Raw genomic sequence first — 144179 nt, forward strand, 5'->3', positions numbered from 1 at the left:
TCACCAATCTTCAAAATTCTTTCCTCTGTTTGATAAAATAGCGACTTGGAAGCCAGCAAGATGGGTCAGTGATAAAGGCAATTGCTGTCAAGCCTGAATTTGATCTCCAGATCCTACATGGTGGAAGGAGCGAAACTACTCTAGTAAGTTACTTCTGATCTGCACATGTGCTCTGAGGCGTGTTCTGGAACACACTCACACACATGTAAGTAAACAGACAACAGACACAAGAATATAGTCACTGATCTGTACATGTGCTCTGAGGCGTGTTCTGGAACACTCTCACACACATGTAAGTAAACAGACAACAGACACAAGAATATAGTCACTGATCTGTACATGTGCTCTGAGGCGTGTTCTGGAACACACTCACACACATGTAAGTAAACAGAAAACAGACATAAGGAAATAGTTACTTGTTCAGAGTTAAATGTCCTACACTGGCAAAGGGAAGAGGCCTTTACTCTTGTCAATGTATTTTCCTGCACTTTGGAGAGACAGACTTTGATAGTCTTCATCTCTGTAAGATCACAGAGCACACAGACGCCAAGGTTGGTAACACATAGGCAGCCTGTGACTGGATCCAGCACTTTAAGCTTTGATTTCTCATCAAGCATTCAGTCAAGTTTGAAGCTTCTTCCTTAGGCAAATATATCATGTATTATCCTACAAAGGAAATTGCATCAGGGTGCAAACAGACCTCATTTTCCAGCCTAGGGGAAAAGGAAACAAATGAAAGATTAGGAAAAGTGAGGTTGAAGCGACTTGGAGGGGAGCTGAACAACTTGAGGGCATCTGGCATTTGTTCATTTAATTCAACCCTTTGTCTTCTGTGGCAAAAGCAAAGGGTTTGCAATAGCAACTGTGTATGTTATTATGTTTTTTTAAAAAAATGAACTGTGTACACTGGTCAAGATAAACACATCCCATTTGTCTCTGTGTGGGGATGCATGTGATACGAGATAGCTAGGCATCATAGTAACCGAGGAAAGCCAATCACTGGACTAGTCATCCGTATCAAACACAAAGCGGACATTCCCCTTTTCAAAAAGTTTTTGCTTAGGTTCTTAAAGCCTGTTTACTAAAGGTTTTGGTTTCATTTCCCTGAATAAATCCAACGTTACAATCCAGGTAAGGGCTGTCCTATTAAAACTTGTATGAAAAACTGTTGAAGGAAAAAAATTATGAAAATTCTGGCTAGGTAATTCGCCCCTTTCCCTACAATTGCTCTGCAGACACCTGGTCTGGCAGTCATTTTTTTAGTCCCCTGTAGCCTCTTTTGTCTCTCCCCTCCTTCCTTGCTCCCTAGGGGTTACTGAGTTTACTATGGCTAGCACAGCTCTGAGCACTGAGAAGAAAGCAGCAAGTATACAGACAATGTTCATCTTCCCACAGACCTCATGTTCAAGTCAGGAAGAGAAACACTAAAAGTTAAATACAGGTACTATTTACAGGTGATGGTAAGTTCGATGGAAGTTTGATGAACAAAGAGAAAAGCAGAATTAAAGTCAGTGAACAGTGTGTGTGTGTGTGTGTGTGTGTGTGTGTGTGTGTGTTTGGGACTAAGATGATATTGTTATATAGAGTGGAGAGACGTCAGAAAAGGCTTCACAGATACAACAATTGAGATGCCTAAAAGAAATAAAGAAAGTGATATTTGGGATAGAAACTGTCTGGATATAGTAAAGAGTGAGAACAGAGGACCTGAGATGTGAGTGTATCCGTCCTGTTCAAGGTAAAGCAAGAGACCATTGTGGCCAGAACAGAGGGCATAGAGGACAGAGGTAGAGAATGGAATCAGATGGATTCTAGGTATGCTGGGATCTGAACATTATTGTTAGTACTTTGACACCCATGTGAGTGCACTAGGAAGCTGTGACAAGTGTTTGCCGTGACAGGAGGAAGCAAGAGCAGAAACACAGATGGTAGGGAGCAAGCTATTACAAATCTCAGGTCAGGATAGTTAGAGGCAGGAGCAAAGCAGCGCTGGAAACACCTGGAGTGCTTTTTAGGGTTCCTGCAGACAGGGTGTATGTAATGAGAGATGGGATTGCCTGAGATGTATGCAAAGTCTTGGCCTGAGGAAGCAATAGAATCAATTTAATTTTTAGTAAAATGAGATACTAGTGTCAAATAAAGAGGACAAAGAAAAAGAAGTTGAATTTTGTGCGTAGTATGTTCAAGGTATACCATTTACAAATTTTCATAAGAAAAAACAAAAGTCTGAAGGTTAGTTAACTAAGTCTCCTTTGGGGAGCATTTCCGCAAACTTATATTGTCCTGACATAGAGTCCTTGGCTCATCTTCCCTTAAATGTTGTACCAAATAAAAATATTCAAGTGATCAAAAATAGGAACCTTCACAAAATACAGCCTACAAATGAGAAAATAAGATGTCCATACCTCATTTTTGAGGCAGCTTTATTCAAATCCTAAGAAAACAGTATGCTTCTCTTATTGCTTAAAGGTCTGTTGCTGGGCACTGGGCACCTCCTCTCCATACAGATACCATTAAATCTCAGGAAACCTTATAGATAGGTAATGGCATTAAGGAAACTTTGAACATTAATTAATTCACTTGGAGTTGGGAGAGCCAGGACCTTAGAGCCTAGGAACCTTCGTAATCTGAGCCTCCTCTGCCTTGACCTAGCCTCTTCTCCATTGTCACAGAAAACTCACCATCAACGGTGACTTGTATCTTCTGACTTGAGGAAAGAGTTCCATTTCCCTGGATGTTGACCTTCACAATGTAATTGCCCTCATCAGTGAACTGCAGCGGATTGATGAGGAGAGAAGCATTGGGTGGCATCATGGTGAACTTGTGTTGGTATTCCAAGTCGGGAACGACAGACTCGTTCACAGAGCCCAGCAAGTATTTGGGCATTGTGTGTGGTCGCTCAAACAGCCAAATGATCTGGATGCCAGACGCTGGAGTGTGGAAGCCATAGTGCACAGGGAGGTAGAGGGCCTGTCCCCTGATGCCATGGACAGTGTGTGAAGGCACGGTCACCTTCAGCCCCAAACAAACACCTGCTACAAAGAGAAAGAAAACTGTGAGTACCCTGAGCCACATCTTATAATAAAAAGGTACAGTTACAATGGGTACTCAGTCAGATGATAATCCCTTTCAAAGAAGAAGGCTTCTAAGTATTGACGATTCCAGTACCAGTTACAGGTAGAAGTAAATATTTGTCTCTCAAACCTTCTGCATTTGAAAGACTACACCCAGTGAGAATACTAGCTGCATGACTTCTCTAAGACAAGGCAAAAAGGAGAAGCAGAAGCTATTATCTCCTGTAATTACAGAGTAATAAAGAAAGAAGAACTGAGAAAGATTATGAGCTCTAAAGTTCAACAAAGCTATTAAAACATATTTGAAATTAGACAATGTCAATTTCATATTTTGATGAAACTGCAGTTCCTGAAATATGAAGGGATACTTCCCTGCATCAAATTTCTGCAAAGTCTTCTGAAGTAGCTCAATATTCGATTTTTGGAAGTCCCTCCTCGCTTTAGTCAAAGCCACACCAAATCTGAGTAACCTAGTAACTGTCACAATAAACTACATTCAGTTAAAAACAGTCATTCCTTGTCCACAGAGGACTCTGACTGCTGGGTAAGGAACAAGGGGCAGACTTGGATGTAACAAAGTGGAGGAGGAGGAGGAGCTCATAGAGATATGAGGGCAATGATAGCAGGGACGAATGGGGAAGGATGCTAAGACCATGGGACTTGTGGGCAATTTTACTCTTTGCAAAATGAAAATGTTACTGGAGTTTTGATATCAGAGGAGGGACGTGACTTTTCTAATGATTTATTTGTCTCCAGCTAGCTGGGATGAGAATGGGCTGAGCAAAGAGAAAAGCAGGAAAACCAAAGTATCTCGGGAAATGACTGCATCAAAGCAGGCAAGAGATGGGGCTTTACCAAGCCATGGTGTACTGGGCAACATGAGAAACGACTGGTTCTACCAAAGAACAACAACAATAACAAAACAAAACAAAACAAAACAAAACACACCACACAGCTACTGCACTGCAGAGAACTTCTGGCTTTGGCACTGCCATGGGGAAATCAGAAGTCCGTATAGGGCACATGAACTTTTAGATGCTCACTAGACATCCAAAAGGCAATGCTGAATGGACGTGGTGATCACGTTTTCATTATTAGCTCATTAATGGTAGTTTAGGACAGAATTAGAGGCCTGAACTGATGTGAGGCATGAAGCTCTTCCCATGTACAGTCTTATGCAGTGCTTGTGTTGTTTGGGTCCATGAACTCACTGCTATGGCTAATCTTATGTTTGTATATGCCTCTTAGCTTCTGGAACTTGGATCTCTCTCTCTCTCTCTCTCTCTCTCTCTCTCTCTCTCTCTCTCTCTCTCAATATATTTATATACATATAAACATATTTACCATTTGTAATAAAAAAGTCCTTTCAGGATACCATACTTTTAGAACTCTAATTAAAATCTCTTTGCTTCATTTTATAAGTTTGTGGCATGGGTATGAAATCACTATCAGAGGAACAGAGTGATAGGGTGGTTACGTGTGTAACTTAAATATAGACTATCTTGAACATGGAGAGATAGGAAACAATGGCAGAGGGTCAGTGAGACAGACTAGAGAGTAAAGGTACCTGCCACCGAGCCCAATAGCCCGAGTTCAATCCCCAGGACTCAGATGGTGGAAAAGAGAACTAACTCCCTGTGTCATGTTGTCCTCTGCGGACGCTCACGCTGTATCTCTCTCTCTCTCTCTCTCTCTCTCTCTCTCTCTCTCTCTCTCTCTCTTTTCTCTCTCTCTCTCTCTCTCTCTCTCACACACACACACACACACACACACACACACACACACACACAGAGAGAGAGAGAGAGAGAGAGAGAGAGAGAGAGAGAGAGAGAGAGAGAGAGAGAAGTAATGATGTAGAAACAGTAATTACAGATTCTCTGAGTAACCTTGTAAAGGGGACAAGAGAAGTGGGTGGAGGCTGGGCAGGACTGTAGAATGTAAAATCACATCTGCAGGCACTGGGTATGTATCTGTGAGATATGGACGTGGGGAAATAGAAGAGCGATAGATGCTGGTGAATTGAAACTGAGTAGGTGAGAGAAGACGGGAACTGGAGCCAAACAAAAGGGCTTTTTTTTTTCACTTCTGATTTCTAAGACATATAAAATGATTATCTTCTTCAATTGCTTCCCATTTTCACTGTTTCCAGGAAGTCTCATCTAAATCAACTTATGGAAGGCAAGTGGGACAAAGAAGGAAAAGGTCTATTTGCCTTTCATGGTGATTTCCATGGAGAAGCTCAAGCATGCTGCTCCAACCCTATGAGAAATCAAGTTCTACCAGCACTAAGTGGTCTTGCCATTCCCCAGAGCAGAGAGCTATATATTCAGTGTGGTCAGGCTCCTGGGCCTCTACACATGCCTGAGATAAACACACACCACACTTTTGCTTCAGGTTACCCATGTCAAAGGTATTACAAGGTGTATGATTTATTTCTGTATGGAGAAGTACAAGAATGTTAAATTTGGAGGTTAAAAAGAGAGAATTAGATGCTGGAATATCTAAATCATAGAGTTGCTTGAAGCAAAGGAGTAGTGGAAATTTTGCAAGGAAATTGTAGTAGGGAAAAAGGAATATGGATGAATAAACCAATGTCTTAAAACTAGTGACGTCAGCATTATGTAAAGCAGAGGCTGAGCAGAGAGCTCTAACAGCCAAGCGTTTCTAAAGACACTGGACTTTGGAATGGGAGCTGGAAAGGAGCAGGTCTCTCCTTGGATGTGCGTTTTCTGGGCAAATGAGAACGCACTTCTGTGCCTTCAGTTGAAGTCAGGGAGGCAGAGTTTCTTGATAAGTAATAAATAAAAACTAGTTTTTTTAGCTCATTATTTCTATTTTTAGATATGCAAAACATCATTTTCACTGTGTCTGCTGTGCTGCTATGTTCATTAAAAAAAAACCTGACTATATGAAAATGTCTGCTAGCCATGTGTCAGGCTTCATGTCTAATCTTATGATGGAGATGGGTCTTGTATCTTATCTGTTGCTTTCATTGCTTAACTAATAAAGAAAACTGTTTGGCCTGATAGGACAGAAAATTAGGTAAGCGGAGTAGACAGAACAGAATGCTGGGAGAAAGAAGCCGAGTCAGGCAGTCGCCATGATTCTCCCACTCCAAACAGACACTGGTTAAGATCTTCCCTGGTAAGCTAGCTCGTGGTGCTACACAGAATATTAGAAATGGGTTAGATCAATATGTAAGAGCTAGCCAATAAGAGGCTGGAACTAATGGTCCAGGCAGTGTTTAAAAGAATACAGTTTGTGTGTTGTTATTTTGAGGCATAGGCAAGCCAGGCAGCAGGAAGGCAGCCCGCAGCTCCCTCAACATTCTTAGACTCCCTTGTAACTATATTTACCAGCAATTCTTAGATTCACATCACCCCCAAGTGAAGATGGCCAGGATCGTGCACATTTTCTAAACTTGCAGAGGGGATACTTTATTTGACATTTTGATAAAGTTGGAAACGTGACGTTGTAGCAAAGGTCACATATTTATCTTAAAACAGTGTTTAGCCAGCATCCAGAGGTATTTCCTCAGAGTAGCCACTATGTAAATTTCAAGACGAAAGGTTCAAAGGATTTGAAATAGCAAGTTGCAGAATTTAGTCGACAAATTAAGTTGTCAATTCCTGGATGTTCTCTAACAAGTTCTAAGCGATCAAGGGGCTATGGTGGGAATCACATCACTGCCTTGAGAATACACTGGGAAGACCTGCATGGCTGCTGACATAAAGCGCAGCCATTGCCTCTGGCACAGACTTACTGTGCATCTAAGACGTTTCCCAGCGTAGCTCAGGCCTCCCTGCTAGACTGAGGTGGGAATGTGAGGCTTGAGTGCAACTTTAGCTGATTCATTTTCTCATTTGGGAGAGGCTCTTGCTCTTATGTTTTTCTGTAATTTAGTCTATGCAATTGTTGGAAAAATTAGTTGAGATTATTAATATGCTGGGGGTGGTTGCTAGGGTGGGGACACGGTCCCTAGAATGGAAATGTTACTGACTTTTGATCTGGATTTGAATGTTGACTCTCAGTTATGAGACTCTGAATAAGTTAGGAGGAGAGAATTTTATTTCATAAGACATTAACTATATTTAATCCCAGCACTCGGGAGGCAGAGGCAGGCAGATTTCTGTGAGTTCGAGACCAGCCTGGTCTACAGAGCTAGTTCCAGGACAGGCTCCAAAGCCACAGAGAAACCCTGTCTCCAAAAACCAATAAAAAAGACATTAACTATAATGCAGAGCTGTAGTCAGGAGACAAATAAAGCTACCTCAGTAGATCTGCAATTGGGACACATGACTTTAATCCCAGCACTTGGAGGAAGAGATAGGTGGATCTCTGGGAGGTGGAGTGCAGTCTGAGCCTCATAATAAGTTTAAAGACAGCCAGGGCTACATAGTGAGACCCTGTCTAAAAACAACCCCCAGCCTCCTCCAAACCAACCAACCAACCAACCAACCAACCAACCAACCAACCAACCAACAACTAACCAGCTTGCTATCTAAGCAAGTAAGTAAGTAATTAACTAACTAACTACGTTAGTAGAAAAAATTTCTTGTAAGACACAGGTTGCTAAATAGACCTCACTAAAATGCCTTGGCTGACCTGTAACTCAGGATCTCCTTCCTCAACCTCCTGAATACAGAAGTTAGAGTTGTGCATCGCAACAGCAGGTGAAAGTAATAAATTTATATGGCATTTACACTCACCATACAAATGGGGAAAACTAATTCACTGGACTATTTCAAAGAAAGAACAATATATTAAATAATTTAATTAAATTAAATATCTTAAATAATACATTGCCAACCATATTCCTGAATATATTCAATAATTTAATCTAAAATGAAAATTCTTTAACAAATATGTCTGGTTATTTTTTTTAAATATATACATCATAGAGAGAGATAGCGCAACTATTAGATAGTAGTTTTCTTGGAGGTTGCCTATATCATCATCATCATCATCATTATTATTATCATTATTATTGACAGGATTTCACTATGAGAGCTTGGCTAGTATGTAGAACAGGTTGGCCTAGAAATCGCAAAGATATGCTTCTTGCCTATGCCTTCCAAGTTGCTGGGATTAAGGGCAGACGTCACCACACCCAATGCCTGTATTATTCTTATGGGATAGTTTATAGGTAACAAGTGTCAGCAAGGAATGAGTTTCCTTGTGTCAGCACCTAAAATCTCCCTGTTGGGAAGGGCACGAATCCACTGACCAGTCTGACAGAACCACTGTGCGATTCTGGAACTAAACAGCTAACATTATGTTTTTTTTTTGTGATTTTACAAGCACACATTCTTTTTATTGATGTGTTTCTTTCTAAAAATGTACCAAACCTATGTCTTCAAACACAGTGGTTTACTAGTTTAGAAAGATGAGGTTCGCCTTGAGAAAATTTGAATTGCTCTTTCCTAATTGCATGAGAAACATAAAGGATAACAGTTTCCCCACTCTCTCTTAAGGAACAGATCAACTTCAACAAAGTTCGACTTTCAGTTTTCTTTTGTTATTACAAATGTTTGCACATAATTGAAAACTTTGTATTTACTGGATTGACAAATACTTGCTGAATTTAAGAGAGCTATCCAGACTTGTCTGTTTTTTGAGGCACTAGCAGCAGCTGGGGAGAGCATTAAAAATACTACTCATAAGCCAGCATCCACAACTACGGCAATAGCTTCACTTTCGAGAGCCTTAAGAGACGCAATAGCAGTGCCTTCAAAAAGCTTGTAAAGTAAGGAATCCTTGAAGGGACTCCGGAAAAACTACCCATGTTCCAGGGGACTCCTGCGAGCAGTTTTACTGTATTGAATACAAACATTAGGTTTTACAAAGTGACCTCTACAGCAGCTCAAAACAGTTGCTATTTATTTCCTCACTACCACACACGGTATTAGCAAACATAACACAACTATTGTTGACTGAAAACAAACGTTTGCATCTTTAGAAAAAAATAGAAACTGGGAACCTGTATTTTGAAGAGACAACTTAATCATTCACTTGGAGCTTATTTTTTTAAAATATTTTAAAAAGAAAATTCCGTGCTTCAAAATTTACAGAGAAAACCCAGTCCTTTAAAGTAAAAGGATCTGCGTAGGCCTGTGTCCCTCACCACCACCATCTTCAGAGAAAGTGGATTCCGTAAGGAGAGGAACCACAGTCCATTATGTCGGTTTTATTTTTGAACTTGTGATTTATCCCAGGTATGTCTTAGTTTTATTTTAGCCAAGTTTCTCAAGTGAATTGGTTCCTGAGTTCTTCTTAAGGCCAACTATAGAACATTATTTGTGAAAAGCTAATAGTCCCACTGTTTGAAAATGAAAAACAAGCACTAAACCGATGTAGGATCGCTTACTATGTAAGGATGATATTTAAATTACGGCAGCAGGTGTTTTTAATAACGATTTTAAGATGTAGACTACATTACAGGCTTATATTTTATAATATGAACATATAGTAACTGAGATGACTACAGTTTGGGGGGTACAGATATCTGAAAAATTTACGGATGGTAGTTTTATCTCAGTGAGATTTATATGCACTACATACATAGGTGAGTAATAGTCATGTTTATAAAGAAGGAAAGCTAACAAAATATATTCCTGAAGATAAGGCTTTACATACTCCCAAAGTCCAAAGCTCAAATTGCTTTATGGATCTAAGTCAGTCTTTAAAGAATAAAGCCTCCTTTAAGGTCCTACCAGACCAATGTAAACAAAACAAGAAACTAACTTGACCTTTTAGACCATAATAGCAAGGATGGAAAATGGGATAATCGGTGAAAAGAATAGTGAGGGAGAAAAGCACTGGGTGATATAGAGAGGCAAGGTGTGACAAAAGAGAATGAGAGAAAAATATTAAGATAAACATAGGACTAGTCACTGACAAAGAGAAAACCTAAAGTCATTTTTGGAGCACTGATCCCTTAGACACATTTCTATGTTTTGTCAGTGTAGCTAGAACTTCCCGTTGTCCCAATTTATATTAAAGTAGAACAAACAGTTTGTATATGAGCTTTAATTTAAGCAATACCTTTAATTAAAAGAAAACCACTACTATGATTTGCTCTGAATTCATTGTGTGTTTTTAATTTAATGCAGTATTATAACATTTTCTAATTACAACATTCCCTACCAAAGATTATTGAGCCTATCTGTAAGCCCCGGGAAAAGAAGAAATTCACGAGCGTTTTATACTGCCTTAACTTTCTTAGCTAGTTCCATTGCTCCAAGGAGACAAAAGCAATCATTTCTTGAACCTCATTGCTTCTACACAATCCTGTTTCTTTGCTGGAACAGTGTGTTCTTGTTAAAAGGTTCTCAACTGTTCTTCAATTATCTGAGAAAATCTACAGTCCAAACCAAATATTTACCTTATGCCTACAAAAAATAAGCCACAAAGAAAACCAACAAAACCCCATAACCCAAACCCCACACACCTCAAAGTCGGTTCATGTAGGGCCTTACCTAGAAGAAGAAAGTATATTTTGCAAAGAAAGATCCCAACCGTGCTGCTGAGGGGCTCCATGAAAGCATCCTGTCCCATGCATACGGCGCCCTGTGCTTAGTGGCAAGTTGGTTCATGGACCAGCAGCTGCTGGTTTATTTGCTAGGGAAATTAGCAGTGAGGTAACAGACCCTATCCTGCCTCTCGCTTCTGTGATTTGAATACAGAATGAATGTGTATACAAAGAACACAGGGAGTAGGAACACCTGTTATATGCTTTGCAAGAACACAGGGCTGTGGCTTTCGGAATAGTTTCTTATTAGGGATTCTCAGTAATTTTTCAGTATAACTTTATAAATTATACTGAGCTATTCATAATCAGAAGGAGGAGGACAATCTCTTTTGGGTGATCTCATGATAAATAAACCCAAATCTGATTTTCTATCATGAAAAATTATGTCATTGTTTTGAAATTTGAAAAATTACTTTTTACTGAAAATTGAAGTACTCCCTGAATTTTCTATGTAGCTATTCATCTTTATGAAGTTACTGATTATCATGTAAAGTATGTAACAAAGAACTAAAGCAGATCACTAAAGCATATTTTAAATTTATTTTTTTCTTTGTTACATTTTCTATTAAATATGACTGTGATAATTTTACTGAATCTATGAATTTACATATTTAAAAATAAATCACAGGCATATTTCTAAGTGGGGATGAGGCATGCACTGTGTATAATTATAATGTACAGAATACGCCTGAGGCCACATTTTCTCAGTTGAATCTTAGAAGCAACAAATCAGTAATCCACAAAAATCTTACCTGTGTTCTGCCTTCATCTTCCCATCTTAGTTCCTTTCGTTGCCATAGAATTAGATGGCCTGAGAATTTCTGCTTAATTTGGTAAGTTACAAGTGAGCTACCATTTGTATAAAGGCTCTGGTCCAAGCTTTCTGCATGTACTTACTTAAAGCAAGTACAATTTCCAGTACAAACCATTTTTACCAGTGAAGTTCCGCTGAATTCAATGACAAGAGGAAGTAGGAAGACATAGGCTTTCATTTTAACTGCTTAAACGAAGGCTGTTGTCCAAGTGTCCTTAAAGATAAAAAGGGGCAGTGTCCATTCTGGAACCAGCTTTGGAAATACTCTTTGCTTAGAGTCTACCAACTTGCTTAGAAAGTGTCTAAAGTCAAAGGAACTCCTGTTGAGAAATCCAGTTCCTTGATACAAGTCAGTTACTTTACAACGCTCCGTACCTTAGAAATATGTCAAGCACGCCCTCAAACCCCAAGCAATGACTATAAGTTTCTCTGCACTCCAAATCTTGCACACATCAATCGCAGTGTTAACCATATTCACTTCAGTTCATTTGCTTAGATGTATACTTCTTAGGCCCTTGGCTACGGCGAACTGTCTAGGTCATTGACAGTTGGTACCTAAGCAAAGTGCTCATTTTTCTTAACGTATTTCCACAGAAATAAACTCCTTGTGCTCTTTAGCCTAGGTTCCTTATACTTAGTTGCTCCTTAAGAGATGCACACACATTTTCATATTAGCTGATGCAACAACCAATTGGGAAGAAACAGGACTTGAAACATTATCACACGAACTCTCTTACTCTAGTTAGATCAATCTCAACAAAGATCCTCCTATTAAATAAGATCTTGATAGTGTCCTCAAACCAAAGGATGACTTATTATGAGGGCTCAAAGATCCTTGCCAAAATGTGAGAAACAAAGACTGTACAGTGGGTTTTCCTAGGGTCAATTGTATAGCATTTAAAGAATTTATAAAATTCCAGGATTTTCCTCAGTTTATATTAAAATATATATTTTTGTGGTCAGAATAAAATAGTAGGTGTTATAATAAGAATCAAAATACCAGAATGAACCATTCTGGTGCTCTTTTTCCCGTCATAGACATTTAAAAAACTGCAGTACTTGTTTGGTTTAGACAAGTGCCCTCTAGTGGAAGATTCATAAATATAACTGCTTGCAAGAGTAAATTGTGAATTCAGGAAAATTACATTGAAACCACACAAGCAAATTTAACTTCAAGAGGTGCCAAACTGACAGAATTCTTAAAAAAAAAAAAAGCTCCAAAGAGTTGTGTTAGTGTAAGAAAATTCTCCCAGACGCACAGCATCACTTGGAGGCAGAGGCAGGTAGATCTCTGTGAGTTTGAGGCCAGCCTAGGCTATATAGTGAGACCTTGTCTGGGGATGGGGGCAGGGGTGGGATGGGATTGTTTCACCAAAGTATTTTATAGCAAGTTAATAATGTACTAAGTGTTTTGGTCTAAAAAAGGGGAGTATATCCTTACTGTTTACTGGTCTTAGTTATGGTTGCGTTAAAAGTGATTAACCTAAAACAATGTCTATCCATGATTGCATTTCTAGGAATACAAGAAGTCACTGGGAGTGTGTGTGTGTGTGTGTGTGTGTGTGTGTGTGTGTGTGTGTGTGCATGCACGCCCGTGAGAGGGGGCGGGGAGATTAGGGTACAGCTGCTTTCTAACCTTTCCAGTCACACATAGTTTACTGTGTGTTCCATTTAAATTATTAGGCTGGCTTTGTTTTACACAACGAACATCATCTAATTTTTCTTTCCTTCTTTCTTTTTTCCAAGACAGAGGTTCTCTGTAGGTCCCCCCTCCCCAAGACAGGGTTTCACTGTAGCTTTGGAGCCTGTCCTAGAACTTGCTCTTCTAGACCAGGCTAGCCTCAACTCATAGAGATCCACCTGCCTCTGCCTCCCGAGTGCTGGGATTAAAGGCGTGCGCTGCCACTGCCCAGTCAACTAATTCTTTAATATAGATGCCTTCAAGGAATTGTTTACAATAGCGAATACAGCAGAGGGGAATTGGCAACATAATCAAGATGACACAAATGGTTGTATATAGGATGAACCGGGGGAGGAAAACATTGACTATTATAATTAACATGAATTATTTGATTCTGAGGAGCTGTACAGTCTGCAGGAAGAGGAGGTTAAACGGCATATGCAGATTTGTGTGTTAGTGGCCAAGCCTCTGCACAGTCAGGTGGATGTCTGCTGCCTCCCAGAGGACCTAGGCTGTATTTCCCTAATAAACGTTAAACTGATGTAGTTAAAAGGCACGGGTGTCATGTTGAGGACGGCCTTGACAAAAATACTTCTTACCAGGGTAGGCGTGTGGGAACTGAAGAAATAAAAATAAGGAATATGAAGACGCATAGAAATAATAAGAAAATACAGAAAGTATCAGGAGAGCATTTCAGGGATTGCTCAGACGCTGAAATCACCAGTGTTTATTTTTCCACAGCTTTTATACCCAAAGTAAACTGGGAGAGAAGGTAACAAAAGACTTTATTAACATGATACAAAAGGATAACTCACACAGTCAACCCAGAGACATCCAATCATTAGCATTCTGTTGTCTCGGTAGCCAGGTGCCCCAAGTCAAGTACTCTAGGTCACAGACACTGAAGACAGCCCTTCCCTACGTGACCTCACAGTTAGAAAAGAAAGAAGTACATTTGCATATACTGACCACCTGTCAGGATGGCATTGGGCTATCTTAAGTTCGAGGCCAGCCTGGTCTACAAGAGCTAGTTCCAGGACAGGTTCCTAAGCTACAGAGAAACTCTGTCTCAAAAAACAAAACAAAACAAAAATAAAAACAAATGAAAAAAGAACCAAGCAATCACCTCCTGAGTTAGGACATGCAACTATGCTTGTCAATCTCCAAACTCTCTGACCCTCAAGGGAAGGTGGAAATGGGCCTGCATTTTTCCGGCCTCCACAGTGTCATGGTTTAGGAATCACTCAACACAATACACAAAACCTTTAAGCATAATTAGTTTACACATCATCAGCGATAGTGTTAGTTAGGCAAGTTCCTTAATTTCTTCACACCCGATTCATCATTTTTAATATGGAGATAATAGTAACTCCATATGGTGCTCACCTATATAGTCTTGGATGTGTCTTTCTTTCTTTCTTTTATTTATTTTGCATGTTTATTTTCTAGAGAGAGAAAGAAAGAAAGAAAAAAAAAACGTGGAATTGGTGGGTCCGATCTAGGATGAGTTGGGGGTGGGGAAATCTGACCAGAAAACATTGTATGAAAAAGAATTTGTAATTTAAAAAGGAGAAAAAGATTCTCATGCAGCTGCACGAGGTCATACGGGTAAAGTCATTAACAGAGTCCCTTCCAATGAATAAACTTTCGGTGTTACCTACTATTATTAATATTATTAGCCCTGAGTTTGCTGCCCCCATAGTCGTTGAGTCTCCAAAGCTCCATTGTCACCACTAAATGACGAGAGATGATTTTAAGGAGACACATGCTCCCACAACTTCTGACATCTGTCACCACCTGCCTTTGGTTAAGCAGGCAGAAAAATGATAGCTGGGGATTAGAAGAAATCCTTTGATTTTTATTAGAGCTCGTCTCAGGCAATGGCAAGACAGAAGACCCCACGGCCTGGCCATCAGCCTCTTGGGGTACCTGCCTCCCACTTTCCTCAGGCCGTACCCAGAGGCCCAAGCGCCCTTTCCGGAGGCAGTCGCACGGTCTGAGCCCCCCTCCCTCCCTCCCCAGCCCAGCGCTTCCTCTCCCGCTCCTCAGTCGGGACCTTCTCAGAGTTTCTTTAGCCAGAACACCTAGGTCTCAGGTACTAGCCTCGCCTAAGCCGTTTCCGGTACAGGTGGCCATCGGACCAACAAGATTTGCCTCCGTCGAAGCATTGCTTCTTGGGCAATGTAGTACTCAGGCTGCCCTCCTTCTTCGACTGCAGCCGGAAGACTACACTTCCCAGCATGCCCAGCAAAAGGAAGGCGGACCCAGGCGGTCAGCTCCACGTGACTACTCACTATGGCTTCACTGTGTTGTGGCCGGCTTTCTGGTGGCCTTGTGTGATCTGGTACTTGTCTGTGGCAGGGTAATCGTCTCTCGACCTCGACATGCAGAAAATCAAATCTCTAATGACCCGGCAGGTGAGTCCTGTAGTCTGACGCGAAGAGTTCCGCCTTCCCGGCTGAGGAGCGAACCGCCCAGTCCCCGGGCAGCGGTGGGCAGAGGTTTAAGTTATAGGGGTTGGCGGGTCTCAGGGGCGCCGGGCACCTAAATAGAACCCTGGAAGACTCACTTGATCCGACCTCGACTCTTTGTGGGTAGGGTTCACTTAGACACAGTCATTTAAACAAGGTTAGCCAGAGACTTGGGCTGTCTTTGTCTCCTCTCCTCTGCTTTTGCTTCCTTTCCAGGACAGCCCCAAGCTGCTTTGCAGCATCCCCCTCATCCAGACTAGCGGCGATTTGCCTGTAGGTGTCTTGGGAAGGAAGGTGAGGTCTGTGCAATAGAGGAGACTGGAAAAGAGTGAGAATGAAGGAACAGGGCTGTTTGTAGAGAACATTGGTAACATTGTGGTTCGGGGCAACTCCCCAAACCTTGTAGATGTTTTCTGGGTGTGAAAATGAGAGAGACAGTTGCTTTTCTGTTCCTCCTATCTAAATGTACCTCTGGGAAGGTCATCAGTAAACAAAATAGGCGAGGATCATTGTGTATTGCTACTTAAAAATTTTCTTGTTTTGGCAAAACGGTGTTCTTTTTGTTTTAGTCAGAATGATAATTTATGAATAAGACTGCTCTGTATCCTGTCTTCACATATGTTAGGGCTTCCTAATACTGTCTCAACTTTTTCCAAGAAGCTTCAGAAATTTATTTTTTTAGGTATTTATTGATCATTTTATTTCAGAAACCTTTGACTGTAGCATATAAATAGAATTTGCTATTTTTTTCTTTGTTTTAATAAGAAACAAGCATAGTTAGGTGAGAGTTTTAAATCGTAGTGACTTAAAATGTTGGTGGAATCTGTTCACTAAAATTTCACTTGTAATTTTTTCTTAACAAAAGAGAACAGGAATACAGATGACTTCCTTACGTTCTTGAGAATTCAGAATTTTAGCAATAGTGGGACAGTTTCACATCAGTTCTGATAGGCAGTACATACATGGTCCTGGTATAATTGTTTTCCTTTTTCGAGGAAAATATGATTGGTGTCAAGAAAATAAGAACACTGTTCTGTTAATATTACAAAAACAAGTAGGTAAGTAGAGGCACTTAGCAGTTCTTCACATTTGAACACCGGGGCTGTGCTTCCTTCTGCTTCTTACTTGAGGAGTTTGGAGGCTGCTCCATCTGCAGTGGGAGGGGAGAGGACAGACAAACTAGGAGCTAAATTTCAGCCCCTCAAGTGCTAGACAGCTTTAAGATTACATGCTGGTTTCCTTACTGTCTGCTTGGTCTTGCTTTAGCAGTGTGCTCATTTGTCTATTATGCCACTTGTAAACTGCCTTGGGGCTGTGGACTTCTTGTCCCTAAGGTTGGTGCCTCTGTTACCATGGGTGTACAGGAACTTCGGTGATTTGATTTTCTGCTTTTGAACCTTGCCTTATGAAAATGAGTGGGAGGGAAGAGCCAACAAATTCTGAATAAGTGATGCTGATATATTTACAGTGTTTGTAAATGCAATGCAGACTGCACTGAAAGTGCTGATTCTTAAGCCTCAGTCAGCTTTTTGAATTACGGTGGGTTCTATCTGTGTTTAATTGGAGAGGAAAAAATCTTCAGAACGTATACAGGAAGCTGGAGCTATACTTAAAAAAAAGTGCGATAAAGTTAGGAGGTTTATACGAATGTGTAGCCCTCCTAATGATATATGTTTAAAGGTATACATACCTAAGGTTTCTACATACTTTCTTATTATGTTGTTAATGGATATGAAAGTGAAATGAAATTCTGGTTTATGAAATTTAAATTTTAGTTGTGTTCTCTCTCTGGCTACTTTGATCTTTCTTTTGGAAAAGATTCACAGGGAAGGATGCACTTTGTGAGCTGGCCTTAATTAGATGAGATCTGTTGCTTATTTCCCGTTATGCTGGCCTCTGTTTTTGTCAGTTTCATCAACAAATTGACTCGAGCATATGTGCCAGACACTATTCCAGGTTTGGGAGAGGCATCAGTGAATAGAATAGACAAGTGCTAAGGCAGACGCGCTGAGCAGTGCTTGAGGGAAAGAAGGTAAGGCGGCCTGGGAGTTTTGACAATTTAGGATCAATTGTATCTTTACATACAGGGTGGACATAGAAAGCCTCAGTGGGAAGTTGGGCCATGGTGGCACAGGCCTTTAATCGCAGCACTCGGGAGGCCGAGGCAGAGGCAGGCGGATCTCTGTGAGTTTGAGGCCAGCCTGGTCTACAGAACAATTTCCAGGACAGGCTCCAAAGCTACACAGAGAAACCCTGTTTTGAAAACCAAAAGCCAAAAAGCTTGAGTGGGTCAGTGGGAAGATGACGCAGAAGACCTGACAGAGGCGAGGGTGACTAGGTGACAGACAAGTTAGGAACTCTTGAGATCCATTGTAGGCAGGAGATGAGGTCAGGATGAGAGCCCAGAGCTGAAGTAGGAAGCAGGATCACCCTGAACATTACAGGTTCTAGAAATGCCATGACTTGTGTTCCGAGTGAATTGACAGAGGAGCCATGTAGACTGATGGAGCACTCCAGAAAGACCATTTGATTCCTGCTTTACTCGTAGACTGAAGAAGGGAAAGAGCAAGAATTGAGGGGCTACTGCGGTGACCCACACGGTGAAGCGTGTGGGCCTTACCAGAGTGCTTGTGTTGGAGGGGACAGAAGAGGCGAACAGTTTCCTCATGTGTAAATGTGTGGTGTAAATGTCAAAGATGGACCAAGTTGGTTTAGCCCCTGTAAATAGGAGATTGAAAATGACACTCTTAAGATGGAGAAAACTAGAGGGGAGCGATTTGGGTGAAGAGGTTTTTCGACCTGATTTATGAAGGCTGCCTAGGTATTTAATTAGAGAAAAAGTAGAGACTTCACCAGATGCGTCTGAGTTTACGGGCAGGAATCCGAAGCGTAGATAAACCTTCAGGACTTGGCTGAAGTCAAGTGGGGTGGCTGTAGAAGTGTGAAAAGCCTGGACTGACCTTTTCACTCAGTGTTCAGAGGTAGACCTTTGCAGAGTAGAATATGAAGGAGCTGTCAGTCTTACGGAGTCTTAGAAGTATGAGTGACCACCAACATGTAGCAGATGCTTAATAAATGGATAGGGAGAACACATAAAAGCCAGGGCTTTGAAAGCTGCAGTAGACCCACCAGGTGAGACTTGGCTGAGAATCAGCTTTGGGACCTGACAGCAGCCCTTCTTGCTTACTTACCTTCATAAAAATTATTTAACTTTTATTTTATGTCCATTGATGTTTTGCCTGTGTTCATTCTGTGTGAGAGTGTCAGATTTCCCTGGAATTGGAGCTACAGACAGTTCTGGCTGCAATGTGGGTGCTGAGAATTGAACCTGGGTTCTCTCGAAGAGGAGCCTTTGCTCTTACCACGGAAGCGTCTCTCCAGCCTTGACAACAGCACTTAAGAAGTGGTGGGGGAGAAATTCTGGCTAGGGTAGGCACGAGACGAACATGTGAGGGAGAGAGTTGGAGAGAAATCATAAACACTCTACTCTTGTTCGGAAGAGAAGGAAACACGTAGCTGCGATGTTTTTTTGTTCTGACAGAGCATAATTTGCTAGTCCCATAAGAGGAACATGTTCATAGAGCTGTAATGGGAGCACCTTTGTTGTTGATCTGATTTGGACAAAGTGCAAAAGCGGGTGTATCGATGCTGAATTTTATATATGTTTAAATTCTAAAAAAAAATAGATAAAATCAAATAGTGGATAGTAGTGATGACAAATGTTTTTGTTTAATAAAAGCAGAGCACCAAAGTTACAGCAATGAATTTGAGCCTTAGACGAAAACTGACTTAATTTTGAACTTACAACAACCTTGTAACGAAAGGGTTAGCAACCTATAGTCACGACAGTTGAGTGCCAAATATATTTATAGACATCTAGGTTCTTACTTTTTCTTCATTTCTGTTTTCAAAGAAAAGTCATTTCTCTGTGATCCTAATAATTCTAAGAATAATGATTAAGACTCAAGGAATGTTCACCAGTTTCAAGCTTACTGGCCCCTATTTGGTTTCTCATGGGAGCTGTCTCATTCTTTATAACAACCCCTGAGTTATCACATGGTTCGAGTATATCACAAAGGAAGGCTAGGTAGGGTGTGCCAGGCTGCAAGAGAGTCAGGGTACAAACCAGGTGGTTTCTTCTGGCATCCACTCCGTTCTGCTGGCTCCTGACAGAGTGCTTCCCACTTTTATTATTCTTATTTTGTACATTTGGGAGAAAGCTGCCATGCTTACTGTTGATGATTGTATGGTAATTTAGAGGCAAAACCCTTTTTCTAGATATAGGTATATATCATAATTACATTACAGTCTAGCATCTAGAGAAAGAGAAAGACATGCTGTATTCACTCAAGGATTCCTGTCTGATTAGTTAACCTTCACAACATGTTTAAAGAAGTGGTAATTAGAGTGGTTAGGAGCGCTGGCTGCTTTTCCAGAGGACCACATGACAGCTAACAGCTGTCTGTTCGAGGGCCCCTGACACCTTAACACCAATGCACAATGAATTAAAATTAAAAAAAAGAAATGCTAATTACACTATGAAAATGGTATTTGAGTAACAGGATCATTAACGCTGCGTTTCTTCCCTGTATGTATACTGTATATCTAATGTAGTCTGTGGCAGTTTAGTTGTCTAAGTCAGCCTTGCCAGTTTTGAAGCTGTGCCATCCTGTGAGCTGCTGGGGAGAAGCCCAAGATAGGACAAACAGCCCAGGCCTTGCAGCAGACTCCCACATACTCCATTGGAAGTCATACTAGACTACTAGACTTGAGCCTACCTAGTAAGTGTCCGGAAGCTTCAGGCTGCAGTCAGGTGCTTGCTGCCCTGGGATCAAAGTGTGGAGTAGTTGGAGACTGGAGCCTACCCAATAACTCTCATTCTCCCCTCCCTCCCTCCCTCCCTTCCTTCCTCCCTCCCTCCCTCCCTCCCTCCCTCCCTCCCTCCCTCCCTCCTCCCCCCTCCCTCCCTCCCTCCCTCCCTCTCCCTTCTCTCTCTCTCTCTCTCTCTCTCTCTCTCTCTCTCTCTCTCTCGTTCCTCCCTCTCTCCCCCTCTCTCCTCTCTCTCTCCCACTTTCCTCTCCCGTTTGTTTTTTCCTCCCTCCTTCCCCCCCTCTCTCCCCCTCTCTCCTTCTCTCTCTCCCTTTCTTCTCCCCTGTCTGTTCCCCCCCCCTCTCTCGTTCCTCCCCTCTCCCCCTCTCTCTTGTTCCCCCCTCTCCTTCTCTCTCTTTCCCTCTTTCCTCTCCCCTGTCTGTTTTTTCCTCCCTCCTTCCCCCTACCTCCTCCTTTCCCCCCTCCCTCTCCCTCCCCCATCTGTTTGTTCTCCCCCCCCCCCCCAGTCTGCACTCTCTTTGGGAACTTTGCTAGCCATTGGGCAACAGAGGCAAATACCATTTGCTTTCTCCTTTTTCCCAAGACTTAACATATGAAAAAGTATGTGCACTTAGTATTTAAAACTTCACTGATTTGGCTCAGAGATTGTCTTGAAAAAATGTCTAGCTGTGTTTCTGAAGCATTTACAATCCTTGGCCCTGAGGTTGCTAGTTAAAATACAAATTCCTGATCTCAATCCAGAAGTACCTATTCATTAGATTCAGGGTAGGGCCTTGGGATCTTTAAAAGTTCCCTGGATAATATTACTGGTTACAGTCTTTAGTTATGCTGTGAAGTACTGTGTGTCATTAAGGGAGAGTCCTAAGGAGAGATACTTCTGAAGCTGGTAGTGATTTCTTGGAGACAGGAGGGAGAATGGTAACAGGAAAAAGGACAAGTGGGGTGGATAGTCTGGGTACAACGGTAGAAAATACTGTTATAAACCTGTAGATGTGGCAGGTGCTGTTTCATAGCAAGCAAGGTAAGCATCCTACATCTTCCAGAGAACAACGTTTAAGTCTGAAGTAGCTGACAGAAGTACACTGTATAGTTTAGTGTCTAAGGACTCCAAAAGGTCTACGAGGCACCAAAGGACAACGTGGCTATGTTGTAAATCTCTCTTCAAAATAATGACTAGCTACTTTTCCTAAAGACTATTGTCCACTTCTTTAAATAGCATATTTTTAAGATGAGTCTTTGAAATGGAATTTAAATGCTGAGTTCTTTCTGTCTTCCTAGTTTTTCTAGGTATACGTAAGGCTTTCAGAATCCTTCAACCAATGTGTGTATAGAAGGTACCACAGTGCTGAAAAGCAGTGAGACATGGGGTTTACATATTATCTTAGGCAACGCGAAATGTTAGTTAATTGTGAGAAATAGTCAAGGTTAACAAGAGTCTTATGTTTTAATTAACATTTTTAAAAGGGTTGAACTAGATCAGTTAGTTAGTGTATTTTTAGCTGTAAACCATACAGCTTGGGTCCTTTTTAAAAGTGAATTTGTTAATAATTTAAATAAATGTGTGTTTATAGAAGTCTCTGTTATGTTTCCTTTCTTTTGCTTGTTTTAAAGTTGTGGCTAAGTTAGGCTTCTGGTTCTGTGCTGACAGTGCCGCCGATACTCTTTAAAATACTCAGAGCAGGGGCTGGAGAGATGGCTCAGTGGTTAAGAGCATTGTCTGCTCTTCCAAAGGTCCTGAGTTCAATTCCCAGCAGCCACATGGTGACTCACAGCCATCTGTAATGAGGTCTGTAATGAGGTCTGGTGCCCTCTTCTGGACATAATAAATATTAAACAAAATACTCAAAGCACAAATTTACTTGATTTCATGCGTCAAGTGATGGTTGTTCTTAGAGTGTATGTTCTCTGTACCACTAGGTGTGTTCTAGCCTTTTACAGTTCTTTAGCACATTTGAATTGTGTTTGTCTCATTTTGTTTGTTTGTTTGTTTTTTTTTAAAGGGTCTGAAAAGCCCTCCAGAGAGCCTCAGTGATCTCGGTGCCTTTGAGAGTCTTCGGGTCCCTGGAAAGGTATTGATCTTCATGTGTGGTGTGACTTTTCACTTCCCCAAGAGCAGACCGACTGCCTCTGGGTACTAATTGCTTTCCTGAAGCTCTGCTTCCCACAGCAGGTGGATGCTAGGATAAGCTAGGTGATGTTTTTGCTTTCATTATAAGGGGGATGCAGTATGAGTCACTAGTAAACACTGTAAAATTAATAAAGTTAGGGTTTATTATATCAAATTCTTGGCTTGAAGGCAAATATATATATATATATATATATATATATATATATATATATATGTATATTTTACTTTTTGCTATAATTTGAAGATGTAAGGCAAAATAATTTCCTAACTGACTTTTTAATGCTAAGCATCCTGAGGCCCACAGTATATTTAATTATGCTTTTCCTTTGGGCAGAGGACTTTGAATAAATAAGTGAAACCCAACTTATACCAAGTCTAATATATTTCAGATTCTAATTCCCTAATATTCATGTGAACATCTCAGTTTACAAGTTTAATGCATGCCACTTGAAAGCTAGCTGCTTTCTTTCCCTGGAGACTGTCAGGCATTGTTAACCCTGCCATCAGTGTCTGGATTGCTGCTGCCGCGAGCTGCTGCGAGTCGCAGCTCTGCCACAGATAAAGGCTTGCAAATCTTTTTAATTTGAGGATCATTGTATGGGTGTGATTTTTTTTTTAAAACAGCTGCTTTTTTTTTTTATTGAACCCAGGGTCCCCTGCTTGCTTGGAAAGTAATCTACCACTGAATGAAACCTCCAGCCCCCGAGTGTCGTAATTAAAAACACTCCTCTGCTGTGTCTGGCATCTCAATACAAGAAGCTTTTGTTCTCTTACTAGAATTTCTTTTATATTTTTAATTTATCATATGGGATTATGTAAGGGTATTTTCATACACCTTTCTAATGTACTCTGAGCACATTCCTGTCCACACCCCATTATCTGCTCCCTCTGTGCTCCACCCTCCTTGCTTGTCCCTTTTTTTTGTTATTCACATAGTTTAGCTTCTGCTTTCATGTCATTTGTATGCACCCCATTTTATCTATTTATGGTCTTGGGCTGTAAATGAGAGAGGCTATGCACTGAGTCATTTTGCCTAATATGATCATTATGTCCGTTTTTCTGTAAATTACATAATGACGGAAGAGCATTCTGTTACGTACATAAGCCACATTTTCTTCCTCCATTCCTTGTTGCTGGAAATGTCTGTTAGTTCCATAGCTTCGCTGTAGTGACTACTGTTGCGGTGAACATTGATGTGCAAGTGTGTATGTGCTATGTTGCCAGGAGTCTTTTGGGTAAAGGCACGGGAACTGATTCGGGATTGCATGCTAGGTCAGTGTCTAGTTAGTTCTGGTGGACCGGTTTACAGCCTCACCACAGCAGCTCGCGTCCTTGGCAGCCTCTGTGCCGCTTCCTCAATAGAGGGTGTTTCTTGTTCGGTGATCTGAGGCTCCTCACACCCAGTGCTGGTTCCCATCCCCGTCACACACTTTCACCAATGCGCTTGTTGTTTAACCTTTTTTGGAGTTCAGACACAGGCATAGTGTCACAATATATGATAAAATGCTAATAAACCTTTTGCATGAAATCATTGAGACAATGACTTAGGCATCATATATGTGAGTATATAAAATTATAAAATACGTTAGAATGGATGTGGTACAGTCAGGAAGTGAGGACTAACCATACATCCTAACTGATAACAGTTGTCTTTATTTATTTGATGAAGAAAAAAAGATGATTATATGTTGTGGACATACTTTGAATTTGATTCTATTCCATATTTCAGAATCAATATCAGATTGATGAGTGAATCTCATTAAAATATACATGAGTTTTTTTTTAATAGTAATGGTCTGTTGTCTTTAAACCTTAAGACCTGATGTTTCTTGCAATAGTGGTGGCAGTGGATTTATGCGTAGTTTTCCTATGGATCCTTTACTGTATTTCTTTGAGATATCCGGCCTGGGTAGAGTGTAGTGTCCAGGGTCACAAGGTCAGCAGGTGAAAATGGTTCAGGTGAATGCCTCTCTAAGCACTGGTCTTTGGCACATACTGAGGAGTTCCTGGATGGTAAAGCAGCTAACAGGAAGTGCTGTCTCTGATGTAAGCTGTGGCTGGTCTTAGAGTAAGACAGCTTCCCAAGCGCCACCTGCCTGTTCATTATCCGCTTGCCGACAGCATCTCAAGGAGGCTGCAATGCTGCTGCCCTCTCTCTGCGTGGCTCTGACCTAACAGCCGTGCAGTTCAGGATGGTGGTACTCTGGTATGGCTGAGTTTGATGTGAATCCACTGCTGAGCTTGATCACCAAGAGAGCTTGAGTTCTGTGATTGCGTACTCAGGGTAGCTTTCTTTAACTGTAATGCAGAGTGAATATATATATATATATATATTGCATTCTGAAAGTTGATGTTTTCTTTTGTAGTCTCCCTGCGAATTTTCAGTGACAATTTTGAGCATTGACTGTGTGCTAGGCACCCTACAGGAGATGGCATCCAACAGTGGAAAGGCAGGTTCTTCAGCAATGCTTGTCTTTCCTCTTGTTGCATTCATGTCAAGGAAGGCACATCGTAAATGAGGTGATTGTAAATTATGACAGAAACCTTGAAGGAGTTTAGGTGGTGAGTACCCAGTGCGTCTGGGTACTCTACTTGAAGTGTGTTCCCCTCATGTGTTTTACAGAGGTGATATATGTTGCAGAGATGATTTTGAAATTTGGATTATGAATTTAGTAATCTGTTGTCTGGAAAATACAGTATTTTGCTGGAATTAAAAGTAAGCTGCACTGAGTAAGCATTCGCAGAACTCCGGTTATAAGCTACTCGGTGGTGGGTTAAGATGGACAGATTGATACTTGCTTTATGCTACTTATGCAATTTGAATGCAGCGAAGAACCACTTAAATACTTCCCACTTAGTGGTCTCCTCACACTCATCAGTATATAGGCAGAACATTGAAAATAATCCCTCTGTTCATGAATGAGCTCATATCTTTTTGTTTTTAGTACTGTAGCATTCCAAGCCCCAAAGTATATTTAATTATGTTTTTTCTTTGGACAGAGAATTTGAATAAGCAAGTAAAAATAAATTTCTACTAAGTCTGATCTATTGTAGATTTTAATTCCATGATATTCATGTGAACAGTTCAGTTTACAAGTTCAATGCAGGAAATGTTTTCTTCCTTTTTTCTTTACTATAATATCTTTTAGTTTGGAAGACGGAACCCTCAACTCAGGAAAGAAATAGAGTAGCTTCAGCTGTGACATATTGGAGGGCGCTAGAATAAAGAACGGTGTGCACAGGAGTGGGTTATTAGGATGGATCGTACTGTCGTTGGTTACTAGTCACAGATTTCATGCTGGTTCAGGTCCCTAGGAAGAGGAGGGCAGTGAGGGGGAACTGAAGAACAGTGTAGCTGTGGATGTCTAATGAGGGCCTTCTTCCTGTTTTTGTTTATTAATTGTATTTTGAGATGTGTCAGTACTGGGGGGTTGGCTGGGAGTCATCTTCATGGTGGAGGAGTGGTTCAGAAAGGCGATGGTGTCGGTGCTTCTGTGTTGGGCGGGCGACAGACATGGCGTGGAGAAAGGCAGAAGTGCTGACTTTGAGGGACGTTTGAAATGCAGAGTCCTGGGCTGGGAGCTGAAGGAGTCCGGAAAGGACTGAGGCTGGGGGTGCGCTGATGGCTTTCCTTGGCACAGATCTTATTATTTTGGAAGGGTCTAGAAAGACATTGGAACTAAAGAAAAACAAGGAAGGTACATTGGATTTTCTCTCTGATTCTCTGTCCTGTGTCTTCTCTCCAGCATTAGTAGCTCAGTAGTGGCAGACTGTTTAATATTCATTGAAGCTGAGAATCATTTTTAAAGATAGCTTAAAAATTTTAATGTGTCTGCCAGGCAGTGGCAGCAAATGCCTTTAATCCCAACATTTGGGAGACAGAGGCAGGTGGATCTCTGTGAGTTCAAGGCCAGCCTGGTCTACAGAGTGAGTTCTAGGGCAGCTAGTGCTGTTACACAGAGAAACCCTTCTTTGAAAAACCAAAACCAAAACCAAAACCAAAAAAAAAAAAAAAAAAGAATAAAGAAAAGGAATTTTTTTATGTTTCCAATGTCATTATCTTTAGTGGTTTTCATCAATAAAGCTAGAAATATAATAAAGCCAAAGACTTAGGTTGTCTTTTCTTTTCTTTTTTGGAGTCTCAAAACAGGGTTTCTCCTTAGCCCTGGCTGTCCTGGAACTTGCTCTGTTGATGAGGCTGGTCTTGAATTAGAGATCCACCAGCCTCTACCTCCTGAGCTCTGGGATTAAAGGTGTGCGCTAACACTGACCACGACTCGACATTAAGTTGACATTAACTGTACAAGATATAAGTACAAATTTTTGGCAAGGGATCAAATAAAAAATTGTATGATTGTATGATGATGTCTCATTTTTGTGATTTTTTAAACTATCAAATGCAATACATTTGTATAGTTAAAATAATTCATTTTATTCATTGCTTACTTTTTGTATAAAATGATTAAAATTCTTTTGTTACCTGATTTTATTGTAAGTCTGGATAAAACAGTCTTATATTAGCAGCCTTGTACAAATGTTCATAAATGATTTAGGTGAGCCCCCCTTTTCAATTGTAATGTAATCAGCACTCCACAAGATGGCGCTGAGAACCTGGAGAAAACAGGCTTTAAAAGCCTGCTTTAAAGCACAGAAACAAACCGAGGAAGCCACTACATTTGATAGATTATTACCGTTGTCCTAGTGGGAATATAAGAAATTGTGCCATTTCCCTCTGTAATCAGACGTCTTGCAGTTCATTATAATCTTATGTGGTACATGGTTTTAGGGTATCTGAGATATGAAAGTAGGTTTTGAATTGTTTCGTTGGAAGTAGATCAAACCTCTATCTATCTGTTCAGTGATTTATGACTTTAATAATACTGATCGAATATTGAAAATCGTATTTTTTCTTCCTATTCTCTGTGTATAGATTTTGGTAACTATATTTATTTTTTGCTTTCAGTTAGAGGTTTAACACAGTGTTAGCTTTATGAGATTGTAGCTTCTGGCTACAGCAATGATAAAAGAAGGCCATTTTTTTGTGTTGCTGTCTTGGCTGGTGAAAGAATGCTATCAGGTTAAAAAAAAAAGGAAAGCAAGACAGGGAAACAAACGGCAAATGTGTGTTTTACAAGAACAAAATCTCTTCTCCCCACTGTCCTTCCAACATACACACAGTCTCTTTCCCTCTCCCCCATCTCTCTCTCTGTCTATCTCTAGTCTCTCTGCCGTCTAGGGAGATAATCAAACATATGTAAACTGCGGTGTACTAAAAAGGGAGTTGAGGGTCCAGTATTTATTCTGTTCATTTTTTTTTGCAGTTTTGATACTGACCTATAAACCCAAGAGTTTTATGTCAATTTCCATGACATAATTATGTAATTTGTTAGAATAAAAACCTCAAACTGACTTTTAGGCTTTTAGCCCTTGTGTGTTTACTTTAGCTGTGAGGGGTGTTATGTAGTTACATCTAGTTACTGTTGGATTCACTTTGGCTCAATTAGTATGGCGTTTTGGATAATTTAAAAGTAGTAGCGGAATGCAAAATTTATAGTTTTTTTTTTTAAAGCACAGATTCATTTTCTTAAGAGATGAATCCTTAGTATGAAATTGCTTTGTAAAGTGATCGATTTGTTCCTTAGAAACCATAAACATTCCGGAAATGTTTTCATAACATCTTCCGAGGACTTAAATCGTTTATGTATTTGAATCCCCATAAAACCTTTTGTTTTTATGTTGAGTGAGATAAGAAGTAGGCTGGCTAAAGCAGAGGTATTGCCTGAAATACCTGTTACGATCATTTTTCATAAACTTACATTCATATGTGCATTTCGTGTGTTAGCTCACGCAGCTTTATCTACCTCAGATAATAAAGTGGAAGAGCAGCTTGGGTGGTAATGTATTCAAGCTGTGTGAGGCTGCTGGGGATGCAGCTCTAAAACATGAAGTAACTGTTTCCTGACAGTCTGCTAAAATAATCCTGCTTGCTGTATTCTGTTAATAAAATATGGAACATTTATGCTTATTGTGGATACAGTGTGGAGCACAATGGCATATGTTATTTATTTTAACTAGAGGAAAACAGAATTCTAATGCATGTACATGTATGTTTTACTTCCTGGTGAGTGTGCCTTTTTTTTTTTTAAATCAAGGCTCTTTATTGCCTGGTCATGCGGCATAATTTCAGAATTGCATTTTGTTTCGTTCCTTGGTTTAAACTCGCATTTCTCTCTGTTCCTCCGTCCTCTGAGAACGCCTCTTTTTTTTCTGCCAGGTTGAGAGCACTTATGCCTTGGTGCCTTTGTCTCTTTCCTTCCCTCTAGTCTGCCTTGCCTTGCTGTTTAACTGTTGAGGGTGATGCTGAATTTCACCAGTCTCTGGATGCTGTCATTTGGAGAGTTTTCCATGTTGTTCATGTAGCTCCACCAACCGAGCAAGGGAAAGCGGTAGAGCTTGTGAAGCAGGCTAGCAAGCTCCTGATGGCAGTGTGGGGCGATTTGATTTGCTCTTCTGCCTTCTCTCCCTTCGTCTTCTCTCTCTGCAGTTAAATCCATGACTTTAGCTGTTTCTTTGCAGCTTTAATTCTGAGGTGCACTGATGTACATTTTCTCTATTTTCAGTTAAATGTTGTTGCATTTCTTAGCTTTGTTGACAGATTAGTTTTGGATTTTCATATTTTAGACAGCATTTACACTACATTAATTTTAATACTCATTTCATCATATACTATAAACCAAACACTTACTATAAAATAAATCCTTTAAACACTTCATTAATAATATAACAGCTGATAAGACTGAACTATTTAATTCTAAACTTAGTTTAACTATTTCATTTTTGTAACCCTTTTTCTTAACATATTTTGAAGAATTTTATTTGGTTCTATTTTTCCCCCGTTTGCCTTAAATGTTTTTTGTAGGAAATATTTTGTTCATTTGTTAAATTACCTTGTCAGATTCTGTTCTAGATAAAGAATTGCATATTTTTATATATCTTCAAGGCTAGAGAATGAGTTTTTAATTCTAGCAAAATTATGCATCAGTTACATTACAATATGAAATACAGCTTCTTCTGTTTATTATTCCCATTTGTATACATAAAATACTCTCAACTCGTCTAATATTTTTGTTGTTCTTACTCATAGAAGCATTATGTTGCCTACCCAGACTGTTTTTGTTTCCTATTCCTTTTGAACACAATTGACTGATCTGTAATTCCCGAGTGCTGTGAATTCTGGCACCACAGAGCACAATGATGAGGAGTAAGGAGCGGGTGCAGTCTGAGTGTGGGGTCTGCCTAAGCAGGCAGCCTGATGCTGTGGCAGCTTTAGGGGCAGGCTGGGGGAAGCCGAGCCTGACAGACTGCACATGCAGCGGCTGCCTGAGCAGCTTGAATGAGCTCAGGTGCGCGTTTCCCACGGAGCTCACCGCAAGGAGGGCTATTGTACTGGGCTAGAGTGGTTTATCAGGGTATTTGGTTTGGGTGGAGTTCTCCATTGTATGCTCTGTATCTTTTCCTGCCTTGCTAGGTTTCATCCCTGCCCTTCATATTAAAGTATGAAGCACTCCATGTTAGTTCTTCGTGTTCTCTGATGTTGACTGAGTAGATCCCTAGGAAGGAGTAGCAGCTGGCCTTTGTGTTTATACAGATTGTACTGTTCTTATGAATTCATCACATTTTGAAATGTACATTTCTGAGATATTTCTAAATGAAATCACATTTTCCCTTTGGCAATTTTAATAACTTTAAAACAGATGAAAAATTATAATCATAGGTTTGAAGAGGCTAAATCAAATTTCCAAGGTTGTAGAGATGCAGCTAAAGCCGGAGAGTCCTTGGCCTCAGGTCAGTCTCCCTGGTGCTGATGCTGGAGAGCATCAACACGGGGTTAGTGCTGGTGCCAGTCAAACCCAGAAGAGGATACCCTTGATCACTGCATGTATTTGCATTTCTGGCTTAGCTGCAAATGGTAGTTTCTAATATTTCTGATTTTGTAATGTGCAATATTTCTTTTTGAATAGTACCAACTGTATTTATTTGTGGTACTTTGACAACGACACCTTCTTGAGGCTTTTATTTTAGATGCCAGTGTCCTTTTCTTTAAAAAAATTATTTTAATTTTACATACTAGACCCAGTTCCTCCTTTCTCCCTTTCTCCCCCATTCCCTATCCTATCCCTCATCCATTCCTCAGAGGAGGTAAGGCCTCCCTTGGGGAGTCAACAAAGTCTGGTATACCAGTAGAAGCGGGACCACCAAGCCCCTTCCCCCTGTGTGTGTCCTTTTAAGGGAGGGAGGTTTGTCAGAGGATTCTGAGTTCCCTTCCCTCATTTCATCCCTCTCATTATATCTGCATTGGATGAATGGAAACGGCCTGTTCTCCACAGGGGATGTGAGTGAGCACCGCCGCGCTGTTGAGGGTCCTAAGTGCATTGTAGTTCCCATCCTCTGCCACCACACAAGTGCGGCTGCCCTCCCTCCCCTCCTAGCAGACTTGGATGCCTGCTGCTGGACTTGCAAAGTGCTGGCTGAGCCCCAGACGTCGCTGAGATGGTGTTTTGTTATGTGTGCTCAGACAGATCGCAGAGTATTACTGATGGTGAAACGTGAGTCTGTGGTGTGTGTCCATGACAGGTTCAGGGAGTTGCTTGCATTTCCTTTAGCCTTTCTGGTATTCAAACACTGCAAAACACAATCTGAATTCTTTTTTTCCTCCCTTCAATAGAAAAGCAGTGTTTTAGTGTCTGGCTATCTCCTACTTTTCTGGTTTCTAATTAGCTTGTGTCCTCGGTCAGAATGGCTCTCAGAAGATGCATGACTGAAGACACAGGCCGTTTGTTTCTGTGTAGATGGGATTTTAACAGTTACACATACTATAATTATGACTTTTTTTTTTTAAAGGAGGAATTCAGGGAGCTTCGAGAACAGCCGAGCGACCCTCAAGTCGAACAAGAGCTAATTAATAGTATCGAGCAAGTCTATTTTTCTGCGGACCCATTTGATATTGTTAAATATGAGCTGGAGGTAAAAAGAGATCTTGATTAAAACGCATCTAAAGCTTATTTTCTCAGTACATATGAATGAATTTGTGAGACCTGAAGTTTGGAGGGAACTCATACCTTTAACAACACCAATAGGTCTGTGATTATCACAATATGAACTTTTAATGAACTGTCAGCCAGTGTTGTGCAGCCTGAGAGTGCTGGCTAGGGAAGCTTGTCTGTGCTTCGGGTTTCAGTTGCTACTGTGCAGCTTCCTGCTGCATTGCTTCTCATCATACTCCCACATTACCCAACCATGTTCAGAAAATACAAACCAAAATAAAGTTTAAAATTTAATTGTTGAAAACTTACATGCTTAGAAAAGCTATGTAGGACTTTTTGTCTGTACACAGGGCCTGACTTGTGTCCTGGCTTCAACTCCTAGGTTTAAGTGACCCTCTGACTTCAGCCTCCTGGGTAGCCAGGATTACAAGCATGCAACTCTAGCTTGCTTAGAACACTGACTCCTTTGATCAGGAATGTGTATTGTGCTAAAAAATCTCCTCTACAGACTGTCTGAATGCTGACAGTATAAACTTATGGGGACTCCATAGGAAAACGCAGAAGAGCAAAATGCATTTAAACTTGGAATCCGTTTCCCAGTATCCACAGTTTGCTGCTTCTCTGTGCTGACTTAATTTAGAGTGCTGTCATTATAGTATTCTGTTTATTCCTAAGATCCGGAGGGAAAAGTCCACGACGAGATTTCTTATAATTGAGGTAGCAGGTAGAGTGAGAGATCCACATCAGATTCTTAGTTTCTCCTGACCTTCCCTGTTGAGAGGCCGGGTGGAGAATGGCTTCCTGGAGGAAGAGTAGCAGCAGTGGGTGTGGCAGAGCCACGCCAGGGAGGGGATTGGAGACTGGAGCTAAGCAAGGGAGGTTGTACAGAAACCTTGAAGGAGAGTGGGGCGTGTTACTGTTGTACGTGTGGTTTGTGTTCTCCACTTGGAAATGTTCTGGGAGGGCTGGAGGGATGGCTCAGAGGTTAAGAGAACTGACTGCTGTTCTGGAGGTCCTGAGTTCAATTCCCAGCAACCACATGAGATCTGAGATCCAGTGCCCAGAACACTCTATACATAATAAATAACTTTGAAAATGTGTTGTGGGAAATGAAACTAAATTTAATTGTTTAGTTTTTATTCTTCATTTATACACACACACACACACACGCGTACACATGTATATATCACACACACACACACACATATAAATAATTTTTTTTCTTTTTTGCTATAGAAGCTTCCTCCTGTTCTCAATCTGCAAGAACTGGAGGAATACAGAGATAAATTAAAGCAACAACAAGCTGCAGTAAGTAGAAGCGTTTCTTTTTGATGAAATTATACATGAAAATATAATATTTACAGAGATACCGTACATTAATATATACACATCCTGTTGTGTATCATGATTTATACGATATATTTGTATTGTTTTATGTTGCTATACTTTTCTTGCTGTTGCCTTGATAGGTGTCCTTATAGAGATTGAGGCGCCGTCCCTGGTTCCTGGATGTAATCAAAGCTTTTAGAGTTTACTTCAGTCTTGTAAGCACCTGGAGATGCCTGCCTTGCGTATATGACTTCCCTGCCCAGGATTTTGTAGTGGAACATTTTTAAATCTCAAAGTAAAAGGCTCACAGTTAAGATATATCTAAAGAGAAGGCAGAACCAATCAGGAAGTCACAGTTGTTTCTGTATGACAGTGGGCAGCTTGCTTAGCTTCGCTGATTCTTGTTTTACTTTTGTGCAGTGATAGGTGGGCCCCCATTTCCTTTACTGCTGTGAAGTTTCTCAGTTCCATGTTTGCTTTGTGTGATGCTGAGCTTCATTCTGTGCAGGTCACTGGAAGATTAGTTAATGATAAAGTGGTCTCATTAATTGTTTTAAGCTAGAGGAGCATTAGTAAAACAATCTGTTTGGATTTAACACATGACTATTACTAACACACCTCAAGTCAGTGGACTAAATGGCTCTTTTCCCTTCCATGCAAAGAAGCTCTAGGAGGTCTTGTTGGCAGTAGGATAGCAGGGTTGTATACAGTGCAGACTAACAGCAGCCATCCCTCTGTTTCCCTTGAACTCAGCTGAGTCGTTGGATGGGTTCTTTCTGCATATTGCACGCGTTTCTACCTGGCAGGTTTTGTGATGTAGAGCTAGAACTTCCTGACTTCATTTAATTGTATGTTCTTGTAGGTTTCTAAAAAAGTAGCAGATTTGATTCTTGAAAAACAGCCTGCTTATGTAAAGGTAGGTAATTCTTTGCCACTTATTGTAGTAAAGTTTTAAAACTGGTTGAGTGACTTACCAGAAACTTAAGACATTACGATTATTCTTTTGTCTGTATTCTATAGCAGTATAAATGTGCCCATGTGTACACATGTGTGTATGTGTATATTTGTGACATTTTACTAAGTTGAATATCGAAGAACCAAGGAAAGTTGCTTTCATGAACTTTGTGTCAGTTCTATACATTAGTAATTCAGTCTGGGTCATTGTAAAAGTGTGTTGCTATTGGAACTCAGTCTATATAGCTGGATCTCTGTGCTCACTAGAAACAGAGAGCCTTACAGTGGAGAGGTGGTTTGGTTGGTAAGAATACTTGAGGCATATACACATTTGGATCCCAGTACCCGTGTGAAGAGTTGGGTGTGTTTATGTATGTGCCTGTAACTCCGGTGCTGTGGGACTTGGAGACAGAAGGATCACTGCAGCTTGCTGGTTGCCAGCCTAGCTCTGGGTTCAGTGAGAGACCCTGTCTAAAAGGAACATGGAAGAGTGACAGAGCAGTGTACCCAGTATCTTCTGGCTTCTGTATGCATGCACAACTTTTCATAGTGCACACATATACCGAAAAGGGAAGGAAAAAAATTGAAAAGCTTTCAAAATTCATGGAAACCCCATAGCAAACAGAAATCAGATTTGTCATATTCTTAATTATACTGTAAGGTTTTTGTTGGGCAGAAGCATACATAAATGGCTGTATTATTGGTATGCTTTCCTGCCTGAAACAGATTGGGTTTAGATTTCCTTACAATACTGACTAAATATTTTGTCATTTGTCATTGTGGAAATCAATTGGAAGTAGATATTTTAAACTACTTTTTATGTAATATAACAGTTTTCAAGTTGAAGTATCTTTGTTACTGGTTTGTTTCCAAAGCTGACTTTTCTTTGAGAACACTAGAGCCGTTGCTAGCGTGTCATATGGATAGGGAGAGAGCAAATACCTGAGACCATAACCTGTATTTCCTCTTGGCACAGGAGCTTGAAAGAGTTACATCATTGCAGACAGGTCTTCAGCTGGCTGCTGTTATCTGCACAAATGGGAGGAGGTATTGCTTCCTTGTTGTGAAATCTACTATGACCATAATATGTAGAGTACCTTTCAGTGAGCAGACATGTAATCTAAACCTGCGCAAGAAAGGTCTGTGCTGAATACCCACAGATCTCCTTATAATTTAGAAAACTGATGAGACTAGTACTCCCTGCACTGTTTGTAGTGAAGAACCAGTGCTCCCCACCCCCTGTTATAGGCTGTTGTGAGCGTTTGATGGGTTGGCACCAGTTCACCTACCATGTATGAGTACTACACATCATTTCAGTAGTGACCTAGGCCTCAGCTCATTGCACACTTAACTAACTGCTGTGTGTGGGCGGGACTCCTGGGGTATAGGAAGTTCTCATTGCACATCTAACTGCTATGTGTGGGTGGGACACCTGTGGTGTAGGAAGTTCTCATTGCACACCTAACTGCTGTGTATGTGCGGGACTCCTGTGGTGTAGGAAGCTCTCATTGCACACCTAACTGCTGTGTGTGTGCGGGACTCCTGTGGTGTAGGAAGCTCTCATTACACACCTAACTAACTGCTGTGTGTGTGCGGGACTCCTGGGGTTAGGAAGCTCTCATTGCACACCTAACTGCTGTGTGTGTGCGGGACTCCTGGGGTATAGGAAGTTCTCATTGCACACCTAACTAACTGCTGTGTGTGTGTGGGACTCCTGGGATATAGGAAGTTCTCATTGCACACCTAACTGCTGTGTGTGGGCGGGACTCCTGTGGTGTAGGAAGCTCTCATTACACACCTAACTAACTGCTGTGTGTGTGTGGGACTCCTGGGATATAGGAAGTTCTCATTGCACACCTAACTGCTGTGTGTGGGCGGGACTCCTGTGGTGTAGGAAGCTCTCATTACACACCTAACTAACTGCTGTGTGTGTGCGGGACTCCTGGGATATAGGAAGCTCTCATTGCACACCTAACTGCTGTGTGTGGGCGGGACTCCTGTGGTGTAGGAAGTTCTCATTGCACACCTAACTAACTGCTGTGTGTGTGCGGGACTCCTGTGGTGTAGGAAGCTCTCACACTGTTGTTCTCATCCGCAGACAACTGAATATTGCAAAGGAAGGTTTTACTCAGGCCAGCTTAGGCCTTCTTGCAAATCAAAGGAAGCGTCAGTTGTTGATTGGACTTCTGAAGTCATTGAGAACTATAAAAACATTGGTATGTATGAGTTGTTTTTTAAAAATTAAAACTTGCAGACAGGAGAGATGGTTCACCAGTTAAGAGCCTAAACTGCTTTTCTAGAAGACCCGAGTTCAGTTCTCAGCGCCCACTTGAGGCGGCTCTCATGGGCCTGGGACTCCAGGTCATATGGGGTCTAGCGCCTCTGGTTTCTTCAGGCGCCTGCACTCATGTGCTCATCCTGCCCCGTTCCTACACACACACGCAATTTAAATAATAAAAATAGATCTTAAAAAAATAGTAGTTCCGTAGTTGAAACAGATTTGACCTTTTCCTTTTCCTTTTCAGCAAAGGACCGATGTACGTTTAAGTGAAATGCTAGAGGTGAGCTAACAAAATTTGTAAATTTCTTGATGCTACAATAATATTAAAGAAAAATCATAGAGGACAAAACAATCTGTGTTTTCCTTTGATTGTCTCTGCCATAAGGAGAATATTTAACAGGAAAAATACTTGAGCTTCCTTTGTTGACAAATTTGGAAATGAAATTTGGAAAACATTTACTTTGTAGCAGTCTTTGAGTGCTGACTTTAGGCTTTTGACTTCATCTAAGTAGTCAAATTAAATTTCGCAATTAACACATAGAACTGACTTGTGAAATGGGTAATATTTTCCTTATATATGGTATCTCATATAGTAATTAGTTCCTAAGCTAGCCATATGTTTCTCTTTGATATTCTCTGTCACAGTAAAGCTTACTAAAGCATAATGACATATTAAATATTATTGGAAACTTATCCTTGATCTTTGTGGGGTAGGTACATTGTCATTATCTTAGCATTCATGGTGTTTGCATTATTGTTGTGGGATGTTTTACTCTTGGCTTTTGGGGGCACCCACCAACCAGTACCCAAGTAAATCACAAATGGAGGTTTATTCTTAGTTATGAATGCCCAATCTTAGCTTGCCTTGTTTCTTGCCAGCTTTCCTTAACTTGAATTATCCCGACTACTTTTTGCCTCTGGACTTTTCCCTTTTCTTACTTCTGTGTATCTTCCTTTCACTCTTACTCTGTGGCTGGCTGGGTGCCTGGGTGTCTGGGTGGCTGGGCCTTGACCTCCTCTTCCCCCTGTTCTCTTGTTGCTCCTTCTCCTTCTCATTTCTCCTTCTATTTAGTCTCTCTGCCTGCTAGCCCTGCCTGTCCTTGCTCCTGCCCTGCTCTTGACCATTCAGCTCTTAGTAGGCCTTTTAGATGTTTTATACAGGCAAAGAATCGCAGCTTCACAGAGTTAAACAAATACAGCATAAACAAAAGCAACACATCATTAAACAAATGTTCCACAGCATAAACAAAAGTAGCACACCTTAAAATAACATTCTCCAACAAATTATCCCTTTTAGATTTATATACATGCATAAAGAAATATTTTTGTGGTTTTCTGTGTAATCAGTGTACTTCTAAACTGTAACTACTAAACTAAGGTCTGAGACATCTATGGAAAATACTCATTTGATATTAAATTCCTATTTGGGTAACAGCATGCTCTAAGTTGCTCTGTTAGTTACTATGACAAAATACCTGAGAACGTAAACTAACAGAGGGGGTCCCCAGGGTTTCAGAGGAATACCTTAAGATGTAAACTAACAGAAGGGGGGTCCCCAGGGTTTCAGAGGAATACCTTAGGATGTAATCTAACAGAAGGGGGTCCCCAGGGTTTCAGAGGAATACCTTAGGATGTAGACTAATAGAGGGGGTCCCCAGGGTTTCAGAGGAATACCTTAGGATGTAAACTAACAGAAGGGGGGTCCCCAGGGTTTCAGAGGAATACCTTAGGATGTAAACTAACAGAAGGGGTCCCCTAGGGTTTCAGAGGAATACCTTAAGATGTAAACTAACAGTAGGGGGGTCCCCAGGGTTTCAGAGGAATACCTTAGGATGTAAACTAACAGAAGGGGGGTCCCCAGGGTTTCAGAGGAATACCTTAGGATGTAAACTAACAGAAGGGGGGTCCCCAGGGTTTCAGAAGAATACCTTAGGATGTAAACTAATAGAGGGGTCCCCAGGGTTTCAGAGGAATACCTTAGGATGTAAACTAACAGTGGGGGGGTCCCCAGGGTTTCAGAGGAATACCTTAGGATGTAAACTAACAGAAGGGGGGTCCCCAGGGTTTCAGAGGAATACCTTAGGATGTAAACTAACAGAAGGGGGGTCCCCAGGGTTTCAGAGGAATACCTTAGGATGTAAACTAATAGAGGGGTCCCCAGGGTTTCAGAGGAATACCTTAGGATGTAAACTAACAGTGGGGGGGTCCCCAGGGTTTCAGAGGAATACCTTAGGATGTAAACTAACAGTAGGGGGGTCCCCAGGGTTTCAGAGGAATACCTTAGGATGTAAACTAACAGAAGGGGGGGGGGTCTCCTAGGTTTCAGAGGTTTCAGTTTATGGTCACTTGGATCTATTGTTTTTAAGGCTGCAGTTAGGCAGTTCATCATGGCAGAGGACCTAGCAGATAAATGTCACCCAGCAAGGGGACAGGGGTGGTGAGGGGAGAAGCAGGGGATGGGGGTTCAGTATACGCCTCAGGCACATCCTCGGCTTCCTGTCAATTGGCCCTACTTTTTGAAGACTGCATTATAGGCTGGCCACCAAGACTGTTAAGTGGGTTTTTGGGAGACAGTTCTGTTTTAAGCTTTACAGTTACCAGTATTTATTCAGGAATATTTATTGATTGCTTGGTGGTAAAACAATTGAACCTTACTTGTGAATAGAATGTGGGCTATTTGGCACATTTTAGAAACATTCTGAGAAGAAACTGTAACAGCTAGGGAAAACTCTCTCACTTGGTAAGCCATGGTCTTGGGGAAGTCACCAAGTTTTTGAAGTTACCAAGGATTTGCAGGTGCAGAGTTGTTGTAGTTTTTTTTCTACATATACTTTAGGCCTGAGGTTAGTGGTCTCTGTTTTGTCTTATTAGGCATTAGCATTCTGATACTTGTTTAAGAGGGATATTGTTAGCTTATCAACAACAACGTTTTTATGAGGCCTTTGAAGGACATGTTTGTAGTCTAATGGCTTCTATTCTGTCTTAAGGAGGAGGACTATCCAGGAGCTATTCAGCTGTGCCTGGAATGTCAGAAGGCCGCCAGCACTTTTAAACACTACAGCTGTATAAGGTACGGCAGTATACAAATTTTAACCTGATTCTTTTGCCAGTCATTTTTGTTTAGGGCTTGTTCAACATATGCTTTTAGTAAGCATTGAGGCTCAATATGGAGTCCTTGGTTTAACATTGGTGTTCGTTGGGCGCTACAGTAAAATAGTGCGCAGCTGTTAATGGTATGTAGAGCAGAGAAGACGCTCTCGTCCTGCCCCTTGTCACCTCTCGAAACTCTGTTTCCTATCTTTCCCGTCTGAGTGATGTGAGTTTTGTCCACTAACAGGGTGATGGTAAATCCGCTCCCATCCTTCTTGTGTCCTTAAGGACTATTCCTCTAAGCCAGTGGTGCTCAACTTGGTGGTCATGGCATTTCCCGGTGCCTATCAGATGCTGTATGTCAGATACCTGCACTGTAGTTTATTACAGCTGCAACATTACAGGTAGGGAGAGGCGGTGGAGGAATTGTATGGTGGGCTCACACACCACGAGCGGCTGTGCACTAAAGGGTTGCAGCATTGGGACTAAGCTTTGCCCATCATAGAAATATTGAGAGGATTATTGCAGTTTGTTTTAAAGGTTCAGATGGTTCAAATAATTGGTCTTTTGGAAATTTTAAATACTATTTCAGTTTATATAATAATCATCTTTGTGGTACTTAATAACTGTACTTTTACTGTGTTTTTCCTTTTGCTTGAAGTAGATATTTTAAAAAATACAATATTGAACTGGCTGTCAACTGTCACTATTAAAAAGTTTGAAAACAGTGCTTATACTTCACTTGATTAAGTGAATATAGAATTTCTCTAGTATGTTGACTATACTCAGGGAGGGACCTAGAGCCCTGCAAAGATACTTTACTATACTCAGGGACGGACCTAGGGCCTTGCACAGATACTTGAAAACTTCTGACTGTTCTAAGTTGCGAATAGAGCCTAGAGCACTTTTCTGATGTGTTTGTTATAATGGGAATAACTTGGCTTTGGAAGTGAATTATCAAGGCAGTTGTGTGGTTACTGAGTTATACCAGGTTTTTTCCTTTGACCGTAACAGGACTGTGGGGAACCATCTACAGTGCGGTCAGAGAGTACAAACCTTTCGTGTGCTCTTGCATGGAGCAGGTAGAACTAGAACTGGGTGTGCAAAAGAAGACAGTTGCCTGTGCACTAAAGAACTGGGTGTGCAAAAGAAGACAGTTGCCTGAGCACTAACAGCGCTGGGATCTCACGTTCCTCTGAGAGTGACCTTTGGGGTCTCCCATGAGGACCTGAAGTGAGAAGGGGGTGGGAGGTAGTTAGGCCAAAATAAAAGAGTTATGGATGAGAAATTACTGCACCATGAGTGAAATCCTAGTTTTAGAAATGCCAGGCAAAACGAGGACTGAGAATATCTGTTGTATTTATCAACAAAGAAGTTATGGCCAACCATTTTGAGGTCACATTTAGGGAGGGCTGGCTGAAGTGTAGGTGTAAAATGAGGAAATTTTGTGAAAACACATGGAATTAAGAAAGAAACTTGAATATTTGAAAGTTGATGGAAAAGAGTAAGAATTGGAAAGTAAAATAGAACATAAAATGCCAAGACTTTGCGAAAATTGACTTTGCAAAGGTCACTGTCTATTACAGGAGGGAAGAGTGAGTATAGAGTTTGGAAGCAGGAAATTGAGGAAGCTGGTTAGCTGTTGAAACTATACTTTAATTAAATTTTTTTTAGTTATGCTAAAGTAAATGTCTTATATAACAAGATTAGGCTGTAAAATGTCTGAAAGTAATTCAGATTTGGGCTTTTTAAAGTTAGCAGAAAGTGCCTTCCAAGAACTTTTATATATTAATGGTTATTGTGATACATGGAAGAGATGTTACCAGATGTGAAACTCGATGTGATCTGAGTAACAATCTGAGTTACCTTGCTTTGTCTTAGATGATGTGATGTTTAGAAAGCACACATTGTTCGTAGACTTGAGTGCCGGTGATGTGTGGGAGGCTCGTCTTTTTCTCTTAATGGGTAGAGGTGTACAGCTCCTCCTAGGTGTCCCGAGAACACTGGTGAACGCCGTTGCGTTTTGCCGTCTGTGGTTTATCTACATGTGCAGTCCTGTGGGGCTGTGCTGGTGAGGCAGGCCCTCTGCCCTGGAGTGGCCCAGTCCGCTGTGTCCTGCCCAGCTCTGCCAGGCCTCCTTTTCACTTTGTCTTCTTATGCTACTCCTTGTCCTGCTTGGGAAACATGTATGTTTCTTTTTAAGAAAAAGTTGCTTAGTTTTGAGGCTCATTTATAGTTTTATATATTAACAGTTATATATTTATTGAGTACAAAGTGATATTATGATTCTCCTATATAGCATGGAATGACTAAATCAAGTCAACTAACTTGTCATGACCTCAAATATTTGATTTTCTCTTATTAAAAACATTTGCGTTTTATTCCTATAGCAATATTGAAATAGACTGTCTTCAGTTATCAGTGACGTTCAGTCTTTTGTGCAGCAGATCCCTAAAATGCAGAACTTTCTCTGTCCTGTGATGATCCCATGAATCCCCAGTTTTAAGACCATTTGACACTCTGTTAATTTTAGGAATTGTATTTAATTTACAATTGAATCTCCATACTTGAATTTTAAGTACATTTAAGGTTTTCATTCTTTTTGAATATTAGAGAATACTAATATTCCCATAATTTGGAGATGGTTGACCTGGAACTTGCCATGTATGTAGGCTGGCCTCAGACTTGTGCTTCGGCCTCCTTAGTGCTGGAATTGAAGGTGTGTGCCACACACCTGCCCCCTCCCCCAGTAGAAATGTCTTTAAGAGAACTACTTCATTATTTAAAACATTTCTGCATTGTGATGGGTTTTATTTAAATTTCAGTGAAGTTTGTATGAACCATGTATCTACTTGGCCATGTCTTAACTTGGTCTTAATTGGTTAAGGGTTCGAGTCACATGACTCCTTCATTTGAAATAAAATGGGAAGGTTGAGGTTGAGCTAAGAGGTCTGCTGGTCTGAGAGGAGGTACTCAGTAACTTCGGGATGAAAGCAGAAAAACTAGAATTCAGACAGCAGCCCTGTGTGGGAGACCTCACCTAAAATACCTGCAGTTTAACATGCACTATTCCAAGTGATACTTGGCTCTCAGTTGGCTGGCTACAGAAGAAAGGCTACAGGCGCCTCTTCTGTGTCTTTGTTGAGATTTGCTATGTTTCAGCATCCTTAATAAAATAAACCATAATATCAATTTTGTTCACTTTATGACTGACAGGGAACATTTGCAGTGTTATTTGAAATTCTCAAGTTAGTTGACATGGAGTCATATAGTTGAAATTTACTGGGAATAAAATTCAGAGTGCGTTTATGTTAAAGTGTATCTGAATGAAGCATTTAATTTCTGTTTCACTTGAAATTTATCTAAATTAGTTTCAAGGAAAGTTATCCCGAAAGTCATAGCTACTTTATTACTTTTTATTTCATTGGAGAAAACCTTCTTGATAGACTCAGAGAGCTCTGTCTTATGTGCTGGGAAGTTTGTGAGTTATCAGAACTAGTTTGTCGAGTCCTGTATTTTCATCATAGCACAATGTTTAAAGAATTCTTTATTCTTTTTTCTCAGACAATGATCTCAAAGGATTTGTGTACTTAAGTTATACAGTCAGTGTCCACAGTTTTTAATTATGGACACATCTGTGCTGAGTTTTTTTTTTCTTCTTTATTTTTCCAAATTTGCTATGATTAAGAACTCGTGAAGTTTGGGGATGTTTTCATATTTAGCATCCTTAGGCATGGACTCCAAGCTTTGTGCTGATTGATTGTATTAAGTTAGGCAGGGGACTTAGGCAGGGGACTTCTGAACAAATTGAAGACAGAGATCCCTATAACCAAAGTCACCTTACTGGTTCTGCTCTCATCCTGCCTGCTGTGGAAGGCTGTAGAGACACTCCATGGCATCTCAGGGTTCTTGGCTTAGTTTTATAGCATTTGGAATTCTCTTTCCCATGAGCAGATTGGAACCCTCTAGGGTGGCTGTAAGCTCAGCAGACTAGTATTTTTATGGATCATGGATATAAACTATAAATTTGGAATTCGATTTACTCATATTCATTCTAAAAGTTTTAGCATTTGCCCAAACCACATAGAAAGATGTGATAATTGAGAAACAGGTGCTTGACATGTATTAGACTCAGGAAATCTTAGAGCTGGAAGAAGTCTTTTGGAGTTAGCCTACCTTATCTACAAACTGATGCCCAGAGATCTCAAGGGAATTGACTTGAAACATCTAGTTGTACTACTAGATCAGGCAAGATTCAGCACAGTGCTAATTATCTGTTTTGTATCATCAGATTTGTACATAGGTTTGATTTATTTGTAGTCTTCTAAGAGTAATTTGTGTGTGTGTCTAGAGCGGTTACATAAAAGCACTTAATTAGTTATTTATGGGTTTTCTCCAGTGATGCCTGGACTCACTAGAAGCATTCCTTCATTCTGTTGGGCTTGAAGATAGCTTTTAAAAGCTCTTAGCCTTCCATCTTAGAACCAGTGATTTTTTTCACCACAATGTAGCTTTTATTTTTCAAAATTTTTATGGGTAAATCTTTTTAATATACTTTAAGTGACTAAAATGGCTTGAACTCAACATTTCTAAGTGATACCCGAGGACTTTTTTAAAAGCTGCACAGCTAATTCCCAGTCCTTTATCACTAATTTCTCTGTTTATATTTAATTAACAGTCAGTTGTGGTCAAACTGCAGTTGGAGATTTTGAGAGCCTCTTTAATAAAATGAAATTGATTTCTAGATTTTATATTTATAGTCTTCTACATGCTGTTCACATTACCATGCTCACAGGAGAATGTTGCAGCTATAAAAAATAACTGCAATAAAACAACAGCTAGATTCACATTTTTATAAACAAACAATCATTTTTTTCTAGTGACTTAATGTAAATGAATTTAGAAATGCTTCTTTTTCCTTCCGAATGAAACTATTCCCTAAAAGAAAGTGATTACTAGCTCTGCAATGCCATTGTGCTACCATCCTTCTGTGTCTCTAGCTCCCGCTCAGGTGGATGTCCCAGCCTCATTGGTTAGAGGCGAGTGTCTGGGTTTAACCCTGTGTATTTCTCTATTGCTGAAGCACCTGCAGACCCAGAGTTTACTGTGGCTGTTGTTCTCCTTCTGTCTTTATGATTTTAGTTATTAAAGTAGAAAATGGGGAATAATTAATGAGTTTTCTTTGCACTGCAGATTTGACCCACAGATTTTTGTTACTGGATGTCCAAGTCAGGTAGTGAGTTTAGTCCTGGGGAGAACTGAGGAAATGACTGTCTCCTGGAGGCTTGCCCCTTGAAGACACAGTCACAGATCCCATTCTTTAGTACCCTTGGGGACAGGAAGTGAGCCGAAGAGACTCTTCGAGAGAAGACCGCCTTTAGGTCTGACAACTAGGTCGGTGTTTGCAGAAGAGGTATTCTAGTTGTGAACCCTGCAAGCAGAAATGGAGGTTGGGAAAGTCTGGGGTGTGGTTAGGGAAGTGCACGCAGTCCATGAGGATAAAGGACAAAGAATTGAAGGTGAATGAGAAGTCAAGGATCTCACACTCCATGCTGACTTTTGCTTTGTCCTTATTTTTCGGGAAGTTAACAGAGTGTTTATTGAACATGGGGCAATAATGTGATTATACTTCTGCATTAGGTTCTGCAAACCTTGCTGTGCTTAAGAACCAGGCAGGCAAGAGCAAGGTGAAAGTGCAGAGAGATACCTCAGGGAGTAGGGCAGGAGGGCCCATGGGCTTGGGAGAACTTGGCTCTTGAGTGTGTGTGTTGTTTTTTCTTTTTGAAAAATCTACATTTTCCTGTAAGTATTTCTTTAAGCAATCTTTGTGGACTCTACTGTGTATCATCCGTCATTTCTAAGTCATCAGCCCTGAAACACTGGGGGCCTAAAGATCTGGTTTCCTTACTGGTTTTTACCAGAAAGTAGAACTGCCAGAACAACTGACTTCAGATGAAAATCTACATATGATAAGCATTATATGTTTTTTAAAAAGTAAATTTTTTTCTGTGGGTTTGAACCTTTTTTCTTTAGACCATCAAAGACTTCATGATGCTGGGTTTCCTTTCTTCAGAATTGCTTTGTACCTGTATACTTGGCTCCCTGTGGTGTTAGCTCGTTAGCTTGCATTGAGAGACTCTGTGAGGAACTAGAGAAGGAACCCATGGAGGTGTATAGTATGAGCTTAGGATTGTCAAGGGTGCTTTGCTAATGACAAAAAAAAGAAAGAAAAAAAAATTATGAAAATTTCTTCTAGAAGCTAATGACATCAGAAATAAACTTTCTTCCCTTAAGCTACTAAAGTGCTTTTTTGATCTTATCGATGGTGAACTGTGCATTTTGATCCTCCCTATTTCCATGGGTTACTAGGAATTTGAGAGTCAAGCTTATCTTTAGCAGGTAACATTGAAAAGAACCTAAGATTTCACTGTGTTGAGCTAAATCTTTTACCCATTCTTATTACTTCACAAAGTTTGTCATTGTTCTTTGAGATTGAATGTATTTTATTGGATGTCAGAGACCTTTTTTGGTAATATATAATTTAAATAGTATCAACTTCAAGCTTTTGCCTGTTACAAATAGGTTCTGAGAGTTGTGTGAACACTTTGACTAGATGTGTGCACAGCCCTGGAACTGCTGTGAGGTAGCCTGAATGTGAACCATGGTCACATTTGAAGCTTTCCAGAGAGTTCATTGGATTGTCCCCTCCCTTGAGCATTTGTTTTACATCCAGCCAGAGTTTGAAGAGTCAATCTTGGTTTAAAATATCTTTTGGCAGAATGACTAATGGACTCAAGTGCCCCCCCCCCCTTTAAAAATTTTATTTACATTTGAATATCGCCTTTGCCAAGTGTCTGTTGGAGCCATTTGCCATATGTTCCCTTAATTCTGTGTCCTGCTGGTGTCACAGTCTCCTTGCTGTGACTTTACAGTAAGGCATCCTTAAGTTGCCACGGAGACTTAGAAGCCACTTACTAGTTACTCCAAATAAAAAAGAATGTTTGCTTGGCTTTTGTTTGGAGTCGATTGTTAGAGGATATCACGTTGGTGAGCACAGCATCGTAACAGATAAAATCTCCAACAATATGCATTCCATTGTGTTTTTACAACGTTTTAATTTCTATTTCTTTAATCCCATGTTGTAGAAATTAACTTTACTTGTGAAATTTTACATTTTATTTTAATTATTCCTCTTAATTTTAAACATGTAATGAACGTTTGACTCTTCATTCTCTATAGGCTCCTCTATGACTTCTTTTCTTGTCTAACTGTATCGCTTGTCATCAGTAGCATACCACTGCACATGCTAAGGGCACTGGCTGTTTATCCATCACCCATGGTTAGTTAGCATTTACTCTGAAAGATTGGCACCTCTAACTCTCTTCTGTTTGATAGTGAGCTGAATTCAAAGCTGCAGGATACTTTGGAACAAATTGAGGTAAGGACCTTTAAAATAGGCTAACCAGCATTTTCCCTTCGTGGGTGTTTGTCTAGGCAGGCCCAACATATTTTCTATGTTTGTTTTATTTTTCTTGCTCCTAGATCACTGTATTTAGCTCTCTTGTGTTTCATTTGAAATGTCTGTGTATAGTCAGATTAATCTACATGTAAACTAGATAATGTTCCTAGAATTAGGGGGGCTTAAAGCAGAATCTGAAAATATCACTATTTCTAGAAATAGTGACTCTTCAAACTCAAGATGTGTTGTCGTGTTGTAGTATAATAGAAACGCTTTACAAATAACTGAATTTTATAAATTACTTTTTTTTGGATCAGTAAGTTGATTTCATTATGATTATTAACTGATAAAAACTTGAAATTGCAATCTATGCACTGACAGTGCTGAGGCATGCATGGGCAGCCCATGTATGGCGGTTCTGTTGAACTTGTCCATATTGTGTTTTGTGGTCTAAGTTGATGAGGACGACTGACCAGGTCTCTTCCTCAAGAGGGCGCCAGATCTCACTACAGATGGTTGTGAGCCACCATGTGGTTGCTGGGAATTGAACTCAGGACCTTTGGAACAGCAGGCATCTATCTCTTCAGCCCCTCCTTATATCATGTTCAGATCATTGAAAATGTAGAGGTGAGAAGAAAAAGGTTTATCCTGAAGCTTTCTCATCCTCCTGTTTATATTCAGAATCTTCCTGCCTTGTTGGCAGTCTTTCCAAAGGAGAGGCTCATTTTAATAAGCAATAAGTTACTGGATTCCCTTCACACCTTTTGCATTCTTGACTTGGGTACTGTTAATCGTAAAAGTTAGAGTTGGACAATCAAATGACCTTTTGCGAAAGGAGTCCCTGTCATAAATGCAGTTGTTTGCTAATTAGAACAGTGTATGGTTGCCTATCACAGAAGGAACTGACTTCAATTCTGTAAGTAAATAGTGCTCTGAATATTTTTTAATGAGGGCTTTCTGTTGAAGATTCATTATTTATTCAGTTTTTTTTGTTTGTTTGATTTTTTTTTCTTTTTTGTTTTTTGGTATTTTGAGTCAAGGTTTCTCTGTGTATCCCTGTCTGTTCTGGCACTTGCTCTGTGGACCAGACTGGCCTCTAACTCAGTGATCTGCCTGCCTCTTCCTCCTGAGTACTAGAAATAAAGGCATGCACCACCACTGCTGAGCTCTTTATTAATTCTTAATATAAGATATTTTTTCTGTGCATGTGGAAAATTATTTAAAAATGAAATCATTGAAATAGAAACCCAAAGTGCATTAAAAATGGAAAAGGTTAATTGGGTGTATATTTTCAAAGTCAGTATTTGGTTGAGAATTACTTTTTCTTGATTGCAAAATTATTGTTGTATTTTTTTTTGTCATTCCACACATCAGTTTACATAACTATGTAATTTTAGAAAATGTATAAGGAAATATAAAGCTAAGAAACATTATAAAGTAAGGTCTTTTGAAACTAAACTTATTTTGTTTTTTTCTTAAATGCTAGATATAGGTTTTAAGGCAGATAAATGGATAATAATGCTAATTATTTATATAAAACTTAAATATAAATCTTTATATAGTGGATAAATTTAATTTACTTATACTTGGTTTTGACTGATCCAGTATAATGGTAAATAGATATTAATTATAAATGAAGGGAAGGCAGTTTTAATATTTTTTTCCTTAGCTTTAAAAACAGTTTCCTCATCACCTCTTAACTTTTTCTGTTGATTGCATAGGAACAGCTGGATGTAGCTCTTTCCAAAATCTGCAAGAATTTTGATATTAATCATTATACCAAAGTTCAGCAAGCTTATCGACTTCTTGGAAAAACACAGGTTAGTTCTTGTTGTCAGAGTCTGTTTGTTCATTCGAAACTATATTATATAAATTACTGCTTGGCCAGTCACTTAAGCGTATTGCTAACTAGCTCTTATATCTTTGGTTAACCCATTTCTATTAATCTGTGTATCGCCCTGTGTCTGTGGCTTACCAGGTAAAGTTCTGTCCCTCATCCAGCATCTGTCTCCTGTGGGGCTACATGGTTTCTCCTTGACTCTGCCTACTCTCTTCCAGCCTGGCTATATTCTGTTAAGCCATTGGCTGAAAGTAGCTTCTTTATTCATTAGCCAATACAGAAAGGACCTCCCACACCAAGTTCTGAGCAGATGTAGTTCATAATTAGGAACCTATCAACCTTCATGATCGAGTGTGAATATTACCAGTGTGCTGTCCTTACAAAATTTCACTTAACAAAGTGCATTTTAATGCTTAATTTATAGGGGTAGCATATTCTTAACAGAGTCTCAGGGTGTAAATAATGTAACTGAAACATCCCAAAACTTTGCCAGGTGTGATATTTTCACAATTTTATGTAAGAGTTTTTGAAAAGTTAAGAGGTTGAGACAGGAAGATTGCAAGCCCAAGGGACTACATAACAAATACCATACCTGTTTTCAAACAACCAGACAATCACAAAGGAAGGGAAGAAAAGTACAAACTAATTCAGTCAATGACAGATTACATGCAGTGTTCTATACCTTGAGTCTTGGTCCTGTGATGTAGATCTTAATATGTGATTTTGTTTGTTCCTAGATAGGCTAGCCTGATTCCCTCACATGCAGTATAAACTGTTGCTCATTGGGTACGCTTATCTGCCAAATAGGTCCATTGTATCTAGCAGATTTCCCCAATGCTTGAGCTTGCCATGTAATGTACACTTATCATCCACAGTCTTCCATAGAAAACACAACACAAGGGTTGTGTTGTCTGTGTCTAGAATTATACATTTATTCACCTAACATTTAAACATGATAGATACAGCTTTTTGTTCTTTTGGTGCTACATTTTTGTAACATGAAGGGCTGGCTTGCTTGTTGAGGGTTTTCTGTCCTGTCCGGTTCCCACAGCTGTTTAGCCCCAAAGAAAATCACACAGAGATCTCTATAAGTTATAAAGCTGATTGGCCCACTAGCTCAGGCTTCCTATCCACTCTTGTAGCCTATATTAACCCATTATTCTGATCTATTTTAGCTACATGGCTCGGTACCTTTTTCAGCTGGCAGGTCACATCCTGTTTCCTCGGTAGTCTGCTCAGGACTGGGAAGAGTCAACTTCCTCCTTCCCAGAATTCTCCTGTTCTCATTGCATCATTTTTACTTCCTGTCTGGTTTTCCTGCCTATACTTCCTGCCTGGCCAGTCAGCATTTATTTAAAACATGATTGACAGAATACAGACAATTCTTCCTGCACCACGTTTTGGAAGGAAATTTAAGACTTTTTCAAATGTTTTAAATTGTTTACCATTTAAAATGCCTACTTTTTGTATTGTTAATTTCTGAATCATAAGCTGTGTTTCGGGAAAACTGTTAGAAGAAAGTCACTTGGCATTTCTCAGTGGAAATAGGGTTATGACTTTTAATTGAGTCCATAATATTGTTTTTGTTCATTAAATATACATCTGTACCTCCCTACTGTATTGCTCTAGGTGCCAGAATATGGACTATCATATATGTTCTCTTCTGGCGAGGGATGCTGCCTTAGTTAGGATTTTTATTGCTGTGTAGAAACACCATGACCAAGGCAACTCTTACAAGGAAAACATTTAATGGAGGGTTTGCTTACAGCTCCAGAGGATTAGTTCATTATTATCATGGTGAGAATGACAACACGCAGGCAGGCATGGTGCTAGAGATGTAGCTGAGAGGTTTTCATCCTGATCTGGAGAAGGCAAGCAGAGGGGGAGGGGGAAGGAGGGAGAGGGAGAGAGAGAGAGAGAGAGAGAGAGAGAGAGAGAGAGAGAGAGAGAGAGAATGAGAATGCACCGAGGCCTCAAACCTCACCCCCAGTAACACACCTCTAAGACTACACAAAACCACACCTACGCCAACAAGGCCAACCTTCTGATCAGTCTAATCCTTTCAAACAGTTCCACTCCCTAGTGACTAAGATATGAGTCCATGGGGGCCATTCTTAATTCAGACAGCACAGATGCACACGTGACGTTTGTAGGGAAGTGCTTTAGAGAGCTCTACCCAGGGAAAGCAAAAGGTGTGCTGAAAAGTACTGACTTAAATAGGATTCCTGAACAATGTAAGGGAACAAGTATTAGGCAGGACAGGGGACACAGAGATACAACTATATATATTGAGAATGAACGCGAATACCAGTCATAAAACAGAACAGGAGCACAGTTTCACAGTTCACACTCAGCCTGAGTGGGATAATGCCACAGTTATGAGAAAGTCTTTTTGCAAACAGTCTATACCATAGATTGTGACAGTTAATTGTACGGATGATAATGAGGTATATGTTATAGCTGATGAGTTTTTTCTTCTGTGTTTTGTCAAATCATTTGAAATTTATTTAAGTCTATGAAGTTACACTATTTGTGTTTTCTTTTCCTAGACTGCAATGGATCAACTTCATATGCACTTCACTCAGGCCATTCACAACACCGTGTTCCAGGTTGTGCTCGGCTATGTGGAGCTGTGTGCGGAAAACACAGATACAAAATTCCAGAAGCTGCAATACAAAGATCTCTGTACGGTATGCATTAGTGTTATTATTGTTCCACCTGGAACCAGGGCCTCCATTTCCTTGGCTGGGTCCTCTCCATCATGCTTTGATTTCTATGTGGAAGTTTTATAGGCTATTAATCCAGACAGTAATTTTGTCTGGTCATTTTCTTTGCCTGCCTGTTTTATGATAGTATGTCGTTATCTATTTAATTTTTCATTTTGACTATCTTCGGTCATGGTTTATCCATGCCTGTGTAATATAATAAGGTTTCCTGTGAAATCTGGAAATGCTTTTTAAAAACACTTACTCCTTGTCAATTTCATAATACATACAATGTATCTTAGTCATATGTATCTTAGTCAATGTATCTTAGTCATACAATGTATGTCAATTTCATAATACATACAATGTATCTTAGTCATATCCTCACTCCCGTGCTTCCCCCAGACCTCCAATATAAGCCCCCCTTCATATTCTCTCCTCACCACACTCTTGTTTGTGATAATTTGAGGAGTCTGAGTAGTGCTGACTGTGTGCATATGGCCGTCTACCCGTGGCCACAGCCCTGAAGATAAAGGATTTCCTAGCAGCAATTAGCCAATAGCCCCTGCCAAGGTTACTTTTCTGTTGCTTTGAATAGACACCACGACCAAGGAAGGCAGCGTATGAAAGAAAGCGTTTAATGGTGGCTTGTTTAGTGTTTCAGAGGGCACCATCGCAGTGGAGAGTATGGTAGCAAGCGGGCAGACATGGCATGGAGTGGTAGCTGAGAGTTTACATCACATTCGTAAGTTGGAGACAGAGAGAAAGCTAACGGGGTTGGGTTTTTGAAACTTCAAACACCCTTCCACCATGACACATCTCCAACGAGGCCATATCTCTTAATTCTTTCCAGATAGTTTTAGCAAGTGCAGTTCAAGCCTTCCAATATATGGGTCTATGGGGATCATTATCATCCAGATTACTGCAGCCACTCAGCTAAGGATGGAAGTCTATGAGTCCCTCCCTTCTGTCCATGTGGGATTATTGACTGATTTGGCTTGTGCAGGCCTTCTATAGCTAATTCTGGCTACCATGAGTTTGGTAGTGAAGCAGCCATGTCATGTTTAAAAATAGCATTTCATATTGAGATCTTTTATCCTGTCTACCCCCTCTCCTGTGATGATACTCCGTTCAGCCTCTCAGGAATGGATGTGGATGTACCGTTTTGTTCTGAGCACTCAGAGTCACTTATTCGCTCTTTGACCATTTATGAATCTCTCTGTTAACTGCTGCCAGTACAGAATTGAAACTTTCTTGACCTAGGTTGAAAGCAGTGCCTATAAACATAAATATTTAGAAGGCAAATTGATGACATACCCAGTTAACAAAACAGCAGTACTAGACTTCTGTCCCTCCTCCGCCTCCCAGGTCTTGTGACCTGTTGTAGGAGCTGCGGGCTGGTTCCTGCCACCCAGCTCCCAGCCACCTGGCTAGCTTATGCCCCAAAATAACAATACATAAATTGTATTCATTTAAACACTGCATGGCCCATTAGCTCTAGCTTCTTACTGGCTAATTCTTACATCTTGATTGCCCATTTCTATTAATGTGTGTAGCATCCCAAGGTGCACTTACCAGGAAGATTCTAGCCTAAGTCCATCCTTCATCGCATCTTCCCCAGAGAGCAGCGGCCTGGCATCTGAGCTCACTTCCTCTTCCTCCCAGCATTCTGTCCTGTTTACTCCGCCTACCTGATTTTCTGTCCTATCAGGGCCAAGACAGTTTTTTTTTTAACCTTCCTCCATCAGTGACCTACCTAGCTGTGGACTTTTGTGTAGGTTTACGGTATCGGGCATGAACTCCTGTGGAACAGGCTCATGTCTAATCAGAAAGAAGTTGGTTACTCTGATAACTGTCCTGTCACTATTACTTCTATGGGCACATCTTCCTTGTCAGGTCATTATGCCCGCATGCAGATTTGAGCACAGAGTAAGTTCATTGATGACTCTTCTCCCCCAGTGACCTGCATAGCACCTTTCATCTCTGATATCTAGTCAGCAGACAAGATGTTTCCATATCAATTCCAGTTTAGTTTTAGAGGTACTTTTCATAAACTAATTAGAATATTCAGGTTACAAGTGATTTTATTTTTATTTTTTAAAATTTACTGACTGATTTGTGATTTAAAGACCGGGTCTCACTATGTAGCTGGAGCTGGTCTTGAACTTGTAACATACCTGTTCTGTGTCTTTTGTGTTAGGTTATAGGTGTGTGCCACCATGCCTCACTTTTAAGTACGTTGGTAAGAAGCAGGTTTTTTATTTTTAGAGTAGATGCTAATTGCTTGTACAGTATAGTGGAAATGAATCAATCTTATTGCAAAATGAGTCTTATTCCCAGCATATTACAAACACAGAGATTATTATGTTAGAATTTATATACACTGGAAACACCTTTAAATATATATATATATTAAAATGGTCTATTGTTTATGTTTTAGAATATAAGCTTAGATGAGTATTGTTTTGCTATCTAGTATTAAATTTATTATTCTTATATGCTTATAGATACTGATGTATTAGGTTATAATAAAATTTAAGTTCTTTTGGAAGACTTTTAGAAAAAGTCATTGATTTAGTTAGATCTGAGCAGGTTTACTATAATTTCAATTGTTTTTGAAAACAATTTTGAAAAATATAATAGATATATTATCTCTTGCTTCTTGTATCTGTTAAACAGTAACTCCTACATCATAGCATTAGGAGAGGAGCCCCTCCTCCTCACATTGTGTAGAGTAAAAGATAGTAGATTTAAGTTTTAATTTTGTGGTTTGATAAACTATGATGTGATGTAGAAATTCATTAATGGATGGTAACAGTTATTTGTATAGTTCTATTTTTTTTTCTTTTGGGGTCAAAATTCTTTTTTAATTAATTTAAGTTGTTTTTATTTTTTATTTTTCATACCAACCACAGTTCCTCCTCCCTCCCCTTCTCTCTCTTCTCCCTCCCCCCACCTTCTCCTTACCCAGTCCCTCATCCACACCTCAGAAAGGGTAAGTCAACCAAGAGAGTCAACCAAGTCTGGTATGTCTATTTCAGGCAGGTCAAGCTCCTCCCCCCTATATCAAGGCTGAGCAAGGCATTCCACCACAGGGAATGGGCTCCAAAAAGCCAGTTCGTGCACCAGGGGTGAATTCTGATCTCATTGTCAGTGACCCCACAAACTCCCCAAGACACAGAAATGTCACCCACATTAAGAGGGACTAGTTCGGTCTTATGCAGGTTCCCCAGCTATCAGTCCAGAGTCAGTGGGCTCCCGCGAGCTCAGGTCACCAGTCTCTGTAGGTTTCCCCAGCATGGTCTTGACCCCTTTGCTCATACAGCCCCTCTCCCTCTCTTCACCTGGACTCCCCGGGCTTGGCCCAGTGCTTTGCTGTTGATCTCCATATCTGCTTCTGTCAGTTACTGGATGAAAGTTCTTTGAAGACAATCAAGGTAGCCATCAGTCTGTTTACAGGGAAGACTAGTCAGGCATGTGACATCCAGAGCAGCAGCCTGATGTGTCTGTGTCACTGCAGCTCGGCTCTGCTAGCCCTCCCCGTCGAGGACTGCTCACTCCATGCTTGTCAGCAGAGTTCTTTCTGGTCGTGGGTCGGTCACAAACTTAAAGGATCTAGAAAATCTAACGACAGAGCGAATGCTTTATGCCCGGTGGGAAGTTTGCAAGGTAGAAAAGGAGAAAGAATGCAGAAGGCCTGTTTTTATAGAGTAGAAAGATGGGGGCAGGGCCCTCATGCACATTCCTTAGATCTTTGCAGTGTTTCATAAGCTGTGTACCTTGCATTAAAATGTTTTACTTTATTGGAATATTTGTGAGTTCTGGAGCATCTATAGAAGTCAGAGATTGTAAAAGTGTTTACTCATTTTCCACAGATGAAATAATTGAATGATAAATCCAGCCTCCATTATGTCATTTGTGACTCTGCTCCAAGAACAAATATAAAGCCACGTCTACATGTTTAGACATGTGTTTGAAAAAGTATACGTATCTGGTTATTTACCATTCTCGTTCGTGTGACCCTGGGAAAATGGGTCCTGAAATGAGGTGGACTAATGTCTCATGCAATGGCCAACTGTATCCAGAGACTTAGACAGTTCCTACTCTGAGGGTTAAGAAAATCACGAGTAGGGTAGTCAATCACAAGGACAAGCCGCATGTGGAAAAACCGTGTTTTTCCATAGAGGTCCATGAATAACAACAACTGAAGTGAACTCACTCTTATCCTACACCGTGAGGGGCAAGAGAGCACATTCCAAGAATAACCCATGTTAGTCCATGGAGGACTAGAGGTTACAAGACTGGTTCCCTTGGACTTTTCTCATAAGGGCTCAGGAATCTCACATGACTCCATTCTTGGACTGTGTTCTGACATTTGGGGAAGTTAAATGTATGCTTTGAGAACACTTACCCGTTCAGTAATTTCTTGGATTGGTTCAGGAGCTAAAATGGATTAGGCCTATGACTGTTAATTACTAATGAGTAATGAAAAAGCGATGTTGAAATGGGAATTCTTATATTGATTTACTTTTTATGCTGTTCCAACGGAAGAGATTTCCTTACTTGTCGTTTTGCTTGTATTTGATTAGTAATAGGAAATTTCATTTTGATTAGCTGTGAGTACTTAAGAAAATATCCTTCTTGGGAACTGCCTCCTTTTCTTCAGCATGTAACACCAGAAAGCTATATCCCATGCCTGGCGGACCTGTGCAAAGCACTGTGGGAAGTCATGCTCAGCTACTACAGGACCATGGAGTGGCACGGGAAGCACGACTCTGAGGAGACAGCTGCAGCATCTGGTAGGAAACCGTTTGGATCGCTTCCTTAAAGCCCAGCTGTAACGTGCCGCATTTCCCGCACAGTGGTGGGAAGGGACAAGGTCCACTTTAGGACTGAGGCATTTTAGTGGCCATAGATGAAATGTTTGGCCAAGAAGGCCATTCAGACACTACTAAAGCTCAGTTTTCTTTGGGGCGTAACTGGTCCAAAGATCTTTTCAAGTGGCACATAATTCCGTTTCTGAGGGTACATGCCGATGGCCCTGGTGCTTAATTGTTTTGAAAAAGCATTTTAAACAATATTCTTGTAGTGTTATTGATTTGTAAACCTAATAAGACACTGGTCTTCTCAGATTTGTTAGGAAATACTCCATACTCACTATTATTTTAACTTGCAGGTTATAAAAATAAAGTTAGGTTCTAAGAATTAATAATTATATTGATATTTTCCATTTGAAAATACAGGAAGACTGGTTTCTGTGATTGGGTAAAGCAGGAAATACCTAAATCATATTGTTAGATTAAACAGAATTTTGGAGCCATGTTAGGAGACATGTCTAATCATACATGTAAACAGTAAAATCAAGATACCCCCTAAAAAATGTCTCATGGAGTAGAAATGTTGAAGAGGGTAAAGGGAGACGGAGGAAAGGGGAGAGAGCAGTGAGGGCCAGGCTTTCATGGCACGTATTCTGCTTTGTTACTTTTACATCTTTCTAGGTATGGGCAGTGCTAAGATACTTCAGCACCTTTTTTTTTTTAATTTTCTAATACATTATTTAATGATAAGCTAAAAGACAGCTTTCAGGTAGAGTCAACATATACATTAGATGTAAGAATTGCTAAATATGCATACTTACAGATCCAATACAAATGTTAAAACAAAAATTGTAGAGAATAGGATACGACCTTTGTGGTGATGGACCTTACATATTTAGACTGTTTTGTTGAAATTCCCTGCTCTAATCTATATCTTAAGAGAATTTAAGTTCTCTGACTGATTCAGCAGTCCATCAACAATGTGTAGGCCTCTAAATGCAGACATGCAAGAGTACAGTGGTAAGAACTGTGATAGGAAATAATTCCCAGTCCCTTTGTAAAGCTAAGGGCCTGTAGAATTCATTTTCTGTAGCTCTGTAGTGATATTTTTGCCATCCTAATACTTTAAGTCCTAAACAAACCACTAAAGTTGTAGTTTAGATGCATGGCTAAGCTGCTGGGTCACCACTGCTAGGTCGTGCATGTGGTCAAGCTCTGGCAGTGCCCGCAGGTATTTCTGTTGACGGGCAAGGATGGCCTTTTCCTAGTTACCACTGGACTCGTGGCCAGCCTGGAGAGGGTGGTGCGCTAAGAGCAGCACACTGAGCTAAGTCCTTTTAAGCAGCTGTGTGTTTGTATTTCCAGAAGGAAAAGCTTTTTGAGGAACAATATTGATTTTGTTTGTTGGACTGGCTATTGCTAAATATTTTGTGTGGAATGATTACTATTATAGTTCATTATAAAAATAATCTGAATTATAAAAATAAAAACATGCAGGTTTATCTCCTTTTGTCTTCTAGTCTTGTTGGAATGCATATTACCTGATAGTTGAATTAACAGGTTGTCACATGGTCTTGAAGCAGGTGGTTTGTGATTCGGGGGCCACACTGCCTTCATTGGACTTCTAGGCCCATTCACATGTATAGTGCATAGCTTTGGGTTTATTTAGCATTTCTCTGTGTTAGGTGTCAAAGGGATTTAATCACAATACCTGATTTTACTATTATTTTGAATGTATATATATTGAGCATATTTTCTTTTTTTTTAATTTTATGTGTATGGGTGCCTGTACATCACATGCATGCCTGGTGCCTGTATATACCAGAAGAGGGTGTGGGATTTCCCCAGGACCAAAGTTACAGAAGGTTGTGAGATCCATGTAGTTGCTAGGACTCTCTCTGGAAGAGTAGCTCGTGCTCTGAACTATTGAGCCCTGAATTTTATTTTTTACTTCGGTTGGCTTATAAAAATGAGAGAACAGTAACAACAAAAAATTTAGGAAAAAAATTACACTTAATTAAAAGCATTCCATTTTTTGTTTGTTTTCAGAAGGAAGTAATGTGATGAGTACTGAAGAAACCAATTTTGATCGTAGCTACGTGAAAAAGAAACTGGAGCATGGCCTTACGCGAATATGGCAGGTTTGGTTTATTTTCATGTTCACTTCCACAGAAGCTGGGATCCGAACATTCATGTTGTGGTTGTCATAGAAATTCTTTTTTGAAACTTTGTGTGTTTGTGCTCTCTGTAGGCTTAATCATATGCTTCCTTATCTTTAGAACAAGGCTATCATTTAACTTAATTTCTATAATTAGTTGATAATTACATCGACTACAATGAGCAATAGAAAGAAAAAGTCTCTTAGTTTGAAATTTTCCATTGAGAATATCCATGTGATCCATGACTAAGGAAATTCCCTAAAGAATAGTAGTGCCTTTTTTAAAATTGAGCTATCCTGTTTATTTTTATTTAGTTTTCTTGAATTCCTCTTTTCTTAATTTTAGGGAAAAAAATAAGTAGGTAACATTTGGGTCAAAATATAAGGAAGAATTAATAATAGTTTAGTTCTTTGCAATCTTCTTTGAGGAAAACTGTGTGTGTGTGTTTGTGTGTGTAGAATTTGGGCTGCTGTCAGTGTGCTCCATTTGAACTACTATACTACTGGACTATTTTAAACGAATATGAATTGTTTCTTAGAGATCTGGTCTGGGAAGTTTAAGTCAGAATTCCTAGAGTTTGTGTTGGGTGGGGTTCTGCTTCCTGTTTCACAGATGTTGCCTTCCTCTGCACTTTCCCTTGTGGAATGGGAAAGCCATGTCCCTCGGGCACCAGTCCCAGTCCCAGGGACCCCACCTGCGTGACCTTAAAGCCCTTTTGAGGGCCCTGCTTTCTGTTGCTCTCACCTTTTAGGTTGGGCACCATCACGTGAATTATAAGTAGACCCAACTGTGAGACTGTAATGCGACCTTCTTACGGTGTCTTTCAGTTGGCTGTTTCAGCTGTGATGGAAACTTACTTAAGATGTGGTTCTTCCTAGATCAAAGTATAATTTCTTTGGAATCTTTGAAACCTTGAAAAACTCTACCCACCCCCTAGTTAGATTGCCCTTCAGTTTGATTATCTCCTATATGGTTCTCTTAAAAAAAAATTATTTAGGGAAACATCCTAAAAATGTAAATTTCCTCAAGATTCATTTATCTTTATAAGTTAGTGCTCTGGTTTATGACAACCATATATTGGGTTACACAGTTTGGTTTATTTAACATTTAAATATATTTATGTTGTAGTTATAATTGTTTTGACTTCTTTATTTTCTCTTATGACAATATTAATCTATTATGTTTTTATCAAATAATTGTGATTTGGGGCTCTTTGTTTGAGCATTATATTTGGATATATAGTCATGCTCACCCAGGGCTAGACATAAATTTTTTTGTGATTTAGTCTCCTTATAGACCTTAATTGTACTTAATTGAAATTAGCATGTTCACGGTAGAATTTCTGGTATTCAGTGTTGCCATTTGCAGTGCCTGGCCTCATATGTAATTAGCCCGTCTGACATGGCAGCCTGATGGTATTCCTGGTACATGCAGTCTATTCAGTGAGAAATTTAGTATACCACTCCAATGTAAGCATTGGGCCCGTTTGTGGAAGGCATTGTACTTTTAAATATAATAGTTGTGTTCCTTTGAGTTGATTGTCACACTCCAGGCTTCAAGTTTAATGTGCTGCTTCCACTGGCCCTTGCTAGCCCCCACATCCTCTACTGCAGTATTTAACCTGCTCTATATTATTTTAATTTGTGTTGTGAATTATTTTTTTTGTTTTTATAGATTTTCTATGAAAACAAACTTAGTAATGAGTAGTCCTTTATCTGTTATTTTTCTTTTTTACTTCCTTTAAGTGCAGATAGTATTTTTTTTATGCTGAACTATGATCTGTGTCTTCTCGTCTTATGCTGTACAGACAGCCTTTCTCCATGTAGAGCTCAGCTTAGTGCTTTCCTGGCGACTGTGCGTCTGTATCTGCACTGCGTATTAGCTGTTGGATCCAGAGTGCCGAGAATATTATCTCAGCTCTTTCATACACCTCAGGAATGGTTTTATTTTTTAAAATTATACCATAATTTCTAACTTTTGCATTTTTGAAAAAATATAGGAATCATTAATTCATTATGTATTTTGTTTGATATCTGAACAGTAAATGTTTTCCTTCTATTAATTAAGTTTCTTCTTCACCAATTTTTGGATAATTCTACTTTTGTCTAATTCATTTGTTCCAAGGTATAGAGAAAAAAAATGTGACTTTGAAGGAAGATAGACCTCCATTCGAGACTTAGCTTTGCCGTGAAACAGGCATAGGAGCTTAGAGAAAGTAATACTTGACACTCTAGTTCCTGTTCCTCTTCAGGGATGGAAATGCCAGCTGAACAAGGATCCTTTTATCCCATACAGAAAATCATTAGCATAGTGTTTTTGACATGGTTAAGTAATCAAAAAAGCAGGATTTTTTTTTTAATTTCAGCAATTGTAAATGTTATATGTATACTGTTTTCTTTTAAAGAATTATTTAGATTATTTATCTGAACATTTCATTCTTTTATTTTAAATAGTTTGTAGTATATTCAATGTATTATAAGTCTTTCAGCATTACTCAGGACTTTTATTCCATCCTTACATAGTATTTTAAAAAGCAATTATTGCCTATAGGCGAATTTTAGGATAATTGTTCAGAAGAAAAATTCTTGTGATTTTGGCTGGAATTTCATGAATTTGGAAAATTGGTCTCTACTGATCAGTCATCCGCTCAGTGCTATTACTCTCAAATGTACTGGTTTCTTTAAAAAGAAGATGTGTGTGTGTGTGTGTGTGTGTGTTTATGTCTATACATATACATAATTTTTTTTTTGGTTTTTCGAGACAGGGTTTCTCTGTGTTATATATAATTTCATTAGGGTTATTTTTTTATCTTACTGGTCTAGATTTTTTTATAGGTCTGTTCAAGATTTAGTGTGCTTTCCAGTGAAAGTTCTCCATTTTATAACATTTATGTAGATGATTGTGAAAACTGTTAATTTTTATATGTTGTCTGATGCTTATTCTACAGTTATTCATTTTTAAATGCATTATAGCTGAGATTCAAATGAACCAGAGCCATAATGGTTTTGTCTCATCTCTCATAAGAATATAATATTTTGAAAAAAGGTTTTATTTAATATTCACTTATGTATTTGTGTGTATATGTAGTTATATGTATCTGAGAACAGGCGTCTTCAGAGATCAGAGACATGGGATCCCTTGAAGCTAGAGTCATAGGCAGTTGTGAGCCATTGGGGCACTAGAAATAGAACTTGAGTTCTCTGCAAGAGTAGTGTGCTCTTGACTGCTGAGTCATCTCTTCAGCCCAACACACTGTTCTTATCATAAGAATTATGTGCATATTTATGTGTCTTTGCATTAAGTATAATTTAACATAATTATGTCAAGTTTTAGTGAGATTGTGGCCATTACTATTTCTTAAAACAATCATGGGGCTATCCCTATTAGGTTAGTCTTAAGGTACTTGGCTGTTGGTCTATGTAGATAGATGTTATCAAACTAAGAATGATCACTATCTCATTTTAATGTGTACTACAGAATACATTTACTTATTTGTTTATTTGTGTCTTACAGGATGTCCAACTAAAAGTAAAAACCTACTTACTTGGAACTGATTTATCTATATTCAAATACGATGATTTTATCTTTGTTTTGGATATAGTCAGCAGGTAGTGTTTGAGATACTGTCTTCTGTGGCTTTATACATTCAACCATAAAAATAAAAACTTAGAAATTACTGAGTTTTCTGATAACTTCCTAGGAGAGAATATACTTACTCATGGCCAATGGACTGGGCTTGTAGAATCTTTATAGTTTTTTTTTCAAATACCCAAATTTAAATTTCTATGGGTTATACTTGTTAAAGAAAGAACCTGGGCTATTTTTGTTATTGTTTTCTGTAAGGATGTTCCTGAAACTTACATAGACCTTTCTGTCCAACTAGGTTGATGCAAGTTGGAGAAGAATTTTGTGGTAGCAAGTCTGAAGTTTTGCAGGAATCCATTAGAAAACAAAGTATCAATTATTTCAAGAACCACCACAGGTAAAAATTCAAGAAGATAGGAATAAATGCAGTAGGTGGTGAGACTATTTATCTAAGGCCTACTTGTATAAGATTAGCTGATTTAAAGCCATTTTTAGCTTTTAATAAATAAATTTATTATATCTCTGTAGGACAGTTGGGGATACTTCATCATGAATATACTAGAAAGTATTGTCATTATTCATTGCAAATCTTAAATTCTCTGTTTTTAATGTGTTGATTATAGGCAGAATTTCTCTGTGTGCTGGCAGCTGCTTCCCAAATAACCACTCAGATTTAATACTAATTATAAATACTTGACCAATTGCTCAGGCTTATTACCACCTAGTTCTTACAACTTAAATTATCCCATTTCTGTTACTCTGCATGCTGCCCCAAGGCTCTTGGCTTTTACTGCTCCTGCTCCTGTATGTCCTGCTTCCTTTTTGTGTGACATAATTTCTTTATGTTCATGAACTAACAGTTTGTACTCACCCAGGGCTATTATTCTTCTGCTAGATGTTATGGATAGTGCAAATATTCTAAGCTGAGGTAGTAACAGCCTAGAGTGATCTAGTAATGTGTGGTTATAAAAATATCCTACTTAATAACAGATTCATGTGATTTCATCATTGCTCTGTCAAAATTATAGAACATTTCCAAGGGCTCTGATAGTGCTTTGAATGGTATCAGGAAAATTGACACCTTTTTAGAAGAAATAAACTTCTCTCATGCCTAAGAAAGGTTTATTTCAAGATTATGATAAGGGACTGGACAGATGGCTCAGCAGTTAAAAGTATGTACTGCTTTGAAGAAGACCTGGGTTTGGGTTCACAGCATCTATTTGTTGGCTCACAGCCTTCTGACCTCTGAGGTTATTGTGCACATATGATGCGAATATACATAAAATTAAAGGAATAAATATTTTTAGAAGATTATGTAAAGCTGAAAAACAGTACTTCTTTTCCCTTCAGGATATGTTCAGCAAATTTCAAGACCAGCTCTCTGAAAATTATAATTGTTAACTTATTAAGAAAAGTATGTTAGGGTATAGTAATATTATGTTAAGAATTTTATGATGAGCAGCAGAGACCACAGCCAGTAGAATAAATGTTTAGCATATATGAAGTTAAATCAATTGGATCAGTCTCCAACACCAATCCTTTTTTTTTATGTGTATTAGTGATAATAAAGACAATTTATTATCTGGGTGAGCACTCAATACCATCACAAGTAAGAGGAAACCAATGGCAGAGATTTTGCTGAGATTCCAGGAAAGTATCTGAATGAAGCAGTATAGAGGGTCAGGCAGGGAGTGCTATGGCCACCGGGCAGCAGGGATTCCAAGAGCTGGAATCTAGGTGCATAGATTTTCCCTAGACCAAAGTCTCTGGGAAAGGGCAACCCCACTTCCATCTTGACTTCAACCTTCAATTCCAATGCAGATGCTTTATTTCCTGCCTCCAGATCTCAGTGAGAATAAATTCCTCTTTCTTTAAGTCACTCCATTTGTGGTGATTTTCTGTAGGAAACTAGAGTGGAATTGATTGGTTCTGTAGTAACTATGTTTAACATTTTGAGAAACTGTCAAAATTGTATTCCAAAGCATTTAACATTGTTTTATCGTTGTACTGGTATTGAGTGAGGGCTTACAGTTTCTCCAGTCTCTTTTTGGTGTTTAGTTCTGTGTTGGGGGAAGTTTCTCTTCCACCAGCAGTTCCCAAATAAACACACTGAAACTTATTAGTTGCAAATACTTGGCCGATAGTTCAGGCTTATTACTGACTAGCTCTTAGAACTTAAATTAACCCATTTCTATTAACACATGTATTACCATGTGACCGTGGCTTTACCTGTCCTCCAGCATGTCTTGCTCCCTCTGTGTCTCATGGTAACTCTATTGTCTCTGTCCTTCTTCCTCCCAGCATTCTAAGTTTGTCCATCCTGCCCATGCTTCCTTCCTGGCTACTGGCTAGTCAGTTCATTATTAACCAATGAGAGTAATATATGTTCACAGTTTACAGAAGGATTATTCCACAGCATTTCTGTCTTTCTGATTGTAACTGTCCTGGTAGATGTAAGTGGTATCTTGTAGTTTCAGTTTGCATTTCCTTAATAAATGAAGATGCTGCCAGCTTTTTATGTGCTTATTGGCTTTTTATGTATCTTCTCTGATGATGTATGTTTAAAGCTCTTGCCCATTTTTAACTGGGTTATTAGTCTTCTCAATGTTAAATTGTAAAATTTTATAGTTTTAGTTCCTATTTAGACTCACTGGTTTTCCCCTGTGGTTTTTATTGAAAGACACAATCATTTTAGGAATTACCAGCTGTTACCTGTCCAAACACCGCTTCAGCTCTTTCTTCCTCTCTTCTTTGTGCGATTGCATGAACATGATATCTTTTGTTCTCCCTTTTCCTTTCTCCCCCCTCCCTCCCCTCTCTGTGTGTTTCTGCGTGTGTGTGTGAGTTTCTGTGCATGTGTTTGCAGTCCAGAGGTTGACATTGACTGGTCTTTCTCTAAGTACTCTTCACTCTACTTTTGAGGCAGGGTCTTTCACTGATTCAGAGCTTACCAGTTCTGGAAGGCTGCCTCCTATTTCCATTTCCCTGACACTGAAATACAGGTTTCTACCTGGCTGTTGATATGGGTGCTGGGAATACAAACTCAGTTCCTCATGCTAGTGTGGCAAACATTTTATCAGTGGAGTCATTTTCTGTTGCATGTTCACTATATCTGTGTGCATGTGCGTGTGTGTGTGTGATCTGTTATCCATCTATCTGTCTATCCATCTGTCTGTCTGTCCGTCCATCCATCCATCCATCCATCCATCCATCCATCCATCCATCCATCCATCCATCCATCCATCTATCTATCTATCTATCTATCTATCTATCTATCTATCTATCTATCTATCTATCTATCTATCTATCTATCATCCATCATCATCATCAGTCCTTGCTCTACCTAATATTAAGATCTTTTCTGTTCAGTCATTTTACTTAAAATCAGTGCTTTGCAATTTGTGCTTCAGCTTGTATGTTCTCCTTGATATTTTTGTCATGTGTATATGTGAAGGCTCAAGATTTTTAAGTGTTAATTTTGTAGCCTATAACTTTGCTAAGTATATTTATGAGCTGTGGTCCCTGTCTAGTTATCCCAATATTTAGAAGTGTTCCTGTTTTTCTAGATATATGTTTTTACTCATCCTTTGTCTGCGAATTTCAATTTATTTTAGAAAAGGTCTTGGTTTTTGTTTTTAGCATGGTAGCAATAGCTGGTGGCATATTGAAGAAAAAGAAGGACTCACCAGGTTTTTATTTATGTAGAAGTAAAGCCTTGTTTTTCTGCATCTCCCTATATAACGTAGCGATGACTCAGAACATCCAGTCAGAGCAGTAGTATGAAAAGCATCCCCTGTAATGTAGATGGTGAGGAGACTGCTGGCCTGCTCAGCTTTAAGTGCGTTGTGGAAGTAGACACTGCTGCAAACCTTTGAGAATGACAATACATAAATGTTTGTGGTTTTGTATAACCTGCTAGTTGTGTATTTTGGCACTGGTATATGAATAGTTAAGATAAATTTAAGTATGTTGGCAACAGGTTTTAATTTAGTTCTTTAGTAAAAATTGTATTTGTCTTTCTTGCCTTTTTTTTTTTTTTTTTGGTATTTTGAGACAGGGTTTCTCTGTGTAACAGCCCTAGTTGTCCTAGAACTCTCTCTGTAAACCAGGCTGGCCTCAAACTCACAAGAGATCCGCCTGCCTCTGTCTCCTGAGTGCTGGGATTAAAGGCGTGTGCCACTACTGCCTGGCTAAAAATTGTGTTTTTTATACACCACTTTTACACTTTTAGGAATATTTACCTTAGTAAATATTTGACACATATTTATTATGTTTCTCTCAAGGATCGTGGTATAGCTAACAGAAGCAAGCTTTTGTAGTTTATTGTGCTAATCTGAATGCTTCAAAAGGGGATTATGATGATGATAATTCTGTTGTTATACCATATTTTGTTTCTTCAGTCCTTGCCTTTTTTGTTTAGACTGTTTTTTTTTTCTTTTCTTTAAGAATACGACTTGATGAACTGAGAATGTTCTTAGAGAATGAGACATGGGAACTTTGCCCTGTTAAATCAAATTTCAGCATCTTGCAGCTTCATGTAAGTTTTTCTTAAGAACAAAGAAATATGTCTTCTAGTAACTGTTTTGAATTTTTTCTTTTAATAACAAAAACATGTATGTGAGAGCTCCTTCCTTGAAAGGGATTCTTAACAGATTCTGTATTAAGAATCTACTGCTGATGAACCTGAAGTCTATCTTATAATATTCATCTTACATGCTTGAGAAAACTCTTTTGACTAAAAAAGTAACAGGTACAATGAATTTGCTTTTGAATTCAAAAAAGAACCCAGTGTTTTATCGAAGTTTTTCAGAAAATGAGTCAGTTTTTAGTATCATTAACTTAAAATGCTTATTTGTATATGTCAAGTATTAGCAATTTCCTGAAGGCATGAATGGGCACTTAAGTTATAGTCCAGTTACAGATTTGCTTCTCTTGTCAAAATGCTTGATAAATGAAAGGTATTTATGAGAAATACTAATTATTATTAGTTAGTTGGATTCTTTGGAAAAAACAGTTTGGGAAAAACTCTTTAATTGGCTTGATTGAGATGCAGTGTAGTAAATATTCCTGCGTCAATGATTATGTTGTAGTTCATGGCCTGAAAGTGCATTTTGTTTAGTGAGTTCCTTCAGGTGGCATGGCTTTCTAGAATAAGAAAAAAAAATCTGAATATACTTAATTATTTTTAAGTGTATAATATTAAGTATATAATATACTTGATTATTATTATTTTTAAATTTTATTTTGTATGTTTGGGTGTTTTGTCTTCATGTATGTTGGTATACCACCAGCGTACAGTGCTAGTGGCAGCCAAATGGGAGCATGGGCTTCCCTGGATCTGGAACTACAGACAGTGATGAGCTGCCATGTGTGGGCTGGGAATTGAACCTAGGTCCTCCAGAAGATCAGCTAGTGCTCTTTACTGCTGAGCTGTCTCCCTATGTTTAATTTAATAGGAAGGTAGTTTTTATGTTATGTAGTTTCATATCCAGTCCTTTCCTAATATGGTAATACTAAAAATAATTAACAGTGATAATCAGTACATGCTCAAGGACAAGAAAAGTAACACAAATTTTAATTAGCATTAATGAAATAACATTAAATTAGCAGAGTCTGTGACTTCTAAATAGTTGTAATTCCTTAACATTTAAAATTTTTAAGCTTTATATTTAAGTAAGTTTATTGAATTTTATTTAATAGGCTGACTGTTAATAGATCAATCACACGTATTTTCATGTATACTTGGTATGATTATAAGAACATTTTTAATAGAAAGATTTTATATCTGACTAAAGCAAGCTTTACTTTTTAAAAAATGGTTGCCTTGTAAACTATTTACAGCTTAAGTATTCAAATATTTTCCTTTAGATTTGTAAAAAAAATCATGTTGTTATATTAAACACTTGTTTAGAGTTATAAAATCAGTGTCATGATTTTCAGGCATTGTGTCAGATCTGATTTACCATGTAGTTGAAATTTATAAAGAAAACCACCTGGGGCCGAGACATGGTGGAATGGTAGAGTGGACAAGTCAGTGCACTTTGTAGAAATAGAAGATTCTTTTTCATACTGCCCTTGAACCTTTTCAGACTTAGACTGTATGACAAAGACTTGAATTTGTTGTCAATATTGTTAGGTATAGAAAAATGTTTATTTCTATGGTAAGTTGTCAAGTCAAGAGTTTAGTGATTCAGATGAACTTTAGAGATTATTTGAACATTTTCTCCAGTTAGCTGTAACCTTGAACTTGGCACCCAGTCTTTCCAGAGTCTCTCAGTATGTTCATCTTTTTGATGTGGAAGTTGGGTCAGGTATTGCATCTTTTTAGCTCTATAATTTTTTATTTCCCCAGTCTAGATTGTTCCTCCCCTTTTAAAGATGAGGAAATTGAAGCAAAGAGAAGGCAGGTGACATTTCATAATGTCTTGAATATTGCAGTCTAGGAGCAGAAGACACAGCTGGCCCAAATGTAGTGTTCTTTGCTTCTTGGTCGCTAAAGGAAATGAAATGATAGTTACAGATACCAACATAATAAAGGTACATATGTACTTGATACTTTTCATGTGTCTGTAAGGATGTCTTAAGGCAGCAAGCATGAGTCAGCTGTGTCTTAGCAGTTGATCTTTTGAAGGATATTTTATTTTAGGTATCCTACCAGGACTTCTGTTGTGTCATTCAAATTTCCTGTCATTTGAAAATGTATCTCTGCCTTTCTTCAAGGAAGGCCAGAGTTGCTTGACCAGGCCAAGTTGTTGACTAAGCTTTTTTTAGAATGGTTACGTGTTTCTGAGATTGTGATCTCAGATGATTTGCAAGATGTAAAGGCGAATAACTTGAAGATCATTTTCTCCCCACTCTTCCAACTCTTTATTTACATTGAAGGGATGGATTTGTATGCTTGGATTTTTATTATTTTTATTACTTTTTCTAACAGCTGTTTGCTCCTTTCTCAATGTGTAGGAATTTAAATTTCTGGAACAGTCTCGCTCCCCATCAGTCTCACCTAGTAAGCAGCCATTGGTGACTACTTCAAAACCCATGACTTTGTTTGAGCAGTACTGTAGTGCTGGGAATCCATTTGAAATTCAAGCTAACCATAAAGATGAAGAAACAGAAGATGTATTGGCTTCTAATGGGGTATGTGATGTTTTTAAAATGCTTTGTGAAACAGAAGTAAGTTTTACTTTTTCAAAGTAGTCTGAAGTGAACTGGTAATTTGCTGGAGTGCTCGTTTGTTTACCACTTACGTTTCTTCAATATACTGTGTCTCTACAGAACGACTCTATACTGTGCTTCATTCACCATGGTGTCCTGAAATACTAGTTTATTCTTGTTGGCTTCATCTTCCTTTTAGCGTGTTTACCTAGTTGTGGTTTTTTTGTTCTCATTGAAATATTTTGGTGACTAACACAGAGAGATGGCCGAGGGACTAGTTAGTGCACCTATACTTTTGTCACTACTCCACTTCTGAATAACTAAGTTGGTATTCCCAAATTCCATGTCTTTTATCTGAGAGTAAGGCTGTCTTAGTCGTTGTTCTATTGCTGTGAAGATACACCGTGATCAGAGCAACGCTGATAAAGGGGCCGGATGACAGTCCATTATCATGGTGTGCAGCATGGTGCTGGAGAAGGTCCTGAGAGTTCTGTATCCGGCTCTATACAGGCAGCAGGAAGAGACAGATACTGTGCCTGACGTGGACTTTTGAAACTCCAAAGCCCATCCCCAGTGACAGGCTTTCTCCAACAAGTCCACACCTCCTAGTACCTCCCACATAGTGCCACTCCCTGGTGACTAAGCATTCAAATACATGGGGCTATTCACATTCAGATGACCACAAAACTTTTGTCCAGTTGCCTGACAGGATTTAAAACTTAGAGGTATGTTCTGTTAACAGCCCTTTGAGCGGCTTGAGAGAATAGGAAATGTAGGGACTGCTTAGTTGGTAGGAAGGGCTTAAGTGCAGTGACATTACATTGGTTTACTTGACATTGTGCCTTCTGCTGTGTCTGTGTCTGCAGTAGAGAGCAGTGCCCTGCCCCACAGTTTTACGTAGCATATTTTCAGAAATGTGTCGTTTGACCCAGGGTATTACCCTTTGTGCTCTGTAATTTTTGGGGGAACACACTATGACTTTTAATTTTAGACTTGATTTAACCAAATAAGAATTGTTTAGGTTTGAGAAAAATCTATCTCTTTTATTTTTCTATTTTAGTTTTAAAACCTATTTTTGGGTTGTTTTTTAAAATTGATTTTATTGATCTGTATATTTTTCTCTTCTCCCCTCCCTTTCTCTCCCCTCCTTCTACCCTCTCCCAAGGTCCCAGTTTACTCAGTTGATCTTGTCTTTTTCTACTTCCCATGTAGATTAGATCCATGTATGTCTCTCTTGGGTCCTCATTGTTGTCTAGGTTCTCTGGGATTGTAATTTGTAGGCTGTTTTTTTTTCTTTTTCTTTCTTTTTTTTTTTTTTTGCTTTATGTCTAAAAGCTAGTTATGAGTGAGTACATATTATATTTGTCTTTCTGGGTCTGAGTTACCTCACTCAATAAAATGTTTTCTAGATCCATCTATTTGTCTGCAAACCTCAAGGTATCTTTTTTTGGCTGTATAGTACTCCATTGTGTAAGGGTACCACATAGTCCTTACCCATTCTTCAGTTGAGAAGCATTTTTGTTTCCAGGTTCTGGCTATGACAAACAATGCTGCTACGAACATAGTTGAGCACGTATCCTTGGGGTACAGTTGAGCATCCTTTGGGTATATACCCCAAAGTGGTATTGCTGGGTCTTGAGGAAGGGTGTTTCCTAATTTTCTGAGAAATCTCTACACTGATATCCAAAAGGGCTGTACCAGTTTGCACTCCCACCAACAATGCAGAAGTGTTCCCTTTACCCCACATCCTCTCCAACATAAGCTGTCATCAGTGTTTTTGATCTTGGCCATTCTTACAGGTGTAAGATGGAATCTCAGAGTTGTTTTGATTTGCATTTCCCTGATGTATAAGGATGTTGAGCATTTCCTTAAGTGTATTTCAGCCAGTTTAGATTCCTCTGTTGAGAGTTCTCTGTTTAGGTCTATAACCCCCTTTTTTTATTGGATTATTTTTTCTTTTGAGAAACAATTTTTTGAGTTCTTTGTGTATTTTGGAGATCAGCCCTCTGTCCAATGTGGGGTTAGTGAAGATCTTTTCCCATTCTGAAAGCTGTGCTTTGTCTTGTTGACAGTGTCCTTTGCTTTACAGAAGCTTCTCAGTTTCAGGAGGTCCCATTTATTGTTTCTCTCAGGGTCTCTGCTACTGGGGTTTTATTTAGAAAGTGGTCTCCTGTGCCAATGTGTTCAAGTGTACTTCCCACTTTCTCTTCTATGAGGTTCAATGTGGTTGGTTTTATGTTAAGGTCTTTGATTCATTTGGATTTGAGTTTTGTGCATGGTGATAGATATGAACCTGTTTTCATTCTTCTACATTGACATCCAGTTATGCCAGCACCATTTGTTGAATATGCTTTCTTTTTTGCATTTTATAATTTTTGTTTCTTTGTCAAAAATCAGGTGTTTGTAGATATGTGGATTGATATCCAGCTCTTCAATTCAATTGTCTTGCTGTCTGTTTTTATGCCAATACCAGGCTGCTTTCAGTACTGTAGTTCAGTCGTAGAGTTTGAAGTCAGGGTTGTGATGTCTCCAAGTTACTTTATTGTACAGGATTGTTCTGGCTATCCTGAGTTTTTTGCTTTTCCTATGAAGTTGAGTATTGTTCTTTTGAGGTCTGTAAAGAATTTTGCTGGGATTTTCATGGTCATTGCATTGAAATCTGTATGTAATGTTTTAGGGATATCTATTAAGTTCATTTGGTTCATAACGTCTGTTAGTTTCTTTATTTCTCTGTTAATTTCTGTCTGACAGATCTGTCCATTGATGAGAGTGGGTTGTTGAAGTCTCTCACTATTACTGTGTGGGGTTTAATATGTGATTTAAGCTTTAGAAGTGTTTCTTTTACATATGAGGGTGCCCTTGTATTTGGGGCATAGATGTTCAGTATTGAGATTTCCTCTTTATGGATTTTTCCTGTGACTAATATGAAATGTTCTCTTTTGTCTCTTTTGATTGATTTTTTTTATTTGAAGCCTATTTTGTTAGATATTAGGATAGCTACACTAACTTGTTTCTTAGGTTCATTTGACTGGAATATTTATTGGTTCCCAACCCTTTACTCTTAGGTGATGTCTGTCTTTGAGCTTTGTAGAAGGAGATAACTGCTTGTTGGTTCCTGGCTACTCGACTAGCTTAGACCCGAAATAATCACACATAAACTGTATTAATTAAATTACTGCTTGATCCATTAGCTCTAGCTTCTTATTGGCTAACTCTTACATATTAATTTAACCCATTTTTATTAATCTGTGTATAGCTACGTGGCTGTGGCTTACCAGCTAAAGTTACCAGTATCCTTCTCTGGAGGCTCCATAGCTTATTTCTGACTCTGCTCTTCTTTCTCCTAGCATACAACCTAGGTTTTCCTGCCTGGTTCTGTTCTTCCCTGCCATAGGCTCAAGGGAGTTCTTTATCCATTAACCAATAAAAGCAACACAGAGACAGAAGGGCCTCCCACACCATTTCACCTTTTCTGTTTAAAAAAAGGAAGGCTTTAACTTTAACATAGTAAAATTCCATGTAATAAATGTTACTAAGCAAGGAGTACAGTTACAATATTTATATCTACTTCCTATCCTTCAACTCTATCAAAGACTCCAGAAGGATATAAAATTAAGTAAGTAAAAAGGAGGTGCATTGTAAGCAACTTCCAAAACTCTAGAATTGACAGAGACATCTCACTGACTGGACAGTCACCCAAAGTTCTTTTGTAACATTGGAATATCCATCTTCAGCCTGCTGGCCCATAGTATCCAGTAGACTTTTCCATGAAGCACGAAATTTCAAAGACAGTTCTACCTATGTTGGCAGTTTGTCAGTCATTTTCTTCTGTGTCCTGCAGAATGTCTGGCAGACTCTTTCATGAAGCAGGAACCCCAAAGGATTATCTCACCTTTAGACAAGTTCAGCAGTCATTTCTCTGTGGGTCCTGCATGTTCAGTTCAGCAGTCCAGGCAGGAGCAGTTTCTTGCCCAGATGGCTAACCAACTCCATAAGGAGCATCTTCAATGCCCTTCTTCCTCTTGAAGTAGCTTGTGCTGCCAGGAGCAGATGTGTCTCCTAATCATGAAACGTCCCCAGTTATTAAATTAAAACATTTTAAATACCATATTCTGAAGATCTCTGAAAGATTTGAAGAATACCTATCTAACTGAAATATATCTCTATACATCTAGAAAATCTAACAAAAATGACTACAAGCTTGACTATTATAGATGAGTATTTGTTAACTTATATTTCTTAATTATATGTTACATTTTTAAGTGAGCTACACAAACACAATACCTTAATGAAGATCAGAAATACATATACATATAACAACATTGACCTTAAATTTGAATCAATAAACAAGATCCATACCAGTGCAAATTATTCATATCTATATCATATCCCCCTTTAAATGTAAATAAACATTTATAGACAATATTTGGGAATATGGGCATAGTTTTCTCCATACTGCTTCCTGCTGATTGTTGGGCGTATTAATTTTTGGGGTTGTTCATGGCAACCTTTGAGGGGGGTGTCTTTTTCCATCACACCACACCAGTCTGGAAGCAATCCATAGGCTCTCATCCTCTGTGGAAACAAAAGAAGAACCTCTTTTCCAAAGCAACATATCCTTAGACTTAAATTTGGAAGTCATGATACCTTTATAATATACATGCTCGTTTAGTTTAGCAGCCCTCACAATGAAATGTCTCTCTGTACTTAGCTCCTTCACAGTCAAAAGATTAAAAGATAACACAATAATATACATAATTCAGACTCTGTGAATTTTCTATTTTTACTTGACATATTTTTCTTTTCTCCTTTTAATCTATGAGTATCTGTACTCCATCTCTTTAAAGACTTAACCCTTTTCTTTAAAGCATTAACTTTATTTTATGACTCTCTATATTCTTTTTCTTCTTTCTTCCAGGCCTTCGTACATTTATCCAACACTATGACTTGTCTTTATTGCATATCTATAATTCTTTGCTGTCCAGGGGCATTTTTTAAAATGCTAAGCCCTTCTTAAAACTTAAGTAATGCCATTACTATGCTATATATGATACTGCCTGCTTGCCTGCCCAGTCCAGCATGGTAGAGCCTCTGAGGACCATGTATCCAGCCCCATTCTCAGACACACAGCCAGTCCCTGTTGCTGTTAAGCAAGCTGCAGCAGTCTGCTCACAAACCCCATCAAAATGCTCCATCTCCTGAAAGAGCCAGAAGTCACACTGGCAGCAAGGCCCAGAAAGCTGGCATTTCTAATTGGTCGTGGCTGAATCAGGAAAACCTCTCTTAAGGGAGCTGTGACATGCCGCCAGCAAACAGCAAGAAGCTGTGTTAAACTCTGTATTTTTGTGTCTAGAATTTCTTTTCAAGCTTTCTCAGGTTTTACATAGATTTTAGCCAACCACATTGGCGCCAATTTGTATAAAGAAAAAGCCGCTTGTTAGTTCCTGGCCACCTGGCTAGTTCAGGCCCAAAATAATCACAACTGTATTCATTAAATCACTGCTTGGCCCATTAGCTCTTGTGTCTTATTGGCTAACTCTTATATATTAATTTAACCCATCTCTATTAATCAGTGTATCACTATGTGGCAGTGGTTTACTGGCTAAAGTTCCAGCGTCTGTGTCCGGTGGTTCTACATGGTGTCTCTCTAATTCCACCCTTCTTTCTTCCAGCATACAGCCTAGCTTTCCCTGCCTAGTTCTATTCTTTCCTGCCATAGGCTCAAAGGAGTTCTTTATTCATTAACCAACAAAAGCAACACATAGACAGAAGAAGCTCCCACACCAGAGGTTGAAGTGTGTTTCTTGTATGCAGCAGGAGGATGTATTGTGTTTTCTTATCGAATCTTTTAGCCTATGTCTTTTTATAGGTGAGTCCATTTATATGAAGGGATGTTAATAATCAATGATTGCTAGTTCCTGTTATTTTAGTTTTAGTAATGTTATTGTGTAAGTTTTTCACTTCTTTGGGATTTGCTGCTGTGAGAGCATCTATTGTGGATGTAGCTAACTTCATGGGTTGGAGTTTTCCTTCTAGTACTTTGTTTAGGGTTGGGTTTGTGGCTAGGTATTGGTTAAATCTGGTTCTGTCATGGAATATCTCGTTTTGTCCATCTATAGTGATTGAAAATTTTGTTGGGTATAGTAGTCTGGGTTGACATCCAAGGTCTCTTAATGTCTGCATAACGCTTGACCAGGCTTTCATTGTCTCCAACCTTTATATGTTACTTGGCCTTTTCCTTTGCAGCTCTTAATATTCTTTCTTTATTTTGTATGTTTAGTGTTTTGATTATTATGTGTCAAGGGTACTTTTTTTTTTGAACCTGTCTTTTTGCTGTTCTGTAAGCTTCTTGTGTCTTCATATACATATCTTTCTTTAGGTTGGGAAAGTTTTCTTCTGTGATTTTTTTTAAAATATATTTTATGTTCTTTAGAGTTGAACTTCTTTTTCTACTATCCCTATTATTCTTAGGTTTGGTCTTTTCATGGTGTCCTATATTTTCTGGATATTTTGTGTTAAGCTTTTGTTAGATTTTATTGTTTTTTTTTTTTTTGACTACTGAGTCTATTTCCTCTATTGTATCTTCATTGGTTGAGATTCTCTCTTCCATCTTTTGTATTCTGCTCCTTACACTTGTATTTGTGGCTCCTGATCATTTTCCCCATAATTTCCGTTTCTATAAATGATGTGGGACATCCTTCTGTCCATATTTTGCTTTTATTGGTTAATTAATAAAGAACTGCTTTGAGCCTATGGCAGGGAAGAAAGAACAAGGTGGGCAAAGCTAGGCTGTACGCTGGGAGAAAGAAGGGTGGAGTCAGAGAGAAGTCATGGAGCTGCTGCCAGAGTCAGACATGCCGGAACTTTGCTGATGAGCCACAACCTGTATGCTGGGAGAAAGAAGGGTGGAGTCAGAGAGAAGCCATGGAGCTGCCGCCAGAGTCAGACATGCCGGAACTTTGCTGATGAGCCACAACCTGCCAGAGTCAGACATGCCAGAACTTTGCTGATGAGCCACAACCTCATAGTGATATACAGATTAATAGAAATGAGTTAAATTAAGATGTAAGAGCAATAAGAAGCTAGAGATAATGGGCCAAGCAGTGATTTAATACAGTTTTTGTGTGGTTATTTTAGTCCCTACTCCTACACAGAATTCCATTGGTTTGTGTTTATTGTCTCTATTTTGGTTTTCAGGTCTTGAATTGTTTCACCTGTTTGATTGTTTTTTTTTATTTCTTGGTTTTCTTTAAGGGATTTGTTTCACCTGTTTGATTGTTTTTTTTTCTTGGTTTTCTTTAAGGGATTTTTTGATTTCTTCCATCTTTTTTTTTTTTTTGTCTTTTTCTCCATTTCTCTGAGGGAATTTTTCATTTCCTCTTTAAGGGCCTCAAACATTCTCCTAAAGTTATTTTTAGGTCCTTTTCTTCTACTTCATCTGTATTTGGGTGTTGACGTCTTGCTGTTGTAGGCCTATTAGTTTTTTTGGTTCCATGTTGCTCTTTGTGGTGTTGAGTGTGTTCTTGCCTTGTCTACCCATCTTCTCCTCTGACTTGTGTAGTTGGGGCTGTGTCTCAAGTGCCAGTAGATCCAAGGCTCAGATGGTTGTTCCTCGTGGTCCATTCAGGGCCATGGTTCCAGTTACCCCTAAGGTCTTCTGGTGTTCCTAGGGTTCACTCAGTGCTCCCGGGTGTCGCTCTGCAGTCCCAGGGTTGTTCAGCCCTGCTCCCATGGAGGTTGCTTCTAGTGTGGAGGTCACTGTTTTAGGCCTGCTCTGGCTGAGGTCACTGATTCAGGCCTGCTGTGGTGAGGGTTGTTGCCTCAGGCCTGTTCCCACAGATGTCCCTGGCTTGGGGCCCGTCCTGCCAAGGTCTCTGGTTTAGGCCTGCTACCTCAGATGCCCCTGGCTTGCACCCAGTTTGCAGGTGTCGGTCTCTGGCTCAGGTCTCAGCTCCCTTGTATCTGCTCCTTTGGAGGTTGCTACCTAGGCCTGCTCTGGTGAAGGTCGCTAGCTCAAGCATGCTTTGGAAGAGCTTGCTGGCTCAGGCCTGTTTCTGCAGTTGTCCCTGTCTTGGGCCTGCTTCCCAGGAGGTCCCTGTTTTGGGCCTGGTCCCGCAAGGTCCCTGGATTTGGCTCTCAGTGGTCACTCCCTGTGGATGTCGCTGCCTTGGTCGTTGGCTCAGGCTTGCTCTGGCGGAGGTTGTTGGTTCAGGCCTTGGCAAATTTTTGAGACAGGGTTTCTCTCCATGGTTTTGACTGACCTGCAACTCACTATGTAGACCAGACTGGTCTCAAACTCACAGTGATATATAGAATTCTTGCCTGTATGTTGATAGGATCAACGTGTATCTGAATACAGGGAAATGTAATAAATTTTTTAAAAAAATAATTACTAGTGTAGAATCTAATCTTTCTAGTAGGTCTCTGGTTCATATCTGAATAAGGCCTGACATTTTACCCCAGGAACAGATTGCCCAAAAGTAGAATTTAGGGCACAAACGTCTTTCCATGTTGTCATCATGTTTGTCTCCTCAGCATAAGGGATTAAGAATTAACTATATATGTGGTTAAAGATATATTTGGAGGCTTTAGGATTCAAGAGATATAATTTCTGAGAGAACTTGGCACAATATATGTTCACAACTACAGAGAATACCAGCACATATTTAGTCAGGGTATGCCTGGCACTGATGATGATGAGGTGGTGGTACCTTGCTTTGCAACTTCCTTTCTCTGCTGGCATTTGTCCATAGTGCCATAGCAGCAAGAAAGATCTCAGGGAGGAACCCTTGCTTCAGGAGTGAGCCTCTCAGGAGGCCTCTTGGTGCCACTGTTACCTTTGTAGCTGTTTATGCAGCTGGACATCCTCACAGTTAGACGAGTACTCTGTATGCTGAGTGTATTTATTAAACTAAAGTAGTAGTTCTAGGGCTAGAATTGGATCCTCAACCTTTGAAAGAAGTAACAACTTGAAAGTAAATATTGCAGAACCACCAGAAGATCTTTTTAAGTCTAAAATATACTTTTTATTCTTTGCTGTCCAGTGGGGTATTAGTTGTGGTTGTTAATATTTGGTTTGTTTTCATTTAGAAATATATAACACTAATGATATTTTCATTTTCCTTTCTTTTTGAGTTATTTAAAGTAAGGTAAAATAGAAAAATGGAAGGAGATTTGATTCTTCATGGTAAAATTAAAACTAAATTAAGAATTTTCCTTTAGCCATTTCTTTAAAATCACGTGTACTTTTGTGCTGAGCGATTACAGTGAAGTGACCCTGTGCTCCATTGCTGCATATCCCACTGTGTTCTCTGCAGTATGAATCTGACGAGCAGGAGAAGAGTGCCTATCAGGAGTATGACAGTGACAGTGATGTTCCTGAGGAGCTGAAGCAGGATTACGTGGATGAGCAGACAGGCGATGTGCCCGTGAAGAGGTGACTGACGTGGGACTGGGTGGCGCTTGTGTTCCTTTGATGGTTAAGAGATAACAAAAATTAAAATTTTAAGTGGTTATTGATATGGCAGTAATTAATGTGCCTTAAAAATGATTTCTGAAAGGCTTGAATGTGTAGGTTTCCCCCATAACAGTGAAATTTTAGGGAAAAGAACACAATATTTACATGAAAAACTTGAGTTAAGCAAAGCCTAACTTGGTGTTCGACAAATCAATTTACTTAATGGAAATTCACTGTTCAGACAATATCAGTTGATTCTACTTGGACCCACTGGCTTAAATGTAGCTTTTATTTTGATTTATACAACACATTTGACATTATAAAAATTGCTCTGAAATTTGCTCATTCAGTCAGTGGTATTATGAATTCTTCTGTCCCACAGAACACTTTCTTTCACCCATCTATATTCTTTCTCTTGTACATTAATTCCTCAGAGTAATACACTTTATTGTGATTTTTGGTGTGTTTATCATTGCCATTGATTTTTTTTGCAGCAATATTCTAATTTCTTTTTAATTATTATTTTGTTTTATTTAGAATTTCATATATGAATACTACATTTGCATCATTTGTAGCTCATCCTCTTTCCACTCCCTCTTCAATCCATGGCCTCTTTTTCAGTGCTGTCCTCACACATTTTCACCGTGCACACGTGTTCACCATGCACACATGTTCACCGCGCACACATGGTCACCGTGCACACGTGTTCACCGTGCACACGTGTTCACCATGCACACATGGTCACCGTGCACACGTGTTCACCGCGCACACGTGTTCACCGCGCACACGTGTTCACCGCGCACACGTGTTCACCGTGCACACGTGTTCACCGCGCACACGTGTTCACCGTGCACACGTGTTCACCATGCACACATGTTCACCATGCACACATGTTCACCGCGCACACATGGTCACCGTGCACACGTGTTCACCGCGCACACATGTTCACCGTGCACACATGTTCACCACGCACACATGTTCACCGTGCACACATGTTCACCGCGCACACATGTTCACCGCGCACACATGTTCACCATGCACACAGCACAGTCTGCTCAGTCATGGATATGTGGGGCTACATCCCCGAGACAGACTGATTTCACTGTCTTAGCAGCCTGTAGCTCATCTAGCAATGGGGGGTCTCAAAATTTTATCCTTCCATGTTCTCATTTTATTAAAAAGTTACAGTGTCATGCGCTGGTGGAATGGCTTAATGGATGAAGGCATTTGTTGCCAAGTGTGATGACGTGGGTTTGAGCCCCAGCTTCCACTTGGTAAGAAAGGACCTGCTCCCGCTGTTGCCCTGTGACGTCCACACATGCCCCTTGGCACTCAATGTCACTGCCACCCCCACTCCCAAAATAAATGTAATTTAAAGAATAGAAAAATACTATCACAAGCTAACATCTTCAAAAGTCATAAAAGTTACTTTATCATCTCCTAAAAATTTGAGCCTAATCAAAGAGCTTTCAGTTTGGAGATCAATCATTTCTGCACTGATCTTGCTTTTCCAGTCTTTTGGTTTTATATTTTATTTTATTTTTTATTAAGGCTCCCTGCCAGTAATTAGGTTCTGTTTTATGATAAACTTTACTCTTCAAAACTATGATAATTTTATTAAGAATTATTGTCACTTCTATCCAATTAAATGGGCCTGATATGCTGACGTGATTAATGTCAGATATCTTTAGTTAATACACACATATATTTAAGTGATAGATTTAAGTATACTTTACACTTAATTAATAATTATTAACTTGGAACCTTAACATACGAGTGAAAATTCATATAGTTGTAAATATATTGATTGTGAAGGTTTGATTTTATTGGGTTTTGCATATTTAAGACATTAACATATCTTTGAGCTGGACAGGATGATTTTGTTGTCTTTATTAGATATGTTTAAGAAATATTTTGGCGAAGGGAAAGCTTTGTTTTAATTGAAACGGACGCGTAAGGTAGTGTGTGCTAAGCATGTCTCTCCACTTTTGTTAGAGTTACTGTAGCTTCTTACCTCCAGACTCTCTCCCTTGTAAACTATTCTTGTTGTACACTGAGATTTTTCCTTAGATAGGAGTTTGATCCAATTCCTTGGTGTTTTCCTTGCTTATGTTTTATTGGCTCACCTTTGCAGTTAGAGAACCTGCATAACCCTTAGGCTTGATGCTTTGGTCTCTGCTTGCCTCTCTCCTGGCACTGCCCTTTGCTCACGTATTGCACATGGCAGCAGACTCTGTTTGCTCTGACTGATCCATAACTACACCCTTTCTAAGATATTTTTACTGATTTTCTGAGAATTTCATTCATTTTGGTCATATTCATCTTATCATGTTATACCCTTCAAAAAATGGTGTGTGTGTACATACGTGTGTGTGTGTGTATATATATATATATATACACACACACACACACACACACAACTTCTGCTCCTCTTTTGGAAATTGTGTTAACCTGTTAACCTCATACTCAGTCATCATATCTTCTTTTAATTCCAGTTCCATAGAGGATGTTTTTCTTATAAGTTTCCGAAATCCATAGGTTTGATACATTTGTACCTAGGTGTATAACTTCTATAGGAAAATCCTGTGTTTCAGAAGTCTTAACAGATTTTAGAACGGTTGCCACTCCCAGGCCTAGTACACAGCTCCTGTACTGGCTCAGCCTCACATCAGACATACAGCAAAAGCAGCCCAGCTGCTAAGGGTGTATCACAGAAACAGCTGGAATCATCTAGATGAACTCCAGGACCCAGAACTTGAAAGAACACTCACTTCATCAGGGGATCCAAGGAGTTAAAAAGTGACAGATAAGGAACTTAAAGAAGAAAGCAGACTTTTCTGTCTTGCCAGCAAGTTCCCACAGAACCACACTGAGACCTAGTGTTAATTATGTATGCTAGGCCTGTAGCTTAGCGCTGCTACTAACTAGTTCTTACTACTTAAATTAATTCATAATTCTTATCTAAGTTTTATCACGTGGCTCATGGCTTGTTACCTCATTTTCTGCACATCTTGCTTCCTCTGTTCCTGGCTTGAAACTCCTAAGACTCAGCCCTTCTTCCCAGTCCTTTTAGCCTGGTTCTCCCGTCCAGTCTTCCTGCCCAGCTATAGGCTATATACCCCCAATGAGAGTAAATCATATTTATAGTGTACAAAGATTGTTCCACAGCAGAGTGGTGACCAAGAAAACACAGACGTAAGTGGAATAAAATAGCTGACTATTTGGGATTTGAAAACTGAATTCAGTAGAGATAGACATGTTGACAAGCACTTAAAGTGGAGTTTACAGAATGCCTAGGCTCAAAGAACTCCATTCCTAGAACTAACTTTCTTTGTTTACTGTTTCTCCTCTCACTGGGCTCTGAGTTCGCATATGTGTAGAATTTCAGTAAATAATTTGTGAGTGGGAGCTAGATGATAATCTGAGTAACGACTGGTCTACTAGTCTGAAGTCTAAGGGCATTTCTTTTGTTTTCCATGTGAAGTGTTTCAAGAGAGACCCTTAAGAGCAGGAAGAAATCAGATTACAGTCTAAATAAAGTGAACGCACCAATCTTAACAAATACAACGTTGAATGTAATAAGACTTGTTGGTGAGTAGCCATACCTTTCTTTTTTAAAAAATTATGCCAGTTATAGCTTGCTTTAGTTACTGAAATGTCTTTGCATGGTTAGTATGTGCTGCCGTGAAGGATTTGAGAATCTTCAATGTCAGTGCTTCTTATCCCGTAAATGTTCCACATAATAGTGTACAAATATTAGTGTCAATTTCACCTTCCCATTTAGCTACGTAAGTTATTGCGTCTTCTCATGTTTCTGAAGCATTCCAATTGATTGAGTTAGAGGTCTGTATACAAGGGTGATAGTGCCAATTTTACAGCACAATATTTTTCTGTTTAATTGCCTCATAGAGCTTCCCAGCCTTGCTGTCAGAGAAGCAGAGTGCCGAGTGATTTCTGCTCTTCCCAGACAGGGTTTCAAAGAGGAAACCTTCCAGGTGCAGGGTGTGTCTTGTTACAGATAAGACAAAGTTTAGATGATCTCGTCGAAGGCAAACAGGAACAAATGCCATCCTAAACATACAGCACCAAGGGGGATGTCAGTTTTTCATGTTGGTATTTCAGCATCTTGCGTTCTTTCAGGCTTTATATTTCACAAATAGATCCATGCATTTGGTAGCTAAGTTAAGAGAGCATCTCACACTGCTGTCCACACCGAGCACGGATGTCAGCAGCTGGCTGCAGAAGCTTTATGTTCTATTCGTGAGGTCGCCTTTTATCTACTGCTTTGTTTGAGTAGCTTCAGCTTTCATGAAATGCTCTATTATCTAAGATAATCTCTAAACATCATCAGTGAATATGATAAAATATACAAAATGCTTTAGTCCTATTCCTCTAGAGAAAAATATGCAAAAGTCATATTGAAATGAGAAGAAAAGATATATTTTTTCAAGCCCCAGAAATAAAAAAAAAGACAGATTGAAAAAGCTATTCTGTGGCTAATTATTGTTAGAATAATTAGCTTTTCTTCTTTTATCCAGGAGAGGTAGCGGAACAGTGGCATGAATAACTCTTTAGAATTTGCAGAATCAGAATTGAGAGGGTGCTAAGAGGTCATCTGGTGTAAGTCCCCCAGTGAGGTTTCTTTCAGTGGTGTCTTAATATGAGGTACTATCATGCTTTTGTCTCGTGGCTCAGAGTTGCTCAAAGCCTGCTGTGGCACAGAATACTTACTCTGCCGATAAACTGAGCTCGTTGCCAAGAGTCCCTTCCCATGTTCAATGAGAATAGTTCTCAATTCTGTGTGTTAGAATCAGGCCCCTAAAAGACAGAGCATTACCTGTGCTTTTTGTGGTCTAGTTTTTCCACCGTCACTGGTCAGCTACGTGAAGGTAGCTAGCTTTCTGGCCGTCCTTTCCTCATGCTTTCCACCCCCAGCCCTGTCACTCACTGCTGTGATCTTCACTGATAGATGATACTCTGAACCTTGTAGGGCCTTGTCATCTCTCTCAACCTCATGGGACTTAAAAGTATTTGATGTTTTGGATGCATTGCTTGCGATAGTTTGTCTGATTTTGCCAAATGTGTTAAATTAGAAGCAGCTGTGCCATATCAATGACTTTAGCCACATGAAGTGTCTGGGGGCAGTGCCAAGAAATGTGGATATGTGATACTCTGATAGGGAAAGAGGAAACAGTTAATGGCCACATATAAATGGTCTTTTATTTTTAAACCATAGCCACTTCAAGTGACTAGAGGAGTCATATCTTAGTCTGAATGTTTTACTACATTAAAACAAAATGAATAAGGCTGTCATGTTTCCTTCTGTTAAATCCAACACCAAACACAACTCTTAATTGCTTGGTTAGTGTAGAAATCTGAAGAAGGCTTGTATTCTTCTGTGTCTGTTAGAAAGCAGTCCTATTCTTAGTGCCCCACCCCCTCCTCCACTTTGTGGACTTTTCTGTCTCCCTGTGTACCAGGAGCTGCGGGCTGCGTTCCTGCCGCCCGGCTTCTGGCCGCCTGGCTAGCTTTACACCGAAATAGCAACACACTAACTGTATTCATTTAAACACTGCTTGGCCCATTAGTTCTAGCCTCTTAATGGCTAATTCTCACATCTTGCCTAACCCATATTTAGTAATCTGTGTAGCACCAGTCTTACCGGGAAAGATTCAGCATGTCTGACCTGGGGACTTGCTTCATCGTGTCTGCCTTGGAGAGGAGAGACATGGCGTTTGCCTCACTTCCTCTTCCTCCCAGCATTCTGTTCTGTTTACTCCACCCACCTATGTTCTAACCTATCAGGCCAAGCAGTTTCTTTATTAATTAACCAATGAAATCAACAGCTTGATATATGACGCTCCCACATCATCCCTGGGGGTGCCTTTCTCATCAGTTTGTGAATATACATAAAGTAGAATTTGAAGAGAGCCTCTCAAGGCCAGGGCAGGAGGTGGAGAGTGAGAGGCAAGAGGTGGGGCTTAGGAGGTAGGGAGGTGAGGAATATCTTTACTGAATACTTGAGGACTGGATGGCAAAAGTAGTGCTTCTCCTTGTGTTAATAAGAGAAAAATATTAGGGGGCTCCTCATTTCAGAGGCTGGGAGACTTCGCTCTGATACCCTGTGTGAGCAGAAAGGCATGAGAGCCCATCTGTCCCACTGGGGACTAGCTTTGGCCCTCAAGGGTCTGCTCCTTGAGGCAGGTTTTATTTGAACATGGTTGATAGGTTTGAAGGACAGCAGATACGTTAGCAGAGGCCATATTTCTAATAGCTCCAGAGCTTAAGACAACAAATGCGCTCAGACCTCTGCACTTAAATTGAAAGCAACATATAGTGGTTTGAGGGATCCGGAGGCAGAGCGTGCCTGTGGTGTGCATACAGGGGAAGAGATCCGTTCCTTCATTGATACTTTTCTTTCTCACTCGCTTCATTATTTATTCATTTTACTACTGAGGATTTTAATTTGAAAGATAATGTGGGGAAGAGGCTTAAAATTAAAATGCCTCCAAGTTAAGCAAAGCCTTTGAAGTCCAGATCCCCTTCCTTGAAGAAAGTACCCCACCTTTTCCTGTGTTCCTTTGGAAGTGTTTATGCGCCTCCTCATTTGCTTGGTTTTACTTTGGGTTCAAGACTTGCCTTACACTCTGCATAGTATTCTTTTTTTTTTTTTTTTGCTGGTAACATTGTCTTCTTTAATACAAATTGTAAAATGTTCTTCAAGGTCAGTATAGCATTTTATATTTAAATTACAATATTAGTATAAAATAGACATTTTGGAGTGACACTGGGAAAACAAAAGTATGAATTTTTTTTTAATTTTTTTATTGAGAAAAAAAAAGTTTCCGCCTCCTCCCAGCCTCCCATTTTCCTCCCCCTCCTCCAATTTCCCTCCCACTCCTCTCCCCCTCCCTCTCCAGTCCAAAGAGCAGTCATGGTTCCCTGCCCTGTGGAAAGTCCAAGGTCCTCCCCGCTCCGTCCATATCTAGGAAGGTGAACATCCAAACTGGCTAGGCTCCCACAAAGCCAGAACATGAAGTAGGATCAAAACCCAATGCCATTGTCCTTGGCTTCTCATCAGCCCTCATTGTTTGCCATGTTCAGAGAGTCCAGTCTTATCCCATGCTTTCTCTGGTAACAGTCCAGCTGGCCTTGGTGAGCTCCCAGTAGATCAGCCCCACTGTCTCAGTGGGTGGGTGCACCCCTCGTGGTCCCGACATCTTTGCTCATGTTCTCACTCTTTCTGCTCCTCATTGGGACCTTGGGAGCTCAGTCCAGTGCTCCAGTGTGGGTCTCTGTCTCTATCTCCATCCATCACCAGATGAAGGTTCTATGGTGGTATGCAAGATATTCGTCAGTATTGCTATAGGATAGGGTCATTTCAGGTTCCCTATCCTCAGCTGCCCAAGGAACTAACTGGGGACATCACCTTGGGCTCCTGGGAGCCACTCTAGGTTCAAGTCTCCTGCCAACCCTAAGGTGGCTCCCTTAACTAAGATTTGTGCTTCCCTGCTCCCTTATCCAACCTTTCTTTATCCCAATCATCCTGTTTCCCCAAGTCCCCCCTCCTCCCCTTCTCATTTTCTCTCCCCATCTTCCCTTACCCCCATCCCACCCCACCCCCAAGATCCCAATTTTTTCCCTGGCAATTTTGTCTACTTCCCATAGCCGGGAGGATAACTATATGTTTTTCTTTGGGTTCACCTTCTTATTTAGCTTCTTTAGGATCACCAATTATAGATTCCGTGACCTTTATTTATGGCTAGAATCCAATTATGAGTGAGTACATCCCATGTTCATCTTTTTGGGTCTGGGTTACCTCACTCAGGATAGTGTTTTCTATTTCCATCCATTTGCATGCAAAATTCGAGAAGTCATTATTTTTACTGCAGCGTAGTACTCTAATGTGTAGATATTCCACACTTTCTTCATCCATTCTTCCATAGTATTCTTTATCATATCATTTCTCCATTTCACATTTCATGAAGCTGCAATGAAAACATCTTTGGTGTGGTATATTGCAGCGTGTTCCATTCTCTCTTCTTCATACTCCTGACGTGTAGTCGCGTGCAGCTTAGCTTTCCACTCTCTGACTTTGAACATTTGTTGTTTCATTTGACATGACATGATAAACAGGGCACAAGAAATATTCTGGAAGAAATAATTTTGCTCATGTGAAAATACTACTTTAGAACACATTTTCTAAGTGCTTCCCCCATCTAGATTAAAGAGTGCACACATTCTGCATTCCACTGCAGAGGTTCTGTTAGTTTGCCCTGCTGCCAACAATTTGGGAGGATTGGTTTCTCGGTCTCACTAACACATATCATATAGATTGAGATGCCTGTCTGATAGGCTAAATGACATCTCATTCAGATATGGATTTAATCATGTTTGTGTTCATGCATCTTTTCATATGTTTAAACTATACTTCTGTTTTTGAACTCTTGTTAATATCTCTAACTCATTTTTCTATTTTAACTTTTGTACTCTTCTTTTGAGCCTCTCTGCTTTGTTTCAGGCAGTCTGCCTTCTACTGAATATAAGAGTCATAGAAAGGTCCTTGCCCTTAGGGAGACCAACATTTGAAACAACACACCAAACAGCAAAGTTGGGTTATTTTAGCCCCATAAATATGCAGAGAAGAGATAGGGAGAAAGAATGATTAATGTTTACCCTTTTGTTTAATGATTAATTGGCTTATTGGGAATGGGGCAGTCATCCTGATGGACTTTGAAAGTTTGAATATATCTCACAGATGAGGAAGTAGATACAGTCTTTCTAGATAGAAAGAATGTGTGCAGCACATGGGATGTTTAGCGAGCATGGTGGTTCTGGGAAGATGGGACTGAAAGGTAGGCAAGAACTACTGAAAAAGACCTCATGAAGTGCCCTGTGGAGACATGCGTCTCATTTTAAATTAGAAAGCAGTATTTTCATACGTGGTGTGTAAGGAAAAACATATGATCTCTTTAGATTGTATACAATATTAACATTAATGCTGATATTTCATTCCTGTTATTATAATATATAAATTTGCTTTAAAACAACTTTCAATTACTTTCAGAGTTGTTAGCTCCATATGTAGCCATGTGTATTAAGAGGCTGGCCAAGAAGCACAGTCTTTTAGTATCTCTCTCTAGGAAATAATTCTGGATCTTTAAGGGGCTTAGCTAGAATATTCCAGCAACAGAATGAAAACTTACCAGGCACACAGGTAATAGACCTGTTAAGTTTTATTCCAGTTCTTGTTGGGTATTCTAATACATTGCCCAGGTTGGATTCCCTTTGTTTCCTGTATGCCTTATTTATTAGCCTTTCCATTTTGCCTTTGTATATGCTTCATACACACACACACACACATTGATGACCTCTCAAGTGTGGCAGGATAATGAACATTATCTTAGCTTATATTTTATTCTTGCATATGCTCTTTTATACTATAAGCTCCAACCAATGAGAAAGAAAACAGGTTTTGCAACATCTGTGTATAGCACCCAGCCAAGTACATTTTACTTTTGTAGATCTCCAGTATCTATAGAACCTTCATGTTGAAAATTTAGTCTCTCAGGGTAACCTTTTCCGAGTGGTCATTACTGCAGTGCCAGGAATTACCTCCACCCTGGGTGCTTCCTTTCACCGATGTATTCCCTATTCCACATGGGAGGTGTAGATATTGCTGGAGGAAATCTTGTGTTCCTTGGCTATCATTCAGGAGGTAGCCATGTTTTTCTCTGTGTCTTCTACTGATAAGTTGGCCAAGGCAGATGACTTAGGTGTCTTAATTTTAGGTTCTGTCCATGACTGATATTTGATTTCTTTTCTGTCCTCCTGTGTCTCTTCTCCAGGTCTGGAGTTGTGAAGAAAAGCTTTTAATTGTTTTTGTGAAACTTTTCCTTATCTTTAGATTAGACTAGAATTCCATTATACAGCATCCTATGCTCCCTTCAATGCACTCATCATAATTATAATTTTCTTAAGATAACCTGTGTATCAACTGTGAATGTTTGATGTCTTGTGAATTCTTTTTAATACCTTTTTTAAACACCTGGAACACAGAGACCCTATGAGATGCACCTGGAAGGTGGGAGCATCCAGGCTCATCTTTCCTAAAGCCAACAAGCTCTTCACTTTGTGGAAGAGAAGTTATGGGTACTAATTCCCGTTTATAGACAGAGTTAAGTTACCACAGACTAGAAAGGAGATCATAAGTCTTTCCTGTAATGCATGGCATGGCCTTTCCTGGTCACCTGGGTTGTGTCAGCTAACTGTTCTGTGGCTATCAGAAGCAATGTTCACACTTTCTAAAGCTGGCATGCTGAGTTCAGAGCTGTACTTTCTGCTTCTCTCGAGGTGTTAAATCTCACAGGAGTACACTGCATACTGTAGCTCCTGAGAAAGAGCAGCAGGTACCTCATTGCTCCCTGACAGCAGTGCAGAGGATTGCACAGGCAGGAGAATATGGCGGATGGATTCCTGCCACCATATACAGAGATATTTCCAGGCCACATAGCATGGCAGATTTAGCTTTTACTCAGATAAAAAGGATTTATATGCTGCTTTCCAGAGTTGAGGTGGTGAAGATGGCTCCCACCTGGCGGTCTCAGAGGTAGTGAACATGCCTCCACCATGTTGGACTCTGCAGAGCCCAAAGGCAAAGCAGCCTTAGTCCTTCCAGACTAATGTGGTTTGTTAGACCAAGACCCCCCAAAAGGTTGCCAAAAACACCCCCTAAAATTACTTCTCCCAACAAAAAGCAGGAAGCAGTTTGGAGAGAACTATGCCCAAATTCCCAAATATTGTTTATAAATGTTTGTTTACATTTAAAGGGGGATATGCTATAGAGATTTTCATTGGTATGGATCTTGGCTTATTGATACAAATTTAAGGCCATATATATTTATATATATATAAATTATTTATATAAATAATATATATTTCTGCTCTTGGTTAAGTTATTGTACTTTTGTAGCTCATTTTAAAATGTAATACATAATTAAATATAGGATAATAGAGAGTCGTCTCTAATAGTCAAGCTTGTAGTTATGCTTGTTAGGTTTTTTTTAGATGTTCAGAGGTGTATTTCAGATGGATAGATATTCTTCAGATTTTTCAAAGACTACAGAATATGGCATTTAAAATATTTTAAGAACTTAGAACTTTTCATGAAAAAAAAAAGACACATCTGCTCCTGGCAGCACGAATCTACTTCAAGAGGAAGATGGGCATCAAAGAGGCCTCTCATGGAGTTTGTTAGCCATTTAGGCAAGAAACTGCTCTTGCCTGGACTGTTTGATGTTATGCTCTGTGAACTGAATATGGAGGACCCACAGAAAAATGACTGCTGAACTTGCCTAAAGGTGAGACCATCCTTTGGGGTTCTTGATTCATGAAAGAGTCTGCCAGACATTCTGTAGGCCACAGAAGAAAACAACTGGTGGACTTTGCCATCACAAGGCAGAACAGGGATCTTCAGATTTTCTGCTTCATGGAAAAGTCTGCTGGATACTATGTGCCTGTGCCTGAGGGCTGAAGATGGATGCCTGCAACCTTACAGAAGAACTTTGGGTGACTGTCCAGGCAGCAAGATGTCTCTGTCAATTCTAGGGTTTTGGAAATTGCTTACAATGCACCTTTTGTTGACTTAGGTAATATTATATCCTTCTGGAGTCTTTGATAGAGTTGAATAGATAGTTATAGTTTTCCTTAGTTATGATAAAAAAGTAGCTATAAATATTGTAACTGTAATTCTTGCTTGATACCTGTTTTGTTATATGTAATTTTGCTACATTAAAGTTAAAACCTTCCTTTTCATCTAGACAAAAAAGGGGAAATGGCATGGGAAGTCCTTCTGTATATTTGTTGCTTTTATTGGTACCCAAGGGTACCAATTTGTTAATGGAGGCTGCTTGCTGGTTCCCAGGCACCCAGACTCAAATCAATCACACAGAAACTGTGTTATTTGCAGTACTGTTTGGGCAATACCTTAAGTGTATTTCTAGCTAGCTCTTAAATCCTAAACTAACCCATTTCCATTTGTCTGTGTATTACCACATAAACTAACCCATCTCCATTTGTCTGTGTATTACCACGTAAACTAACCAATCTCCATTAGTCTGTGTATCACCACTTAGCTGTGGTGGACTCCCGAGGAGGTGTCTGTCTCCTGTTGGGGCTCCATGTCTTCTCACTGTCTCCTCCTTTCTCCTAGCATTCAGTTTAGTTTTCCTGCGTAGCTCGATTCTGCTAAGCCCACTGGCAGAAATAGCTTTATCCATTAACCAGTAAAAGCAACAATTTACAGAAAGATTTCCCACACCACTCTCTTGGTCTGTTGGTCTTGTCGTTTCTCAGAAAAGAAATACGAGAGGTAAATATCTTTCGCTCCTGTTAATTTCTGTGTTCTGCTTTGGTTTGAATGACAGTTCAACTGTGAATAGAACTATAGACTTAAAGTTTGTTTTCTTTGGAGCTTTGAACTTCAAGTGTTCTCCTTGTTCCTGTGTAGATGAGCTCCTAGTGCTTAGCCTCTTTAATTGGTCCTTTAGTTGTACTTTTCCCTTAAGTCATCTCCCACATTCTTACCAGTTTTCAGTACCTTCTAGGAGACTTCTGTTGTCCATTTCGTTTGTTCATTTGCTTTTAAAATTATACTTGTATTTCCTAAGAGCCCTTCTATCTTCACCCTGGCTTTCCTTGTATTCTCCATGATTTCCATGATTATTATTCATCTTCTGTGGCCACATCAACTACGCTTACTTCCTTTGTTACCAGTTTCTCAGTAGTATCACTCCCTTTGTCCTCCCGTGCTTGGTGGTATTGGATTATCTATTTGTGTCTTCCCTGTGGATTTGAACCTGTTTTGGCCTAGTTACTGCTACTTAGTAAAATCTGTGCTTTTAAGCATTGTACAGAATACAGTGGGCTCAGCTGACTTCCTGGCAGCCTTTGCTTTATGGAAACAGAGCCCTGACCAAGGTAAGGTAGATTGTAATCTAGTGCTTGTACCCATTTCATAAGCCTTCGCTTTCTCAATTTAATATTTTCAAAGTTCAGTTGCTCAGCTGGTTGTTCGTCTTGCTTGAATTTAGACAGGTGTATTATAAACCCAAATTGGGAGCTTAAGATGGAGAAAGAGCCGTGATGTTTGGGTTAGACACGGATGTCATTCGTATGGGAGTTAATCAGCCACATGGAGTGCAAAGGCGCTTTAGAGAAAGAATGAAAAAGTCCAAAAGGTAAAGAGGAGAGAAAAAAAGGAAAACTTACCTCTTTCTGAGGTAGGGTTCAGAAGTGTGGGCGATGTCCTAGAGCCTGTGGTGGTCCTGGAGTGGCTGTGCTGGGGCATATGCAGGGGTCAAGGAAAGAGAAGTTACCCTAGTAAAAGGCTCACCGTCCTCCTGTCTGGTTAGCAGTCATTAAAGTGAAACTGCCTTCTTGCAGGGTGGGTCCCTTAGCCAAGCGATTGGATTAACTCTTATATTTTGGTGGCTTGTAATACTGGGTCCCCACTAGGCTAGAGAAAGTTTTCCCTTACAGGTCTCCGTAGAGCCCTGATTAAGCCTACTACTACTTCCTTTTGCAGAGGTAACACTGGCATAGCTATGAATAGTTCCAGCACTGCGCACCAGAAGGGATGCGAGTCTAGACTGCAGTGTCCGTTTCAGTTCCAGCTATGGACAAAGAGCCTCTAGGCAGGGTCCTCGTTTAGGGGAGACAAGGAAACAACTCTCATCTGGCTTTCCTTCCCAGAGAACCAAAAATATGCATGGAACTGCTGCTCTGGGGGACCCCTTCACCAAATCTGCCTGTCCGGTTTCTAGCCCCTGTTCTCATCAGTCTCCCCTCTGAAGATTTCCTAACTGACATTTAAGTGGTCCATCTATCTTGTTTCTTCAAGCCAAGTGGAGTTGTCAGATGTGGCATTTGGGGTTCCCTCCAGTGGGGCTGTCTAGTTGACCCTGAAAGTTAGTCATTAGTCCTGTTTGTATAATGAGCTGTGTAGGGAACAAAGGATGGAGATGTGAGGGGAAGAAACGGCAAAAGAGGAGTTCAGTCAGGAGGACTGAAGTTGGAACCCTTTGAGCAGACACATCACATACACCACGTCACACAATTAGGCATGTGTTAAGACTGCGGCGGAGAACCAGGAGATGCCAGGGCTTCTCACATGTCTTAATTAAAGTCTTTTAGGATCTCTGGATGTGCTAGGACATCTATCCATTGGGTTCCTTCTCAGGGTAATTTTTCTTTTGACTTCCAAGGTTACAATAGTCTGAGAGTGTTAATCTACTTTCAGGCACTTTGGTAGAGTGGCTAGAATCACAGTAAGCTTCCTCAGATGGCGTGAAGGGGAGGGGGGAGGGGCAGATTTAGTCATCATTTGAGTTTTAGGTTAAAACAACACAGGCCATGTCTCTTAACTTCCGGTGGTGTGTTAGTGGAATTGAACCAAGGAGCTGATACCCTATATCTCTACAACGTTTTCCTTATCAAAAAGAGATTCATTAAAATGGTTTTTTCCCCCTGTGGATTTAAGCCTCTGTCTACAGAGTGCAGTCCCTTTGGTTTTTAAAAATCATAACAATCATTTTAATTTTTGGTTTTACTTTCCTGTTGGGAATTTAAACCCGTGTAATATATGTGGTCAAAATTAACATTTCTTTTTTTCTCTTTCTTTTTGTATGCTTGCCTGCCTGCCTTCCTTTCCTGTCAGAGTCATTTAAGGGTCTGATTTTCAGGACCCTCTTAGGCTTAGGAAGAACCCCTGGTTTCTCTAGCCTTTGTGTTTGTTTAACCAGTTATTTTTATCTATAGAGATTATCACCTGCTGATGGAGGAAGGTCATTGGTTAAAAAAATAAACAGCTTGGCTGGCCCTCATAGGTTAGAACACAGGTAGGTGGAGAAAACAGAACAGAATGCTGGGAGGAAGAGGAAGTGAGTGAAATATCCACCACTTGGTCCTTTGGGGCAAAGACTTACCAAGCCATTTTGATATTTTAAGACTTTTTTCTCTCCCATCCCCCATCACTGTGTGTGTATGTCTGTCTGTATTTCTTTTCTTTCTTCAAACCCACTTTCTTTCGCTTCCTATTCCCTTCTCGTCATAGACATGGGCTTAATTCATTGTAAAGGCTTTACTTTCATGAGATTTGAAGATATATGTAAGCCTCCACTAGAACCCAAACAAGGGGCCTGCTCTGCCCCTTGAATTGGAAAGACACTGGAACACTGGGGGACTGCTGGTTCATGCTGCCTTTCACTGACAGCCTTTTGAGATGTGAGAGCGGAGACTCTGTGTGGTTCTTAGACTTTAGCACAAGGCCCAATGTGTTGTTGTATTTAAAAGGGTTTTGTTGAATTAATGCTTTTTTTTTACATTTTCAGTATTGTAAAAAAGTTGTTTTGCTTTTTTTAGGCATACATTTAAAATTGCTTTTACCCACCTATGTGTCTTAAGATTATATGAACAATGCTTCGTATTAGAAGAAATGAAGAGAAGCTGTTTACTATAGATGTGTATGCACCCTGATTTTCTAATGAATCACCTACGATTTTCTTTCTCTGTTTTTATACTTTTCCTTCCTGGGCTCATGCTGCTTTACTTGTAAATGAGCTGTGGTTTAGGAAATTGTGTGTTTGTACCTGAGTAGAGGCTGGCAGAGGGACCTCAGAATGTTCAAGGAGCAAATCTTTCAGGTACTTTTCAAATGTGACTTTTAGGGAAAGGTCTGGACATATGAAATGATTGCAAAGTTATTTTTAAGCAAAAGAGTTGCAGACAGGCATAAGAATAGATTGATTGATGGATTTTGTTTTACTTTGATATATTTGCATTATTTCTTCCTGACCATCTGATTCTTGGAACTTTATGTCATAAAAGTTGAGGTAATGTTCTCTCGCTTTGAAGAAATGGCATCAATATCTAACATTTTATTTTTTTCCACTTCAGTTAATATGTGGATTTTGTTTTTTGATGGGTTTTTAAATCATGTCGTCTTTAATAGTGCCAATTTAAATTTATAGCTAGCTACAGGTTACGTGGAGTTGAGCCAAGACCTGAGTTATTTTGAAATTCAACACATGGTCTGGGTTAACATTTTATATCTACAAAAGAAGTATAGATAAAGCATTTCTCATGGGTATACATATTTCTTGTTAGAAATGAAATTTCTAATTAGAGACTTGGAGTTGTGTACTTGATAGTTAAAACTTTCTCTCTTTCACATAAACTGGTAAATGTTATTTGTCTCTTAATTTTGAGGGGAAACTCAATGTGATCGTATGTTTGTTTAGAAGAGAACCTAGGACTTTATCAAAGGAGAGAGTAAGAAATATGTATTATTGACCCTGTGAGGGTATTGAACTTCTGTGTATGTGACATGATAAATGTTCTTGGCTTTTGATATATGATTTCACAGAGCTAAAGTTGAAGGGCATTGTTGTAAGGGGGCTGCTAGTTAGCTCCCAGCCGCTTAGCACCAAAATAATCACAAAGAAACTGTATTAATTAAATCACAGCTTGTCCCATTAGCTCTAGCTCCTTATTGGCTAACTCTTTCATCTCAATTTAACTCATCACCATTGATCTGTGCATCACCATGAGATCGTGGCCTACCAGCAACGTTTCAGGTGTCTGCCCCCAGCAAAGGCTCCAGGACTTCTCCTTGACTCCTCCGATCTTCCTCTGAGCATACAGCTTACTTTTCCCCACCTACCTAAGTTCTGCCCTGCTATAGGTCCAAAGAGGTTTCTTTATTTATTAATGGTAATCATAGCATGCAGAGGGAAATCCCACAGCAGGGCATGGACATTGCTTTCCTTGTAGTTTTCCCTTGCTCAGCTTTCTCCCAGTTTCCTCACTTTTGCTGTGGGTATGGGATTTTCAAACAAACAAACCAAATGTTTTTCTCAAGTATGCTGTGTATTTCCTTATTGCAGTTAAATATTTTTGAAAAAAATACTTTTAAGTAGAAGCATCTAGAACAAGGCTTGTGTGTTTCTACTGTGTTATCTGCTCCGCAGAAGAGGAAAGGAGTTCCATCAGAATTAGTAGGGAAACATGGCAGTAGGAGTGTTCAGAGTGCTGCCTTGTAGGACATTCCAGTAGGTTTTGGAACTGCTTCCATTCCCGCCAGCTGCTAGAAATGAACTCAGGTGACGAGAAATGCAGTATTTCACTATTTGAGTTTTGATATGACATTCATGTTGCCTTTCAAGAATTATATAGTAACAGAATTTAATTTTGTCCTAATTAATCTTTGGGTTCTCATTTCTTTTCAGGGAAGTACATGCAGATGATGAACATTCTTAAGCCAATTGCCTTTGATGTTATCCATTTTATGTCCCAGCTATTTGATTATTACTTGTATGCAGTATATACCTTTTTTGGTCGGAATGATTCAGTAAGTCAACTTTTGGAGGGGAAAAAAATTTTCTTTTCAAATGTATTTTTTTCCTCAAATTTGAAGTTTTTTATTCTGTATATATACTTAAATTGTGTTTGTGTATGTGTGAGTGTGTATGTGTGTGTAAGTTTTTATATTCTGTAAAACTAGGTAAAACTATTGAGAATTTTTCATCAGATATAGAATTGTTATGAGATGTCTGTCTGAATGTGTGGTTTATACATTAATTTTAAGCTTTGATATGATAATTGCATATTGTTCACATAGAAAAAGTGAAACAGCGTTTTCTAACCGTGATATATTTTGGCAATGAAAAATATGCAGGCTTCTTTATTTAAACCTGGACCTATGTGCAATTATTACATAGTAATTGAGACAACTTTTTAATATTGGCTCACAACCGTAGCACAAATATTTATTAAGTAATTAGTTTTGCTAACTGGTACATGTGCCTTCCTCAGAATTATGTCTCCCATACTTACCATACTAATGAGGGATGGAACAGTGGTTCAAAATACTCAGTTCATGACATGGAACAGCTAGAATTCTTATGCTTCCCTTGTAGGGCGAAAAAGACATAGCTTATTTAGAAACTGTCATGACAGTAACTTATAGAATTATATTTATTATGTGACCCAGGAATTTCACATTCAGATATTTACCCAAGAAAATGAAAATTAATATAATGGTCAAAGACTGGAATGCTCATGGTAGTGTTATACAACAACCCAAACTGATATTCAGATGTTTAGTTAGAGATTGTGTTAGGTTTATACTCTCAGATAGAATTAAACAACACAAAATACCAACAGTCTCACACCACAGGTGAGTCTTAAAGGCATACTAAGTTTTAAAAAATCTACAAAAATAAAATTCACTCTGATTCTTTTCAGGAAAACCAAACCATAGTGATACATGGAGGTCAGGGGTTAAGGGTGGGAGGAGATAGGTGTATAAGGTGTGGTGGCGTTTTCACAGGGAGAGAACTCTGCCCCTCAGCTTAATGGCGTTGGTTGAAAGGTCATCACAGTGTTGGATATCACACACTTGCATTGACTGATATATAGTCTCATATAAATTTTAAAAGGGGAGGGATGAATTAACGAAGTGTATAAAGCCTGAATAAATAAATCAACTCGCACAGTGTGTCATGCATCTGCTTTAGTTTGGGTGGGAGGAAGTAAGAATAAAAATGTGTGCATGTTTGTATATGTTCACATAATCTCACACTCATCATATCTATGCCTACGTTAATGACACTGTGTTTTATAGTTTACTACTAATAACATTTCAGTTTCTTGGGTCACAGAGGATGGTTTAATTTTTTTGCAAGTACCTGTATGTATTTATTATCTTTAATTAAATTTAATTTCATCAGTTGAGTTATTATACAAGTGACTGACTAACTTGCTGTTTCAACATGTAAGCTTTCTCATTTATGGACTGTGGGATGGCATCTGTGAATGCTTTGACTTTTTTGTAATGAACAGAATTCAGTGCTGTAAAATATTTGATAGACCTAAGAGAAGATTTTATTTCAAGTCATAATAGACTTTCTTTAATTCATGTATGAAAAGAATTAGCAATAATTTGTTTTTGTCTTCTATGTTAAAACAAAAGATAATGTGTACCAAAGTGAACCTTCTTTCAGAAACAAAATCTTCACTTTTGTTGCTAAGAATATTAACTTGTAAGAAAGAAGTTCTGCTACATCATTCTTTCATAATGCACAGGGTTGTTAGATGTTCCTGTGACCTTCAAGGCCATGGAGACTTTGTTGTTTGGGGGGGGGAAGCTAAGACTTTTTTTTTTTTTAATGTGTTGGCATTTTAAAATTTTAAATTCTGGAGCCTGCAGAAGCTAAGTACCTGCACTAATAAGCTCCACACTGCTTGAGTCTTGTGCAGCAGTTCCTGCAGAGCTGCGTGATGTGGTTTTCTATATTTTCAGCTGGAATCCACAGGACTTGGCCTCAGTAGTAGCCGACTAAGAACAACGCTAAACAGAATACAAGAAAGCCTTATTGACCTGGTAAGTAATGAGCTGGAACTAATTCACTGTAGTTTGTGAAACAGATAGTCATAAGTCAACTGTAATAAATGTGTATTTGTACACCCGTGAAGTGTCTGAGTCCTTTAGTGTGATGGTTTTTAGTCTCACTGAAAGTAAGAACCTGTTGCTAATAGATTAATCTCTGATTGGGTAAAGACCAAAGATCTGTGTTCAGGGAATGTCGGACTTCACTTCATAGTCACCTTGACATTCAAGAGCAAAGTTTGGGTGTGATTTGCTTTGTAGCAGGAGCTACTGGTTCTTGACTGGTCTGTTAGATGGTGAACTGAATGGTTTAAGGTTATATATTAATATAAAGGTGATCCTCAGTGGTTTTTAGGCTATCATACACATTGAAAACTAGAAAGGAAACTTTTTTCTTCTGATTGAAGTTACTGTGGTGAGAAACCACTTGCCAAGACTTCTGTGTGCTTCTATATTGACCCAGTCACCTCTTAAACAAGTGTCCACATTCCTGGTTTTCCTATGCTGTATACATCGCATGTGTACTATTGTTATGGAGATTTTTTATAAAGCAACAGTAATATATCTTTTAAGTAACAATAACTGTTAAGTTATTGTTAATAACTTAATTAATTATTAATAAGTGTGGTGTGGTGATGCATGCCTATGATCCCAGCCCTTGGAAGCTGAGGGAGGGCGATTGAGAGCTCGAGACTCTGTCTTGGAAAGTATTTAGGTGTGTACGTAATGAAATAGTAAAACAATGGAAAAAGAAAAACTGACATGTTATATTGCCAAACATTATTATTGTATTATGATTTTGTCAGTGTACACAAGGAGCAATTCTTATCTCTTGTTCTTGAGTTGTACATTTTGTTGTTGTGGAGAGGCATGTAGACAAATGTGTTCTATAATGTTTAATATCATGCCGGGCCCTGATGAGTGTGGTGATGAAATGGAATGGGGAGTCCCAAGATAGTGCTTTGAGCAGTGATGGAGTCTCTGATGACCGCTGCTGCAGTAGAAGAGATAACTAGTGTCTACTTTTTGGGGATAATTTGGTTCCACACATCGATATCTTGAAGTATTTGTAGGTCATTGATTACAGGATCCCATATATACCACCTGCATTCATATCCCTTATGTAAAAATAGCCTTATATTTGTATATAACCTACACATAGCTATGTACTGTATATCATGTCTATATTACATATATACCTAGCACAATATAAATGTTTTATAAATGGTAGTATGTGTGTCCTTTAGAAATAATGACATTCAGTACAGGTGTGTGTTCTACCCCTCAGTATTTTTGAACCGTGATCAGCTGAACGCATAGGCACAGACCTGTGGGTATGGAGGGCTCACAGCATAGCTGTCGTATTGCACTTACCTATCCCAGGGTCCTTGTGTCCTGGTTTAAGCTTGACTTCTTTAGGTTTTGCTGTTTATTAATCATTAATCTTCATTTTCAGATAATGGCTCCCTTTTGACCCGGCATTTATTTCCTTCCTTCCTTCTAACCTGCTTGCCTTTGTTTTTGAAAATCCATTAGCTTTTGCCTACTTTGATACTTTCCCATGTTTCATTATGCATTCTCTTTGTCTTAGAATCGTGGCTGTCAAATCTTATTCTATGTGAATCTTAGGACTCAACTAAAGTTTTTCTTTTTTTCTGATAGAATGTCTCAAAATCAGTGGTGGTTTGAACTTCGCCATTAAAATTTTTCTGGCATTTCTCTATCACTTCTGCTTGTTACTAGACTATGATTGCCAAACTATAGTTTGGATTTGACCCTTAAGGCATGGCTTTATGCTTCAGGTTTTGCCATAAGGTGTATTATGGGATCATACAAAAAGCAAACAGTGGTCCCAGGCTACTCAGCTTCCTGACACTAAATTGCTCAGGACATTTGCCTCACTCTTGTGGTGATAAGTGGGTGGAATTGTGTCCCCGAGTGGTGAAATTGTCAAGTTCATTCTTATTTCAAAACCACTATGCTTTCCTTTCTTCCTTCCTATTTTTTGTGCACATTTCTTTCTAACTTGTGTTGTTTTATCTTTGGTTGCACCTTATTCTGCTGCTATTTCTGTCAGCCGTTGTGACTCCTTAGGTACTGGATAGCTTCTGTGGCAAATGGTCTGGCTTTTCAGGCCTTAGCCTGACAGAGATTCTGTTCCCACAGGCACTGGCTTTAACTAACCTCTATCATTCTATGTATACGTAAGACTTGAGATCCATAGGCTGGGGTGAAAACCTGCTAGCTCAGAGAGGCTGAGTAGCAAGTAGCTAACCTATCCTTGCTGATGTCTCTTGAAAGAACCCACAGGAAAAGTGCCGGGGTATGTGGTGTCTTTAATCCCAGCCTTTGGCAGGCAGATGCAGGGCCAGGGGTCTACAAGAGCAAGTTCCAGGACAGCTAGGACTGTTAGAGAAACCTTGTCTCCAAAAACAAACGACAATCAAACACACACAAAAAACAGAAAAAGCTGTACCACTGAAAGACCCTCCCTATTCCTTCTGGTGTGTTTCTCTCTCTTCCAGATGCCCTCTGGTGCTCTATGATTACGTTCTGTCAAGCAGTTGCTAACTCAGCCTCCTAACATAAGGTTAATTTTATTTAATTAATGCAAAAGCTAGCTCAGCGTTCACAGTATGATTGATCCCCCAACAAACATGTCTCAAATTTGTTAGCCCTACCATCTCTTTACAGCAGACTGACTCTAGGGTATGAAAACCACCAAGCCACCGTTCCTTCTTCAGCTGCTAAGGATTGCTTGAGAATGCTCTGTTCAGTTCCCCTTCGGTAGAATGCTCTCTAGGATACAATCAAAGCTTTCAAGACAGTTTACATTTATTTCTGAGTGTTTTTTTCTCTCCCTGTTAGTGTTTATATATATCTTTGCACTGATAAGCCTTGATTTAATATTTTAGAAAATCTGGTTTGCACTTTACTGTACCTCAATCTAAGATTGTTTTAAGTTAGCATATAAACTTTAATTCACTTCCATGGTGACAGTAAACACAATGGAGACACTGCATTGTTTGGATAGGAAAATAATAAATAGCTTGATCAGTGTGGAACTAAGTAGAAATACTTTTCATTACATTACTCCTACATGTCAGTTAAAACCTTTGACTTTTTTAGTTTTATTTCTCTACACGTATCTTCTGATTTTCACTTTTAACTTATAAATGGCAAATGGAACCATTTTGATCCTTAAAAATGCTTCCTGGAATAATTTATCATACAAATTCAGTTTAAATTTTAGGAAATGTGTTTTTCACATCAAGGGAAAGTCCTAATAGAGGGAAAGTACATGAGGAAGCAGCAGGTGCTGTTGATGTCCTGCCAGAAATAAGGCTTTAATCTTCTGTTTAGTGACTGTTTTAGTCACTGTGCTATTGCTGTTAAGAGACACCACTTCCAAGATAACTTACAAAAGAAAGCATTTAATTGGGACTTCCTCACAGTTATAGAAGTAGGGACCATGGTGTCAGGGAGCATGGCAGCAGGCAGACATAGTGCTGAAGAAATAGCTGAGAGCTACATCTTGACCCACACGTCAGAGAGGACATGCAGAGAGAGTCAGAGAGACAGACACTGGCAAAGGCTTTTGAAAACTGAGTCCCCCCCCACCCCTTGTAACACACTTCCTCCAGCAAGGCCACACCTCCTAATCCTTCCAATCCTAGCAAAGAATTCCACTCCCTGGCATTCACATATGAGCATGTGAGAGCTGTTCTTACTTAAACCACCACAGCAATGATAACTAAACTGCTTAAAACTTTTCGTCAACTTTCAGTGTTTGTTTGTTTGAGACGGGATCTTGCTGTTAGCCCAGGCTAGTCCCAGACTAGTGATCTCCTGCTTCAGCCTCTTAAATCTGAGATTACAGGTGTGCACTACGACATGCAGCTTGAACATTATTTTAAAGATTAAAAACATTATTTTCAACTTGCCCAGAAAATCTATTCATTTAAGTTCTTTTTATAGTAGTAGGGTAACGGCAGCAAAAAAAAAAATAAAAATAAAATAAAATTCTGCTTCTGTGCTACTGTGCTCATGGGGAGCTGCCGCCCTGGTGCTTGGCAAATACTCCACTCGTTTGTATCAGCCTGACATGTTTGGGGACTGGCGAATGCAGTTAAGTATAATTTCCTATATGTAAACTCAGTATAAACAAATAATTTCCAGAAAACTTGATGCCTAATACATCGGCGTTAACAGGAGCAAAGGAAAACGCTTGCATAAACCCCTCTCAGGCAGCAATTCCAGTGCTCTTTGAATGTATCTGTGGCAGCTTTGTAACTGAAGGGCGATGTTGTTGGGTTTTCTTTTAGTATAGCCCACGTGGGAATGCCAAATCATTCTGTGACGTTTTACTCTTTTTACTCCTTTGGAGACCCACCACCAACCTCCCACATAAATCACACACAGTCTTATTTTTTCTTTTAAATGCCCAGCCTTAGCTTGGCTTGTTTCTAGCCAGCTTTCCTTAACTTAAATTATCCCGTCTACCTTTTGCCTCCGAGCTTTTACCTCTTCTTCTGTATCTTACTTTCCACTCTTACTTTGTGGCTAAGCGGCTGACCCCTTGCATCCTCCTCTCCGTGTTTAAACCTCTTTCTCTTCTCTCCTGATAGATTTCTCTTTCTATTTATCCTCTCTGCCTGCCAGCCCCACCCATCCTTTCTCCTGCCTCACTATTGGCTGTTCAGGTCTTTTTAGACCATAAGATGTTTTAGACAGGCAAAGAATGTAACCCACTTTAAAATAATACTCCACAACAGATGACGCCAACACATTTGTGTTGAAGAGACCAAGGAAGCAGCTGGGCGAGCATTTTAGCCTGTTGTAAAAGGAGCAGGGCTGCTTTTCTTCCCACCTGGCCACCCAGCTAGGTTTACCTGAATTAATTACACGGAAACTGTATTCATTTAAACACTGCCTGGCCCATTAGTTCTAACCTCTTATTGGCTAACCCTCCACATATTGATCTAACCCATTTCTAATAACCTGTATTGCCACTTGACTGTGGCTTACCTGCATGAGTCTAACCAGCGTTGGTCTCAGAGAGGAGAGCCATGGTGTCTACCTGACTCTGCTTTCTTTCTCTCAGCATTCTGTTTGGTCTACTCCACCTATCTAAGCTGCTGTCCTATCAAAAGGCCAAGGCAGTTTCTTTATTTGACCAATGAAAGTAACACATAGACAGAAGACCCTCCTACTCCATTAGCCCCTCCCCACAGTGCTTTGCAATTGCTCATTTATACAACATATGTTCTATTAAACTATTTTGAATTTCTCTTCTAGGAGCTTTTTCAAGATGTAATAGATGCATGCTATTGCCAAGTCATTGCTAGAAAAGGTACTATAAGCTAGACAAAGGTTATGATTAATTAATTCCAGTAACACTGGTGGGTATTATTTGTGAGCCAGGGAGTTCTTTTTAATGCAATTGTAATGCTACTCCCTGGACATCCCCTCAAAAATAGTAAATGCAATTATCTATCTTTGACCTTGAATGTCATGACTACCTAAGTGACTGGTGCGAGGTCAGTATTCTCAGCTGCAGACTACCCAGATGTCACTCTGTTGAGCTATTTGGAGTGTAAGAATCCAGGATGGCCAACTTCTGGTCTCCAGCTACTCCAGGTTGCCAGTCAAGCACTCCCCAGCTAAGATCTCAAGGCACTTCCCTCTAGATTGCTTATGATATGCCATGTAGTCCTGTGATGTTCGGGAATGTGTGTAACTTGTACACTGCTTCCTCTTTGCCTGGCACCTGAGTGCTGGCGAAGATCAGCCAGAAACAGGAAGACTGCTCGTGAGCATGGTGTCGGGTGGAAGTGAAAAGAACTTCAACTTGAGTGTCTTCCTGACCACAGATGAGCTGTGTCAGTGCTTAGGCTCCAGCGCTGTTGGTCTGTCTCAGTGTCTGTCTCCTGGGTAGTGCCGAGGACTGCAGCATGTCCGTCGGCATCTCCTACCTAGATCCACACTGACCACCTCTGTTCTCATAACAGTCTGAACCAGATGTGTGCAGTGCTGTTAGTTTGCTGTAGGCTTATAACTGCATTCTGGTCCTGCCTTCTTGAGATTATGCAAAGATTACTTTGGTTAAGTCTTGATTATGAAGTGATTAATGCATCACAATGTTATCTTTGGTTCTTTTTGTTTGTTTGTTTTTGCTATTTTGAGACAGGGTAGCTGTGGTGCCTGTCCTAGAACTAGCTCGTGTAGACCAGCCTGGCCTCCTGGTCTTTTGCCTCCCAATTGCTGGGATTAAAGGTGTGCACCACAACCACCCAGCGTTATCTTTGGTTCTTAAGGACCAGTCCCTCACCTTCCAGATTTTGAGAGATAGTTCTGTGTGAAGCAGCTGTTAATGAAGATTCCCTGTGTTGACTCACTTTAGGCCACGTGCATATGGTGCCATGCATCATTGGGTAATCTGTGGAATCATTTAACTTTAGTATAAAAAGGGCAATTCCACTAGTCGCAGATCATAAGAAGAAGAAAGAAGGGCTGAAGCTAAGTATGTATCCCATGCATGCTTGTGCCTGAGTGTGTGCTCTCTGTACCGCCATTGTTAGAGCCGTGTTTTAGTACAGCTTGCTGAGACTGCTGTTTCAGGTGTTGTGTGTGTATTGCCTTTCTAGGAGGTTTCAACTGATCCTACTGCCACACTCACAGCAGCAGAAGAAAGAAAGGAGAAGGTACCCAGCCCACACCTCAATCAACTAGTGATTTTGACATCTGGGGATACATTATATGGGTTGGCAGAGAGAGTGGTAGCCACAGAATCCTTGTAAGTTGTTGAAAGCAGTTGCTTTGCCATAACTATTTAAGGAAAATTATAAAAAGTAAGCCGTGTGTAATTATACTTATTGCTGTATAATACTACTACTCCTAAACCACTTAACCACTTAAGCATTGTTGTGAAATATATGTTAGCATAAACTACTAATTGATGATTTTAATTGCATGGTGTGTGTGTGTGTGTGTGTGTGTGTGTGTATTTATGCTCATGTGTATGGAAGCTTTAATGTTTGTGTAAGTATATGTCTTCGTACATATGAGAGCCAGACAATTATCTGGGGTATTACTCTTCGGATGTTGCTGGTTTTGACACAGGGTTTCTCATTGGCATCAAGATTGCCAAACTTGGTAGATCAGGAGAAGAGTGAGCCCCAGAGATCCACCTGCCTCTGCCTCACCAGACTGAGATTACAGTGCACCGTCACCCCTAGTCTTTCATGGTTCTCTTTAATTATATAAATGAATGCAATTAAATATGTTGTGTTTTGATAGTTAACAAATGATCTTGTTAAGGCAAACTTTAAATACTGAGTGGTATATTTCTATTTCCCCCTTGGCCAAAGAATCTATGGTACCTATAGTCCATTGTTATTGTTACATAGAATTCACTTTTGGCATCTGCAAGAATGCCTCTTGATCTTTCTAAACCCCCAAGTTAATTCAGTTAAAGCTTACAACTTGTTCTATAAAGTGCAGCCCAGAATAAGGTAAATATTCTCTCGTACATAACAGAAATAGAGAGCGATATTCAGTGTTAGTGTATCTACGGGCAACAATCCAGGTGTACCTACCATCTGTCACCCCTGCACCCCGGATAGATGTGTCTGCCTGTATTGAGCCTGTGTGCTGTGTGTTAGGAATGTTTGGTTATTTAAGACAAGTATCCCTTTTGAATCTCTTGAGTTTGAGTCTTTTATATATACTTATTGAGTGGAATCTTTAAAAGAAATTCTCTAAAAGACAAGTCATGAACTGGAGAGTTGGCCCAGTGATTAAGAAGACTTGTTGCTTTTGCAGAGGACCTGGCTTTAATTCCCAGCATTAAATTCCCAACATCCCACATGGTGACTCGAAATTATCCATAACCCCAGTTGTAGCGGCGTAAACGAATGCAGACAGATTGTAAAAATATATATAGTTTTAATGTAGAAATAGACTTACAGAACCACCGTTCCCTCGGAGACCAGGAAAGCAGAAGCGACAGCTGGGAGCAGGCTCGCCAAATTTATAGGCAGACATTAGCCCGAGGCGAACACGCCCCCTAAGGGGCGGGACTTATCCCTACACCCAGTCCCAAGGGATCCGATGCCAAAAAGCTTCTTCCACTTACTGATGAATGGGCATCCGCTGCCGTGTGGTGCTAAAGAACGAGAAAGTGGTTTCCAGTTGGCTTGTGATCTTAGCAGACTCACTACACAGCAGCAGTGACTGGTTCTGAAGCCTGCGGTTGCTTACGCCGTGCTTATTCACTCTCTTTAGGGTGTTCCTGGCTGAACAGTTGGAGTTCCTTCAGCCACACTTGGATGCTGTGATGCCTGCCGCCAAAAAGCCCTTTCTTCAACAGTTCTATTCTCAGGTCAGAGACGATGCGGTCGGTCATTGCACCTGGGAACAGGTAGAGCCGCCCCCGTCGTTTAAGTTGACGGGGGAGCCGAATAAAATATCCTTCCATTTATGTCTGGCTCCCTGTGGTAAATAAACATCTGAGTAAACATTACAAATTTTAGTCTGGGGGGAAAGAAGGGGGGGCACGGAAGAGATAGATGATAGAAGGATGGTATCCCTAGGGGTGGGGGTGGGGCCGTGAGTGAGAGTGGAATCCCAAACTAAGGTAACAGGAAGAGGGGAAGTGAAAACAAGGCCTTTATCTCATGTTAAAATATTTTCTTAATTGAAATCTCTAAATGTATAATTTATGTCATTGTATATAGTACATACTAGGAAAGGACAGAACATTCTTTTTAGGTGTAGCACTTTTAGAAGTAATGGTTTTGTTTCTGTGTAACTTTCCAGACTGTCTCAACTGCCAGTGAACTACGCAAACCCATTTACTGGATTGTGGCTGGTAAAGCCATTGATTATGAACAGATGCTTCTCCTCATGACTAATGTGAAATGGGATGTCAAAGAGATCATGTCACAACACAACATATATGTAGACGCATTGCTGAAGGCAAGTGCTCTGGGGACTGTCCTTGCTATTGATCACTTTAAGAGACATGGGCTCTAAAATGGGAGATTCTATTGGTTGCTACTAATTTCTGGGATTGGGGCATGGCGTTGAATTGAGAAACACAGACTCTGAATTTTGTGCCTGTTTTGGTTTGTGATACTTACAGATTTGTGGTTTTGTGGGGTTTTTTTGTTGTTTTAATTTTGCCCCCTGGTTTCTAACGTTGAATTAGTTTGAATGTTGCATGCCATGGCCGCCTTCTTGGTAGGACCCCAGCAGCCACAGCTCTAAACCTAAGAAGGTGTTTCTACGTAGTCATTTCTACAGCTCCGTGTGTATTCTTTGACAGGGTCGTGTTCCTCACTCCAGGCTTCTGCTTTTGCTTTCCTGGAATTGAGAGAGTCTTGTTTTTGCAATCTCAATTGCCACTTTAAATTGGAATGTAAAAATAAGTGCAATTTTTTTTTTTTTTTTGGTTTTTCAGAGAGGGTTTCTTTGTAGCTTTGGTGCCTGTCCCCGAACTAGCTCTTGTAGACCAGGCTGGCCTCGAACTCCCAGAGATCCGCCTGCCTCTGCCTCCCGAGTGCTGGGATTAAAGGCGTGCGCCACCATTGCCCGGCTTTTAAGTGCAATTTTTAAATAATAATGTCTGCTCATTTCAAAACAGTATGGCGATTTTATTTTTATGTCATGTTTCCTTGGTTTATTGAGGTAATACATAAGGTAGGTGCTTTTTGGTGTTGTCTTGTATTTTGTTTGTCAGAATCCAGATGCCTAGAAAGTACAGTGTCAAGGCTCATACGGATTAGCACCTGTGGGCTGGGCTGATTTCCCACCAATCTCATTGGCCAATTGCATGCCCCTGTGATGAAAAGGGGCGGGGCAGCTGTCATGGCATCTTTTGTGAAAGCATCAGTGCCCGGGCATGTGGACTCTGTCCTTATGCTCAGTTACTTTGCAGCACTGTCATTCTGGGGGTTGGGTTTTCAGAAGATGAATGTGAGGTAACAAAACTTTGGAACCATTGTCCATGCCAAATATCAGATCCAGGGGATAAAGGAAAAGTCTTCTGTCCTCAGGAAGTACACTGCTGGAAGGCACTGCTTGCTCTCACATCTTAATGCTTTGAAAAATCATTATTCTGAAGAAAAGCCAATATTATTCAGATTATTTATCTGAATCCATCCTTTTTAGTGGCCCATGGCCATCTTTAAATGTACAGGTTAGTTTTCTGATACTTTCTGTTCTTTGTGTTACTTTCCTGATTTAAATTGTGCGAGAACAAAAGTTGATGTCCTTGTTCTCATGTAATCCTGAGTAAAATGCAGTGGTTTGTTTAACAAGTTATACTCGTGAACAGTAACTTAGCAATAAATAGTAAGTTTGTGTATTAAGCCTATGACTTTCTAAAGTAAAATATTAATAACAGTTACCAAAGTCTGACTTGAAATCCAGAGTTGTTTACTATAGCAAATGCCTGAATGAATGCTAGTCAGTGCTGCTCCTCTGGGAGGTCTGGGAATTGAAACCGCTGGGGAAGAGCAGTTACTTATTTAGCTTATTTAGTGAATTGGAGACACATTTCTTTAAAAAAAAATAATTAAAAGCAATGAACTTAAAAAATAAATCATCAAGAAAAGTTACTATTTAGGAAGTGTCCAGGAAGCAGTAGGGGGTGCAGCCGTCCTCTCTGCAGCTCACTGACCTGAATCAGGTGATCCCTCCTGTGTCTCATTAGGACTTGTGATTGCAGATTGGTCCCAACTTGCTAAACATTATGTCATTTCTCTCTTCAGAAAAGTTCCACCTTAATCCTTCCTAAGTTTATGTGAAATAGATTGCCAGGGAAGAGCCAGTGGCCTTCCTTCTGTGTTGTGAGCATTTAGTTGGCAGTAGTCCATAGGCCATCCACTGAAAGATGAACTACTTACTACTCATGTTTCCTAAATTAGTTTTTTATGTTTTCATTATTAATATAATCTTGTTGTGAAAGTTAAGACAATAAAAATGCTTAGTTTTTTCTTTAATAGAAATGTTTAATGTTGGTTTTCCTTTGTACTGAAGTTTTGTGACTAGGATGTAACTTTCAAATCATTTTGTATGTATGTAATAATGTATTTAATGTTAAATAATGATTATGGAAGAAAACAATTAGTTACTCTCAAGGGAGTGTAAATACTGACAGGCTATGAATAATTAATTTTGAGTTGAAAGTTTATTAAAATAAATTTAAAAATTGTGCCTTCTAAATTAAGTCGGTCAGGTTTTTTAGTCCACAGTAGACAATCAAAAAATTTTGACATGTAAAAATATTTAATCATGATTAAAATTGTTTAGTCAATTGAAGCTTATTTCTCTTTAGATAAATGTAATATGTTCTGTGCTATAGTGTAATCTATGTTTTTTCTTTAAATGTTTATTTACTTACGGTGTATGTGTGAGAGAGAGAAAGATCTGCATGGGCGTGAGATCAGAAGATGGCTGTGTTCATGACTGTCTTCTGCAACAAGGGCCTTTACCTATGGAGCCATTTTTGCCAGCCCTGATTATATTTTTAAAAACTTTTACACTAAATCCAATCTGCCTATGTCATTAATTCCCACCCCTGTTTTTGCTTCATTTAGTTAAAATCTATGTCTTTGGATCTTTTTTTATTTTTTTAATTTTTTTTTCGTGGGGAAATACTGTGGCATTAAAATTATAGCCATGACTTTTGTTCCCCTTAGGAGTTTGAGCAGTTTAACAGGAAGTTAAATGAAGTTTCTAAGAGAGTTCGGATACCCTTGCCTGTCTCAAATATACTTTGGGAACATTGTATACGGTTAGCTAACAGGACTATTGTCGAAGGGTAAGTTTCAAGAAAGCTTTGTTTCTTAACTTGTAATGTACTATATGAATGACATGTGTCACTAATAAGTGGAAAGCATAGATAGAGATAATGATCAGTAGGTTACATGCTTGAGACCAACTTTGAGAGGGAACCGTAGCTCACACTGTGCCTATCTCTTGTGGGTTATTTTGTTGATTTTGATATTGGACCAAGATAAGCAATTCAGAACCACTAGATTATCTGAAAATAAAACTGATAATGATTATCTAATAAGTTTTATGAGTATTCATAACATTTATTGAATATTATTTACTGAGCCAAAGATTTCACAGATTTTGTTGGCAAATCCTGAGTTATCTGTGTTTGTAATTATTACTGGAAAATCTTAGGTCAGGAAGTCCAGACTTAGAGGGAATGTCTAGGTTCACAGTGTTCAGATGCAAAGAGGGCTCCTGAACTCTGAACTCTTGGTGTTCTGATGGCAAAGTCGGTGTTCAGATTGCCTGCGTCATTGCTCATTCCTCTCTTTGTCTTCCATAGACTCCTAGTTTGTACATGGTAATATAGAGGAAAATGTGCTCAATATGCAAACAGCTATTTCAGAGACTGTGTGCACAGTGAATTTTATACCGTCTTTCATCTGATTTCTCTTTCTGTGTGTCTCGTTATGAGAAGAATATCTTAGAAAGTGGGAAAGTCATGGAGATGACCTATTAAAAGCATAATACTTTATGAAAGATGGCTATGTCAACAGCCACAGCTTAGAAATATTAGAAATAAATTTGTTTAAATAAAAAATGATAAATATGTGTTAAGCTTCCACATAAGGCACATTATTAAAAAAATAAACCACAAAAATCCATTGATTATTAAATAATATAAGCTATGATTTTTCTGGTCCATTTCTTTTAAAGGAAATGGTTCATTTCCTAACATTGAATATATCACTGACTTAGGAGTAGTAAAATATTGTACTGTGGGGTTATATATCTGTCATTATTAGGCATCTACCTTAATATCTAGTATTTCAGTAGTGAGGTGTATCAGAATATATCCATGAATCATTTTATTATGGAAAATATAAATAATGTTGATGGGAGAGCTGTTTCATTTGTTCCCTTTTCATTGAATTGCTACAATATTGAAGTGTTTTCTAACTTGAATATGACTTTGGAGTATTTGAACAGTTTTAACAAGAACTTTTGGTAGCCAGAGTACCTGATTGAGTCTATTTGTCTTTCAGACAGTTGTGTTAACTGAATGCAGAAAACTAGTTCATAGACCAAATGAGAACCTTTGAGCCACCTACTTTCTTTATTTTGCAAATGAGGAAAGTAAAGACTAGATAGGAATAATACTAAAGACTAAACAGATGAGTAAAGGACTGGCAGGAGCACAGCCCATTCCTGGGCCACAAGACTCTGTGCCATTTTTTCAGCATCTCGTCACTTGTTATCTTATTGTTGTGTCTCTTAGATACGCCAATGTCAAGAAGTGCAGTAATGAGGGTCGTGCCTTGATGCAATTGGATTTTCAACAATTTTTAATAAAACTTGAAAAACTAACTGATATTAGACCCATTCCTGATAAAGAGTTTGTGGAAACATATATCAAAGCATACTACCTAACTGAGAATGACATGGAGCGCTGGATCAAAGATCATAGGGTGAGAAGGGGGGGGGGTCAGCGTGTGCTCTTTGCCATGTGCTTTTCTTGTCTGCTGTGTTGTGTGACTCAGAATCATGCGGTGAATGCGAAGAAGCACTGCTTAGGTGGTTCTCACCACATTCACACTGGCTATGCGATGGCTTCCTGTTGATCCTAGAGTTAGAACGTAAGCAGTGGGTTTCCCATCCTGTATCTCAAGAAGAGACTGAACGTGATTTGTATCCAAATAAATTGAGTGTAGCAACACTGAAATGATTCATAAGCTGTAGAACCTAACTTTCGTACTCTTAAAGAGTGAAATGGTAGCATCCTCATGATGGTGGCCTGTGTGCATGATTTGAAAACATTAATACACATGGCTACACTCTTACAAAGCATTAGATTTTGCCTTTAATGTAGATTTGATTGATTTTCTTCAGTTATTTAGAATGCTAAAGATCTACACCTTAAACACACACACACGAACATTCTCAGCAGAGTGCAGTCTGTCTGACCCTTGGATTATTTGTCCAGATAGACAGTGTTCGAAGGGGTCTTGAGGAGAGCGAAAAGGTACCTGCAACCAAGCAGGAGTATCCTAATTTCAGGACCAACCTTGGTTTTACAGTGAGTTTAGGACCAACTTTGTCTACATAAGGTTCTGTCTCCAACAGAACAAAATAAAAGCAACCAAACTAAACTTATAAGAAGAAGAAAGAAAAAAGAGACAGAGGAAAAGAAAAGAAAACCACCAAATCTTAATACTTGCAGTAACTCCAGTGTTCACTTGGGCTTTAAAAACGGGTAACAGCTGAGTAACGTTTTATTCATTTGGGTAAGGAAATGAGTTATCACTTGTATTTAACTTATTTGACTTATCCTTTTGAGCTTTAATATTGTACAAAGATGAAATGAACCTTAGTATGGTTTTTATAAATCTATAGTTTATAAACATATATAAGTCTAATGTTGGTTGGAAAAGGTTGAGATGTACATGCTGGGTTTAAGGACTTTTTGATAAATTAGCCAGAATTGAGAAAAACTTCAGGACTTGTCTCCCCACTGATATTCGAGCACCAGAACATCCACCCTTTATCTGTAGGCTGCTGTGAGTTCACTTACTCAGCTGTGAGCTGCCAGTGCTCAGTGTTGGTGCCGAGGGAGGGCTGTGAGGATGCACAGAGTGCCTAAGGAGAGGTGGAGAGCACCGCTCTTAGCTGTCTATTGATGCAGAAATGATGTCCCCTTTAAGGTTTTTATTCTTCTAATATAGTAAGTCAACTTTGTAGCCTAGCGCTGTAGAAGTTTAACTGACAGTATTTGCAGTTCAGTGACATTTTTCAGCACAGCAGGGAATGTCCTACAGGTTCTGAACCGAACAGTGGGGAGCTTCTAAAACTGCTCTTTGCCAGAGCAAGTCCAGTGCTCGGTGATGTTGGATACTGACTGCTGAGCAGACAGAAGATGCTTGGTCAGGTGGTGCCAGGCACTTAAACGAAGCCATCTCCTGGGGTTAGACTGATCTCTGCCTTTTAACATGCTGCTCTCTTTAACAGCGCCTTCAGTACCAGGAGGCTTTCTGTTCTCTTAGAAGGTGAAAGTGCACAATTGTCCCTCCCTGTCTTAACTCCTGTTCCAGAAGAAGAACAGTATGCCAGCATTTCTTTGGAACCGTTTACCCATCCTACCAGTGAACTGTTGCACACCTAAACTAGATAGATATGGACTGTGAAAGATATTTAGTCTTCATTTTACTAGTTGCCTGATAGTTGTAATATGACTCAGCGGTTAAAGCACTTTTATTGCTTCTGCAGATTGACTTCCAGCATCTACATGGTGCTCACAAACCTCAGTAACTCAGGTGTGGGAATTCAGCACCCTCTTCTGATCTCTGCAGACGCCAAACTCATTGTACATATACATATAGAAAGGCAAAATATACATATAGAAAGACAAAATACTCATATACATAAAAACAAATCCTTTACGTCTTCTAAGGTGTCTTTCTGATTCATTGCCTTGTTTTTATGTCATAAATGAATCACTGTTATGTTGGAGATTTTTAACTGAAGTGTAAAATGTAGAGTACATTTTAAAATTTGAAATGGCAATATGTTTCGATAACTTACAGACTACCACAGAAACAGGTATGAAGTCTGTGTGGGCTTTAAAGCGATAAACAGCACACTTCATCACTTGGTAGTGTTTGAACAGATTCTACTGCTGCCTGCCTCCAGTTTATTCTGCCCCAGCTCCCCGCCTGTAGAGCACAGTAGACAGTTTGCCTTTTATGCTCCAGCTGTAATGTCTGCTGTTCACCTGGCTTACAGTTCTCAGAACCATCCACTGGCATCAGATACCTGCCTGCTCACCTGCTGTATTGATCAGAAGAATCTGTACATCGAGTGCTAAACTTGGATTTTCTTTCTTTGGGCAGGAATATTCAGCGAAGCAGCTGACCAACCTGGTGAATGTTTGCCTGGGATCTCATATCAATAAAAAAGCAAGACAAAAGCTCCTAGCAGCTATAGATGATATAGACAGGCCTAAAAGATAACGAGCGCAGCTCTGTCCTCAGAGGCATCGATCTCCTCTCCGCCTGTAGACATGAAAGGAGTTCTTCGTGCACTCCTGACAATTCTCTGCCAAGAAAACTTGGAGAATGTCCTTTTGAACTGGAAAATAGAAAATACTCAAGTGTATATGGTGTGCTTAAGTGACTTTGTATGCTCCAGTCTCTTCAAATTTTGCTCTTATTTGTTGTAACCTTTTCCTGAAAGCATCTTCCTGTCATAATTATTATGTGGCTACAATTATCCACTTTACCGAATAGTGTATGATAAGTACATATGAGAAGGAGCAGTGACTAATGTTCTTTAGAGGGCGAATGGGCAGTACTTCCTAATTATGAGCATTGCATGAGAATTTAAAAAGAACGTGTGAGTAACCAGTTGAAAATCACTGAGTTCTCTATTTTTAACTGTCAGAGCTTCTGCCAGAGTTAATGTGGTTATAACAGTGATTATAAATGATGAAATTTAATAAATGTCACCCTCAATGATGGACCGTGTGAGCTGTACTCTGATGTATCCCCCGGCAGGAAGATTTCAGGAAGCAACACTGTGATGTTTTTAGCGTGCTTTTATTTTCGTTCCCTAGAATCCCAGAACACCTGGTGGGAGGGAGGGCATTTCATTGCATGTGCTTTTCCGGGGCATGGGGAGCAGGTTAAACAAGTGTTACAAATTTCCATATCTTTATGTGAAATATTATACAAGCTTTGCCGTCTCTGAATTCAACTTTTAGGACAGCTAAAACCGGGTTGAATGGCTGAAGGTAGAACTGGTGTTAGTCATATGTATGCCTTCCTTAAGTATTTGTTTGATAACCAGGTGTGACATCTTTCAGTGTGGCGCTTCAGAACCCAGCTAAGTACTGTATGTCGCTGCTCTGACCTGTCGGAGTCGAGCACCTCCTGATAATAGAGTCACTATCAACTGTGTGTTCTTTCTGACCTGGAATAGCAGTTATCTAAGCTGGGTGGTGTTGGGGCAAGGGTGACTGTGCAGGACCTGTGACATTAGTGGCCCCCAGGACCCTGAGGAACTTCATTAGAAATTGGCCTTGTGTCTAGTGAGTCTGAGGGGGATGAGGTGAAGAACAGTGGTTGCCAACAGTGGTTGCCATGTGGTTGGGCGTGGAACTGATAAGAAAGTGGCCACTCGTTTTCCTCAGCCAAGAGGCAGAGCAGTGTAATGTGAAACCCTTTCCACACTTGCTGTGTTGGGGGGGGGGGTCACTGCTGAGTTTTATTTGTATTCAGCCTTTCGTTCTACGGCTCATCTACCATCAATTTTAAACTTTCTTCGTATAACAAGACAAGTGTGGGACTTTATGCTCGCCTTGTGATAGGGAGTTGTGTACTTATAAAGTAAATTCCCCCTAGCCTTCGTTTATCTGTAGCCACTTACAAACAAGCCTGAGATAACCTTGGTCCTTATGTTTAAATGGTAAATTCAGTTAAATACATAAAGAACCAATCGGTCCTATTTCTTTCTTAATTGACTAGGAGCTGCTAGTTTTCTTAAGCATGGATTTTTATTTTTGATTTCTATTCATTTCTACTTTAGTTACCTCTGTGTAAAATGAATCACAATTACCTGCCTGTTAGAGCCTGGTTCTTCCTAGGCACTAGGACTGATAGAAAAGAAATGGTTCTCTAGATGAGAGACTCAGCTGCGTGCTCTGTAGACCTGTACGTCCATCTTTGCTCCCCTCTTTCCATCTGCAGAATAAAAACAGAACATTTTCTTAGTGCTTTCGGTAAAGGTTTTGTTTTGTTTCTGCATTGAAAGTTACCATAAGTTCAACATCAAAACAGTAACAGGAGGCTCGAATCACAAAATTACCTGTAACAGGAGAGCTACCAGACATTTCTGGAATACATTATACAGTGACATCAAATGACAACACTATACTATTTTGTGAACTATGGTAAAAAGAACTGAAAAGCTGGGAAAGTAAATGGAATTAATTTGCTCTTTAAAAAAGTGACTGTAGCAATCCCTACCCTTGAGACTATAAGTTTTTCTTAATTCAAGCATTTTATGTGAAAGTGTCTTGCAGAATTCAGAATCGTATGTTCATATGGGAGCTTGATATTCTCTGAGAAATTATAACTACTTACCCAAATTTATTGCATCGCATTTTAAAATGCTAGGAAGATGTGCACCAGCTCAAGGGAACTAATTTGTTTCCATTTATCTAGAAAGACCCTTAGAGCACTCAACGTCCACCTTAATTATCTCAGTAATCTGCTTTCAAGTCAAATTTCTGTTGAAGAAAAACCGTGTGGTGACTTATCAAATCTTCAGAAAGAACCTCCTCTTAATTTTTTTATTTAACTAAATGCTAAAGTGAAACTTTAAATTGCTTTCTTTCGCTTGTCTATTGAAAAGTACCGTAAAAAGACTTGTAATTCAATTCCTTTGAAAATTATTTTCTGTAATAGAAAAAAATTTGAACCTGAAGATGAATTCCATTTGTACCAAAAGCAAATAGAAGTGGTACAGGGAAAAGGAGACATAAACATGTATCATATTACTTTGAAAATTAACTTTGATATAGACTTTATAGTTGATAAAATGTCATTTAGCTCTTGTCAGTGATTAATGGTTAGTGAATTATTATTGCTCTGGTGTAATAGTTGTAAATGTTCAGACTAGCTCATCTTCTTATAGGTTTTTTTTTTTCTTGTGGAAACTATTTCTTCATTTTTAATGGCCCACAGATTTTGAAGGCTATCAAAAAGCTTGTTTGTTTTTGTACTACATCTTTTATTATACAGCCCAGGAAAGCGTCAAACTGAGGCCCCTATTGCCTGTGCCTCCCCAGTACTGGCGTTATAGGTTAGCGGTTTCGTTTGGCAAAACTCAATTCTAGAGCCTTCCCAAGTGTGTGTGTGTGTGTGTGTGTGTGTGTGTGTGTGTGTGTGTGTATGCATATATGTACTTCATATGTATCAGAAAACAGGTTTTTGACTCCCTACTGCCTACTTCACCTTACTTTTGTATAGTGATATTTTATTTATGTTTTAATTAATAAAGCTTGCCTGAAGTTCAGAGATTAAAACTAAGCTACCAGGGCCCAGGCAGTGGTAGCACACACCTTTAATCCCAGGATTTAGGAGACAGGGGCTGGTAGATCTCTGAGTTCAAGGCCACCCTGGGCTACGCAAGATCAATGCAGAAACAGATCCAGGTGGTGGTGGCTCTCTCCTTTAATCCGAGTCCTATGGAGTCACACCCCTTTAATCCCAGCACTAAAGGGTACTATAAGATGGGAGGAGACAGAGGCTTGGAACTCAGTCTGTGGTCACCCAGCCTTGGTAGAGGTTAAGAGTTTTCTAGTGGCTTGGCTGTTTTGCTTTTCTGATCTTCATCTTGAACCCTAATATCTGTCTCTGGGTTTTTATTGTTCATGCTACAACTGAGAGACCCACCTGCCTCTGTCTTCCAGATTTTGGGATTAAAGGTGTGTGCCACCACTGCCTGGGCCCTGGTAGCTTAATTGTACCCTCTGATCTTCAGGCAAACTTTATTAAAAACATAAATAAAATACTACTACGCCTAATGCCTTGTGTTACTAATAGAGACACTGACCAAAATGTGCCATTTCTATGAAACTTCTCTGCACAAGGACGGGCGTGATGGAGTAAAGTTGGTAGGGAGATTAGTGGATACGGTGGCAATCCAGTTTTAATGAGGGTGGGAAGCCTTGTGGAAGTAGCCGAGACTGCCCTGGGAAGTTGGGTAGATTGTGGTAGGCTGAGATAACGTGATCGGGATGCTTTGTAGGGAACAGCCAGGGGCCCCGTGGCTGGCACAGTAAGAGACTGAGCAGGTGGGGTGTGACAGGAAGGATCCCATGTGAGACTTCGTGGGGAACTGAAAGAGACAGGCTGCGATTTGACTGAAATGAGAAACAGTTGACCAGAGAGGCAGTGACTTCATTTTTTAACAAATCGTTGTTTTCTAGGTCACAGAAGTAAGGAGTCTAAGGTTGAGTCTGGCCACAGTGGTAGTGGTGGGGATGGTGAGATGCTCTCAGACTTTAGAGATATTTGGAAGTCAGAGACAGAATCTGTAGATGCCTGAGGGGAAGAGTTAAACGTGTTTTAAGATTTGCTCGAGAAAATCGAAGTCTTTGAGGACTGGGTTTGTGAAGATCAAATGGGCTTGGAAGCTTGAGGTACCTTAAGGTAGAGGTGTTGAGGTGGCAGGTGACGGGCGATGGAAGAGCTGCCAGTACAGACATAGCTAGAGTGTGGCACAGAGCTGAGCGTGCTATGTGAATTGGAACAGTCTACCGCAGCCAGGAATGCTAGTGATGCTAGACAAGGTGATGCTCGTGAGTTAACCGTTTCCTGCCAGTAACAGATCAGGAGAAATTCCACGTCATGTAGGGATGGTTAAGCAGAAGTCCTTTGGGGGAAATGGTGGGAGGAAGGAGAAAACAGGAGAGTGGAGATAGGAAATTGGGAGAAAGGAGAGCAGGAGGGAGACTTTTGGGTTTTTTGTTTTGTTTGTTTGTTGAGCAAATATGAGTATGAGAGCAATTTCACCACCTATGGCCCACCTGGGTTCTCAGGCCTTGGAGCTTTCACTAGGAAGAAGTCATTATGTTTCTGGGTAGATATGTTTCCAAGCAACCAGGTGAAGTCCAGGGCCAGCAATTCTAGAACATCGCTGTTGGGTACCATCTGGATTGAGTTGCTCTTGCATCTGGACAGCTCCTGCCTTCACTGCCTATATCTGGTAGGATAAACAGCTAAAAATCCCCATTGCATTGGGGCCATATATCGAAGTGTGTGAGCTGTGAGTCAGGAACGCTCCTATTCAGGTGGAGACTGGGCACAAATTGGACTTAGGTGAAAAGATTGCCCCGCCCCCCCAAAAAAGTCTTGAGGATCAGAAAGACCACTGTCCTGGCCCAAGAAAGGTACTGCGGTGGATGGAGGCTGTATTCTGCAGTCAAGGAGAAAGCAAGAGTCCAGAAAGAGCAGAAGTAGACCAATACTGAGTGACAGGAATGCATTTGGAGAAGTTGACGATGTGAGCCAGTCCACATCTAAAGCACGGAATTGCCACTTAAAACTGCTTCCACAGAAGGAGCCCTTTCTGCTGTCCTGTCAGCTGGGGTACTGGTGTCAGCAGCGCCTAGGAGAGAGGGTGGCCCACTTCCATGCGTGTGTTTCAAGGTACAGCCGAAGGAACACCCAACACAGAGTCTTACTTCATTCATTTTATCCAGGGTGGATAAAATGCATTCACCCAGGCCCTTGGACAGGAGTTTCTGCCTCCCTAGTTTGAGTAGCTGATCTGTTCCTTTGGGCGTAGGGTAGTCAGCTATATACTTATCTTCCGGAGCACCTATCCTGAATCTAACAGTGGTTGGACTCTGTTTATTGACTTTTCAACATTGTGAAAAAAAGATTAATCCTCTCTCTCATGTGTGTGTGTAACTTGAGACAAATATTGGCAACTTTAAAAGAAGCAATAACTAACTTTGATTTCTTAACTTTTAAAATCACCCATGGGCTGCACAAGGCAAAGCTTGACAAGAGAGCCGTCCCTCAAAGCAGTGGCTCAGCAGTTTGGATTGCCTGTGTACTTGTGAGCTGAGCCCAGCAGGGAAGAAGCTCAGCACTGCTTCATCAAGCCCTAAGGCACACTAAAGGGCGGAGTTAACACCATAACCCCTCCCACCTGTCCTCACCCTGGCTTCCTGATGGACTTAGGGTTGTTCACCTGGAACTTCCATCCAATGACAAGTTCAGTCCAGCTATTTTATCAGACTGCTGCTAGGCTTTTCTTTCTGTTTTTAGACAATAGTTATTTCTCTCTTGCCCACATCAGTATAATAATTTTTTTTTGTTGGGATTTTTGTTTGTTTTATGGGACAGGGTTTCTCTTTGACACAATCCTGGCTGTCCTGGAACTCGCTTCGTAGAGCAGGCTGGCCTTGACTCACAGAGCTCTGCCTGCCTCTGCCTCTAGAGTGCTGGGATTAAAGGCGTGCGCCACCAGCACCCAGCCAGGATCAGAAATGTGAGTTTTACACAAGATGAGTCTTAGAACCCTGTGACCTGTGTTTGGATGGGCTGCCATGTACACAGACTGCAGCTGAGTGGGAAAGATACTTCTGCTTCTGGGGGATCCTCAACTAATGCTTGAGTTCTGAGCAGGGAGACAAGTGGACCGGAGATGATAGCTGGTGTGATGTACCTTGCTTTGAAGCAGTTCAGTCTTTGATTCGCTGATTAAGTGAATCAGACAGAGATAGAAACCATGAGGTGGTGGAGGTTTGTGAATCAGCTGGTTGCAAACTTTCCTGATAGTCCTGAAATCTAGGAAGGACTCAAACATCTGTCAGGATTGGTTTGTCTACAACTGTCCTTACAAATCCCGCAACATTCGAGGAGGCACTTGTTTCTATTACAAAGCCGCAATTGGGATCTGCAGGAGGCATTCATGCTCCACTGAAGTACTTTTAATTCCCAAAGTAAAAAAGTTGGGTTGCTAAACTAAGGTTTAGCAAGAGTTCCATAAAGCTCTCTATGCACACATGTGCGTACACACACACACACACACACAGAGAGAGAGAGAGAGAGAGAGAGAGAGAGAGAGAGAGAGCAGAATGATGGATTCTCCTTTCATATCTATTCTGTTAGCCTATGTCTTTTTATAGGTGAATAGTGTGTTTTCTATGTAGTTGTTTTAATGTAATTTTTTGTATGTCATTCTATGCTAGGACAGAATGAACACACCTCAGTCTGCCCTCATAATTCCCCAAAATGAGTGCAAAATCTGTGATCACTTCCATTTTTCCCCATTTTTTCTATCTTATGCAGAAATTGTTATTTCTTATTATCTTTTGCATGCCTGTTTTAAAAATCTGTGTGTGTATATATGTGTGAACATGGATATTATGAGGATACATGTATTTAAAGGTCTCATAATTGCATACTTATAAACTTAGGTACTCCTAATGTCTTAATAGCCTATTAAAATGGGATTTGGGAGTTACTTAGAAGTTTCATAAAACCTTAAAATGCTACTTGTTCATATAAAACAGCAGTCATTGGAGCCAAAAGGTAAATGTTTCACTAAGTCATGAAATCTTACAACTGATCCATAGATTTTAATATTCTGAGAAAAATTAATTTAAAATATATTTCATAATTTAAAGTCAAGAGTAACAAAAATAATTCGGTGTATTAAAATGTTTTGTACTAATTAAGCTACCTAGAAGTAATATTCATGAAATTTATTTTATTAAATTAATTGCTATGGATTTCTTTTTATGAAGCCATAATTACCCTGATACCAAAACCACATAAAGACACAATGGAAAAGGAATAGAAAATTACAGGCCAATCTTTGTGATGAACACAGATGCAAAATTCTTTTGTTGTTGTTGTTTTGTTTTATTTTGTTTTGCAACAGAATCTCTCTGTGTAACAGCCTTAGCTGTTTTGGAACTCACTTTATAGACCAGACTGGCTGCACATCTACAGAGATCTGCCTGTCTCTGCATCTGGAGAGCTGGGAATTAAGCAGTGTGCCACTATGCTCAACTCTGGTGAAAAATTCATATTAAAATACTTGCAAACTGAATTGAAGATGACATTAAAAAATCAATCATATGACCAATTAGGCTCCATTCCAGAGATGGAGATATGGCTTGACAAAGATGAATTAATAAATGTAATTTGTTACATAAACAGACGAAGAGACAAAATTTTCATGATCATCTCAACATATGCACAAATGGCCTTTGACAGAATGCAGTATCCTCATTGATCTCAAAGTCCTGAAGATTCTAGGGATGGAGGTATCACACCTGAACACAAGAAAGCTATATGTTATGAACCGATGGTCAACATCATGCAAATGAAGAAAAAGTTGAAACATTTCCACGAAGATTAGGACAAGACTTTTATTGCAATGATCCTGTAGTTTTTGTCTGCACATCTCTTTATGTAAGGAGTCACATTTCTGTTCAACACAGTGCTGTAAGTCTTAGCTGGAGCAATAAAGCAAGAGAAAGAAATAATTGGCAATTAGAAAAAGGAGTCAAAATGCCCTTATTTGCAGATTCCATGATTCAAATAATTAGAGACCCTAAGCATACCACTGAAAACATTTAGAACTGATAAAAAAAAACCTCCTGCAAAGTAGCAGGATACAATGTCAACAGACTGAAGCCACCTTCCTATACACCAATGGCATGTTAAAAAGAAATCTGTAAAGCAATGCCATTTATACACACACACATACATGCACACAAACACAGACAGACACACACACACACCTGAAATAAAGCAAACCAAGGACAATAAGGAGCTCTACAATAAAAACTTTAAGGTGATGAGGTAAGAATTTGAAGAAGACAGAAAGATGTTCCACACTCATGGCTTGAATTAACATTGTAAAAGTAGCCACTCTGCCAGAAGGAATTCATGGATTCAATGTGATTCCAATGGAAATTGCAGTTATCTCTTTATGTTATCTCTATGGATACAGGGGGAAAAAACCCTCAAATTTTATACAGTTCCACCAAAGCCCGTGGATCACCAAACAATTCTAAACAAAAAGAACACGGGAGGAGGTATGACCATAACTGATTTTCCAAGATGAGTGTCACAGCCACACAGAGAACATGACACTGGCAGCACACTAGGCTTACAGATCCATGGGTACAATTCCACACAACTACTGCTACTTGATTTTTGAAAGGATGGCAAATATATACATTGGAAACAAGCCAGCACGTTCAGCAAGCAGTTCTGGGAAACCTCGATTTCAACATGCAACAAAATGAAACTAGATCCTATCTTTCACCATACATGAAACTGGGCTCCAAATGAAGCAAGGACCTCAAGATAAGACCTGATATCATGAAAGTGCACGAGGTAAAAGTAGGAATCAGCTTACTGGTACATGTAAGGACTTTCTGAGCAAGACTCCAGTACACAGGAAATAAGACCCAGTAATCATCAAATGGGATCTTATGAAATAAAAAAAAGCTCTGGAAAGCAAAAGAGACTTGTCAACTGGCAGAAAAGGTGGCACACAGAAGAAAAATGCAACCCTTGCCAATTAGTTATACATCTGACAGAGAAATAGTGGCATTACTGTTATCAGCATAACTGGCTTCTCTCTGATTGCATTGAAGACCCACTCCATAAGAGATAATCCATGCTTAGATCTGTTCCCTCTGCATTCCCTCCAACTCTGCAGTCTCTGTGGTCCAATATTTGGCACTGGGTATTTGACTTGGCCCTGATGCTCAGCTTAACTCTCACCCTGCATCTTGACTCTGGTGGTGTCTCCAGTAGAATCCTAGTAAGATCTGTCTTACTTGCTATCTCATCTATCCAGAGATTCCCTTCACATCCCTGTCAGCTTCCTGCTTCTACCCCACTGGAACTCCTTGGACTCTTTCTGAAGACTAACTCTTGGAGGCATGATATATATGTGTGTGTGTGTGTGTGTGTGTGTGTGTGTGTGTGTGTGTGTGTGTGTACAGCTTGGCAGGCGGTAGGTGGGTAGAGAGAAGATAAACATGGTAAAGTCGCTAGATAAGCTTGTTTATTGAGTGATGTGCAAAAGGTTTGGATGAAAAACTTCCCCAGGTTTATGATGCAATTTGTCTCTGACCAGGGAGAGCCTGTAGTCCTCACATTATTTCCTGTTTAGATTATTGCTCTACAGACGGATTGCCTTTTAAAGTATTGAGATATTGCATCCTTGGAATAAACCCTACTTTGTACACCATTTCTCCCATTCTTTGCCAAGTTAATTTGAGGATATTTGTAAGGGTTTTCTATCTATATTCAAGAAGAATATTCTCGAATTCCAAACAGTTCTGATGTCAGTTAATAGCTCAAAAAAAAAAATGAAGTGAGGACTGTTTTTTCTTTTACTTTCTAGAAGAGCTTGCTTGCTAGAAGAGTTGGTGTGGACTCTCCTTTAAGCATTTGGTACAATGCTTAAAGTCAGATAAGCAAACAGGGTCTCTGAATTTCTTCTTTGCCACAACTTTAACTCTACAAATTCAGTTTCCTTCTTAATGCATAGAGGAATTTCAAGTGATTTAATTATGAAGAATCATTTGTGATATCATCTTATCCTTTCCATAGCAACAAGGTCTGCATTAGTATCCATTTTACTGGTAATGTTACCATATACTTGGTAGCTTTTCTCTTGTTTTGTAACCCTTGCTAGAGCTTAGTTAGCCTTACTGAGCCAGTCTTGTTAGTTGCCTTGGCTTTTATTGCATGAACTTGCTCAATTATAGTAATGCATTCAGTTTTGTTGATTTTCGTTTTAATTTTAATATTCTTTCCTTTATTTTTTTTTTTGATCTTCTACTTCGTTGGGCACATACACAATTCTAACACGAGGGCCAGCTTGTTGGGGTTTCTGTCCCACCCAGTAATCCACAGCTGGCAAGTCCCAAAGAACATCACACAGAGATCTCCATAAGCTAAAACACTGATTGTCCCATTAGCTCAGTCTTCTTATTAGCTCTTGTAGCTTATATTAACCCATTATTCTTATCTATGTTAGCCATGTGGCTCGGTCCCTTTCAGCCAGCAGGTTACATCTTGCTTCTTGGTGGTCTGGGCTGAAATGGGAGGAATGGGCTTCCTCCTTTCCAGCATTCTCCTGTTCTCATCACCCTGCCTCTACTTCCTGTCTGGTTGACCCACCTATACTTCCTGCCTGGCCAATCAGTGTTTTATTAAAATACATGATTGACAGAATACAGACAGTTCTCCCACACCACACAATTAACAGGAGATGTCCCTTTCCTTTTTAATGGAGACATTTAGTGTTCTAAGTTTCGCTCAGCACCAATTGACCTCCTACCCACAAGTTTTATTGTTTGATTTTCCCGCTTTCATGCAACTCAATTTTTCTTCTGATTTTCCTCAAAGCTTCTTCTTTGACCTAGATATTATTTATGTGTACTGCTTAGCTTTCAAGTGGTTAGAGATAGTTCCATTATTGTTCTGTTCTTGATTCCATTAATATCAATTCAACACAGAAAGAATGCCAAAAAAAAAAAACAATTTGGAAAAAAAAAAGTCAGTACCCATTTGTGACAGAAATGCTAAGAGAAGGGAGTAGAAGGAACCCACTCAAGCCGACCTGAAAAATGATGCTGCTGTTGGTTGGGACAGGTTGAAGTTTTTCTTTTCTCACTTAATACTGGGAAGAAAGCAAGTAAACACTCATTCTCATTTTTACCCTGGGATTTCCATTTCCATCCATTTGCATGCAAAATTCGAGAAGTCATTGTTTTTTACCGCTGAGTAGTACTCTAATGTGTATATATTCCACACTTTCTTCATCCATTCTTCCATTGAAGGACATCTAGGTTGTTTCCAGGTTGTGGCTATTACAAATAATGCTGCTATGAACATAGTTGAACAAATGCTTTTGTCATATGATAGGGCATCTCTTGGGTATATTCCCAAGAGTGGTATTGCTGGGTCCAGGGGTAGGTTGATCCCGAATTTCCTGAGAAACCGCCACACTGATTTTCAAAGTGGTTGCACAAGTTTGCATTCCCACCAGCAATGGATGAGGGTACCCCTTCCTCCACAACCTCTCCAGCAAAGGCTATCATTGGTGTTTTTGATTTTAGCCATTCTGACAGGTGTAAGATGATATCTCAAAGTTGTTTTGATTTGCATTTCCCTGATCGCTAAGGAAGTTGAGCATGACCTTAAGTGTCTTTTGGCTATTTGAACTTCTTCTGTTGAGAATTCTCTGTTCAGTTCAGCGCCCCATTTTTTAATTGGGTTAATTAGCATTTTAAATTCTAGTTTCTTGAGTTCTCTATATATTTTGGAGATCAGACCTTTGTCTGTTGCGGGGTTGGTGAAAATCTTCTCCCAGTCAATAGGTTGCCTTTTTGTCTTAGTGACAGTGTCCTTTGCTTTACAGAAGCTTCTCAGTTTCAGTAGGTCCCATTTTTCAATGTTGCCCTTAATGTCTGTGCTGCTGGGGTTATACATAGGAAGAGATCTCCTGTGCCCATCTGTTGTAGGGTACTTCCCACTTTCTCCTCTATCAGGTTCAGTGTGTTGGGACTGATATTGAGGTCTTTAATCCATTTGGACTTGAGTTTTGTGCATGGTGATAGATATGGTTCTATTTTCATTCTTCTACAGGTTGACATCCAGTTGTGCCATGCAAATGGATGGAAATAGAAAACACTATCCTGAGTGAGATAACCCAGACCCAAAAAGATGAACATGGGATGTACTCACTCATAATTGGTTTCTAGCCATAAATAAAGATCACGGAGTCTATAATTGGTGATCCTAAAGAAGCTAAATAAGAAGGTGAACCCAAAGAAAATATATAGTTATCCTCCTGGCTATGGGAAGTAGACAAAATTGCTGGGGAAAAAAATTGGGATCTTGGGGGTGGGGTGGGATGGGGGTAAGGGGAGGTGGGGAGAGAAAAGTGAGAAGGGGAGAATGGGGGAAACTTGGGGAAACAGGACGATTGGGATAAAGGAAGGTTGGATAGGGGAGCAGGGAAGCACAAATCTTAGTTAAGGGAGCCACCTTAGTGTTGGCAAGAGACTTGAACCTAGAGTGGCTCCCAGGAGCCCAAGGCGATGTCCCCAGTTAGTTCCTTGGGCAGTTGAGGATAGGGAACCTGAAATGACCCTATCCTATAGCAATACTGACAAATATCTTGCATATCATCATAGAACCTTCATCTGGTGATGGATGGAGATAGAGACAGAGACCCACATTGGAGCACAGGACTGAGCTCCCAAGGTCCCAATGAGGAGCAGAAGGAGGGAGAACATGAGCAAGGAAGTTAGGACCACGAGGGGTGTACCCATTCACTGAGACAGTGGGGCTGATCTACTGGGAGCTCACCAAGGCCAGCTGGACTGGGACTGAAAAAGCATGGGATAAAACCGGACTCTCTGAACATGGAGGACAATGAGGGCTGATGAGAAGCCAAGGACAATGGCACGGGGTTTTGATCCTACTTCATGTTCTGGCTTTGTGGGAGCCTAGCCAGTTTGGATGTTCACCTTCCTAGACATGGACGGAGGAGGGAGGACCTTGGACTTTCCACAGGGCAGGGAACCCTGACTGCTCTTCGGATTGGAGAGGAAGGGGGAGAGGATTGCAGGGAAGGGGAGAAGGGTGGGAGGAGGGGGAGGGAAATGGGAGGCTGGGAGGAGGCGGAAACTTTTTTCTTCTTTTTCTCAATTAAAAAAAAGTTGTAGTCATCAAGATGGTTTGGTAGTATTGTCAGGGTAGGCATATAGACCACTGAAACATAATTGAAAGTACAGGGATAGGCCCACATATATGTACTAAATGGGTTTTCAACAAAGCACAAAGACAATTTATTGGAAAAAGAATAAAATTCTTTTACAAGTGTTGTCAGAGAGAGTGGATATCTGTACACAAAACAAAGAACACCCATTCACCCACACAAAAAAACCCCACTTATTTCCAAAACATTTCAAAGCAGAAGTAAAAGGGCTTAATCCACAGTGTATATCACATATAAAAATCCACTCTTAATGGATCTTAGGCCTAATTCAAAGCAGGAAATATTTGTAATTTTTTTCCTAAAAGTTAAAAACTTGTGCTCTTTAAAAAACAAAGGGAGCAAAAAGACCATGAGTTTGCTAAAGGAATTTCAATTAGAGTTATATAGAAACAGGTTCTCTAATAAAGGAACCAAAATCCAATTAAACCAGCAAAATATTGAATAAACTGTAATTCTCTCTAAAAGATATACTGGCTGGCAACAAGGCCATAGAAAGACACTGAACATCTGCCCTGTGCTCAGCCCCACCCCTCCATTAAGAACTTGAGAGAATTATTAGAGTCTTCTGGGCTCCTGAAAAATGGGCAAAGGACTTGGTCTCTGCCATTCACTCTGACCTTCGTCAGTATGAACTCTACTGCAGAATTTACATCTGTGCCTTCCCTTGAGACCTTATACTAGAGTTTACCTTGGAGACAATCTGCTTGCTGTCCTCCTGGTTTTCACAGGGCTCCACAGATACCAATCCAAGGCACTTTGCTGTGTTTTACCATTGTGTGTCCTGAACAAAAACAGGCTCTACAGAGACAATACCCAGTATCAGTCCTGATACACAAAACCTTGAAGAATCTCCTTGAGAATGGCAATCAATCATCCATCCTTTGCAGACTATTGTTCCCACACTTTGTTGGCATTTTCCTTAGGACAAAGCACAAAGAGCTCCTGAATTGCCCTTGTTGATATTTTGTTGTCCTGTATGGCTCTTAAACTTAAGCTTCATCTCTAAGCCTGTTGGGGATTATTCACAGAATATTTCTAAACTCTCTCAGGTCAGGCTGGAGAGATGGCTCAGCAGAGGACCAAGATTCTGTTCCCAGAGCCCATATTGGTAAGTTGACAACAACCTATAAGTCCAGTTCCAAGGGATCACCCTTGTCTCTGTCATCGCCTGCCACACACACACACACAAAAAAAAAACTTAAAAAATACATAAATTTAAAAGTAAAATTCATTTAGTCCAGCTAATTCCTGCAATTGATAAATGACATGGTTAATTGAGACTATCTTTGTGTTTTCTGTTTGACAATGACTGAAGACTACATTCTCAGAATTGATTCTCAGTATTCAAACCTGCCAGTCGAGATACCAGAGATCAACTGTATCTGTTCTCGATTGGGGGCTGGTGTTTTAACTAAGTTTTATGATTTGATGATCTGTGCTTCTTTAAATGTACCTGTTTCTTCCAAATGACAAGTTGGAGAAAGATTATGATGGGACCAGAGGTGATGGTTGAGATTTCATCATTTTTGAATGATCAACTGATATGGAGGCTTTTTGATCCTTAACAGAGGAACTTTATAATACAGTTTCTTAATGGTAGAGATAATAGAAAGAGAATCTGTAGCTTCAAATAATATCAATAAATTCTAATTGTGCAAAATGTTCAGAGCACATATGCAGACTTATAGTACAAAACTACTGTTTTCAGTCAGAATCCTGGTCTTCTGAAGACACCATGAGTGAATATTGGTTAGATGAACAAGGGAAATCATCATTAAAACATTGATTTGGGTGATTGATAAAAGGTATATTTGTATTTAGAGATATCATGCTTAATTTTCTGTGTCAATTTTTTCAATTTTCCCAGTTATGGTAGGAGGAGGTATCCAGACATCTGGTCAAACATTATTCCAGGCATTTCTGGATGAGATTAATACCTCTCTATAAAAAATATTACCCACTTTACTGTGTTTGAGTCTTGCCCAATCAGTTGTATTCTAACTAGAACAAATTACTTAACCATCCTCAAGGCAGGATTACTCATGCCTAATTGTCTTTGAGCTAAGGCAACAGCTTTTCCTGCCTTCAAATCTGAATTAAAATATTGGTTAGACCTGCGGTCATTCACTCTGTAGCAGTGAAAGCAGCTCTCCTACGTATCGACTAGCTCTAAAGATCTTGGGATCTGGAGTAGAATCAAAACCCAGTGCCATTGTCCTTGACTTCTTAATCAGCCACGTTCAGAGTCTGGTTTGATCATATGCTCCATCAGTCCCAGTCCAGGTGGCCTTGGTGAGCTCCCATTAGATCAGCCCCACCTTCTCAGTGGGTGTGCACACCGTGCCTCTTGGCCCTGACTTCCTTTCTCATGTTCTCCCTCCTTCTGCTCTTCATTTGGACCTTGGGAGCTCAGTCCGGTGCTCCAATGTGGGTCTCTGTGTCTATCTCCATCCATCGCCAGTTGAAGGTTCTATGGTGATATGCAAGATATTCATCAGAGTGGCTATAGTATAGGGCCAGTTCAGGCTTCCTCTCCTCAGCTGCTCAAGGACCTAGCTGGAGACATCTCCTTGGACACCTGGGAACCCCTCTAGAGTCCAGTCTCTTGCCTAGTTTGATTCTACTCCATGTACTGGCTTTGTGGGAATCTAGTCTGTTTAGATGCTCACCTTCCTAGACCTGGATGGAGAGGGGAGGACCTTGGACTTCCCACAGGGCAGGGAACCCTGACTGCTCTTTGGACTGGAGAGGGAGGGGAAGGGGGAATGGGGGGAGGGGGAGGAAAATGGGAAGAGGGGAGAAGGTGAAAATTTGTAATAATAATAATAATAATAAAAAGAAAAAATATTGAAACTACTGAATTTATATATATATATATATATATATATATATATATATATATATATATATATATATATAAAATATCTTGGGATCTGGCAACCTTCCATAACTGTACAAGTCAGCTCCTTGTTATAAATTGGTCTGTCTCTTTACTCTTTATCTCTTTATGTTTGTTGCTCTGTTTCCATCTTTGTTTCTGCGTATTTCTCTCTGTGCATGTCTGTTTTTATCTGTCTGTCTCTCTCTCTCTCTCCACACACACACACACACACACACACACACACACACACACACACACACACAAACTTTCCCTTGTCTTTGTTCCTCAGGAAAGTCACAACTCTATATTTTCTTTGTGTGATTTTGCCCTCTAGACCCTCTAGAGAGATCAACATTGGTTAGTTTTTCTGGTCTCATTTCTCCTGCTGAGCCCATCAATTTTAGCTTATATGAAATTTGCTGTTTCAGGAACAGACCCATAATTTTAAAAAGTGCTTGCTCTGGCTAAAGCCTTGCCTCCTATGCTGCTCCAGGAAAATGTTGTTGTTCAGAATACAACTCACCACCCAAATGAGTAAACCTGAAAAATAGCACACATTTTTAATACAAAAAGAATTTAGAATGTATATCTAATATAATTGATAGCACCCTCCAATTCTTCTTCAGGAAGTGGGAATTTATTTCTATAACCAGTTTATAAGTAAAATAATATGAAACTGAACATGATTTGAAGCCCTTGGATTGATAAATCACCTAGGGCCAGTTGGAAAATATCAGATATTCCAGACCAAATATGTCAGAAAGTGTATTCTAAAATAAATAAAGAGATTTGGAGAGAAAAATGTTCAACGTGCCTTTCTGAAACAGTCTAAGAAGGTATACTATCAATTTGTGGTAATTGGACATCTTAAACAAGTGGGACACAAAGGGGGTTAAGGGAGAAGGGAAAGGGAAATGACCACTCCTTAAAGTAGACCCGTCATCATGGGGCATGAGAAACTCATCGAAGGCTTATGCTCAGTGCCAAGTGTTCCCCAGAGACATGACACAGAACTTGTGCCTAAGTTTTCAGAAGGACACCGATAAAAATCCCAACACAAGTCCTCAGTGAAAGCAACACCCACCACAATTTGAGTTTCTATTTCAGTTAGATATCAGTTTATTCTCACTTCTTAGAATTGAAGACCATACTTTTTCAAGGGGAAAACACCACTTTTCCATGGATTTGACCATTTCTTACCTAATAACATTGTTCAAAAAGATGAACATAAACAGTAGGCATTTCATAAGGCCATAGGATGTCTAGTGCATTGCGGCCTTCGGTGTATAGATACTACTCAACAAATTGTGGAGTTTCATGGTAGCGTCAAAAGGGTTGTATAGACTTTGATGGAGACAGCCTTGGTTCAGTCTGAACTCTGAAGTCCAGGTGCTCTGTGGCCTGTGGTTTAATTTTGTGAATCAAAAAAATCTCTTTTGGTTTGAGTTAGAGCTGAGATCATTACATGTAGTCAAAGTCATCTGCCCACTTGTAATGAATGTCTGCAAGGGTTTTGTGTGTTTTTTTGTTTTTTGTCTTCTTCTTTTTTTTTCAGTGATACTACTTCGAATTTCAGTGTGGGAATTGTCCCTCTTCATTCTCAGTCTTTGCATAGGACACAGAGCTTCAGAAGCTCACACTGCCTAAGCCAGTTCAATGCCACTCTTTTCAGCTCTGGGAGCCAATGCACTCTGTTTCTAACCTTAAACTGACTTGTTTTGGTGTACTTACAACTAAGACCCTCACTTAGTAACATCATCCAAACTACTCCTATTGCATTCAATGTTGCTGAAAAGAAAAACCACATGGTATCTTTACCTCATATATAAATAAGAATTTTCTTATTCTTACTAAGCCTCAAATTAAGTTATTGCAAGGTAGAAAAACAGATTTAAATACATTGTAGTCCAACATAAAATATTTTTTGATTGATGTTTTCCCAGAAATACTTCATGATGGTTAGTTTTTGTCTACTTGACAGAAGCTATTTACCTGGGAAGAAAAAATCTCAATTGTGGAGTTGCTTCCATCTGATTGTGCTATAGGCATGAATCTTAATTACGGTTTACTAATGCTGTGAAGAGACACCATGTCCATGGCAACTCTTATGAAGAAAACATTTAATTGAGGGTGCTCTCTTTCATATTTTCTTATACAACACAGGACCACATGCCCAAGAAAGTGAGTTGAGCAGCTGGGTGGTACGGTGGATGCCTTTGATCCCAGCTCTTGGTAGAAAGATGTAGGCAGCTTTCTGAGTTTGAGGCCAGCCAAGTTTACAGAGCCAATTCCAGGACAGCCTGGGATACACAGAGAAACCCTGTCTCTAACCACACCCCTCAAAACAAAACAAAACAAAAAGCAGAAAAAAAAATGAAAGAAAGCAAGTTGAGTAAGTAATGGAAGCAAGGCCATAAGGAACATTCTTCTATGGTCTCTGCATTGTTCTTGCCTCAAAATTCCTTCCTCCTTGTTTCTGAAGTGCTCTCCTTTGATGGAGAACGTTATCCTACATGGCTTCCCTTGATGGAGAATGTAACCTACAAGTCAAACAGTCCCATTCCTCCCCTTAGTTGTTATTGTTCAATATTTTTATCACAGCAATAATACGTAACTAGAACATGCTTTCCAGTTTCCTCGACAAGAGTGTCAACTGTACGGCACTTACAATCCCAGCATGCTCCCTAATGCCCCCTTGGGAAGGCTGTAATTACCCATTACATCATTACTGTTAACAGCATCAGTTATCTTACTGTCTATGCAAGGCGATAATTGGTGTTAGTTTCTTTTTTTTTAATTGATCTAACACTTTGTAATGAAGACTAAATATTTTCTGAAAATTTAGACAATATTTCAGTTAAGTGATATGAATCTGTTTTGTGTTTTGTTTCGATTTCTAGTTAGTAAAAAGCCTAAGCAATTGGCTGAGCATTTATAATTAATAATAAGTCTTAGTATGGTTATATGAGAGCTTATTAGTGGTCCTGATGAAAAAAAACCTATGTCTACAGAAGATTAGTATTTAAGTCACTAAAAGTGAATGAAGGATTGTCATTTTCCACAATGTGCAGGACCTTGTCTAATCAATGGAAAGCTGTAAGAGAAAGACATGAAATTCCATTAAGGAAGATAGAACTGGCCTCTGATCTGCCTTGGACTTGAGGTATAACATGATCACTAGATTTCTAGCCTTTCACATGGGAGTCAACTACAGAGCCAAATCAGAGAAAGATAGTTTTCCTATCTTGCTTCCTATTTTTTTCTTTGTGTTGTTTGTTGGCTTTTTGTTGTTTGTTTTGTTTTGCTTTGCTTTGATTCTTGTTTGTCCCTAAGTTTTTCATCAACATTGAGGGGTCTCTTGCCTTTTTATTCTTTTCCATTTTTCAAAACCATGTTTCTGTGTCTAATATCCCCTGTTTGTCCTGGAACTCATTCTGGAGATGAGGCTGGCCTCAAACTCACAGAGATCTGCCTTCTTCTGCCTCCAAAGTACTGGGATTAAAGCCATGCACCACCACTTGCCATATCTATTTTTCTTTTGTTGAAAATAGTTTTTTTCTAATTATGGTTTCCTTTCCACTAACTTCTACACTTCTATCTAAATCAACACTTTTTCTGACTTTCTAAATTAGGAAACAAGCAGGCATCTAAAGAATAATAGTAAAATAAAATAAGATAAAACAAATAGACTTGAATAGGATAAATCAATCAAACAAACAGAAGAAAATAGGCCAAAGAAAAAACATGAGAAAAACATATAGGCACAGAGATACATATATTTAAACACACAGGGATCCTCTAAAAAGACAAAATCTTGTAAGTTTGAGGCCATCTTGGTCTACAGAGTGAGTTTCAAGACAGGCTGCAAAGCTAAACAGAGAAACCCTGTCTTGAAGGACAAAAAAAAAAACCAAACAAACCGCAAAACCAATAGCCTTAATATATATGCAAAGGACTGTAAGTTAAAAGCTTTAATTAAAGGAAAAGAAAATACATAGCACAATTAATAAAATTCCAGAGACAGATATTGGAGTTCAACCTGAAGGTCAGAAAAGCAAAGCAGCCCCTGGAGGCCCTAGACACACTGCCAGAGTATCTATGAGTTCATGTCTGTGTTTAGAAAGCCCTGTTTCCTTGGTGTCACTCTTAAGCATTGTCCAGCTGTGGGTTTCTTGTATTTGTTCCCATTTCCTGAAGGAGAAGGCTTCTCTGATGATGGATCTGTGGGCATTCCAGAATGTCATTAGGAGTCATTTTATCAATATGTTCTTTTAGTAGAACACTTGTATTTAGTTTTCCTCTAGGACACTGGCCTCTATGGGTTCAGGTTCTTGGTCATTTGAGCAATGTCAGGGATGGAGTCCCTCTCGTGGAGTGGGCTTAAATCCTACCAGATACCTCTTTGTGCCACTATTGCACTAGCTTATCCAACAGGCACTAATCATTGTAGACTGAAGAGTTGTAGCTGGATTGGTGTTTTCTGGTAATGTGCAGAGTGCCTTCCATGAATAGTAGTTCACAAGGAGAAAGGGTCTAGGTAGGCACCATCTCAACTTCTCTGTTTGATGAGTTGTAAATAGGGCTTTATCATCAGCTTCTGGAGAGCAACCAATTAGCCTTGACAATAGCCTGGGCTCTTGACGCCTTATTTTCTAGAGTCTCATATAATCTATAGTTGGAAACTTTGTGCAGTGGTGTGGTACATTAAAAAATTTTAAACCTTTTAAAGATGTATTCATTTATTAGTTGAAAATAGATTTTTATACAATGTATTTTGATTACATTTTCTCTCCCCACTTCCCAACCAACCCAAATCCACACCCTTTCTTTCTCTTCTCATCAAAAGACAAACAGGTATCTAATAATAATCATAATAAAAATAAAACCAAATCAAAAAAGGGCAAAACAAAAATAAGACCCAAAGAAAAAGCATAAGAAACACACACAGACACTGAGAAACCCATTTACATACACAGAAAATCCCTAAAAGAAAATCTGAAACTTAATTGTAGAGGGCTACCGTGGGAGTATACGGAAGGTGACAATTAATGTTCAGCAGGGTGATCCATCAGACACATGATTCCCTGGTGGGGAGCCCCACCTGGCAAAGCCATGGGGCCGCTGAGCATGGAAACCAGTTGCTCCTGTCTGTAACTTCTCTCATGAGTCACTTCATTTCTCCCCTAAGAATTTAATTTCTTCCCTAAGAAAAGTTTTGGGTGTATTCCCACTGCTTGCGGGATTATCTCATGCATATTTCCCATCTGTTGAGCACAAATACATCTGTGCATGATCTAGAGGGTGATTCTACTTGTTATATAATATTGATGAACAGAAATAAAGCTAGGATATTTTCCATAACTCTTCCTGACGGGAGAATTCTGAGCTACAAGGACAGTCTCTTACACATTTAGCCAAGACCTCATCAGATTCAAAGTAGATTGAGACACATGCACAAGGACATTTCCCCAGGTATTGTTTCCTGATTCAAAGCCAGTGTTTGAAGCAACTTTAGTCTGCATATATTCCTTACCACTCAAAATCCTTCTAACGAATTGTTATTGTTAAGTCTTGATTTTCAATGCCATTTTCTGTCTCAATACCCTCACCCAGTTAGAGCTATGTGCATGGGTCACTGCGACATTTCTAGCCTGAGAGAAACTGCGTGACTCAAGTTTTGAGTATTATTGTCCAGGGTTTGGCTGTTAGAGGAGAGACAGGACAGGAGAAGGCAATGAGGCACAGAGCAAGAAGGCAGAGGCAGCAGAGGGCAGAGATGGAAGGGGGCAGAGAGCAAAGGGCAAGAGGCAAGAGAGCAGAGAGGCAGAGCCGAGAGTGGAGGAGTGAGAATGGACAGGTGAGTGAAGGCTGAGTGGCTGACATAGAAGTGCCGGAGAAGGCAAAGCATAGTCCCCTCCACCTGTGGCTCCCGAGATACCAGAAGCAATTCCCCCCAGGCATCCCAGTGGAAGCTAAATGAGCGTGTTACTTGAGGATCAAGGAGAAATAACCCACATGTCCCAGGTGCCGCTTCTATGGTGTCTGCATACGCATTTGGCAATGTCACAGATGATCCTGGTTATAGCAATTCTACTAGTGCACTTGTTGTTCATGTTCTTTTTCTCTTTCCACACCAGTGGCTTCTGAAAATATGGATGCTGTATGACAATAGGAGCCTTTTTGATCTGACAGAGCAGGCAGGCATTAGAGCTATAAAACATGGGTTTTTTTTAATGGGAAAAACCTGACTGATGAAAGAATTGGAGCAATTTGGGAAAATGCAGAAATTGTTCTTTGCCTGATTATAAAACTTGGCAAAAGAATTATACTGAAACAGAAAGGAACTTGCCTATGATGAATAAAGTTTCTGAAGAACCCAGGTCTTTGGGGCCAAGTGCCTATGACCTTATAAATCAAAATTGGAATAGTGGGGAACAACAATGGGAAAGGTACGATAGTGAAGTAAAACCCACTGAACTATGCTTCTGTAAACTACAAGTAGTCTGCCTCTGAAGTGGAAGCCTTGGAAATTGTTTTATGATTAACTTAGCTAAGAATTAAGAATATAGTGGCTGGCATGGGTCTTGGGAACTAGGGAAATGTGATGATAAATGATGATGTTTTGGTTTAAAAATCTTTATACTTTCTGTGAACCGTTTTGCCCATGTAATGATTAACCTGTGACAAGAAAAAAGTATCACTTCCCTTGTGTAAAATTTACAATAAAGACTGAGGTTTAAAGCTTATGGCAGAAAGAGAGAGACAGAGGAAGAAAGAGAGAAGAGGAAGAAGACGAAGAAGGAGAAGGAGAAGAAGAAGAAGAAGAAGAAGAAGAAGAAGAAGAAGAAGAAGAAGAAGAAGAAGAAGAAGAAGAAGAAGAAGAAGAAGAAGAAGAGCTTGCCCCACAGCTGATAGCCTGCATCAGAATCCTGTGTTCGTGTACTCCCTCGGCCTTCCAGACATCCCAGATTTGAGACCCATTTCTCTGCTGAGGCTGGCCCCCGGCAAAGAAGTAGGTGTGTGTAAGTGAGTGAGTGGAGTGTGAGAGAGGGCTGTGTGTAAGAGCTGCTGCTACATAGAGGAGCTGTGCCTAGGAACTGCGTAAAGTGTTGTATGGCTAGAGGATATGTAAATGAGATGTATAGCTGTGGCTGTGTGGAGATTTGGGAATGTGTGGAGACGAGGAGCATGAGGCTTTATAGAAAAGAGATGTAGAGGAAAATTTGTGTCAAAGAAAGATGCGTAGTCATGTAAAATGAGATGTTGTAACTGAATATTGAAATATGTAACTGTGCAGGAGAGAAATGTTGGCATGTTAAGAGAGATTGTCAAGAAAGAGAGACTATGTAAGTTAAAGTGTAGGAGAAAGTTACCACCAGGAAAGTGTGCGCTTCCTTATTTACCCCAGAGGTAGAAAGGAAGTCTAGTCTCTACCACATTCACGAATTTTCTTTACATACCCTGGTGCTGACTTCTGGGAACTGACCTCCCCCAAATAGTCAGCAATATATAACATATAAACAAAAGATATTACATTTTTACATAATTATAGATGGGAATAATATAGGGGTTCTTTATATTCCTGACCATTTTTCCAATGATACCATCTTTAAAAAAAATCTTAATTGTATTAATTGGCAAGATGTAATTGATTAGTGTCTTAATATATGTATACAATGTGGAATGATTAAAGAAGCAAATTAACAGATCCATTATCTCATTTACCGGACAAACTATTTGTAATGTACATTTAAATATTACGCAGCTGTTTTTTTTTTTTTTTTTAGACAGGGTTTCTATGTAGCATTGGAGCCTGTCCTGGAACTAGCTCTTGTAACCCAGGCTGGCCTCAAACTCACAGAGATCTGCCTGCCTCTGCCTCCTGAGTGCTGGGATTAGAGGCCTGCGCCACCACCACCTTGCTCATCTATTTGAAGTATATGATTGACATTGGTTGCACTCATCCCACATGAGATCTCACAAAACTGTTGCCCTATCTAGCTGAAACTTTTTTTTCCACAATGAAAACATTTCATTTTATTTATGACAATCATAAGCATTACACACAACTCAGAATCTTCACATGGCAGAGCAAAGAACTCAAGGCTGTGTTTAGCTGCTCTCCTCTCTTCCTTACAACGAGGAAGGCTTAAGTCTGACAGAGATGGGAGCCTGGATAGTTGCAATTCCCAGTTTTGCTTTTGATGAGAATTTCAGTTCCTCAGATTGGTACCAGGGTCAAATCCAGGGTCCAGTGTGTGGTACACAAGGCTGTACAACTGAGGCACACACTCCCTCTGCCCTATGGCTTTTATTAACAAGTAGAAAGAGCCAAGGCATTCTGTTTTAAAAATATGATTGACAGTTGGCAATTACATGAAATGATCTGAACAAGACTCCTATAAGCTAAGGCATGTTTTTACCTTGATAAAAGTGATCCATAACCAAATCGACAGGATTGTTAGGTTTCCAGACAGTGAAGGCAGAGGTGGCCTCTCCAGCCTCCCTTCCCTGTGGACTGTATCTCACTCACACTCGCAAGCTAAGCTTCCGCCATGGCTTGCTGCCACGACGGAACTGCTTCTGTCCAGAAAGGACACGGGCTGTCTCTCTTTGAACTACAGGACCTTGGCATGGAAAACCCACGTCAAGAACCCCAAGGACAGGTCGCTTAAAAAGCAGAGTTCTACAGGACAATAGGTGAAAACCACTTTAGTTATGAACTTACAAGTGAGAATGTATTTTCAGAGCTATAGCACACAGAGAAGAGATACTCCACAAATTATGGCCGAAAGTTATGGTAGAAAGAGAGCTTTCGACTGGAGTAGAGGAGGTGATGAACATTTACAACAGAGAACCAAGTTGGGAGTCAAGGGATCGGCGGATCACTGGGCTTTAGTCATAACCAGGTTTCTGCGAGCGTTTAGGACCTTTGCTTTCCTCTCCTTCCGTTCTTGCTCATGTTTCTTCCGTTGTTCTTCCCCTGGTGTGGAGGTGAGGCTGCTTGTAAGTTCTCCGGTGGAAGCTAACTCTGCTCACACCCTCCTTCAGAGAACTGTTTTCTTTAGATTGCCCCCAAGGTTTCAGCTTTCCTTCGTGTGGCTTGTAGTGGAGGGGCCGAGACAAGCTTGCCTTGGAGATCCAAGACCGGTTTCTTACTAGAGCCTGGAGTCTGTGCTGCTTCAGCTGCCAACTTGGATGGGGTAACCACTGCAGTAGTAGAATTCCTCTCTGTGGTCTTTAACTTAGGTGTCCTGAACACAGACTGGCCTTGTGAAGCACTCCCGGGTAGGGTCACACATGGAGACTTTCTGGCTGGAGTCTTGGTCAGGGAGTACTTATGTTCATTATCCTTGGTAGCAGCTGAAAACCTGACATTCATCTTAGTTGCTGACAGCGCAGAGTGTTTGCCTGACCCCATCAGACACATAGTATCCTGACTTTCAGAGCCGCGGAACTGGTCTCGTGAGAACTGCTGCCTGGCAGGAGTACAGGGAACAGAGAGTCTTCCTCTTGCTGGAATGGGGGGTCCCTCTCCCTTTTTTCTCAAGCTGCTTTAGTCCATTAAGTGAATTGTGTCCTTTAAAGTGTTTCATTTTTTCTCCCAATATATTCATCAATGGATTCCATTTCCTTAAAACGTAGCTGAAACTTTTTATGCCTTGAACTAATAACTTCACAGCCCCTCTTTACTGCTCCCAAGTATTTCTTTGAGTTCTACTGATCCATATTTGACATTCAGATTTGTGGAAGTTGCATTTCTGTAACTGGCATTTAGTCTTATGTCCTCAAGATTCATCCATCTTGTTCCAAGTGACGGAACTACATTCTTTTCAAAGTCTGGTAATTTTCCATAGTGTCTTTGTATCACACTTTCTTTATCTGCTCAACTGCTGAGGGACACTGCATTCCATATTTTGATTTTTGTGGACAATAATGAGTGGGAGAATCCTATTGACCACAACTGATTTCAATCCCTCTGTATTCTCAGATGTAGGACTGCTGGATCATATAATATTCTTACTTTTTGAGGAAAGTCCATGTGGTGTTTTTTACAATGCTTTCCAACATTCCAACAAAAAACACCGAGATCTTTTCTCCATACCCTTTCTAAGCTTTGTTGTCTCTCATCTTTATTTTAAAGAAGAGATATTCTGTGGAGTGATTTTTCCATTTGATTTAATTTGCATCTCCCTAATAACCAATGATGCTGGGCATAAAATGAACTTGTTGGACATTAATATTTTCTTTTGTAAATTATCATGTATACAGTGTTCTGCCTGCATGTATACCTGCAGACAGAAAAGGGTGCCAGATCTCATTATAGATGGTTGTGAGCCACCATGTGGTTGCTGGAAACTGAACTCAGGACCTCTGGGAGAGCAGCCACTGCTCGTAACCACTGAGCCATCTCTCCAGCCCTAATGTGTGTTGTTTTTTAGAGCTGTCAGCTCAAATACTTTGTCCACTTTAATTGTATTGCTTTCTTGCTTTTGGTTGTTTATGTTCCTTATATATTTCAAATCTTAACCTCCTCTCAGATATATACTTTGCAAACGTGTAGTTTGTGTCTTTACTCAGTTGAATGCTTATTTTGCTATGAAAAGGAAACCAATTTTTATGTTTTTATTACTTGAATTTTGAGGGTTATTTGCCAAGCACAAAATTCTCAGACCAATATTGTAAAGTTATCTCACTATGTTTTGGTCTATTAGTTTACCATTACAGGTCTTAAATACAAGTTATTATTTATTTTGAGTTTTTGTGCCTGCTCTAAAATAGTGTTCTAATTCCATTATCCTGAAAATATATAGCCTATTTCCTCAGCATCACTCACTGATTGAACGCCATTTCTGTATTGTATATCTTGGTGCCTTTGTCAAAAATCGGTTGGCTATAAATTTGTAAGTTTCTATCATTCCATCTCCATCCCTTGATGAGTTTTTAAAAAATACCAGTGGCATGCTGTTTTGCTTATAATTACTTTGTGTTTTGAGTCAGGTATTGTGATACTTTCAACTTTGCTTTGGTTTTTGATTTTGCTACTTGTGGTATTTTGTTAATGTCTTCCAAATTTAAATATTGTTTTACTATTTCTGTGAAAAATTACTTTGGAATTGTAATTGAGATTGCACTAAATTGGTATCTAATTCTGAGTAGTATGAATGGACATTTAAATACTTTAATTCTTTCAATCTATGAACATATGATGTCTTATCATTTATTTGTATTCTTAAAGTTTTAAATAAATATTAATACTTCTCACTATAAAAGCATTTCACTGTTTGTTAAATTTAAACCTAATTATTTTATTTGTAGTTTCTAAGGTAAGTGGTATTGGGTTTTGAGAATCTCACTCATCCTTTTTGGATAGTTTGTTATACATATATAGAAGAGTTTTGTGTTGATTTTATACTCAACAACTTTACTGAATTTGTTAACTAGTTCTCTCTCTCTCTTTCTTTGTAGTATAGTGTGTTCAGGACTTTTTCTTTGCATTCTCTGAATAATTTTATCCACAGTTAATATTTAATTTATAAGGTCTTGTCACAGAGATAAATTCACTTCCTTGTTTTCTCTTAGGATGTATTTTATTAATTACAGAGGGAATAAGTTACTCAAAATATCTCACTAAAGATAAACTGGAAATCTTGAAATCACCACACATTCAATTTGGATACTCAAAAGATGATACCAGAGAAGTGGCCAAAGGGACAGACATGAATTTCAGCCTTGGTAGTACTTGATTGATGGTTAGGTGTTAAGAACCACAATCCAGACTGGGCATGCTAGTACATGCCTTTAATCCTAGCAGAGCCATAGGGGTATCTTTGTGAATTCTAGGCCAGCATGGTGCACACAGTGAGGTGCAGGACAGCCAAGATTACACAGAGAGACACCATCTCAAACACACACACACACACACACACACACACACACACACACACACACACATCAATCAAATGGTAGGTTTAGATTTTGGGAAGAATGGACTGGAACTGGGGCTATGAACTATAACAATTTGCCTTGTTTTGATTAACATTAATACAAGCACTATTAAATCTGAAGTGCATTCATCTCCTAAGGTTGAACATTTTTTTTTGGAAAGATAACACAGTGTGCCTAAGTGTCTCCTTCACTTATGGTAAATAATAAATAGCTCTATTTAACTTTAATTTCTTTATTTTGACAGTGCTTTTTATTGGCAGATAAAAATAAAATAAAAAACAACAACAACTCCGTTTAGACCTAACAGAATTGACTTAAACTATGGTGAGTTCTTTGAAAATTACTCTGGGTTATTGCATCTGAGTAGAATGTTGAAAAAGACAACCCTGAGATGTCACCCTTGTCATGGCACCAATGAAGAAGAAGTCAGCACTATGTTAGGCGTTGGGTTCTTTTCCTCCTTGGTTAGTTTACATGACAGACCACAAGGACTCCAGGGCGCGCGCGCGCGTGCGCACACACACACACACACACACACACACACACACACACACACACAGAGAGAGAGAGAGAGAGAGAGAGAGGCAGTAAAATGCAGTAAAATTCTATAATCAAGAGAAAATGGATGCAACATGCATTACTCCTTTTGTAACACACTGGATCTGGGGCAGTTCAGGAGGTATTTGGTTTTTTAAGTATTATTTTATTTATGTATTTGAGTGATTTGCCAATATGTATGTCTGTGCTCTGTGTGCATGTATGGAGCCCATGGAGGTCAGAAGAAGTTTTGGATTCTGTGGAACTAGATTTACAGGAGGTTGTAAAACACTATGTGGTTGCTGGGAACTGAACGAGCGTCCTCTGCAAGACCAGCTAGTGCTTTTAACATCTCTCCCACCCCAGGAGGGATTTTTAAATGTCTGAAATGAGACTCTATTTTCTTAGGATGAACACTTTGTTAGCACTGTTAGCAAATTTACAGATGAAGACAGAACAACCAGTTTGTAATTCCCGTGACTAATCCTCTGTTGTGCAGGTAGAATACGGCAACCTTTATCGTAAGTTTGCTGAGTGTGTGAAATATTTTAAGAAATTAAAATATTTCTTAAAAATAATATCAGGTCATCACTCTAAAGTGAGTACTATCAACAGAAGCTACTAATCTAACCGGCAACTGGTAACTGAGGGAGACTCTTAGAGTTGAAGCAATATTTGAAAGTAAACAGAAAAGCAAAGTTATAGATGATCTCAGCCATTTCACAATGCATTTTATTTTATAATTTTGGGGAGAATGTAACTATTTCCATCCCAAAAGAATGAAGCAATTGATTCAAGCTTGGAAAGTGGTTCCTGCTGATGCTGGAGCAGTACCTGTCTGCTTTCCCTTAGCACAGAATGGTAGAAACTGAGATTCCCACCTGTTCATCTGGGTTTAAAAATATTAACAGTTGCCTACTGAGAAGATGTGATGAGCTTGAGAATGAGATGCACCACCCAGTGGCGTTGTGAGAGCTGACCGGGTCGTGTGCTCACTGGTAAAGGCATGCAGGTCTTGTGCATGGATTGGGCTTCTCTTCTCTCTTCAGCTCACAATGGGAGATTTGACTGAGGTGTCCATCATCTTCGGGACAGAATATGTATGTAGTCCTCTTGTCCCTAAGGTTTAACAAAAGGTTTTGCCGATGATAAGGTCAGGTTTTGTCACTTGGGTTAAGTTGTGGACAGACCTACATGGCAGTGATCTGTCTGGAATCTTGACTTTATGAATTTACTGCCACTCTGCCGTTTCTCAGAGCCAGGTTCCCACTCTGCTTAATACTGAGGAGCATTCTGTATACACAGCAGAGGGATGGGGACTGTGGAATATCCACATTGAACCCTTCAAGAAAATGAGAGAGAAGACCCACACAACTTGAAAACTATAATTAACACAATTTTCTTGTATTTGAGGGTTAAAAAAAAATAAGATTTCAGTTGCCTGGGTCACAAAAAGTGACTATATATAATGGTGTATATATTATTTTTTCCATTTTTATAACCACTTTACTATCTGTATGCATCACATTAGATCACGTTAGAAGCCTCCAAAATATACAATAAAAATTATATTTAAAAAGACATATAAGATGCTTCTATATCCTCTATAAATTGAAAAAGT

At 39.6% G+C, this 144179-nt stretch overlaps 2 protein-coding genes and 1 pseudogene across 3 annotated transcripts in view; 1 reads left to right on the forward strand and 2 right to left on the reverse strand.

The window, feature by feature from the left end:
- Hepacam2 (HEPACAM family member 2) overlaps nt 1-10725 on the reverse strand; it is a 43316-nt gene extending 32591 nt beyond the window's left edge. For both annotated transcript variants that reach the window (XM_075953719.1, XM_075953718.1), the window contains exons 1-2: nt 10550-10725; nt 2679-3032 (exon numbers count right to left, since the gene is read on the reverse strand). In XM_075953719.1, coding sequence (XP_075809834.1) covers nt 2679-3032; nt 10550-10628 — 433 coding nt within the window. In that variant the 5' untranslated portion in view covers nt 10629-10725. The remainder of the gene's footprint in view (nt 1-2678; nt 3033-10549) is intronic.
- Nucleotides 10726-15346: 4621 nt separating this feature from the next.
- Nucleotides 15347-114367, forward strand: Vps50 (VPS50 subunit of EARP/GARPII complex). The gene is made up of 28 exons (XM_075953472.1): nt 15347-15514; nt 22399-22467; nt 31428-31550; nt 32807-32878; nt 33762-33815; nt 34830-34900; nt 35952-36069; nt 36379-36414; nt 39122-39204; nt 46620-46662; nt 48405-48503; nt 51073-51213; nt 55895-56027; nt 58095-58186; nt 61718-61812; nt 62088-62186; nt 66236-66326; nt 68750-68926; nt 78262-78380; nt 81886-81992; nt 95687-95808; nt 97762-97842; nt 104496-104644; nt 106135-106231; nt 106669-106827; nt 109554-109675; nt 111134-111323; nt 113742-114367. The coding sequence occupies exons 1-28, from the start codon at nt 15482-15484 to the stop codon at nt 113859-113861; spliced, it is 2895 nt and encodes a 964-aa protein (XP_075809587.1). The 5' UTR covers nt 15347-15481; the 3' UTR covers nt 113862-114367.
- Nucleotides 114368-138957: 24590 nt separating this feature from the next.
- The window catches only part of LOC142838494 (nucleolar and spindle-associated protein 1 pseudogene), a 6581-nt pseudogene continuing 1359 nt past the window's right edge, over nt 138958-144179 (reverse strand).

Source organism: Microtus pennsylvanicus, chromosome 19 (assembly GCF_037038515.1).
Source record: "Microtus pennsylvanicus isolate mMicPen1 chromosome 19, mMicPen1.hap1, whole genome shotgun sequence".
NCBI classification, from domain to species: Eukaryota; Metazoa; Chordata; class Mammalia; order Rodentia; family Cricetidae; genus Microtus; species Microtus pennsylvanicus.

Bases quoted from the DNA above. Each gene is read 5' to 3' on its own strand.
- Vps50 (XM_075953472.1), top strand. From the start codon at position 15,482: ATGCAGAAAATCAAATCTCTAATGACCCGGCAG. The intron at 36,070-36,378 runs GTATGTATGAGT...TTTCCTTTTCAG, and splicing joins TGAGAACTATAAAAACATTG to CAAAGGACCGATGTACGTTT. The intron at 48,504-51,072 runs GTTAGTTCTTGT...TTCTTTTCCTAG, and splicing joins GACTTCTTGGAAAAACACAG to ACTGCAATGGATCAACTTCA.